The sequence below is a fragment of the Helianthus annuus genome, chromosome 6 (genome assembly GCF_002127325.2).
Source record: "Helianthus annuus cultivar XRQ/B chromosome 6, HanXRQr2.0-SUNRISE, whole genome shotgun sequence".
NCBI lineage: Eukaryota > Viridiplantae > Streptophyta > Magnoliopsida > Asterales > Asteraceae > Helianthus > Helianthus annuus.
The window spans coordinates 141,451,166-141,595,344 of NC_035438.2; the positions used below are offsets into that span (position 1 = coordinate 141,451,166).

The 144,179-nt window shown below is 38.2% G+C and overlaps 4 protein-coding genes and 2 long non-coding RNA genes across 12 annotated transcripts; 2 read left to right on the forward strand and 4 right to left on the reverse strand.

Annotated features, from left to right (window-relative positions):
• The first annotated feature begins 18,194 nt into the window (after positions 1-18,194).
• Positions 18,195-19,792, forward strand: LOC110864183. Its single transcript, XR_002549703.1, has 3 exons — positions 18,195-18,255; positions 18,880-18,967; positions 19,675-19,792. It is a non-coding gene; the product is annotated as an uncharacterized LOC110864183 (long non-coding RNA).
• A 9,414-nt stretch (positions 19,793-29,206) lies between these two features.
• Positions 29,207-29,581, forward strand: LOC110945045 (uncharacterized mitochondrial protein AtMg00810-like). The gene has a single exon (XM_022186684.1). The coding sequence runs from the start codon at positions 29,207-29,209 to the stop codon at positions 29,579-29,581; it is 375 nt and encodes a 124-aa protein (XP_022042376.1).
• Positions 29,582-56,478: 26,897 nt separating this feature from the next.
• LOC110865902 lies at positions 56,479-64,965 on the reverse strand. Of its 6 annotated transcripts, none has more exons than XR_002551047.2 (7): positions 64,433-64,965; positions 63,196-63,320; positions 62,008-62,313; positions 61,805-61,878; positions 61,540-61,706; positions 60,176-61,425; positions 56,479-56,520 (listed from the first exon to the last, which is right to left on the reverse strand). It is a non-coding gene; the product is annotated as an uncharacterized LOC110865902 (long non-coding RNA). The 6 variants fall into 6 exon arrangements; XR_002551050.2 differs by lacking the exon at positions 56,479-56,520 and having other exon boundaries at positions 59,990-61,268; positions 61,350-61,425; positions 64,433-64,959; XR_002551048.2 differs by lacking the exon at positions 56,479-56,520 and having other exon boundaries at positions 59,990-61,268; positions 61,342-61,425; positions 64,433-64,959.
• Positions 64,966-86,531: 21,566 nt separating this feature from the next.
• LOC110865901 (disease resistance protein RPV1) lies at positions 86,532-100,111 on the reverse strand. 2 transcript variants are annotated; one of them, XM_022115238.2, is made up of 7 exons: positions 100,008-100,111; positions 98,352-98,922; positions 92,496-92,892; positions 91,557-92,249; positions 89,577-89,921; positions 87,772-88,632; positions 86,532-87,236 (listed from the first exon to the last, which is right to left on the reverse strand). In XM_022115238.2, the coding sequence occupies exons 2-7, from the start codon at positions 98,831-98,833 to the stop codon at positions 86,724-86,726; spliced, it is 3,291 nt and encodes a 1,096-aa protein (XP_021970930.1). In that variant the 5' UTR covers positions 98,834-98,922; positions 100,008-100,111; the 3' UTR covers positions 86,532-86,723. The 2 variants fall into 2 exon arrangements, with proteins under 2 accessions (XP_021970930.1, XP_035830483.1); XM_035974590.1 differs by having other exon boundaries at positions 99,983-100,078.
• A 17,201-nt stretch (positions 100,112-117,312) lies between these two features.
• Positions 117,313-119,962, reverse strand: LOC110865900 (disease resistance protein RUN1). The gene is made up of 2 exons (XM_022115236.2): positions 119,292-119,962; positions 117,313-118,235 (listed from the first exon to the last, which is right to left on the reverse strand). Exons 1-2 carry the CDS (start codon positions 119,765-119,767, stop codon positions 117,416-117,418), a joined length of 1,296 nt encoding a protein of 431 aa, XP_021970928.1. The 5' UTR covers positions 119,768-119,962; the 3' UTR covers positions 117,313-117,415.
• Positions 119,963-134,979: 15,017 nt separating this feature from the next.
• On the reverse strand, positions 134,980-137,330 carry LOC110945043 (protein FAR1-RELATED SEQUENCE 5-like). Its single transcript, XM_022186683.1, has 5 exons — positions 137,204-137,330; positions 137,031-137,105; positions 136,067-136,795; positions 135,671-135,897; positions 134,980-135,495 (listed from the first exon to the last, which is right to left on the reverse strand). The coding sequence occupies exons 1-5, from the start codon at positions 137,328-137,330 to the stop codon at positions 134,980-134,982; spliced, it is 1,674 nt and encodes a 557-aa protein (XP_022042375.1).
• Between the last annotated feature and the right edge of the window lie 6,849 nt (positions 137,331-144,179).

Genomic DNA, 144,179 nt, shown 5'->3' on the forward strand with positions numbered 1-144,179 from the left:
TCATCTCCTAATGCATTTTGTAAAGTGCATTTTTCTTGTACTTTCAAGATGAGGCTATGATGATTTTGTAGATCTGAGTAAAAATTGAATGAAGATAGCATTATGGTATGGCAAGGTTGTAGGATGGCAGTTGTTCATGCAACCTCTCTTGCAGCCATGGTGTTGTCATCTTTATGCACAATCTGAGCCTGGCATTATGACAATACAAATGTTTTATAAGTTCACCATGAATGACCTTCGCCGATGCTGTGTTGTTGATTAAGGTTTTGAAAAGGAATCGTGTATAATCCTTGTCACATCTATACAAGAAAATGGAGTTTTGTTGGTTTGAGATGCGTATTTAGCTGTATTTCAGGACGCTGGTAAGTTTTCCATTTTTTCGTTTGTAGATCGGTCATATAAATTGACGTTTGGACCTGCTTCCTGTGAATTTGTCACATTCTCCTACAGATCAGGGCGGTTAGTCTCAATTCTTTATTGTTGTTCACTCTGAAAGATAAGGTACTTTTACCATCGTTGAAGATGTTCTTGGTCTGTTTGTTCTTAGTCGTGATTGGTCATATATAGCTGTATCTTTTTTGGTTGGTATTGTTTGTGGTGATGATTTTTGGGTTGTTGTAGATGATGTTTATAGATTCAATGAAGGCAATCTGGATGATGTTTATAGATTCATTGTTGTTTGTTTGTTTTTCATTCATTTAACTTTTCTCTTAAATGTGTTTTCATGATAATAGCAATTTGTTGATTACGATGACAGTTAGTTTGATAAGCAACAAACCGGTGTACACATGTGGAGGCTGCGGTGCAACACTTCAAGGTTGGTAGCATATAACTAACTATTTGTGTTTTGTTTTTTTTTTGGAACATTTTGTTTGTTTTTATGTTTTAAGATTTTAATGTGTTAATACAGCGACGAAGCGGAATAACAGTACAATTGACACCACATTACATAGACTGGACAACAATTCTTCAGGAAAAACCGGTTAGTGCATTCAGAAGTTAATAATCTGAATTATGGATTGCTATTAAGATGTTTGTAAATTGGTTCTTTGTTGTTAGCTGATGTTGAGATTCTTGAATCAGTGAAAACCCGGTGCCATATAATTAAGTACAGGTTATACTTCAAGCTTTTTCGATCTCTTTGTAGGCGGATAGGTGGCTTTGGGAGGTATGAAAAACACAATTGATAAATTTAGGGAAAATGTGATTGAAAGATGATTAGCCAACAGTAGCGGATCTCATTCTATAGCCTCGATAAATTCAGGGGTGTTTTCAAATAATGCTTCCAAGATGTTTGAAGACCGATAAATGTCCAAAGAAGCAGCACTGTGGACATTTGTCGTTCTTTGTCGGTTTTCAAACATCTAGGAAACCATTATTTGAGAACACCCTTGCCACTACGCCAAAAAAGGCTTACGGCCACACAAAAAAGAGTGACCATACACCTTTTGTCACACTTTTTTTTTTCAACTCAAGTGTGACCAAAGGTCAAATCATGATAGGTATCATACGGCCACATTCAAGTTTAGTGGCCTTAGCAACTATAAAGTGTGGCTAAAGGGTACCACTATCTCTTGCTGGAAATCAGACATTCTATACAATAAGTGTGGCTAAAGGGTAACAACAGCCACATGAATTTATTGTAAATGTGGTTGTTTCTGTTATATAGTCACTTAAAAGTTTGTTTTAGCCACATCAATTAAAAAAAATGTGGCAAAATGAGTTGTTGTAATTAAGCATTCCATTTATTAAGTAAGACTAAATGGTAGTAACAGCCACATGAACTCACTGTAAGTGTGATCGTTTTATTATTTAATCACATCAGTTTACTATAAGTGTGGCTAAAAAATATTTCTAGACACTAAAAACAACTTTGTAATTTTATATATGACTATTGTCTAACCTTTTGTCACACATAAAATTTTGTAATTCTAAGTGTGACTATTGTTTAACCTTTGGTCACACATTTTTTTTTCACATGACATATGTTATTATTCCGTCACACAAAAGTAATAAAGTTATGATAGTGTGGCTAATGTTTATGTAAAGCTACATGAAGTTTTGTGGTTTTAAGTGTGGCAATGACTAACATTTGGTCACTTATAATTTACTTTTCTCATGACATTTGCTATCATTTCGTCACATAAAGTAAGGATAATGTGGCTAATGATTATGTAAAGCCACATAAAACTTTATGATTTTATGTGTGCTAACCTTTGGCCACACAAATTCATTTTGTGCATTACAGAAGCTATCATTCTGTCACATAAAAAAATAAAATAAGGATGCTATGGCTAAAAGTTATGTAAAGCCACATGATTTTTTTTTCTTTCTAAGTGTGGCTATTTTGTAATCTTTAGTCACACATAATATTTTTTACCCATGGCGTTTGCTAATATTTCGTCACACCAAAATAAACAGAATGGCGATGGTGTGACTAATGATCAAGTAAAGCCACATGAAATTTTGTAATTTTAAATGTGATTATTGTCTCACCTTTGGTCACACATAATCTTTTTTTACCCATGACAATTGCTAACATTTCGTCACGGAAAAATAAAAAAAAAAGTGACGATAATGTTACTAGTAATTATGCAAAGCCACATGAAAATTTGTAATTTTACTGTGTGACTATTGTTTAATCTTTGGTCACACATAGCGTTTACTATGATTTTGTGACACAAAAAGATAAAATGACAATGGTGTGGCCAATGTTTATGTAAAGCCACATGAATTTTTGTGCTTTTAAGTGTGGCTTATGGCTAACTTTTAGCCACACATGTATATTGTGTTTCTATGTAGGCATTTTCCTATAACTAGTTGTTTTGTTTTCAACTTTTTGTACAATAAAAAAACAATAATAAACATGAGAAAACCTAAAACCAAATAATATTAAAATTAATAAACCAAAATCTGTGCACGATAATACCAAAAACTAAACTTCTAATCAAAAACTATCTACAAATGTTGCAAAAGGAAATGATTGTAAACATAAAATAAGTACTAGTTTAAAGTGTTTTTCTTGTTCTTCTTGCTCCTTTCTGTTTTTTGATGTCATCTAGCGTTGTAAAACATATCTTTTGCTTTTTAGCAACTTGCGTTGTAGTGTTTTGTGTTTGAATGCTTGATAGATTTGGTATCTGAAGCAAAAAAAAAAAAACATGAAAACAAATATCAATAGCTAGAGTAATTAATCATATATTAATAAAGAACAAATCACCTTTTGGCTAGTTTTGACAAGGTATTTTGGCCGAGCAACAAAAGTATTTAGTGCATCCCCAACTGTTTTGACCTCACATGATTCTATGATTCTACCGGTAAAAATGTTGCTTCTTTTACAACTTTATCAATAGAAACTCTATAGCAATTATCTTGTATTGGAACTCCATGAATGCTTTGTTTTCCAATTGACAAATGAATTGTACCATAAGCCACACAGTTGTTCATATTTATAGTATATAGAGTACACTTGATTTTCTACAAAAAAATATGTTATATTAACATCTTAAGGTTAAAATCAATATAAATATGTATTTCATAACACATACCTCTAGGACATTTGTTGAATGTGTATTATGTATATTTTCTTGTGATTCTAACTGCGATGATGTCCCAAGAAGTGAAGTCTCATGCATAGACAAAACATCTTTTTTCTGGTTTTCACATTTTCCTAAAAACATTGAATTAATTAAGTTATAGAAAATCAACAATCACACATAAAAACTATAAAAAATACGAAATTGTCAAACACTTACCGTTATCATTTCTTTTTGCACCATTTTAGAAGTGTTAGCATGAGAAGTGACTTCTGTTTGCACTACTTTACTTGATATGTTAGATGTGGTAACATTAGTATTGTCCTTTGATCCAGGACTATTGTTCATAGATTTTACCTACAATTCAATTACATATGTTATGAAATATCAATAATTACATGGGAAATTATAAAAAAATAATGAAATTATCATACTTACCGTTGGTGCCATTTCTTTTTGCACTGTTTTAGATGTGGTAGCATTGGCCTTATGCTTTGATCCATCATGTTTATCAAAAGAATTTACCTACAAAATGTAACAAGGAAGCAATACAGATAATACCATTCAATAAAACAGGGAAAATTTCTGAAATTGCAATAGTTAACATTTGAAAACTATTAAGGTATTAATTTGCTAATAAAATAAGTCACTTACTTGTGTTTGTGACATTTTGTCTGCAGATAATGAACATATTTGTAATGTTTGTCCTTGTGCAGCCAGATGAGCTAAAACTTGATTAAGTGTGTTATTTGTTTGTCCTTGTGCAGCCAGATGAGCTAAAACTTGATTAAGTGTGTTATTTGTTTCTGCCATCTGCATCGAAAGGGTCTTAATTTATTCATCTTTTTATTAGCCAATATATATTTCTGTATATATTGTATTTATTGTGCACATATTTCTCCGTGATTTACGGAGATATAGTTTCCTTATTATACCTTTGTATTCATGTATTTAAACCCATTTGATTAACGAGAATTGGCATCGAATTCCTAAAGATTACATGGTATCAGAGCTTGTGCTCTATACCTAACCGCAGCCTCTTCCTTTTTTTTCTGGATTTCGATCCAGTCCCTAGGGTTTCGACCCTCACCCGCTAGCCACCTTCTTCCTTTCTTTCGATCCTGTGTCCTGTCTGTTTAACCCTCCCCCATGACTAATAAACATGACAACACCAACACCAACACCTCCACACAAACTGCTGCCTTACATCCTGTTTATACCGTTACTGATATCTCCAAGAAGGTCCGTGTCTTGGATGGTACTATGGTCACGTACTCCGCGTGGGTGAAGCTCTTCAACCTTCATGCTCGCAGATACAAGGTCCTCGACCACATCACCGCAGAACCGCTGTCTAAAGAAGATCCCACCTATGCTCAATGGATGAAGATTGATGCTGTTTTACTTCAGTGGATATAGAGCACGCTATCCGCTGACAATCTCCTTCGGGTCCTTGAAGAACCATCTACGGCCCTCCAAGCTTGGAATCGGGTCAAGAACATCTTCCATAACAACAAAGGTCCTCGTTGTGCCGCCCTTCAATCTCGATTTGTCAACCTGAAACTTAGTTCCGTGTCCTCGTTGGAAGCCTACTGCCAAACCCTTCGGGATTTGGCAGCCCAGTTAGATGATGTGGGCAGCCCGGTTAATGAACAAACTTTAGTTCTGCAACTGGTTCGGGGTCTGCCTCGAGAGTATGACACTCTCGGTTCTATCATTAATCGTGAACTTCCCTCCTGGAACGAGGCATGTGAGATGCTTCGTGGTGATATGGAACGACAGGTTGCTCGAGACGGCCCTGGTCCCAATTCGGAAGCACATGCAGCCGTTGCCCCAACTCCCAGCCGTGATGGTTCCCCTCGTGATACTCAGCCCACTCGCAATCAGAACTATGACTCGAGCCGTCCCACCCGGTTCAATCAAAACCGCCGCAGCGGCCCTCGCCGCGACAACCCAAACCGCAATCAAAACCCAACTAACGGCCCAGTTAATTCTGGCCCAGCCCACTATCGTTCAGGCACTTCCGGGTCCGGGTCCAGCAGCCGTGGCCCATCTAATCGGAACCCGCCAAGGAACTCGTGGAACCAGCAGTACTACCCCATGCCACCACCGTATTGGGCCAACTCGTTCTAGGCCAACCCACCACCCCCGTGCCCCTACCCAACCCAATCGGGATGGGTCTCGCCTTGGACCACCCCACAGCAGCCACCGTCCTCAGCAGCGAACCAGTCTGCCCCTGAAGCCCATATGACTGATGTCAACCCCTTGGAACCTACTGAACTTGCAGAAGCCTTTAACACTATGGCTTTGGAACCCGAAACTCCTAGTTGGTTCATGGATACTGGAGCATCAGACCACCTCACTCGAGACTCAGGTATGATTTCTCACCCGTGTAATCAATCTATTGAAAATGTGATGGTTGGAAATGGACATCGGTTACCAGTTGTTGGATCAGGCCACACCAGTCTACCCACCACCTCTAAACCACTTCACCTTAAAAACATACTTCACACACCTAATATCATAAAGAACTTAATTTATGTTCGAAAGTTTACTCGTGATAATTAGGTGTCTGTCGATTTTGATCCGTTTGGTTTTTGTCACACCCCCAAATTCCACCTGCGGAGTAACATCCGCTTGAGGGCGTGACTGACCAGGATCCAGCCACCAACTATACTAAGCATTGGTTAATAGTAAAGTAATTGCTATCTAAAGTAGTAGCAACATCGTAGTTTAAGTTTGATAGTAAGTTTAAACAAAGCAGCGGAAGCATAAACCAAATAGTTTTAAAAGATAGTTCATGGTTCAAGATAAGTAAAACCCAACACACGGATTTTGACGAACACTACACATCCCCAAGCAGCAGCTCCTCAGTCACTGGTTACCTGCAAAGCATGCAGTAAGGTGTCAACAATAACGCTGAGTGAGTTCACTAGTTGTCCAGTTTTAATTACCAAAAACTTGTTTCACCAGTTAATTTACCCGTTTATACATGCCATGGGGAGCTACCCCAAAAGTTAGCGACTAAACTGTTTTTCCAATACCGAACACTAGGTAACCGTTTGCGTTTCCGCAGGATGCCCCGATGTCAATGTTCTATCATCATTGACGGATGCCTGAGTACATTAGTTCACGACCGATCCCAAACCATGGCACGGTGTGAGGTTGGTAAAACCTAAATAGCGCTATCAACTAATAACTCGTTCGCCTGGCCCCGGCGACTAATCGTATTATGTAGTAGGGACTTGAGTGATAGAGTTTCGTTTAGTGCCGTTAGTTGCAATCCGTATAAACAGTAATTAACTAAAGGTTCCCAATAACAAGGGAAGAAAGTAAGTTGTATCCCTCATAAGGGGGATAGTGTTGTTTGTAGTTCCGTTTCCCAAACCACCGGGAACGCATGCTTTAGGTTGTGAACTCACCTTGGGTTGCTCGGTAGATTAAATACCCGGTCAAACACGTTGGTCACCACGTCCTAGCATGGTTACCAAATATAGGTCAAGTTGGGGTACAAGTAATCACGTATAGCAACACGTATAGACACACTTAAAATGCACACATTCAAACAGTTGGGTTATTGGGCCTGCTCTAACATTTTCACAAACAGTAACAGATATACATGCAGATAGTCCAACAAGCTTTTGGCCCAATAACACTTAGGCAGCCCAGTCGAGACAAGGGCGGTTTCGACTCGAGAATGCACGGTTTCGAGTCGCAACCAAGGGTTCCGACTCGCAACCTCGGTCTCGGTTCATCACGCTTTGGTTTCGATTCGCAACCAGGGGTTTCGACTCGCAACCTCGGTTTCGGTTCATCATGTGTTGCTTGCGAGTCGTAACCGGGAGATTTCGACGAATCACGTTTTGGTCTCGAGTCGCAACCAAGGGTTCCGACTCGCAACCACTGTTACGTGCACCTGAATCCTTCTAGAACCTGTTATATGTACTAACCAATAGAATTGTAATATCATGCAGCCATGTACTACCCAGTAATATTCCACCAACATGTTTTCTTGTCTAACTAAGCACCAAAATGGATCAAACATGGCAATTTCAAATGTTCATAACATATTCATAGCATCTTCAAGTTGTTCTTCATATAAACATCAAGTCATATTCATGTTAACTACAAGTTCATCATATTTCCGGATTTTTGCATAAATCAAATCATAATCATGAACAACAAATCAACACATTGAAATATGCCCATCAAATGGTTTCAAATCATCACCTAATATCTCAAAAATCATCTCTACACTAATTCCGATTAACATGGTGCTACACATGTGCAAGCCGGTTTTACATGAACATCAAGAATCAATGATTTGTATCACATTTAGTCACAAGATATCATGAGCTCATTAGCACATATCCGAAATGAACACATGTTTGCCGATTATCCACATTACACATATTTGATTCACACAAAACAACATCATCAAGCATACAACTACACTAGTTAAATCATGTCATTCATGCTATCATTTAACAACAACAAACATCATAAAGACACTAACCGGTTGATGAGGTTCAAGGGTGAGTATGAAACTTCTAACGGGTGTGTGTGCGTTGATCCGAGAGCTCCTAGTGGTCACCGATTTGATCCGAGAAGAAGGAGATGAGAGGAGGTTGATGATCTATGGTTTTAGGGTTTTAGTGAGAAGTAGAGAGTGTGAGGGTTGTGAGAGTGAAATGAATGAGAGTGTAAAGGAGAGTGTGGTGAGGGTTTTGGGTTTTTATACCCGTTTCAAGGCCGGCTCGTTTGGTTCCGAGTGGCATGGCCCAACCGGCCCAAATGTTCATTGTTCACTCGAGACCGGGTGGTCTCGAGTGGGGTTTCGTGGTCTCGGCTCACTTCTACTCTAATATATATTTATATCATACATACATACAACACATTATCGGCACATAGCGCAAAAGAAATCACAACTTTCATTTTATAACACATATACACGCACAATGTAATAAAAGGTAGTTGTTCGGAAAACCTAGAGTGTCACATTATCCCCAAGTTTTAAGAACTTTCGTCCCAAAAGTTAAGGCAGTCACTGTCAAGCTAGTATAAGTGAGAATGTTTCAACGGGGTGTCACATCATCCCCCCGTTAGTTTGGAATTTCGTCCCGAAATTCGGTTGTAGCTTCAGTGCTAGGGTTTTCGTTTGGGAACAACTGGGGATACTTGTGCTTCATCTGGTCTTCCCGCTCCCAGGTAAACTCTGGGCCACGTCGCGAGTTCCAACGGACTCGTACAAGAGGTATCTGGCTACGTTTGAGGATTTTGATCTCTCGATCCGTGATCTCAATCGGTTCCTCCGTAAAGTGTAGCTGTTCATCAATAGTTAGTTCCTTGAAAGGAATTACGAGCGTTTCATCTGATAGACACTTCTTCAGATTAGATACGTGAAATACGTTGTGTACCGCACTCAGTTCTTCAGGCAGGTTCAATCTATAAGCAATCTTACCAATTTTCTCGGTAATTTCGAATAGTCCGATATATCGCGGATTAAGCTTGCCCCGTTTACCAAAGCGGACCACACCCTTCCAGGGTGAGACTTTAAGTAGAACCCGGTCACCGACCTGGAATTCTAGTGGTTTCCTACGCTTATCAGCGTAACTCTTCTGACGGTCACGAGCTGTCGCCATGCGTTGTCTGATCTAGGCAATCTTTTCTGTTGTATCTACCACCATCTCTGGGCCCGTGATTTGACTATCACTGATTTCCGCCCAGCAGAGAGGTGACCGGCATTTACGACCGTACAATGCCTCGAAAGGTGCTGCCTGAATACTAGTGTGGTAGCTGTTGTTGTAGGAGAATTCCACTAGCGGTAGATGCTTCTCCCAATTCTTGCCAAAATCGATCACACATGCTCTAAGCATGTCTTCTAGGGTTTGGATGGTGCGTTCGGACTGCCCATCCGTTTGCGGGTGATAAGCGGTGCTCATGTCCAAACGTGAGCCAAAGGATTTGTGCATAGCTTGCCACAATTCCGAAGTAAAACGAGCGTCTCGGTCGGAAATAATGGAGGTTGGCACCCCGTGTCTCGAAACTACTTCCTTTAAGTAAATCTCCGCCAAGGTAGAAAACTTGTCTGTTTCCTTAATAGCCAGAAAGTGTGCGGACTTGGTCAATCAATCTACTATTACCCAAATGGTGTCATTTCCACGTTGAGACCTAGGTAGCCCTGTAACAAAATCCATGGAAATTTGCTCCCATTTCCATTTCGGGATTTCTGGTTGTTGAAGTAAGCCTGCTGGCTTCTGGTACTCTGTCTTGACTCTTGCGCAAGTCAAACATTTGCTGACATATGTTGCTATGTGGGCCTTCATGCCAGGCCACCAATATGTAGTCCTCAAGTCGTGGTACATCTTGTCCGAACCAGGATGTACTGAGTAGCGGGACTTGTGGGCTTCGTCCATCACGAGTTCACGTAAATCTCCATAGAGGGGAACCCAAATGCGCCCTGTTACGTAGTAAGCGCCATCTTCTTTTTGTTCTAATCGTTGTCTCGATCCTCGCAGAGACTCAGCCCTGATGTTTTCCGGTTTCAATGCTTCAACTTGAGCATTTCGGATCTGGGTAGGGAGGTTAGACTGGATGGTAAGTTGCAATGCTCGCACGCGCTTTGGTATAGTGTCCTTTCGGCTGAGGGCGTCTGCCACGACATTGGCCTTGCCCGGATGGTACTTGATGGCGCATTCGTAGTCATTCAAGAGTTCGACCCATCGACGTTGTCGCATGTTTAATTCCTTTTGCCTAAAGATATGCTCGAGACTCCTGTGATCGGTGTAAATAGTGCACTTGGTACCGTACAGGTAATGTCTCCATATCTTAAGAGCAAAGATCACTGCTCCCAATTCCAAATCATGCGTAGTGTAGTTCCTTTCATGCATCTTAAGTTGTCGAGAGGCGTAGGCAATAACTTTCTCGCGTTGCATTAACACGCAACCGAGTCCATGGATAGACGCATCGCAGTAAACCACAAAGTCGTCAGTGCCTTCAGGCAACGAGAGAATAGGAGCGCTACAGAGGTTATCCTTTAGCCTTTGAAAGGCCGACTCCTGAGCTTCATTCCACTTGTAAACAATGCCTTTCTGAGTAAGAGTCGTGAGGGGTTGTGCAATCTTTGAGAATCCTTTGATGAATCTGCGGTAGTATCCTGCCAATCCCAAGAATTGGCGAATTTCGGTTGGAGTCTTGGGTGTAGGCCAGTTCTTTATCGAGTCGATCTTAGCGGGGTCGACGTGAATCCCGTCCTTATTGACCACATGCCCAAGGAAATGGACCTCTCGAAGCCAAAAGTCACACTTCGAGAATTTGGCGTATAATTGCTCATTGCGTAAGAGTTCGAGGATAAGGCGTAGGTTTCGTTCATGCTCTTCTTGACTTTTCGAGTAGATCAGGATGTCGTCGATAAACACGATCACGAATTTGTCGAGGTACGGCTTGCACACTCGGTTCATGAGATCCATGAAAACCGCAGGTGCGTTAGTCATTCCAAAAGGCATAACGAGGAACTCGTAATGACCATAACGAGTCCTGAACGCAGTCTTAGAGATGTCTTCATTACGAACTCTCAGCTGATGATAGCCTGATCGCAGGTCAATCTTAGAATAGTAGCTCGATCCTTGCAACTGATCGAATAGGTCGTCGATGCGCGGTAGAGGGTAACGATTCTTGATGGTAACCTTGTTCAGCTCACGATAGTCGATGCACATTCGGAACGTGCCATCCTTCTTCTTAACAAAGAGTACTGGTGCTCCCCAGGGTGATGAACTGGGACGGATAAATCCTTTATCCAATAGTTTCTGTAGTTGCGTAGAGAGTTCCTTCAGTTCTGCAGGGGCTAGACGGTAAGGTGCACGAGCTATGGGTGCTGCTCCGGGAGCTAGCTCGATTTGGAATTCGACCTGACGGTGGGGAGGGAGTCCAGGTAGTTCCTCAGGAAATACCTCGGGATAGTCACGTACTACAGGAAAATCTTCAATCCTCTTTTCCTTTTCGTGGGTGTCAGTGACAAGTGCTAGGATAGCGGTGTGCCCTTTTTGTAAACACTTCTGGGCTTTTAAAAGCGAGATAATGCCTGTGACTTCTCCACCTTTGTTGCCTTGAACGATGAGGGGTTGGCCAGAACGGCGAGGAATACGAACCGCTTTCTCTTGACAGAGGATCTCAACGCGATGTTTGGATAAGCAATCCATACCGATGACGACGTCGAAGCTTCCAAGTTTGACGGGGAAAAGATCGATACTAAACGTGTGACCAGACAATTCTAGCATGCAGTCGTGGATCACGTGCGTGGCCTCGATGTTCTTACCATTAGCTATCTCGACGATGTGCTTAGAACTTAATAATGCAGGCGGGTGCTTAAGTTTCTTACTAATGCGAAGGGATACATAACTGGCATCGGCACCGGAATCAAATAACACAGAAACATAACGATCATCAAGTAGGAACTTACCCGCCACGACGTTGGGGTCGTTCCTTGCTTCTCCAGCTCCAATCACGAAAGCTCTTCCCCTTGCACCATTCCCAGCATTGTTGTTTTGCTCATTGTTCCCAGCTCCCTGGTTGTTGTTGCGATTCTGATTCAGTTCAGGGCAATCCTTTCGCATGTGCCCTGTTGCCCCGCATTTAAAACATCCGCGGTTGTTTCCCTGCTGCTGTTGCTGTTGGGGTTGTTGCTGATTCTGCCTTGCTGGGAACTGACTTCTACAATCCTTGGCTTCATGCCCCATCTTGTTGCATCGCTGACATTGACCCTTGTTACATGCCCCATTGTGGTGCCTGTTACACTTGTTGCACTTAGGGTAGCTTCCCCGGTAGCCACCCTGTTGCTGAGTGCCCTTGTTGTTGTCAGTTTTCCTTTGCTGAGCTGGGGCCTGAGTAGAGTTAGCATCTCTGCCCTGATTCCCATCCCACTTTCGTTTGCCATCATTAGAAGTTCCTTCCGCAGCACTGATCCTTTTGGGCAACCTGCCCTCTTCCACAGCCTGGTTGGTGAGTTTGTGGGCAAGACGAACCACAGGCTGTATGGTAGTGAGGTTGGTCGAGGTTACATGGCTCCTGATTTCTGGGACTAAGCCTTTGATGTACAATTCGATCCTTCGGTACATGGGTCGGGACATGTTTGGGCAAAGAGCAGCATAGTCGTTGGACAGCTTGGTGTAGGTCTCAATCTCTGACCCAACCATCTTGAGTTCATAGTACTCGTCCTCGAGTTTGTGAATGTCATCCCTGTGACAGTACTCTTCCTTGATCATATCCTTGAAATCTTCCCATGCAGTAGCGTTAGCAGTCTCCAAACCAAGCATTTGAATTTGCGCCTTCCACCACGAAAGCGCGCTTCCCTCAAGAGTACCAGTAGCAAACTTCACCCAATTAGCAGGGGAACACTCACAGACAGCGAAGACAGCTTCGACCTTCTCGATCCAGTGCAGAAGACCTATGGCACCCTCAGTGCCATTGAATGGAAGAGGCTTGCAATCCATGAAAGTCTTGAAGGTACAAACACGTGGTTGCACAGGCGCATGCTGACCTGTTGTGAGAGTGATACGAATGGGCTTAGAGGTGAAAAGACGTTGCGGCGGTAGGATCTAAACATCCTAAAACAAGAGCTTACCTCCAGGGTGAGCTGCGAAAGCTGCAACCACCGTGTTGATCAGGTTAGTGAACTGAGCCTGAGTCATGTTGACGTTTCCTCGTCCGCGTCCACTCATTGTCTTCATAACCAGAAAACATAGTATGAGTGTGATGTCGTAACTTAGTGAGAATGAGATAGAAGAGGGGAGGTGTATCTATCTAATCAGGCAAACTAGTACGTATAGTAAAGCAGAAAGCATAAGACAAACAAGCAAGTAAATATGGGTCCGAGCTATGAGGTCAGATAAGTCGAGCCTTGCACTTGGAGTGTAGTGTCGTCACGAGTCACGGGTTATAGTCTAGTTTTTCTCAAAAAGATTTTTCCCCTTTTTAAAACCAAGTTCACTATAACCAATGGCTCTGATACCAATCTGTCACACCCCCAAATTCCACCTGCGGAGTAACATCCGCTTGAGGGCGTGACTGACCAAGATCCAGCCACCAATTATACTAAGCATTGGTTAATAGTAAAGTAATTGCTATCTAAAGTAGTTAGCAACATCGTAGTTTAAGTTTGATAGTAAGTTTAAACAAAGCAGCGGAAGCATAAACCAAATAGTTTTAAAAGATAGTTCATGGTTCAAGATAAGTAAAACCCAACACACGGATTTTGACGAACACTACACATCCCCAAGCAGCAGCTCCTCAGTCACTGGTTACCTGCAAAGCATGCAGTAAGGTGTCAACAATAACGCTAAGTGAGTTCACTAGTTGTCCAGTTTTAATTACCAAAAACTTGTTTCACCAGTTAATTTACCCGTTTATACATGCCATGGGGAGCTACCCCAAAAGTTAGCGACTAAACTGTTTTTCCAATACCGAACACTAGGTAACCGTTTGCGTTTCCGCAGGATGCCCCGATGTCAATGTTCTATCATCATTGACGGATGCCTGAGTACATTAGTTCACGACCGATCCCAAACCATGGCACGGTGTGAGGTTGGTAAAACCTAAATAGCGCTATCAACTAATAACCCGTTCGCCTGGCCCCGGCGACTAATCGGTATTATGTAGTAGGGACTTGAGTGATAGAGTTTCGTTTAGTGCCGTTAGTTGCAATCCGTATAAACAGTAATTAACTAAAGGTTCCCAATAACAAGGGAAGAAAGTAAGTTGTATCCCTCATAAGGGGGATAGTGTTGTTTGTAGTTCCGTTTCCCAAACCACCGGGAACGCATGCTTTAGGTTGTGAACTCACCTTGGGTTGCTCGGTAGATTAAATACCCGGTCAAACACGTTGGTCACCACGTCCTAGCATGGTTACCAAATATAGGTCAAGTTGGGGTACAAGTAATCATGTATAGCAACACGTATAGACACACTTAAAATGCACACATTCAAACAGTTGGGTTATTGGGCCTGCTCTAACATTTTCACAAACAGTAACAGATATACATGCAGATAGTCCAACAAGCTTTTGGCCCAATAACACTTAGGCAGCCCAGTCGAGACAAGGGCGGTTTCGACTCGAGAATGCACGGTTTCGAGTCGCAACCAAGGGTTCCGACTCGCAACCTCGGTCTCGGTTCATCACGCTTTGGTTTCGAGTCGCAACCAGGGGTTTCGACTCGCAACCTCGGTTTCGGTTCATCATGTGTTGCTTGCGAGTCGTAACCGGGAGATTTCGACGAATCACGTTTTGGTCTCGAGTCGCAACCAAGGGTTCCGACTCGCAACCACTGTTACGTGCACCTGAATCCTTCTAGAACCTGTTATGTGTACTAACCAATAGAATTGTAATATCATGCAGCCATGTACTATCCAGTAATATTCCACCAACATGTTTTCTTGTCTAACTAAGCACCAAAATGGATCAAACATGGCAATTTCAAATGTTCATAACATATTCATAGCATCTTCAAGTTGTTCTTCATATAAACATCAAGTCATATTCATGTTAACTACAAGTTCATCATATTTCTGGATTTTTGCATAAATCAAATCATAATCATGAACAACAAATCAACACATTGAAATATGCCCATCAAATGGTTTCAAATCATCACCTAATATCTCAAAAATCATCTCTACACTAATTCCGATTAACATGGTGCTACACATGTGCAAGCCGGTTTTACATGAACATCAAGAATCAATGATTTGTATCACATTTAGTCACAAGATATCATGAGCTCATTAGCACATATCCGAAATGAACACATGTTTGCCGATTATCCACATTACACATATTTGATTCACACAAAACAACATCATCAAGCATACAACTACACTAGTTAAATCATGTCATTCATGCTATCATTTAACAACAACAAACATCATAAAGACACTAACCGGTTGATGAGGTTCAAGGGTGAGTATGAAACTTCTAACGGGTGTGTGTGCGTTGATCCGAGAGCTCCTAGTGGTCACCGATTTGATCCGAGAAGAAGGAGATGAGAGGAGGTTGATGATCTAGGGTTTTAGGGTTTTAGTGAGAAGTAGAGAGTGTGAGGGTTGTGAGAGTGAAATGAATGAGAGTGTAAAGGAGAGTGTGGTGAGGGTTTTGGGTTTTTATACCCGTTTCAAGGCCGGCTCATTTGGTTCCGAGTGGCATGGCCCAACCGGCCCAAATGTTCATTGTTCACTCGAGACCGGGTGGTCTCGAGTGGGGTTTCGTGGTCTCGGCTCACTTCTACTCTAATATATATTTATATCATACATACATACAACACATTATCGGCACATAGCGCAAAAGAAATCACAACTTTCATTTTATAACACATATACACGCACAATGTAATACAAGGTAGTTGTTCGGAAAACCTAGAGTGTCACAGTTTTTCTGTGAAGGATTATCCGACTGGGACTATCCTGAGTCGCCACGACAGTACCAGTAATCTCTACCCGCTCACTGCTATCCAAGTACCTGATGCTTCTGCTTTTGTTTCCACCAGTTCTCAAGGCTCCTAGCACAACCGTCTTGGATATCCTGGTTTACATGTCCTAGATTTTTTTAATTCCAATAAATTTATTTCTTGTGATAAACGCAGTCGTTCAGTTTTTTGTGACTCTTGTCAAATTGCTAAACATAAACGTTTGCCTTTCAATTTATCTACTTCTTGCACAGTTTGTCCATTTGATATTGTTCATTGTGATTTGTGGACATCTCCTATACTTAGCAAACAAGGATATAAATATTATTTGGTTGTGATTGATGATTATACTCATTTTACTTGGGTATTTCCTTTGAAATTTATGTCTGAAACATACACCAAATTTACCCAATTTTATAAATACACATCCACCCAATTTCATCACCAAATTAAGACTTTCTAATGTGACATGGGTGGATAATTTGATAACACCTAATTCAAACAATTCGCCTCTACCCATGGCTAACAATTCCGCTTCTCGTGCCCTTACACCTCCCAACAAAATGGGACGGCTGAGCGCATGATTCGTCGTCTTAATGAAATCATGCTCTCTCCCCTCACCCATGCCTCTCTACCACCACACTATTGGGTAGAAGCATTGAACACGTTCGTATACCTTCATAACATTCTTCCTTGTAAACCCATTGGTTTTCGAACACCTACTGCGGCCCTATACCTCAAAAACCCCGACTATCAACACCTTCGGGTGTTTGGTTGTGCCTGTTACCCTAACCAGTCTGACACCCGTCCTCACAAACTTGCCCCCCGCTCCTCTCCATGTGTCTTTCTAGGCTATCCTGTGGATCATCGCGGGTACCGATGCCTGGATTTATCCACTGGCAAAGTTTGTATTTCCCGTCACGTCACCTTCAATGAACTGGAGTTCCCACTATCCAAGACGTTTACACCTAAACCTCTGTCCTACAGTTTTTTGGAGTCGGACCCGTCCCCCTTAATTTTCAACAACCTATGGCCACCACTCCCTCACCACCGATACAAACAGCTTCCGCACCCTCTCACACCACACCTCCCCAATACCCGATACCACCCATCCCACCACCGATTCCTACATCCAGGCCCCCACCCACTTTTACCTATTCACGTAGACCACGGCCTATCGCCCAAACCCATACATCAGCCCAACTTCATACCTCGGCCCCACCGAACACTCACCCGACTCCCCTACACAATTCACTGCCAATGGCCCTCCCCACCGCCCCTACCACTTCGACACATCCAATGATTACTTGGTCTCGTGATGGGACGTCCAAACCCAAGGCACCTCTTAACCTAAATGTTGAAACCATATCCCCTTTACCCAAGTCACATATTGATGCCAGTCTGATCCACATTGGTCCGATGCTATGAAAACCGAATACACTGCTTTAATAGATAATTTCACGCAGATGGACGTTTAGAAAGGTATAAGGCCTGTCTTGTGGTCAATGGTAAGTCTCAGCGGGTTGGCATTGATTGTGATGAAATGTTTAGCCCGGTAGTTAAACCAACCACCATTCGCACTGTCCTTAGCCTGGCAGTGTCTAGGTCCTGGCCTATACATCAGTTGGACGTTAAAAACGCATTTTTGCATGGGGATCTCAACGAAACTGTGTATATGTTTCAGCCACCAGGATTTATTGATGCACGTAATCCTAAATATGTATGCAAGTTGAATAAATCATTGTATGGGCTTAATCAGGCACCTCGGGCGTGGTATCATAGGTTTGCCTCCAATATCATTCGCTGTGGATTTCGAACATCCACCTCTGATAGCTCCTTGTTCACAAACGCGACACTGACATGGCTTACTGTAACACCCCAAAAACGGGTTTGGTAATTTAGACTCGGTTACTATTAAGAAACGGGTAAGGTACCGTTAATGAGAAAAGTTAATCTGAAAAAGGAGGATTTACTAGGAATAATTAACCTTGTTGATTATTGGTCTCGTTAGTAGTAAGCGAAGAGTTGAAGCCTTATTTAATTAAAACGAAACATGAGGGACCAAAGTGGGATAACTTGAAAGTTGTTGTGTTAAAAGAAAACAACACACACACATAAACACACATCGTGTGTGTTCATGAACGAGCAGGGAAAGCTCCCATGGAGCCAAAACCCTAAACTTTATAAAATCTCCAAATTGAAAGGCTAAACGAAGCCCAAATTCACAACCGAACGTGAATTAACGATCACCTTCACAAGGGGATCATAAGGTATGTCTTAAAACTTAGATTTGGTGACCTTGTTTGAAGTGGGTTATAATCAATCCATGAAATTGTATGAAATTAAGCATGTAGAGGTGTTAGAAACACCAAATAGAACTTGTGTTATGAATAATTTCAAGTAATTGGGTGATTTAGAATGAAACCCATTGCATGAGTGTGAAGATGATGATCATGATGAACTTGAAGATGCTATAGTGTAATTTTGTGTTGTATAAGGTGTTGCATGATAGACTAAGATAGTTAAACTTGAAGTGAAATTTATGATTATGAGATTTTGTTTGAATGTGATAGTTCATAAGATGAAATAAGGAAGAACATGCTTAAAGAACTTGTACATTATGCTTAGGAAGTAGTACGCACGCCAAGTGTTTGATAAAATGTCTAAAAGACAATAATAAGTGAAATTGTATGCAAGTAATGGGTAAACATATATAGTTCATGTGAAGATTATGTAGTGATGATGTCGAGTATGCTTTATGCTTGTTTAAATGGATTAATGATGTTGAGTATGCTTTATGTAGGTCGTATGTTAGATGTGAATTTGGTATGGTTGTTCATAAGTATAAGCATATATGCTAATAAGAATGTGAATGTAATGACATGAGTGTATAGGAATCATGTCAAGATGGATGGGAGCGTTGAAGGCTAACGGGCTACGAATACTCAATCAAATAAGCGAACGCAAATACGGGCGCGCAAGGTAAGTGAATTCCGGACTTACACTTTAGATGTAAAATGTATTGTAGTATGATGATTATTGTGAAACGTGTGAGAAAGTATGAGACAATGGAAGTAATAAGGTAAGTTTACGGTAAATGAGTCGAAAGTAGTTAAGAAATAGTTTCTATTAAGTATGGGTAAGAAGGAATCTTACGCGATGATATTATGCATAAAGGTGAAATAAGTAGTTATACGCGTAGGTATGGGTATAATTGTAAGTAAGCAATTGGGATCCATAGGAGAGAATGACTATGAACACGTAAGTGTGGATAATTATGTGTATACAATTTACATGTATAGATGGGTGTGTTTAGGATTTATAAGTAATATGTGTAGAATGTAAATTTGTAAGTACATGTACGGATAGAAAGGGTATGTATGCATGAATTGGAATTTAGTTATATGTACAATTGAATGAGACTTTTTATGTGTATACATGGATATGTTCGTATGAATGAAATCTAGTGATGCTAATCGTTTTCCTATCGAGAATGAAATGGAAATGCAGGTATACTTGTGATGGAAGTTGAAGGTAGACACCGAAATCCAATGCGGGTGGTTTGAATGGATGGATGAGGGGTCTAACATAAGCGAAAGCATGATATGTTGACGTCAAATTATGCATGTTTAAATCTTATGTATGATGACACCGGTTACTAATAATGTGATTGTACGTGGTGTCTGCAGGTTGTACAGAACTGTGAATTCTCATTACGAAGCGTAAGCGGTCGAAGATCGAGTCAAGTCGTGGATTGTACGTGTGGGTGCGTGGTCACGTAATTTAATATAAGTATGTCAGATTGTATAAATTTAAAGAAAGCATTAATGTATTTAATGTAAAAGAGTGATTTAATGTAGTTCTAAGTATGTTAGAATGAATATAATGAAAGAAAATTTTAAGTTCGTATTTCCGCTGCGACTTTTGGTTAAAACGTGTTAGGGCGTTACACTTACCTCCTGTTATATGTAGATGATATCGTACTCACTGCATCAAATGATCGGCTGCCTCATCATTTTATATCAGCTATGTCACGGGAATTTTCTATGACTGATCTTGGCAGGTTACATCATTTCTTCGGCATTGAAGTTACTCATCAATCTGGAGGTCTTTTTTCTCTCTCAGCGTGCCTACATTCATGACATTCTAAGTAGAGCAAAGATGGAAAATTGCAAACCGTGTACCACACCGGCAGATACTTATTCTAAACTCAGTGCTTCGGCTGGCACACCCCTTCCTGACGGGACTTTATACCGCAGCCTTGCGGGTGCGTTACAATACCTTACGTTTACATGACCAGATATTTCATACGCGGTGCAGCAAATATGTCTCTTCATGCATGCCCCACGGGAGCCTCACTTTGCGTATCTAAAACGCATACTTCGCTATCTAAAGGGCACTGCCGACCATGTTCTCCACATGTCCCCCTCCAGATCCACGAGTCTCACCACCTACTCGGATGCTGACTGGGGGGTGTCCCGATACACGTCGCTCGACCTCAGGATATAGTGTTTTTCTTGGAGACAACTTGGTATCATGGTCTTCTAAGCGGCAACCTACAATCTCACGCTCAAGTGTTGAAGCCGAATATAAGGGAGTTGCAAATACCACAGCTGAGTTATCTTAGATCTGCAACTTGTTGCTTGAATTGCATCTTCCAGTTACGCAGGCGTCCGTCATTTACTGTGACAATATTTCTGCCATGTATCTGTCACAAAACCCTGTTCAGCATCAACGCACCAAACATGTCGAAATTGATATTCATTTTGTACGAGACAAAGTTCGTCTTGGTGCTGTACGCGTTCTACATGTTCCCACTGAATACCAATATGCTGACATCTTCACAAAAGGGCTTCCACGTATCTTGTTCGAACGTTTTAAGTCCAGTCTTTGCATTCGACCGGCTACTGCTTCGACTGCGGGAAGATATTAGCCGATATATATTTCTGTATATATTGCATTTATTGTGCACATATCTCTCCGTGATTTACGGATATATAGTTTCCTTATTATACCTTTGTATTCCTGTATTTAAACCCATTTGATTAACGAGAATTGGCATCGAATTCCTAAAGATTACACTTTTTTCCCACGCTCAAGTCTCTCGTTATGTAGTTGAAACTCCAATTATGTAATTCGTTCTTTTGATGATCCTTTTGTTCGAGGACTCTGCCAATATCTACTAGAAGTCACTCCATAACCAACACCTTTTAAATACCCACCTTTTTCTTTGCCAAATACTAATGTGAGTGCATCCGTGCCCGCATCAAGGTTCACGGATCCATCTTTAATTTGCGTTTCACTGTCAATCTGTAGAAATTGTTAACAAATAAACATGTATTATAGTAATTAAAAATAAACCAAAAAAGTTTAAAGTTGAACTTACTATTTTATTAGCTATGTCTTTTACATCAACGTTCTTGTATTCTCCGTATTTGTTTTCCCTTGCTTTCCTCCACATTAAAGCACAAGAGGGGATCTCATCAACTGAAAGTTCGTTATTTTGTACCTTGTAATATATACAACAAAAATAACAGACACACACATCAAACATACAAACAAAAAATCGTTATAAGCACAAAAAAAACTTTAATTAAAGAAATGAAGTTACCAGTTTGTCTCTTAGATAAGCATATCCTCCTCGTCCCAAGTGATGATCATAAACGTATTTTGATCGTGCTCTTTTTGTCTTATTTGACACATCCTTACAACAAAATTTGTAATTATTTCATTAGAGTTTAAAATTATATTTAAAATAAAATAATGATGAACATTAGAATAAAAGATTGAAACCTTAAACTTGTCTGATTGTGTATATGTTACGAACTTGTCCCAATCTGTTTGCTCCACCATTGAACAATACTTCTTAGGAATTCGTGCAAGTTTCTTTGGTTTACCTAAGTTAGGTACTATGTATCCCGCATACACTTTTCTTCTAAAATTTCGAAGCAGGTCACCAAGCCGATTCATTACAAAACGCCTACGACATGCATCAATGTTATAAAAACGCTGCAATATATAATACAAGTTGTATGTTAGTCACATGAAAATGTAAAAATACATTTATAATTAAGAGAAAAGAATTAACCGTTATTTCCTCCCACAATTTATCCTTTACCTCTTTTGGCACTGTTATGCTAAAAACCTAAATCCGACACATTCTCTTACTAGGTCTCCCAAAAAACTTGAAAATTCTGATCTATATTCCCCAGAAAACTTCCCTAATTCATCAAATGTAACTTTGTGTTTTTTTCCACCCGAGTTTGTAAATGCTGTACGCATTTTTGGTAACCTGGTCAACCCCCTCTTTAGTGTTTTTGTTTTGTGTGCTGTCAAATCCATATCTGAGGAAGCGCTTTCAGACTCACCTGTCAAATCCCTATCCGAGAAATCGCTTTCTTCTTCAACTTCCATGATGCTAGAAATGAGTTTGACAAAAGTTGTTATTATATACAATAAAGAGAATGAATAAATTTTCCAGAAATGAGAACTGGAACCGGACCGTTTAAAACTGGTTTCGAACCGGGTTAAATGGTTCTTGTTAGAACGGGTTGTCAACTAAATCTCAAATTAACTAATTTACACCCCTTTTCACTTCAACATTTTTAGAACAGCCTAGTGCTATTAGGTGGGCTGATTTTTTGATAATAATAAGAGTGATATTAGGTGGGCTGGATTTTTATGAGTGTTCATACGTAGTTCCCAAGACCAAACAGCGAACTTAAATATAAATTCTGACAGCTACAGAACCTTTTGCAGGAAAAGTGCATTTGTAGGAAACTTTGCAGGAAACTAGATTAACCAAACAATCATCTACATTGTTTTAGCTAAGGCCTAAGGCCATATGGTCCACACTAGGGCTGTTCATTTTTGTCCGAAACCCGAAACCCGACCCGAAGTTGAAGCCATCCAAAGTAGAGAATTCCAGAAAAACCTGAACCCGAATAACCTGAACCCGACCAACCCGAACCTTAAATGGGTTGGTTATCGGGTCATTTTTTCCCAATCAAAAACCCGAAAAACCCGACCTGAAAAAACCCGAAATCTGAAACCCGAAAAAAAACCCGAACATTTAATGTCTTTTTTCGGTAGATGTGTTTTGGTTTAGAGTTTTTGGTATCTAAAACATTATGATCAACAAACCAATTTAACCCACTTTAAACTCATAAATGGTTCAGTTCGGTTCAGGTCGGGTCATGGGTGAAAATGGGTCAATTACAAACCAAAAATGGTCAACAAATCATCAGACTGAATTTATATTTCTATGTTATACGTCTTTTCGCATATGGTAGCTGTTAAGACCATTAAACACTTGCACTTTAAATAACATCAGTAGGGAGGAGTACATAAAGTTGAGAATGTTGAAGACGTCCTTGAGCTGAAGGTACGACTTTCAAAATTTGAAAACCATCGAGTTTCTAGTGAATCATGGTGTCTTACTCTTACATAACATAAGTTGAATCATCATTAAAGAATCTGCTTATAATTTCTACTGTCCTTATGACTAGTTTTATTGCACTACCTTCAACTTTCACCATTAACAACTTCGGCGTACAGAAAGTTGTACATAACTGGTACGGATATGTTAAGGCGCTATGCTGCTCTTACACTTCAGTTAGTAATGCCGCTTCAGACTCGCTTTCTAGCCACCTCACCTTAAGGCGCTACGCTGCTCTTACACTTCAGTTAGTAATGCCGCTTCAGACTCGCTTTTTAGCCGCCTCACCTTAAGGCGCTATGCTACTCTTACAGGAAGCCCGTTCCGGAGCTAATTGGCACTTGAGTTAACCAGCTTTAGTGTCAGCATGTCACCCATGGGCGTAGCTTAAGAGGGGCCGGGAGGGGCGCCCGACCCCCCGAACTTTTCGCTCAGTAGTGTTATATATGTAGTTTTCGTATAGAAATTTTTGGATATATACGTTTTCGACCCCCCGGTTCTATAGGAATTTTTGGGTATATACGTTTTCGACCCCCCGGTTTTCATGGTCAAGCTTCGCCACTGATGTCACCAGAAGTCAACAGCCGCGGCTGCTGCTTTTTTTGTTCTACGTTAAGCCATGATGCCCAACCTAACACATTTGTATTAATATTTGGTGCCAATGACTGTTGTTAATGACAAAAACGTATTTTACTACAACGCTTGCTCTGTGTGATGCTCATTTAATAAATACATAACAATGAGACCATTACATATATGTAAACCGTTTGTCATTTTTCAAAAAATAAATTGTTAATTGCAGTTAGTCAAATATCTCAGCAAAATTTGACTCATCAAATTTACTTCTTGTTGGAATAACTTCAAGATTTAACTCGCAAGGAAGAGCATTTGTTCAAAAACTATAATAATAACAACTGTTTTTAGTTTATATTGTCCGGTTACAATAGCCAATAAGTGAATGTGGCCCCACAGTTAACAGAGCGCTCTGACTACAGGAGCAGTCATGCAGAAATCGAGTTCTGAGCCCAAACCGGTTGGTGTTGAAACTAGTTCAGGTTGGGTCAAAGATGGTCAAATCAGGTTTTTGTCCAAACAAGTTTGGGATTGGGTTTGACCGGGTTGAAACCAGGGTTATGACTGGTTTGAAAGTATGGGTTACGAACAGATTTCAACCCTACGGTTCGTGTCTATACCGGGTTCAACTAATCGGGTTCGATTTGGGTTCAAAACCAGTTTGGGTTAATGATTCAACTTCTGAATCTGCATGGCCATTGCATAATAACCGTTCTTGTGATCTTCAGGGGTATCCTTGTCTTTTCACCCTCCAGATCCCATTGGGTTCTTGTGATCTCACAAAAGTTCACCAAAACAGTATTATATTCTGTATCTGGTAACAAAGCAGAATTTCATAAACTCAGGCAAAACTCTCTATGTGGTGAGTTGTATTGCACGAGATCTGTACGAGGCTTATGAAATGGATTTTGAAATGGAATGCATGTGGATAGAAAAGCCGATAGTGGAAAATGCATTCTTTGTGGGTGATTGGAAAAGTAGTGCTGCTGTTAATCCTGACACTTGGGCCAAACGTCAGATGCGAAATGAAAGGCTTGGTTTGAAGGATAGTGATAAAAGTAAAATTAAAGGCAGGTGTTTGATTGCCAACATGTGTTACTTCCCACATGAATGCTTTAATGCTAATCTCCTACAGTAGTTTATTAGAACTTTTTTATGAGAACCGCCGTACGTCATGGTTTAAAGACTTTGTTCCGAACCTGCGGTTTAGGTGAACATAAATGTTATTAACATCTCTTTTATATGCCATTTGTTGTTTTTTTTGCATTGTATTCTTGTGTTGGACGTGAACCATTTGAGTAGCAGCAGCAACAGATTTTCGTTTGGTCATTTTGGCTTAACATTTTTTATTTAAGTTGTAGTCTTCAATGAAGTGCCCCAAACCAAAACAACCCTTTATTGTAATTGACCCGTTTTGACCCGAACCCGTTATATGACCCGACCTGACCCGAACCGACCCGTTTGCCAGGTCTCTTGACCAACAAGAAAAAAAAAATTTGAACAATTTAACTGCAAAAATAAAAAAACTAAAATTTCAAAAAAATCGCCTAAAATCCAGGCATAAACGAGCACCGAACACACGACCCCTTGATTGTTTCACACGCACCAAAACCACTCCACCACTTCATGAGCCTGTAAGTTAATTGGTTTTAATTTATAAAAACACCAACTTTCTTTATTTAAAAATAACCAAAACAGAGTAAACCTACTGTGATTGTTTTGTATCATCGCCTAAGTAGCACTGGAACGGGTACGGGATCGGGGTACGGGGACGATACGGGAACGAGGAACGGCAAAACTCAAAATTCCAAGATACGGGTACGACAATAAATATTATAAAAAATAAAAATACATTAAACAAATTCCAAAAATACTACATCTTCCAAAGGTAATTAATTATCAATAATCAAATCATTTTCAAATTCCGGTTCATCTAGTGAGAGATCGGCAATCGATAGAGAATTAGAGATGATGAGACTTGAGAGTTTAGAGATTAGAGAAGCCGAATATGATAGGTCTATTTATTTAATGGCCGGTTGTGGAATTTGAAAGGGTAAAAACCCTAAAAATAAATGGAAACAGCTGGATACTTCTACCAGATACGTCCCCGACATTGGAAACGTTTAGGAAACGTCCCCGACGAGTACCCATGGTGTTTCCGTCCCCGACAAGTACCCGAGACGGGTACGGCCACATAAATGGAGTCCCCGTGCTATATAGATCATCGCAAATCCCAATTAGAATTAGAAACAAGTAATATGGAACTACAAGGCTGCGTCATACGTAACCCTACTGTTCGACAATTTTGAAGGTTGTATATACGAACCCTGTTGTTACCAAAAGAAGGCTGCATGTTCGACAATTTTGAAGGCTACATATATACAAACCCTGTTGTTACGAAAAGAAGGCTGCATCATAAGAAACTACAAGGCTGCTGTTCGAAAATTTTGAAAGGTGTTCAACTAATTTATGCATGTTCTTTAATAAATATTGTTTACACATATTCAACAGATATATGATTTGTTGAACTACGGAACCCTACTGTTCTTTAATTTATGCATGTTCTTTAAATACAGCCCTGTATTTATTGCTTGGTCGGTGATCAGGCAATAAAATTTGACAATCATAAGCATGCTTATATTATTGGCTTTTGAAATTATATGGAGACATTCTCTCCATAATATTCTCCCCAATTTTAGTCCATGTTTTCCTCTCCCTAATTTTAGCCATAATAGTTGATTCCTTTTTTTTTCCTTTGTCCTATGTATTCTATATAAACAGAGTCATACTCTCTATTCTTGTATTCAGAAATAAAAACTCAATAGAAAGGGATACCTTTGAATTTCTTAATGGTATCAGAGCAGTGATCCTACTGCTCAATTAAAGGCACATGACGGGTAGATTTAATGATGATGAGGATGATTGGGTTGTGGATTCGGGAGCCACCGAACACACAACTTATCTAAACAATATTCTTGAAAACAAAAGAAAGGATCCTCATGAAATGCCTGTGGTTATTCCTAATGGTGATGCGATCCCGGTTGAAGGAAAGGGTGACTATACTTTACCAGGAGGCACCAAAATAAAGGGAATATTGCATGTTCCAAAGTTTACTTGCAATCTTCTTTCCGTCAGTCGTTTGACTAAAAATCTTCAATGTTCTGTGACTTTCTTTCCTGATTTTTGTGTGATGCAGGGTCTCCGTTCGAGGAACTTGATTGGTGCGGGTAAGTGTAAAGGAGGTCTATACCGAATGGGGATGTTTGGGAAAGAGAGAAAGGCTATGACTGTTACGGTTGAAAGATGGCATAAAAGGTTGGGACATACATCTCAAGAGAAACTTGCTAAGGTTGATTTTCTCAAAGGTGTTTCTTTTAATCTTAGAAATAATGTTTGTGATTCTTGTTCTAAGGCTAAACATACGAGATCGCCTTTTCCATTAAGTAAAATTAAAACCAAAGGATGTTTTGAGTTATTGCATTGCGATGTGTGGGGCAAATATCGCATTCCTTCACTTTTTGGGGCAAATTATTTTTTGACCATTGTTGATGATTTTAGTAGAAGTGTTTGGGTTTTTCTTATTAAATATAAAAGTGATGCTAGTACTTGTTTGGTCAATTTTTGCAAGATGATTGAAACCCAATTTCACAAAAACGTCAAGAGAATAAGGTGTGATAATGGCGGGGAGTTCACATCAAACCTTATGTTGAATTTTTACTCTAAACAAGGAATTTTGTTAGAAACCACGTGTCCACATACGCCTCAACAAAATGGAGTTGTTGAGCGTAAGCATAGACATTTGCTTGATACGGCTCGGGCTTTACGGTTTGAAGCTAATTTGCCAAAACTTTTTTGGGGGGAATGTGTTTTGACGGCCGCATATATTATCAATCGATTACCCTCTAAACTCTTGGTGACAAAACTCCATATGAGTTGTTGTTCAACCAAAAACCCGAATATGACCACATGAGGGTCTTTGGTTGTCTAACTTACTTTTGGAGTATCGAAACAAAGGGTGACAAGTTCGAAGTGAGGGGGAGACCCAAGATTTTCTTGGGCTATCCTCCAGGAGTAAAAGGCTACAAAATATTTGACATTGAAAGCAAAAAAAATTGTTGTGTCACGAGACGTGAAATTTCATGAAAATACATTCACATTTCCCGTTCAAGCCCACGATATTGTTCCAGCGCAAGCCCATGATAATGAAGATGTGTTCATTCCTGTTCAAGCCCACGATGATGAAAGCCCACATCAAGAACCATATGTTACTTCTAATGAAATGCCTAATGATGGGCCTATTTCCAGCCCACAAACCGTGGGACATGAGGATGCCCATATGACTCAAGAAAATAATGGTGAAAGTGATCCAACAATAAATCATGAAGAGGTTTCTCACCAAAACCATGAATCACATACCAACGTTGAAACCTCACGACCAAAGAGGGATCGAACTCAACCCAAATGGCTTCACGATTTCGTTGTGAATCTTCCCCCTTCGGTCGACCATACACATACCGCAACAACTCAAGACGCCTCCACGGTACACCCTATAGCCAATTATCTTTCTTATGAAAATTTTTCTAATGCTCACAAAATTTTTTTGGCGGCCATCACTACTGCTGATGAGCCGAAACATTTTAAGCAAGCTATGAAAGATCCAAGATGGATTGAAGCCATGAAGAAAGAGATTCAAGCCCTTGAGCAAAACAACACGTGGACTCTTGAATCCTTACCAGAAGGAAAACGAGCTATTGATTCTAAATGGGTCTACAAGATCAAGTATAAACCAAATGGGGATGTCGAAAGATACAAAGCCCGCCTCGTAGCAAAGGGGTTTACTCAAATTAAAGGAGAAGATTTCCATGACACGTTCGCTCCGGTAGCAAAGTTGGTGACTGTTCGAACATTACTATCCGTGGCCACTAAAAACAATTGGCTCATTCACCAACAATGCCTTTCTGCATGGCGATCTAGAAGAAGAGGTGTACATGAAAATGCCGCAAGGTTTTTCTAAAGAGAATGAGGATCGGGTATGTCGTTTACGAAAATCTCTTTATGGCCTCAAACAAGCGTCAAAAAATTGGTATCAAAAATTTACCACGGTTCTTCTTGGCCTCGGGTTTTGTTCATCCAAATCGGATCATTCTCTCTTCCTCTACAAAAACACTGAAACATTCATTGCTATACTCATCTACGTTGATGACATTATCATGGTTGGTAATAATTCCAAGAAGATACAAGAAATCAAGCAATGTTTGCATGAAAAGTTTAGCATCAAAGACCTAGGTGAACTGAAGTATTTCCTTGGCATCAAAGTGGCAAAAACCTCTCGTGGTCTTGTTTTGAGCCAACGAAAGTATACTCTTGACATCTTGGAAGATAGTGGTAAGGGAGGATGTCGGCCGTCTTTCTTTCCAATTGAACAAAATCTAAAGCTTACTATGGACGACAAAGAATCTAAGGTTGATGCTAGTAACTATCGGCGACTCATTGGGCGATTATTATACCTTCAGGCCACTCGTCCAGATATAGCCTACTCGGTTTGTGTCGGACCCTCGTCAGAACCACCTGGATGCTGTGTTTAGGATCCTTCGATATCTCAAAGCGACCCGAGGCCAAGGCATACTCCTACCAAAAGAAGGTGGAACTAATCTGGTTGCATACTCTGATTCGGATTGGCTCGGTTGTCCTCTCACTAGACGTTCTCGAACTGGATATATGCTACTGCTCGGAGGTGCTCCAGTTTCGTGGAAAACCAAGAAGCGGTCGGTTGTCTCACGCTCTTCGGCTGAAGCTGAATATCGCGCCATGGCTACCACTGTTAGCGAGATCATTTGGCTACGATGGCTTTTGAAGGAACTGGGTCTTCCTCAACTTGGGCCTACTACCCTTTTCTGCGACAACCAAGCTGCTCGCCACATTGCCAACAACCCGGTCTTCCATGAACGCACTAAACATGTTGAGATGGACTGCGATTTTGTGCGAGAACGTGTAGAATCCAAAGAAATTTCTCCTATGCCCATCGACTCGAAACTTCAACTTGCTGACCTTCTTATGAAGGGACTTGGAGCTTCACAACTTCGCTTTCTACTCGACAAGCTGGGCGTTGTCAACCTTCACGCTCCAGCTTGAGGGGGAGTATTGGCTTTTGAAATTATATGGAGACATTCTCTCCATAATATTCTCCCCAATTTTAGTCCATGTTTTCCTCTCCCTAATTTTAGCCATAATAGTTGATTCTTTTTTTTTTCTTTGTCCTATGTATTCTATATAAACAGAGTCATACTCTCTGTTCTTGTATTCAGAAATAAAAACTCAATAGAAAGGGATACCTTTGAATTTCTTAATATATTACATGATGTTTCTCTACATACCTTGTCGTATTTTTATTCTAATGTTTTTTTTACTCTACTATGCTTATGTACCAGGTCGTGATTAAAGGATGGATAAGTCTTGGATGTTAACCGATAGAATCAAAAAACCATATATGGATATATGGATGGAGTTGCAGCATTTCTAGATTATGCAGTTCGCAACTTTGAAGATGTCGATGAACATCGACCCAAAAAAAACTAAACAAAAAACAAAAATTCCATGTCCATGTATAAATTGTTTAAACCACTACTCTCTTCCTTTGGATGAAGTGGATCATCACTTTTTCAATAAGGGAATTGATCCAAATTATACAAGGTGGATAAAACATGGAGAAAAAGATGAGCTGTTGGGGAATTTCAGTTTGCCGGATGATCAGAGAGGCGTGTAATCACTCTCAGATCAAATTATTTCGGTGGTTCACCCGAATAATTCAATCGGATACAACTCTGATTTCGAGAAATTGAACGTGGGTATGTGTTTTGTGTGAATTGATGAACCAGAGAATTGTGACCAAAATCTGAATACGAATTTTTGGGGTTTCTTGCAGATAACTGCCTCTGGCAGTTATTTTCGAATTTTAATAAAATTGCATTAAAAACTGACTTGAATTTTGTCTGAAAATTTGTGATAGATTTTCATAAATTTTATTTTCGACCCCAGCCAGGGGCTCTGCCCTTTGGACCCCGCCAGGGGCTGCCGCCCCTTGGACCCTGCTCCCAGGGGCGCTGCCCCCGGACCCCCGCCAAGGGGGCGCTGCCCCCTTGGAACCTCTGTATAGTACGGGCTCCGCCCGTACACTTCGAATAATAATAACTCATACAAGCGTGCACTCCCGCACCTCCTAACTTGCTTGATGTGCATTATTATTCGCTTTTATCACCAAGTCAATCCCCGATTACACTAAAATATCTAACATTCCTCCCCCATTTTAGCGTAATCCTTGATTAACTTAAACAAGTTCACAACAATCAAACTTATGCATAAATGAAATATCGCGACGGTTGAATTTCACATTAGTATATTACACATTCCAAATATCCGAATATAGGGGTGTCGCTAAGGATTGAACCCTTTCTATTAAGTGAATACATGAAGATAATATACACACAAGTTTACATACTCTAATGTTCTTTCTTGACACTATTTTTACTAGCCTGTGTCCCATCCTTGAATGAATATATCAAAGCCAAGTCCTAGCTTCTTGAAGCGGCTAAACTTCATGCTCATATAGGTAGCTCTTTATTCTTGCACCTGCATATGCAATTTTTCAAAGAACTATTAAGAAGAAAACCTTCAACCTCCTTTAACTTGCAGGTCTGAACACATACCTTGGGATGATGCTACTAATGTGTTCCAATTTCTAGATGTTAAGCTTTCCACATTGAATTCAGCACCTAACGTCATATTAGGTAGGAATTGGGTATCTTAACACGAGAAATCTCAGGTGGACTTTAATCCCATCCCTACAACCGCCTTGTGCACAAGATCTCTATATAACTCTTTGGTTAAGTGGTCGGCTAAATTCTGTTGAGTTCTCACAAACTCCACCGATATCACTGTGACAACCCTCACTAAACCAGGTATCCGTACGACTTAATTAATAATTAATTATTGCTTGATCACTGTGCTTACTTGAACTTGTGAACAAACTGCTACTTGAATGTTGATACATGCATATTCCTGCATCATACCTTACATACTGTCACTACATTATTACACGCTGAACCTTAGTGACAAACATGATGCACAAAAGCACAGTAGCACTATGAACGGATAACCTATTGAACATGCTGATAAAGCCAGCATCAGGCAGACACTGCCTCTAAGGCCTGTATGAGCCCGAAATATTTCACTACACCAATAGTGAGTGTAGGGATACAAGGATTGTAGAACTGCGTCTCTAGGAATAAGATACAATGACAGGATGTGCCTAGGACATACACTAAGCACAAAACTCAGCACTTTAATAAACAATTCAGCTTTTAGCTAACTAATAAAGTGCCAAAACATGAGAAAAATATTACTAGACACTTTCCAAAGTGTCAGGAATAAGTTATGTCACTAAAAATGGTATTAACGACACTTTAAAGCTTTGTTAAGCGCTTTAACGGATTACTATCCAACCGGACAACCGGACTATACCCGGAACATGAAAATATTGCCATTAACATTATTTGTCTTTTTCTGAGCCAGTTAGGGTCCCTGAATACCCTAACACCCGCCATAAAGCGCAACGCACAACTAACCGGGTTAATCCCTAACTTAACTAACCTAATTAACCTAACTATTATCTAACTAATACTTGAAATCCAACCAAACTACCCCCCCCCCCCCTCCTCACTAAACCGTCCCCAACAAGAGGGGACATACTTTGTCCTCTTTGATTATTTTAATCAAAGATGTTTAGTATCTATATGACATTAAATCCATTGGATCTTAATCACAAATTTTGTCTATAAGTAACTTGAGTTTGCACATATGATCCTACACATTTCACAACACCATTCAAACACTCTCTCTTGCCCTCTATAAGCTTCGGCCGAGATCCCCTATATACATCCATCCATTTTTCGATTTCACTCATCACATTCCAACATCACACAAGTGTCAAGGATCGCGTATAAGAAGGCTTGGTGCACTCGGAGCTTAAAGGACCTCACTCTCTTGCTTTTATCCACCCTATTTGCGTCTAGATTCTTCCCTAGCCTCGAGCTAGTGGTATGTTGCTAAACTCACCTTCTTGAACTACCTTAAAGTGGTTAAAACGATTCGTAATGGTTAAAACTAGTAATCTCACATGTTGATGCATTAAAGTTTACTAAAAACACTTAAAAAGATGGTTAAAAGCTTATATGTTGTGTAAATGTTGTAGTAATTGATTTATGTGGTTATTTGGACCCGATCTATGTTGTGGTAGCTTGGATCATCATTTAACCCGGGTTGGTCATGATCATGGATCATGACATAAGGTTGTTTTGAATGTAACAAGGGTTAAAGGGTGAAACTCTACCACACACGAATCATGAACTTGTGTAAAAGCGTTTTTACTTGTGAAATAGTGTTTAAAACTAGCAGATCTACGTATCTACAAGCGGTATTTTCAAAGAACCAAGTATCAAAGAAATTATGTTTTCTAAAGACGGATCTTACGTTAACTAGAATGATTTTTAGAACACACAAGTGTGTAAACACTTGTGTAGCACAAAGTTTCGACAAAATAACAACTTTTGTAAAAGATGACGAGAAATTGTGAAGACGGAATTTCTTTAAAAACAAGTTTTTTTACGAAACCGGACTAATTTATATAAAGATCCGCTAAAAGTAATGAGATTTACTTCGTATTTTTGAGTAAATCACAAGTTCATGAAATCTTTGCGATTTACATATTTATTAACTAGTTTGTTGTGTTGAGTATTGGTTTGATTGAATAAGAAAACTGGTTGATTGATTTATAAAAGAAAATGACACGCTTGAAGGCGTGGCCACCTCCAGTTACAGAGGAAACTCTGGCGAAAGTTTTCCAAAAACCTGACACTTAGAATTATTTTCACTATAAGTGTTAGAAATACTTTTCGACATGTTTTCAAAATATAAGTTTCGCCACGACTTTATTTACAAATATCGGAGGTGGGATTTTTCACAAAATTAAACGTGATAAATATATATTTAGTAAATATATTTTTCACAACGTCACTTGTCAATTATTTTGTGAAGTGTATAAATATTATTTTTAGGGTAAAAATAATATTATCAGACGTTAACGAATCCAAAATAATACGAACGCTTTCATGATAAATATATATATAAGTTACACCGGTAATTATTATTACCACTCGATCGTTAAAACATAACTTACGCATTTTACGGAAATATTTATGAACGCGTATTTTGTTAAAGTATTATTTTGGGAAAATTATGTGAAATAAAAATATAATATTTTTGAGAAAAATATTTACATTCTGGAATTAGAAATAAATATATATTAAGTGAGACTTAATAATATATTTCGAACGCACATGTATTAAATCCCCCATCCTTGGGAAAGAGAATAACTACCAAGTATTTACCAAATGTAAACATGAAATAGTTGTCTAACTATTTCCCAAAAACCTAAACCTTAAATCTAAGGCACGACCATCCGTCTAATAGAGTTAGTACATGTAGGTCGTTGCACAGCTGCTTGACTTGGAGTATTACTTGGTAGAGACGCACCGCTGTGAGTTCATGTCCCCCTTTTCTCTTAACTGTTTTCAGTTTTCTAAACTGCGGGGGTGAAATACATGTTACTATGATTACGAATATTTCTTACATGGTATGGTTAGCGTAAGGAGGGTTATTACTTAGATCATGTGAATGGGTAGGCGGAAACTTGAGGTCATTAATCCTCAGGGTAGGACCGAGGGGCAGGAGCGGTAGATCTACTTGGGTGTAGCGAGCCCAACCCCAGGCCCAGCATAACGGACCTCGGGGTGACTTTGTACCCAACGCATAAGTCTGCTAGGTTTGAGCCTTCCTACTTGCATTTCACACATATCAATGGCCTTGCAAACCATTGGTGATCTCTTTTTCCTTATTTGCTACATACCAGGATTATTATACATACAAAGGTTTATTTACTCACTTACACATGAACTCGCTCAACATTATTGTTGATTTTTCAACTTACATGTATTTCAGGGAATTAAAGGATCTGGCACGGTATGGCACGTTTTCCCGCTGCACTAGTACGAGGTCACCCGGGTTTAGGGAATGTGACTCTTTCCTGGACAAGTCACAGTCCTTAAACTGTGTTTGTGTTATGTTGATGTTTGTGTTGGTTGAACAATGTTTATGTCGTTAGGGTATGTTCCCGTTGATACAATGTTGTTGTATTTGGTTTTAAAACTAAATTAAAGGGGTGATCTTGCATGATTTTATTTCATATAGCTTTGTTATGATTAAGCTATGGTATTAAGAAGTCACACCAAATTAACCACGTTTCCGCAAAGCCAGGGTGTGACAGCTTGGTATCAGAGCTCTGATCATAGCGAACTAGGATTCCTTCTCGAGTCTAGACTATGATCACTAGGGCTCTCACGAAAACATTTTTACTGCATACCACCTAAGTCCAGATCCAAAACGTTATTACAAACAAATGTTGAGCACATTTTATTTATTTTCTTATTAGGCTCAGTCTTGGAGGCTGAGGCTCGGTCTTGGAGACCGAGGCTCGATCTAAGAGATCGAGGTAGATGGCTAGTAAGACTAGGAAGAGTAGGCTCAGTCTTGGAGGCTGAGGCTCGGTCTTGGAGGCCGAGGCTCGATCTAAGAGGTCGAGGTAGATGATAGAGCAGTCTTAGAGACTGGGAGAATTTGGCTAGTGGGACTAGAATGTCAGTCTAGGAGACTGGGAGGCTAGTGGGACTAGGAGAATTATGTGATTTCTTACTTGGTGACTAATGTGTTTACCTGATTGTATGACTGATTATTTGTGCATATTTGTGTTTATGTTACAGACACATGGACTCGCCCGGTACTGGCGACTCAGACACCACAGGACCTAGACCTATAGTATCAGATGACCTAGCATCTTCAGAGCACGAGGTGCACACGTCGGACGTTTCTAGCACGGATGAGGACGACTTTCAGCCCTTCGCGCTACCTGACGAGGCTGATGAGCTCGCCGATGGCCCTCTTATTGGGGACCTACCGTTAGTGGAGATCCCTGCTCCCATACCCTTAGCTGTTTACCCTGCCTACGATTTACTTCTTGACGCCGAGGCTGATGGCGATATTGATCTGTTTGACGATGATCTCCTAGAGGACGATGAGGAGGGCGAGGCCCTTATAACTGACGGAGGACTTTTGCTGCTCGCAGATGCTCCAGCTACGGAGTCACCTGCACACTCACCTGCTCCAGACTCCTTCGAGTCTGTGGCCTCCGCACCTTCCCACACTCTGAGCGCACAGCACTTTTCACATGGTTCAGATCCTGACCATGCATCCTCTGTTGCCCTTATTCCTAGCTTTGATTTTGACCATGATGATGTGGAGGATTCCCATCCTATCTTTCCCCCAGGATTCGACCCGGATCAGGATATAGAGTTTATACCTATGGATCAGCCTATGGAGGATCCAGTCGACCCAGCTGACCCAGGTGATCCCATCGACCCTGAGTTTGACTTTGAGATGGCCTTTGATGATCCCGAGCCTGCCATGGCCCCTGAGCAGGCAGCCACTCTAGACCCTGTGCTTGAGCATGACCCCGTTCATGCTGGCATGCGTATTGAGCCTGTGATTGCTGACCCACCTGTTGATGATCACCCTGTGGATGCTCCGTTGTTGGAGGGCGATCATGTCATTGCTGTTGATCATGTTGATCACCCACTTATTGCTGATGCACCCGTTCACCCTCTTGTTGTTCCCCTACCTGATCCCGTTCCACTAGAGCCCGAGCATGCACTGTTCGCGACCCACATGGAACCACGAGATGAGCACGCCCAGCACGGGTGGATTCCTGCTGATGATGAGGTTCCACCTATTCCCCCTCAGCTCACTGATACTCGTCACGTTGATACCTCCTTTTCATTCCCTCAGTTTACACCTCCAGCCCGACCTGGAGAGGGTTCTTCGGCCCATCCCTTTGGGCATGTGCCGACATCTGTTCCCTTCATGCCACAGTTTCCACCTGTTTTACCCCCTGTTTCTCCATTTCATGTGGCACCTTTTGATCCCACTAGTGAGCCACTCCTTTGGTCATCACCACCTGTCATGCCACCGACCGATCCTTACCATCCATTCCATATGGGATATTCTATTGAGGATGTTTTGATGTCTTTTGTCGCCCAGCACGAGGCACACACACAGCGCATTCAGGAGCTCGAGAGAGCTCAGCCGCCGCCGTGTCAGTGCCAGGGTCAGACCCACACCCCTTTGCAGCCCTCTCGACCACTGCCACCAGACTATGTTGCACGCCTCTTTGCATTAGAGCAGCAGGTTGCCTCTTTCTTGCGTACTCAGAGAGCCATGGAGGAGGGCTGGCTCCAGTTGCGTCGTTTGTTTTACACTCATTTTCCTCCTCCTCCACCGCCAGCCGTGTAGAGCTCATCTGTGCCATTTGGGTAGACGTTGGTGAGAAGACGGCGATTGCTTTTGACTGCACATCATTTTTGGAGACTACTTTCTGATTATGCCTTTTGTTGATTTTGTACATGGGATGTCGTGACACTGATTTGATATAGTTTTTGGACTGGGGTGATGTAGCCCTTAGTCGATTGATGATTGTATGACACTGTGATGTACTGGTACACTTACTATGTGGTCTCGATATATGGCAATCGCAGTATTCTCATCATATTTGGTGCTTGATTGATTATTTATATTTTTATGACATGGGATGTTGTGTGAATGATATTTGTGACATGAGATGATATGTGAATGATATACTGATAACATGAGATGTTATGTACTATTACTATCATTATATACGTATGCTTTACTATGGCCTGACCAACGTAAACACATCTTTTAGAAGATGCCGCCGAGACGTCAATAACCGCAAATGCCTACTAATCAGGCAGAACTCCAGCAAATCATCGCTGCTGCCATCGCACAATACGCCGCCTCTCAAGGAGGTACTAGTGGAAGCAACTCTGGCAACACTGGCAACAACAACAACCCGCCTCATGGTAATACTAAGTCATTTAGACATACCATGACCTAATTGGATATCTATAGCAAAGATGCTAATGCCGATCACATGTTATACTGTACGTGCAGGGTGCACCTATAAGCAGTTTCTGGACTGCAAGCCAGTCAACTTTGATGGCACAGGAGGTGCTGTCGCCTTTGTTCGTTGGGCTGAGAAAACTGAATCTGTTCTTCGCATGAGCAAATGCGCACTAGACCAGCAAGTCACCTATATCTCTGGGCTATTCTTGGATGGAGCCCTATCTTGGTGGAATTTGCAAGTACAGACACTTGGTGAAGCTGCTGCCTACGCGCTGACCTGGACCGAACTGAAGGAACTTATGCGCAAAAAGTACTGTTCCCGCGCTAAAATCCAAAGATTGGAAACAGAGTTCTGGCATTTAAAGATGGAAGGTCCAAAGATCGCGGAATACGTTCAGAGGTTTCATGACTTATCGCATGTGGTACCCTACATGGTCACTCCGGAGTTCAAAAGGATTGAACGTTTTATTTGAGGATTAGCTCCTCAAATCATAAGCATGGTGACCTCCTCCAAGCCTGCGACTATTACTGAGGCGATTGATTTGAGCGTGGCTCTCACAGAGGAGGCTATTCGCCTGAACAAGTTTGATGAAGCTGAGCCAAAGAAGAAAGAGACTCATGTGGAGTCATCAGGAGGTAACAAGCGGAAGTTTTCAAACTTCAAGCAGGGCACCATTGGTGTTGTCAAGAAAGGAGAAGCAAGCATGCCAGCTCAGGTTACAGCTGGTAGCGGAAGGAAAGGAAAAGGATACATGGCACCCAGCCCAAGTGTAATACCTGCCAGCGCCACCATTCTGGCCGTTGTGGTTTGAAAGTTTGTGAAGCTTGTGGAAAGACTGGCCACTTGAAGGATTCTTGTTGGGCCATAGCTGGCCAGAGAGGCCAGGGAGGATTCGGAAACAGAAACACCAACCGAGGCGGAAATGGAAATCGCCCACAAGGGAACAATGGAGGTGATGGAAATCGAGTTAACAATGCTAATCAAGCGGGCACTGTGAATCGTAACCAGAGGAATAATCAAGCTGGAAATGCTGGTGGAAATGGGCAGAGATCCGGATGCTTCAACTGTGGTGATCTTGGGCACTACAAGAGGAACTGCCCAGAGTTGAACCAAGCCCGTGGAAGAGTGTTTAATATTGAAGCAAGGGAAGCGCGTCAGGATCCCAATGTTGTTACTGGTACGTTCCCTGTAAACCAACGCTATTCATCCGTTTTATTTGATACTGGCGCCGATTATAGCTTCGTGTCGTTAGAGTTTAAGAATATGCTTGGTTTAGCCGCTAGTAAACTAGATGTTCCGTACTCAATCGAATTGGCTAATGGAAAGTTGGTAGAAGCCAATGAAGTTATCAGAGGTTGTGTGATCGAATTGGGAGAGCGTGAGTTTGCTCTGGATCTACTACCAGTCCAGTTGGGAAGCTTCGACGTGGTAGTAGGAATGGATTGGTTATCAGGCAACAAGGCTGAGATAGTTTGTCACGAAAACGTAGTTCGTATCCCAACTGATGATGGTGAGACCATTGTGGTTCACGGAGAGAAGCGTGATACACCGTTAAGGATTATCAGCTGCCTCAAAGCGCGAAAATGTTTACAGAGGGGATGTGCTGCCTTTCTGGCACACATTGTGGATAGGAAAGCTGAAGAACCGAAGATCGAAGACATCCCTGTCGTGAGGGAATATCCATAAGTCTTCCCAGAGGACTTGCCTGGATTGCCGCCTCAGAGACAAGTGGAATTTCACATCGATTTAGTTCCAGGCGCCGCGCCTGTGGCTAAGGCACCCTATAGACTTGCTCCGTCTGAGATGCAAGAACTGTCGACACAACTTCAAGAGTTGCTAGACAAGGGATTTATCCGACCAAGCTTCTTGCCTTGGGGAGCTCCAGTTTTGTTTGTCAAGAAGAAGGACGGTAGTTTCCGTATGTGCATTGAATACCGGGAGTTGAACAAGCTGACGATCAAGAATATACCCTCTACCAAGGATTGATGATCTGTTTGACCAACTGCAAGGCTCAAGCTTTTACTCTAAGATCGATCTTCGATCTGGATACCATCAGTTAAGGATACAAGAGGAGAGTATCCCAAAGACAGCCTTCAGAACTCGATATGGACACTACGAGTTTCTAGTCATGCCGTTTGGGTTGACAAACGCACATGCAGTGTTCATGGATTTGATGAATAGAGTTTGCAAGCCGTATTTGGATAAGTTCGTGATAGTGTTCATCGATGATATCTTGATTTATTCTAAGACGAAGGCTGAGCACGAACAGCATTTAAGAGCCATTTTGGAGTTGCTGAAGAAGGAACAGTTGTATGCCAAGTTCTCTAAGTGCGAGTTTTGGCTACGAGAAGTACAGTTCCTTGGACACGTGGTGAATGGAGATGGAATCCACGTGGATCCAACCAAGATCGAAGCGATTAAGGATTGGGAAACGCCAAAGACGCCAACCGAGATTCGGCAATTCTTGGGTTTGGCTGGCTATTATCGAAGGCTCATTGAGAATTTTTCAAAAATCACTCAACCATTGACGCTCCTCACGCAGAAAGATAAGAAGTTTGAATGGGGAATCAAACAGGAAGAAGCATTCCAGATATTGAAAGATAAGCTCCGCAATGCGCCAATCTTAGCACTACCAGAAGGTACCGATGAATTCGTGGTATACTGTGACGCATCACGTCAAGGATTGGGTTGCGTGTTGATGCAACGCCAAAAGGTTATTGCTTACGCGTCACGCCAGCTGAAGGAACATGAAAAGAACTATACCACACATGATTTGGAACTCGGCGCAGTGGTTTTTGCTTTAAAGATCTGGAGACACTACCTTTATGGTACGAAATGTACGATTTTCACAGATCACAAGAGCCTACAGCACATATTCAACCAGAAGGAGCTGAATATGAGACAAAGACGATGGGTTGAGTTGTTGAATGATTACGACTGCAAGATTAAGTATCACCCAGGGAAGGCGAATGTGGTCGCCGATGCCCTAAGTCGAAAAGAAAGGATCAAGCCCATAAGGGTTAGGGCTTTGGAAATGATTATTCAGACCAATCTTTCCTTGCGCATTCGTGTCGCGCAGAAAGAAGCTCTCAAGGAAGAGAACCTTGAAGAAGAATATCTCCGTGGGATGGAGAAGCTATTGGTATCAAACAAGGAAGGAACGTTATGTTTTGAGAAAAGGACTTGGGTTCTTTTGTTTGGAGGTTTAAGGAAGGTTATTTTCGATGAAGCTCACAAATCGCGGTACTCTATCCACCCTGGAGCGGATAAGATGTACCAAGATCTCAAAGATTATTATTGGTGGCCTAGGATGAAAGGCGATGTTGCTGTTTATGTGAGAAAATGTTTAACGTGCGCTAAGGTTAAAGCGGAATACCAGAAGCCTTCGGGACTTCTGCAACAACCGGAAATTCCCAAGTGGAAGTGGGAACAAATCTCCATGGATTTTGTTACAAAGCTGCCAAGAACGCCAAAAGGCCATGACACTATTTGGGTAATAGTGGATCGATTAACAAAGTCAGCGCACTTCTTACCTATCAGAGAGAAGGATAATACGAGCAAGTTGGCCGAAATTTACATGAGAGAGATTGTTACACGCCATGGAGTACCTCTCTCAATCATTTCTGATAGAGACGGAAGGTTCGTATCAAGAATTTGGCAATCCTTCCAAGAAGCTTTTGGCTCGCAATTGAATATGAGCACCGCGTTTCACCCGCAGACCGACGGGCAAAGCGAACGGACGATACAGACCTTGGAAGACATGCTGAGAGCATGTGTTATGGATTTGGGCGGTAGCTGGGATAAGCATTTGCCTTTGGTTGAATTTTCATACAACAACAGCTACCACACCAGTATTGGTGCCGCGCCATTTGAAGCTTTATATGGACGCAAGTGCAGATCACCGCTTTGTTGGTCTGACGCAGGTGATAGACAGTTGGCTGGTCCTGACGTGGTCCAGGAAACCACAGATAAGATTGCACAGATCCGAGATCGCATCAGTGCGGCTCGTGACCGTCAGAAAGCCTACACGGATCGAAAAAGGAAACCTCTGGAATTTGAGGTAGGTGATATGGTTTTGTTGAAGGTATCACCCTGGAAGGGTGTGGCACGCTTTGGGAAGCGTGGGAAGTTGAATCCGCGGTATATTGGTCCGTTTAGAATCTTGGAAAGAATTGGGCTAGTAGCATACAAGCTGGACTTACCTGCTGAACTAAATGGTGTTCACGATACATTCCACGTATCAAATTTAAGGAAGAGTCCAACGCAAGATACCGTTGTCATTCCTACCGACGAAATTCATGTTGACGACACGCTCCACTTCGTTGAAGAACCTGTTGAGGTTACGGATTGGAAAGTGAACAAGACCCGCCGGAGCAGTGTCAAGCTCGTCAAGGTTCGTTGGAATGCCAGACATGGTCCTGAATACACCTGGGAACGTGAGGACCGGATGAAAGAGAAATACCCCCACTTATTTCCCAAGAACCCTGCGACTAGAAGCAGAACTTAAAATTTCGGGACGAAATTTTTCTAACGGGGGGAGAATGTGACAACCCTCACTAAACCAGGTATCCGTACGACTTAATTAATAATTAATTTTGCTTGATCACTGTGCTTACTTGAACTTGTGAACAAACTGCTACTTGAATGTTGATACATGCATATTCCTGCATCATACCTTACATACTGTCACTACATTATTACACGCTGAACCTTAGTGACAAACATGATGCACAAAAGCACAGTAGCACTATGAACGGATAACCTATTGAACATGCTGATAAAGCCAGCATCAGGCAGACACTGCCTCTAAGGCCTGTATGAGCCCGAAATATTTCACTACACCAATAGTGAGTGTAGGGATACAAGGATTGTAGAACTGCGTCTCTAGGAATAAGATACAATGACAGGATGTGCCTAGGACATACACTAAGCACAAAACTCAGCACTTTAATAAACAATTCAGCTTTTAGCTAACTAATAAACTGCCAAAACATGAGAAAAATATTACTAGACACTTTCCAAAGTGTCAGGAATAAGTTATGACACTAAAAAAGGTATTAACGACACTTTAAAGCTTTGTTAAGCGCTTTAACGGATTAATATCCAACCGGACAACCGGACTATACCCGGAACATGAAAATATTGCCATTAACATTATTTGTCTTTTTCTGAGCCAGTTAGGGTCCCTGAATACCCTAACACCCGCCATAAAGCGCAACGCACAACTAACCGGGTTAATCCCTAACTTAACTAACCTAATAAACCTAACTATTATCTAACTAATACTTGAAATCCAACCAAACTACCCCCCCCCTCACTAAACCGTCCCCAACAAGAGGGGACATACTTTGTCCTCTTTGATTATTTTAATCAAAGATGTTTAGTATCTATATGACATTAAATCCATTGGATCTTAATCACAAATTTTGTCTATAAGTAACTTGAGTTTGCACATATGATCCTACACATTTCACAACACCACTCAAACACTCTCTCTTGCCCTCTATAAGCTTCGGCCGAGATCCCCTATATACATCCATCCATTTTTCGATTTCACTCATCACATTCCAACATCACACAAGTGTCAAGGATCACGTATAAGAAGGCTTGGTGCACTCGGAGCTTAAAGGACCTCACTCTCTTGCTTTTATCCACCCTATTTGCGTCTAGATTCTTCCCTAGCCTCGAGCTAGTGGTATGTTGCTAAACTCACCTTCTTGAACTACCTTAAAGTGGTTAAAATGATTCGTAATGGTTAAAACTAGTAATCTCACATGTTGATGCATTAAAGTTTACTAAAAACACTTAAAAAGATGGTTAAAAGCTTATATGTTGTGTAAATGTTGTAGTAATTGATTTGTGTGGTTATTTGGACCCGATCTATGTTGTGGTAGCTCGGATCATCATTTAACCCGGGTTGGTCATGATCATGGATCATGACATAAGGTTGTTTTGAATGTAACAAGGGTTAAAGGGTGAAACTCAACCACACACGAATCATGAACTTGTGTAAAAGCGTTTTTACTTGTGAAATAGTGTTTAAAACTAGCAGATCTACGTATCTACAAGCGGTATTTTCAAAGAACCAAGTATCAAAGAAATTATGTTTTCTAAAGACGTATCTTACGTTAACTAGAATGATTTTTAGAACACACAAGTGTGTAAACACTTGTGTAGCACAAAGTTTCGACAAAATAACAATTTTTGTAAAAGATGACGAGAAGTTGTGAAGACGGAATTTCTTTAAAAACAAGTTTTTTTACGAAACCGGACTAATTTATATAAAGATCCGCTAAAAGTAATGAGATTTACTTCGTATTTTTGAGTAAATCACAAGTTCATGAAATCTTTGCGATTTACATATTTATTAACTAGTTTGTTGTGTTGAGTATTGGTTTGATTGAATAAGAAAACTGGTTGATTGATTTATAAAAGAAAATGATACGCTTGAAGGCGTGGCCACCTCCAGTTAGAGAGGAAACTTTGGCGAAATTTTTCCAAAAACCTAACACTTAGAATTATTTTCACTATAAGTGTTAGAAATACTTTTCGACATGTTTTCAAAATATAAGTTTCGTCACGACTTTATTTACAAATATCGGAGGTGGGATTTTTCACAAAATTAAACGTGATAAATATATATTTAGTAAATATATTTTTCACAACGTCACTTGTCAATTATTTTGTGAAGTGTATAAATATTATTTTTAGGTTAAAAATAATATTATCAGACATTAATGAATCCAAAATCATACGAACGCTTTCACGATAAATATATATAAGTTACACCGGTAATTATTATTACCACTCGATCGTTAAAACGTAACTTACGCATTTTTCGGAAATATTTATGAACGCGTATTTTGTTAAAATATTATTTTGGGAAAATTATGTGAAATAAAAATATAATATTTTTGAGAAAAATATTTATATTTTGGAATTAGAAATAAATATATATTAAGTGAGACTTAATAATATATTTCTAACGCACATGTATTAAATCCCCCGTCCTTGGGAAGGAGAATAACTACCAAGTATTTACCAAATGTAAACATGTAATAGTTGTCTAACTATTTCCTAAAAACCTAAACCTTAAAGCTAAGGCACGGCCATTCGTCTAATAGAGTTAGTACATGTAGGTCATTGCACAGCTGCTTGACTTGGAGTATTACTTGGTAGAAACGCACCGCAGTGAGTTCATGTCCCCCTTTTCTCTTAACTGTTTTCAGTTTTCTAAACTGCGGGGGTGAAATACATGTTACTATGATTACGAATATTTCTTACATGGTATGGTTAACGTAAGGAGGGTTATTACTTAGATCATGTGAATGGGTAGGCGGAAACTTGAGGTCATTAATCCTCAGGGTAGGACCGAGGGGCAGGAGCGGTAGATCTACTTGGGTGTAGCGAGCCCAACCCCAGGCCCAGCATAACGGATCTCGGGGTGACTTTGTACCCAACGCATAAGTCTGCTAGGTTTGAGCCTTCCTACTTGCATTTCACACATATCAATGGCCTTGCAAACCATTGGTGATCTCTTTTTCCTTATTTGCTACATACCAGGATTTTTATACATACAAAGGTTTATTTACTCACTTACACTTGAACTCGCTCAACATTATTGTTGATTTTTCATCTTACATGTATTTCAGGGATTTAAAGGATCTGGCACGGTATGGCACGTTTTCCCGCTGCACTAGTACGAGGTCACCCGGGTTTAGGGAATGTGACTCTTTCCTGGACAAGTCACAGTCCTTAAACTGTGTTTGTGTTATGTTGATGTTTGTGTTGGTTGAACAATGTTTATGTCGTTAGGGTATGTTCCCGTTGATACAATGTTGTTGTATTTGGTTTTAAAACTAAATTAAAGGGGTGATCTTGCATGATTTTATTTCATATAGCTTTGTTATGATTAAGCTATGGTATTAAGAAGTCACACCAAATTAACCACGCTTCCGCAAAGCCAGGGTGTGACAATCACTCCATGCATGATGAGCTCACGAGTCATGCTATGTCTAACACCTAAGTGTCTAGACTTCCTATTATACACTTGGCTATATGCCTTAGCCAAGGTAGCAGCACTATCACATCTAATAGATATTGGTGATATAGGTTTAGGCCACAATGGAATCTCATAAATCAAGTTTCTTAGCCACTCAGCTTCTTTGCCAGCTGCAGCTAATGCTACAAACTCAGACTCCATTGTTGAATCAGTTATGCAAGTCTGTTTCTTAGATGCCCAAGATATGGCACCTCCTCCAAGCAGAAAAGTCCATCCACTCATGGAAGAATGATCTTCCTTGTTTTTAATCCAACTTGCATCCGAATAACCTTCTAAAACCGCAGGAAATCCAGTATAGGTCAAACCATATTTCATGGTTCCTTTCAAGCACCTAAATACTCGATTCATTGCTTGCCAATGACTTGCACCTGGATTGCTATTATACTTACTAAGCTTTCCAACAGCATAAGCTATATCCGGTCTAGTGCTAATCATGGCATACATGAGAGATCCAATGGCCCTTGAATACTCAAGTTGGCTCACAGCTACACCTTCATTAGGTGAGAGCTTAAAAGCAGGATCCATTGGAGTGCTAACCGGAGAACTATCATGAAAATTAAACTTTTTCAATATCTTCTCAATATAATGAGATTGAGAGATAGATATGCCATTGTTCTCCCGTTTGATCCTTATACCAAGGATCACTTCCGCCTCCCCCAAGTCTTTCATATCAAAACAAGACGACAAAAATTTCTTTGTTTTATCAACTTGATCCTGGTCAGTACCGAAGATCAACATGTGATCTACATATAAACAAATTATGACTCCTTTCCTAGAATCATCAAATTTGCTATATACACACTTGTCTGCTTGGTTTAATATAAAACCATTAGACAAAACCACTTCATCAAACTTTTTATGCCACTGTTTTGGTGCTTGCTTTAAGCCATATAATGACTTAACTAGCTTACACACCTTATGCTCATTGCCAAGCATAACAAAACCCTCTGGTTGTTTCATATATATCTCCTCATCCAAATCACCATTCAGGAAAGCAGTTTTCACATCCATTTGGTGAATTACAAGATTGTGTATTGCAGCCAAGGCAACCAACAATCTAATAGTGGATATTCTTGCTACAGGAGCATATGTATCAAAGTAGTCAATTCCTTCCTTTTTGTCTAAAGCCTTGGATAACCAATCGGGCTTTAAATTTTTCAATTGAACCATCTACTTTCATCTTCTTCTTGAAGATCCATTTACAACCAAGTGGTTTACACCCAGGGGGTAGATCAGACAGTTTCCAAGTGTTATTCTGCATAATAGAGTCCATCTCATCATTTATAGCTTCTTTCCAGAAAGCTACATCTCAAGATGCCATGGCTTCACTATAGGTTTTAGGATCTTCCTCTATATTGAAGCAATATTGATATTGAATTTTAATTTCATCTCTAGATCCTTCAACCAAATACAGCTGAAAATCATCACCAAATGATTTAGCTTTTCTTGCTCTACCACTCCTCCTAAGTTCCGGAGGAGTATCAATCACTTGATCAGCCACGTGAGAGTTACTAGAGCTTGGAACCATGTCTCTAGGCCTAGGCATTGAAGAGAATCTATTCTCATCATACTCTGCAGTTCTTGCCTCAATAACCGTATGCACTGACACGTAGTCATTTGGTTCTATAACATAGAACCTGTGAGCAAATGAATGCTCCGCATACCCAATGAAAATGAAGTCTATACCTCTTTCCCCTATGTTCCTTATTTTAGGATCAGTGAGCCTCACCACGGCTCTACAACCCCAAACTCTCAGCTGATGCAGCTCAGGTGGTTTTTTAGACCAAAGCTCAAAAGGGGTGTTCTTATTCCTTTTATTTGGAACCCTATTTAGCAAATAGCAGGCTGTCAACATAGCCTCACCCCAAAAGCCCTCACTTAGGCCCGAATAGGACAACATGGTATTAACCATTTCCTTTATAGTCCTATTTTTCCTTCCCGCCACACCATTTTGTTCTGGTGTGTAAGGAGCTGTGGTATGGTGTATTATTCCAGTAGATTGGAAATACACTGGATCAAAATACTCACCACCTCTGTCCGTATGTAGGGTTTTGATCAACCCACTCCGATGAAGCTCTACTTCTTGTTTATAAATCTTAAACTTTTCAAGAGCTTCATCCTTAGCATGCAACAAATAAACGTAACAAAATCTAGTAGCATCATCTATAAATGTTACTACATATTTTTTATTACCTAGAGATGGTGTAGCATGAAAATCACATAGATCACTATGTATCAAATCTAACACTTTAGTTTCCCTTTGAACATGTTGCATGAAAGGCTTTTTGGTTATCTTATTCAACTTGCAAACATGGCATTTATCATTGTTTATGTTAATAGGCGGAATTAAGCTCATTTTAGACATTTCTTTAACTCTTTTATAATGTACATGTCCTAGTCTAGCATGCCATAATTCCGATTTAGTCAAGTTGTTTCTACTACTAGTTGAAGCTATGCAGTTTGCATTACTAGTTGAAGGTACATCATTAACATTACTAGTTGAAGCAACACAAACAAATTCATTCATAAACGAGACATCAACATTCAACATAAACATACCATTACATAGATAACCGAAACCAACAAAGGTACCATGTCTTGACAAGAAATACTTATCACTTTCCAATACTTGTTTGTACCCACAATTATTCAACATAATGCCACTTAACAGATTCTTTCGAATTCCGGGCACATACAAAACATTGTTCGAAAGTAAACATTTTCCAGAAGTAAAAACAAGATTCACAGTTCCTATTCCCTTGATTGGTTCAGTTGCAACGTTCCCCATCTTTATGATAGACCCGTCTTCGATTGGTTGAAAGTCTTTAAACCAACGAAGATCCTTGCGTACATGACTTGTTGCACCCGAATCAACCCACCAAGCAATGTCATCATCCTGCACATAAAATGCCTCAGAAATTAGTGACACATAATTCTGAACCGAATTATTAAATTGTACTAAATTCTGACCTTGCTTGCCCGGATCCTTGGACCCGCTAGAACCAGCCTCTTGCTTGTCCTTTGAACCAGACTTCTTGTTTTTCTTCATCATCTTACAGTCCTTCTTAAAGTGACCAACCTTACCACATTTCCAGCAAGGGTAATTCGGCTTTTTGTTTGAACCCGAATTGTTGTTTCCTTGAAACTTGCGTTTCCCTTTGAACTTACTGTTTCCTTTGGACGATTCATCCGTTTCAACCATGTTCACAGAACTTGATCCAGCCCGTTTCTTATCATCATTGACCAACACATTTTCCTGTGCTCTCAAGCCTTCTTCAATTCTGAAGTGGCTTCCAAGTTCAACCAAAGTTAACTCTCCTTTCTGATGTTTCAGATTATGCTTAACATCTCTCTGGGAAGGAGGTAACTTGTCAATCATACTCGAAACAGAGTTGGATTCTGTCACACCCCGACCACGTAAAACAACAAAACGTGGCGGAAACGTCGGGGAGTGTTGTAACAGAATCATTGTTTCATAACACATGGAAAACTGAAATGTTGTATTATTGATTTAAAAGAGTTACAATGTCTTAACAAACTAGAAGTAAAACAAAATTTAACTAGTCTTGTATCTTTTAATGTCACTAAGGCCTCGTCCAATCCTATGTGAGCATGCATCAATATCATCATCAAATTTCATCAACTATTGTACCTGAAACACATGTGAAAATATATCAGCATAAAAATGCCGGCGAGTACATAGGTTTTATTGATTTAGGATTCATGACTTATAAATTTAGAAAAAGTTGTTTAACAAAAGTCAGTCATGATCCTTGTAAAATGTTTTGTTTTATAAATCATTTGAAAAGCGATGATAGATATGTATATTTAAAAGAATAATGTAAGGTTAAATGAATAACCCAGTAAAATGAATTTGTATAAATCGAACTGTTTTGTAAAACAATGCCTTGTGAAAAATATGTTATTTGTATAAAATGTATAAGTCCAAATTGAATGATTTAAATAACGCTACGACATGTAATATAATACAAGCACTTATATATAGGAAGTACCAGCGGCGTATCCACCATGCTTGTATCACATTACACACGTCTCGTTACTTAAATCACTTACCCAAACAAACCACCAATGTAAATTGCCCATGTCTAAACCATTTGTCAAATGCCTTTGTGAAAGCTATGTCAAAATGTTTATGTCAAAATGTTTATGAAATGTATATGTCAATATCAAAATGTCTATGTCAAATGTCAATCATGTAATGTGTAAACAAAATGTCATGTATGGCAAGTGATATATGTATCAACTACACCATAGGTAAAAATGCACAAAACAATGCATTGAAGTAAAACGTGGTTTAAATCAACGTTATGTTTTGTGGAAAATGCATGCTATAATGAATACAGACATTTATGCGGTATTGTGAAAACGCATACATCCAAGCCTTGTGACTGTGGTGATAAACCTTTAAACAAATTAAAGGTCTATCGGTTTTTATGTTTAAATCGAATTCGGTCATTCCTTCCATCCAAACATACCCAGGATGTCAGGAACGGGAGTTGTCAATTCCTATGGTACCACTACCTACTAACGAGCGGCGTAGCTAATGTTAATGAATGTATATTGTCCCACTTAAACAAACCAAATGTCATACCCAAAATGTAAGCATGTGATGAAATGAAAATGTACTAAGTATGATGAACATACATAGCATGAAAATGTCATGTAAAACGATGTACTAAGTATGCACTAAATGACATACATAGCATGAAAATGTAAATGTAAATCAAATGTACTAAGTATGCACACAATGGGCATACATAGCAAAAACATAATGAAATCATGTACTAATAGTGTACTAATGAACATAGCAAGTATATGATATGAAAACATGGAAAGCATGAAAGTAACAAGTAGGCACATGTGTTTCACCCCAAAATGTTTGGAAAACAGTAAAAGAGGGGTCTATGTACTCACTTGAGGGTGCTTAGATGTCTTGACTAACAACCAAGCAAAGCTAGAGGGATCACGGAAATCAAACGGCACCTAATATAGGTAACTACATTAATAACCGGACCTAACTCGGAAGATCGGATAGTATGAGGTTTCGTAAACCAAATGAGTATTGGAACTCATATGATATGGTCTAACAAAGCCTGCATACTAAGATGGAACCTAACCTAAGTGCTTACGACCCATTACGACCCGTTTAGGTAGCTTACGCTACTTTAACGCGTCGTTTGCGTAAAACGCGTTCGGACCGCTTAACTAGTCCTATGACAAGTAAAATATGCCTTAACATGTCTAATATAGTTACCTAATTAGTTTAGATGTCAAAATTTAGGTTACATATGCTTTAAATAAATTTTGGTGCAAAAAGGGCATTTTGGTAATTTACCTAAGGCATAAGAACTACTTATCATACAACTACTTAAACGACGTGACCATAAGGTATAACCTTGGAAGGTTATTCCTTACACAACTATGGTCTCCTAAAGTGTTTGGTCGGATCCTAATGATCGACCAAATGGGTCGGGTTCGAAAGTATAAGCGATTGATTAGATCGCTTACCTTTACGACCCTAAACAAGCACAAATCTAAAAGCGACGAGCTAAACATGCTAGAACATGTTTAGTTAAGTTAGAAAACAGGTTTGGTATCAAAACAAACGGTTTTGATACCCTAGAGTAGTTTGGTTACAAAATACGCAAGAAAACGCATTTTGGCCGAAACTACGACTCGTCACTGAGCCTAGATAACGTGGTAATCAGTAGGTATAGTCACTAGGGACTATAACCATCGTGATTACGCTCACGTTATGAAATTCAAACGAACTTCGCGTTGACCATAAACTGGTCAATGCAGAAAGTCAAGTGCAGTTTGACTTTCGTGCTAAAAATGCAAAAAGAACGAAAGAGGACTTACAAAAGGTCCAAGAACGGAAGCTTTGATCCGAATATTCTCAGGTATGAAGTGATTAATCACATCAACTTAGAGAACCAATTCAGATTCAAAGGTGTGGGTTTGAAGTGCAACATGGAGGGGGTATTTATAGATTTTGTAGAGCCGTTAAGGTCGTTCCTCGTTATCCGAGCTTCAATCTAGGCCGTACACATCAAGCCCACTGATTTACAAAACCAGGGGAGCCCCTAGAAATGCTCAAAACCATGTGCACAAGTGAGGGACAGCTGGATCAAGCTGGAAACAACATTCTGCTGATCTGGGGAAGCCTTACGGACCGTATGGTCCTCCCCTTACGGACCGTATGCTGGTCTGCAGACCAGCAACTTTCAAAGTTGACAGTTTAGCCCCTGCACTTGAGAATCTTGCATTTTGGCCCATTTTTGGCACGTTTAAGCCCCGTTAACCTCATTTCAAGGCTCTAAAATGAAGTTAAAGTGTAGGGAACTCAAAACATACTCAAAAATATTTCGGATGTCGGTTCGTTTGGCCGTATGATTGCGTTGTTCGGTTAATTACGACGGAAGTCGTAACGGACGCAAAAACGGTCCAAATTGCGCGACGAATGGATTTTTGTCAAGCCAAACACTAAAACATAATATTTTAATGATTACATAAATTTTTGGATGTCCGGATGTATTCAGAACGTAAATTATGCGCGAAAATGCAAACTTATGCACTTTTTGACGCTTTTAGTCCCTGAATGACCAAAAAGTTTATTTTAACACACCGAACACCTCAAAGCTTATTTCTAAACTATGTAAAGGATATTTTGGGTATGTTTAACTTATGGCCAAGTTCCGGAATGTTCGTTACAGTTCAAATTGGCATACTTTCGCAGTTTGTCGAATTTAGTCCCTGTAAGCGAATAAACTTGATTTCGGCATACCAACCCTTCCAAAACTTATTTCTAAGTTATGTAAAGGTTATTTAAGGTATGTTAAGCCTATGTCACTATTCCGGAGTGTTTGTTGCATTAAACTGGTTATATTTACGCATCAGTGCGCGTATAACCCTCTAGAAAGCGATCTAAAGCCCGAAATCGAACAAGAGTTGATATGTGCAAATGATACACATGTTCATACAAATCCCAAGTATGAAATACAATATTTCATTTGTTTGGTATTTGTTTGATGGTTGAAGTGACACAGGTGTCACAGTCTCCCCTACTTCAGGAAATTTCGTCCCGAAATTTATTTAGAGGAAACTTGCGAGAGCTTGAAACATGAAGTTGAAAAGATCGAACAACACTGGTTAGAGTCCTGAACTTCTAGTAACTTTAAATAACATCATGCTTGCAATGTGAGAGGGTCACTTATATACAAGTATATAAAGTGTTATTGGTGCGTCCACCGTACCTCTATTACATTATTCACATTTTGTTATGGTTGCCACTATTGGTTCTTACATAATAAGTCTTACCGCGGTTTCCGTGCACTGAACTTCATAATTATGTATGCATCCATAATTATGTAATTCCTTGCATAGTCACGTAGTGCATCTTATAATGTGTAGGGGAAGGAAACAATGAACGAGCCGGTGATGATTGTGATTAGACCATACTGGGGTCCTTTAATTAAATCAACGAATGATTTAAATAGACTACCAAGAGTCTGTTCAGCTATATCACCATATGTCATTCTTAACCAGATTCTGAATCAATCTTTTGACTAGACCACTAAAAGGGGTCTCTTTGAATTATGGAATGGTACTATATAATCCAAGGGTCTTAACGATTACGTAGAAGCCCATTAAGGATTTAAGGTAGTACCTTATGAATATCCTACTACGAATCCCTCATATGAAGATATGAAAGGTTCTACGAGGATTTGGATAACGAATATCCAGAGTATAAAACACAAAATATGCATAAAAGAAAATGCAAAATGCATAAACACATAGTCACATAACCACAAAATTGTTTATCTTGATTTTAAACTTGTCATGATTTTGTTAATTTGTTCTGCTAACTGAGCACATGTATTTAAAGCACACCAGGTATCCAATCAGTGGATTTTGATTGGTGCTTTAAACATTATCAAGAATCTAACTATGAAGTTAGAAAAGATCTTAAAGAGAAAATTCGATTTCGATTATAAGGAACCGAAATGTTCGAATTAAGGTACACAAAGAATCCAATTAAGGACTCTGATTTGAATGACAATTTTCCACAAGGATCTAATTGTGAAGATAAAAGATCCACATGGATTTTGGGAATTGAAGATGTTTTTGAAATCTTGCACTGGGTGTGCTTAAGTCAAAACATGAAGTAAAAATACTTATGAAGTTGAGATGCTAGATATGCCAAGGCGACATATGAAGCGGAATTTGAAGGTTAAGTCAATGTATGAGGAAAAATATGTTTGAAAACTATGCATGGGGTTCTAAAAAAAATGTGTGCAATGTTTTTGAAACCTTATATATAATACTTTTGAAATCATAAAGTAGGTGTATTAGGTAGGTAGATTTATAAAAATGTTTAAAAATTATGCGGGATGAATCTTGAAATTATGTATAAGGTTTTTGAAAACATGAATGATGCTTTTGAAATCATGCACTTGATATAAGTAACATTTTGAAATCATGAAGGTTGTTTTTGAAAACATAGAAAATGTTTTCGAAATCATGGAGGTTGTTTTGAAAACTTATGTTATGCATGTTGAAAAAAATCAGAACGTAATGGGTATGAGATTTGAAAATACCCTTAGTTATCTAACCAGGGATTTAAAGGCACGGATGTGCAAAAGCACGATTACTCATAATGTCACTTTATTTCATGTACTTCGTCTCCTAGAATGAAACGAGTACTTAAAATTTTTGAGGAAATCATGAGCGATCACTTGAAAGGGAGAATCATAAGAGTAGTTTGTAAAGAACATAGTTCCTTGATGTAGATATCATAGGGAAATATCATACACACATGTAACTATATTTGTATATCAGGATTGCGAACAACGACTTTTATTTATGAACAAAACAGATTGTTTCACAATACAAGAAAACAAAAGAAACAAAGGCATAAGACTGCGACATCTTTTGCTTGGACAAATGCTCATCCAAGGGTTGGATTTGCATTGACAATCTTTGGGCATTTGTTCCTGAAATGGCTCGTTTCGCCACAGTTGTAGCAAGTACCAGGCGGAAGACGAGCTTGAGTAGGGTTGACTTGGAGTTGGGTAGCAGCAAGATTTGCAACAGCTTTGTTTTTTATAGCAAAGCGGCATATGCTAATCAAATGTCCCAACCGTCCACAGTAGGTACATTTAGAGTAGGGTATGAGGTTTGAATGATGACGGTTGCATCGTTTGCACCATGGGGCAGTTCCTATGTATGGCTTCCTAGCTGGTGGCGCTGCCACTTGGCTAGGTCCCGCTTGATTAGGTGTAACTGCTGCGGGTTTCCTTGAAGCCTTACGCTTCCTTGATTTTGGTGCAGGCTTGATTTCTGCTTCCTTTGGTGACTCTTGAGTGGCTGCATTTTTGAGACGAGACATGGCAATGCCTAGATCCACATACTTCAAAATCACTTCGCCTATTTGCTGGGCAAATTTGGCTGTTTGCCCGGAAATTTGACCGTTGTTGAGATAAAGAGACATTCTAGGAGAAAATGAAAGACATAGGAAGCAACAAATGAAATGTTATCAGATAAACAAAATAGAAAGGCAATGCATACGAATTGCGATCATGTGTTTGTTACCTAAGGCAAACAAATGAGACGGTGACAAATCAAAGCAAGCGGGTCATAATAATGCATTGCTGAAGACATGCTCGCCTATAAGTGAACACTCACCCCAAGAGTTCCCAGGTAAGAGTGACTGGTCCGATACTGCGGATTTGTACGAACACTCTAGCCTTAGACAGAAAACTCAGAGTATAGGCATTCACTCTTCCAGTTTGCACGTGTTCACATTATTTAGACCCAAACTTTGACGAGTTTGAAAACTCAAAAGGCACTAAGCCAAATATGAGTCAAACTGGAAGGGTTCAAAACCTTAAAATAAATCACCCTAGAACAGATGATTAGTTTTCAAGGCAGATCAAAATTTATGTTCTTATTGTGGTTGTCACTTAAGGATAAGTGACGGTATTGTTTTTATGACTAAACGCAAGTAAACTCGCGTTAGGGTCCTAGGAAGGTTATAGACTAGGCCAAAGCATTACTAATAACCTAATTCCCTATAACCATGAGCTCTGATACCAACTTTTCTGTCACACCCTGACCACGTAAAACAACAAAACGTGGCGGAAACATCGGGGAGTGTTGTAACAGAATCATTGTTTCATAACACATGGAAAATTGAAATGTTGTATTATTGATTTAAAAGAGTTACAATGTCTTAACAACAAGAAGTAAAACAAAATTTAACTAGTCTTGTATCTTTTAATGTCACTAACGCCTCGTCCAATCCTATGTGAGCATGCATCAATATCATCATCAAATTTCATCAACTATTGTACCTGAAACACATGTGAAAATATATCAGCATAAAAATGCCGGCGAGTACATAGGTTTTATTGATTTAGGATTCATGACTTATAAATTTAGAAAAAAGTTGTTTAACAAAAGTCAGTCATGATCCTTGTAAAATGTTTTGTTTTATAAATCATTTGAAAAGTGATGATAGATATGTATATTTAAAAGAATAATGTAAGGTTAAATGAATAACCCAGTAAAATGAATTTGTATAAATCAAACTGTTTTGTAAAACAATGTCTTGTGAAAATATGTTATTTGTATAAAATGTATAAGTCCAAATTGAATGATTTAAATAACGCTACGACATGTAATATAATACAAGCACTTATATATAGGAAGTACCAGCGGCGTATCCACCATGCTTGTATCATATTACAAACGTCTCGTTACTTAAATCACTTACCCAAACAAACCACCAATGTAAATTGCCCATGTCTAAACCATTTGTCAAATGCCTTTGTGAAAGCTATGTCAAAATGTTTATGTCAAAATGTTTATGAAATGTATATGTCAATATCAAAATGTCTATGTCAAATGTCAATCATGTAATGTGTAAACAAAATGTCATGTATGGCAAGTGATATATGTATCAACTACACCATAGGTAAAAATGCACAAAACAATGCATTGAAGTAAAACGTGGTTTAAATCAACGTTATGTTTTGTGGAAAATGCATGCTATAATGAATACAGACATTTATGCGGTATTGTGAAAATGCATACATCCAAGCCTTGTGACTGTGGTGATAAACCTTTAAACAAATTAAAGGTCTATCGGTTTTTATGTTTAAATCGAATTCGGTCATTCCTTCCATCCAAACATACCCAGGATGTCAGGAACGGGAGTTGTCAATTCCTATGGTACCACTACCTACTAACGAGCGGCGTAGCTAATGTTAATGAATGTATATTGTCCCACTTAAACAAACCAAATGTCATACCCAAAATGTAAGCATGTGATGAAATGAAAATGTACTAAGTATGATGAACATACATAGCATGAAAATGTCATGTAAAACGATGTACTAAGTATGCACTAAATGACATACATAGCATGAAAATGTAAATGTAAATCAAATGTACTAAGTATGCACACAATGGGCATACATAGCAAAAACATAATGAAATCATGTACTAATAGTGTACTAATGAACATAGCAAGTATATGATATGAAAACATGGAAAGCATGAAAGTAACAAGTAGGCACATGTGTTTCACCCCAAAATGTTTGGAAAACAGTAAAAGAGGGGTCTATGTACTCACTTGAGGGTGCTTAGATGTCTTGACTAACAACCAAGCAAAGCTAGAGGGATCACGGAAATCAAACGGCACCTAATATAGGTAACTACATTAATAACCGGACCTAACTCGGAAGATCGGATAGTATGAGGTTTCGTAAACCAAATGAGTATTGGAACTCATATGATATGGTCTAACAAAGCCTGCATACTAAGATGGAACCTAACCTAAGTGCTTACGACCCATTACGACCCGTTTAGGTAGCTTACGCTACTTTAACGCGTCGTTTGCGTAAAACGCGTTCGGACCGCTTAACTAGTCCTATGACAAGTAAAATATGCCTTAACATGTCTAATATAGTTACCTAATTAGTTTAGATGTCAAAATTTAGGTTACATATGCTTTAAATAAATTTTGGTGCAAAAAGGGCATTTTGGTAATTTACCTAAGGCATAAGAACTACTTATCATACAACTACTTAAACGACGTGACCATAAGGTATAACCTTGGAAGGTTATTCCTTACACAACTATGGTCTCCTAAAGTGTTTGGTCGGATCCTAATGATCGACCAAATGGGTCGGGTTCGAAAGTATAAGCGATTGATTAGATCGCTTACCTTTACGACCCTAAACAAGCACAAATCTAAAAGCGACGAGCTAAACATGCTAGAACATGTTTAGTTAAGTTAGAAAACAGGTTTGGTATCAAAACAAACGGTTTTGATACCCTAGAGTAGTTTGGTTACAAAATACGCAAGAAAACGCATTTTGGCCGAAACTACGACTCGTCACTGAGCCTAGATAACGTGGTAATCAGTAGGTATAGTCACTAGGGACTATAACCATCGTGATTACGCTCACGTTATGAAATTCAAACGAACTTCGCGTTGACCATAAACTGGTCAATGCAGAAAGTCAAGTGCAGTTTGACTTTCGTGCTAAAAATGCAAAAAGAACGAAAGAGGACTTACAAAAGGTCCAAGAACGGAAGCTTTGATCCGAATATTCTCAGGTATGAAGTGATTAATCACATCAACTTAGAGAACCAATTCAGATTCAAAGGTGTGGGTTTGAAGTGCAACATGGAGGGGGTATTTATAGATTTTGTAGAGCCGTTAAGGTCGTTCCTCGTTATCCGAGCTTCAATCTAGGCCGTACACATCAAGCCCACTGATTTACAAAACCAGGGGAGCCCCTAGAAATGCTCAAAACCATGTGCACAAGTGAGGGACAGCTGGATCAAGCTGGAAACAACATTCTGCTGATCTGGGGAAGCCTTACGGACCGTATGGTCCTCCCCTTACGGACCGTATGCTGGTCTGCAGACCAGCAACTTTCAAAGTTGACAGTTTAGCCCCTGCACTTGAGAATCTTGCATTTTGGCCCATTTTTGGCACGTTTAAGCCCCGTTAACCTCATTTCAAGGCTCTAAAATGAAGTTAAAGTGTAGGGAACTCAAAACATACTCAAAAATATTTCAGATGTCGGTTCGTTTGGCCGTATGATTGCGTTGTTCGGTTAATTACGACGGAAGTCGTAACGGACGCAAAAACGGTACAAATTGCGCGACGAATGGATTTTTTTCAAGCCAAACACTAAAACATAATATTTTAATGATTACATAAATTTTTGGATGTCCGGATATATTCAGAACGTAAGTTATGCGCGAAAATGCAAACTTATGCACTTTTTGACGCTTTTAGTCCCTGAATGACCAAAAAGTTTATTTTAACACACCGAACACCTCAAAGCTTATTTCTAAGCTATGTAAAGGATATTTTGGGTATGTTTAACTTATGGCCAAGTTCCGGAATGTTCGTTACAGTTCAAATTGGCATACTTTCGCAGTTTGTCGAATTTAGTCCCTGTAAGCGAATAAACTTGATTTCGGCATACCAAACCTTCCAAAACTCATTTCTAAGTTATGTAAAGGTTATTTAAGGTATGTTAAGCCTATGTCACTATTCCGGAGTGTTTGTTGCATTAAACTGGTTATATTTATGCATCAGTGCGCGTATAACCCTCTAGAAAGCGATCTAAAGCCCGAAATCGAACAAGAGTTGATATGTGCAAATGATACACATGTTCATACAAATCCCAAGTATGAAATACAATATTTCATTGGTTTGGTATTTGTTTGATGGTTGAAGTGACACAGGTGTCACAGATTCATCCATCTTCATATCATGTTGGGCAAACTGCCCCAGAATTCGTAGCAATTCATGATATTATTCCATCACAGGCCGTTCATCAACCATTCTGTAATTATTGAAATTACTGACAAGAAACTTTTTACTAGAAGAATCTTCTGCCATGTATTTGGCTTCCAACGTGTCCCACAGTAACTTTGCAGTTTCAACATTTTGATAAACATCAAATAAGGGATCAGACATACCGGTTAGGATGTGGCCAAGACATATATAATTGCCGTTCTCCCACTTCGACCTCTTCCTGATTTGCTCCAGATTTTCCTCCTCCTGTATCTCCGGATTGGAGTAGTCAACATGTACACAACCATCAACGAAGTCAGAAGAAAATGCATCTTCTTTTGCCATCTTCGGAAGTCCACCCCTTCGAACTTCTCCAGTTTGTTCTCCTTGATTATCATATCCTTCATCGATCCGCTTGCCATCTTCACATAAATTAATTTGATCTTTGTTGGGGAATTTCGATTTGCCGGATGATCAGAGAGGCGTGTAATCACTCTCAGATCAAATTATTTCGGTGGTTCACCCCAATAATTCAATCGGATACAACTCTGATTTCGAGAAATTGACCCTGGGTATGTGTTTTGCGTGAATTGATGAACCAGAGAATTGTGACCAAAATCTGAATGCGAATTTTTTGGGTTTCTTGCAGATAACTGCCTCTGGCAGTTATTTTCGAATTTTAATAAAATTCATTAAAAACTGCCTTGAATTTTTTCTTAAAATTTGTGATAAATTTTCATGAATTTTATTTTCGACCCCAGCTAGGGGCTCTACCCCTTGGACCCCGCCAGGGGCTGCCGCCCCTTGGACCCTGCTCGCAGGGGCGCTGTCCCCTTGGAACCCCCGTATAGTACGGGTTCCGCCCGTACACTTCGAATAATAATAACTCAAACAAGCGTGCACTCCCGCACCTCCTAACTTGCTTGATGTGTATCGTTATTCGCTTTGATCACCAAGTCAATCCCCGATTACACTAAAATATTTAACATGAGCCAGTTAAAAGATGTGCTTCATACAGAGTATTTTGACATCGAAATTCCAACAGATGCCACGGAAACAATAGAAATGGTAAATGCCACAGAAGATAATTTCACAGAGGACTATGAGAAGCTTCAGGAACTACTTGTTGATGCGTTGATGCTGAGAAGCCCCTTTATAAAGGATGTCTTAACTTCACAAAGTTGTCCGCATTAGTTCAACTAGTCAACTTGAAGAGTAAGCATGCAGTCTCAGATAAGTGCTTTACTGAACTTCTAGTTTTGTTGAAAAAGATGCTACCTGAAGGTAACGAAATGGTTAACAATACATATGAAGCAAAAAAGACAATGAAGGCAATGGGTTCAAGATATACAAGGATACATGTATGCATCATCGACTGCATTCTTTACAGGAAGGAGTACAAAGACTTGGTTGGCACTCATAACTTTGTCGCCACCTTGCAAATTTGATTTACCGGTGTCAAAATAAATTTCAAAATTTGATGATAAACCAAATGCAGATGGTGGATGAGGGCTGGAAACCACAAGAAAAAGGAGTATTATATAAGTACCCTTTTGTGTTAAAAGCAAGAACTAGGTTTATATGATTCAAAATCATGCCTCTGCCAACAAGCTTCTGGGATAACAGTGATACATCTGATCGATGAATAATACCCCACGAAACTCCAGAATCCAGCTCATGCTTCACACCAACAAGCTTCTGCAAGTTGTTGTATAGCTGCAAACGACAAAAGTTTCAATAACAGTTGTATGATTTTCCTTATGCATATGAGATCAAAATCAATTAACTCAGAATACTAGAGAAAAGTTTAGTACCTGTCGGCACTCGTGGCCACAAAAGGACAAAGTTTAGTACCTGTCATCCATCTCCAGATTGCATGATTCATGATCTGCAACCAACCAAAAACTATTATTAACCAATTTAAGACAAAACACGTCCCAAATTGACCCATTCAAACATAAACGGGTCAAAATTTACACTTAAAAAGAAAAAGGCAATTACAAATTAGTAGTATTACATTTACTCTGACAAAGGCAGCACACAAGAGGTGTACTTCCAGCTTTAACACCAGCTTCCGTGGCCATTTCCAAATATTTACACGAACAGTTTGGAAAGTCCCAATCACACGTTGGGGAAGCATCTGAAATCTTTAACAGTTTCCTTTTTGGTTTTTTCACATTTTGATTCGTCGATGACTTAATGGACTTATGGACAGTACAAACGATGAACCACAGACGATGACCGGAAATTACAAACTCACATTCTTGTAAAGTGTACATATGTTCTGTCTGTCTTGTGACCTTGTGCTACTCGTTGCGTAAACCTGCGCGTTTATATTTCGTTTTATGAAAGTAATGTTCATGATTTGCTTTTTTTTTCTATTTTTCTTTTTATAAATAATTCATCTGTTATTCAATTGTATGTTGATGCTGGTTAATTATGGCTATATCACTTTTCTTTCAGCTGTATGTTTTAGGTTCGGATAATTTCACATGTTGTCGGTTCGGTTTGTAAGTCTAAAGGTTGACCCGAACCAGACACTAATTTGTTCTTATTGAAGAAAGTTTGATTTTTTCGTTTGAATTCTTGGACATAGTATCAAAAATTTGGTTGCTAAGATAGTCTAATGCGTCTTTTAATAGAAAGAAAAATAATAGGCTGCACCGGACCTTTCTAACTAATCATACCGAACCGAAAAGCTTAGTTTAAACTGGTCAATTAAAAACCTATGGAAAAAATGTTCAAGAAAATGGTATTGAAAAGCCGGGGCTTTTACATTGACGACGTCGACTAAGTAAAAAAAGTATTATATATTAACGACTACCTACGTTTCGACACTCGATACGTACCTACGCTCGTTACGGACCTACGTTTCGACGCTCGACGCTCGATATGGACCTACTCTCTATGTGTTAGATTTTGTACATTTCAGTAGATCTAATATCCTATTATCGATCAAATATATCATATTTAAGTGAACTACTCCTTTACATCCATATTGGTCTAGGAATTAGAAAAAAAATGGTGTCTATGTGGTTCTAAACAACTTCTGAAACTGATAGAATTGATGTGTGGTGGACTGCAACTTTATTGTCAATGTATTTCAACAATTGGCTGTTTAATAAGGGATTTTGGGGCCTAAGAGATAGGGATTAGATTCGGGACTCTGCTAATTGTAGAAGATGAATTTTGGAGATGATAGTACCTTAACGGTGGTTCTGCGAAGGAGTTCCGGTGCGGTGGCGAGTGATGGTCGGAGTTCCAGTGCCTCCTTTCAGAAGTCAGAGAGTGAGATAACTGAAGGTTTGCGCCAAAATTTATCTACGATAACTGAAGTTGAGATTTATTAGATTGGAGGGTAATTTAGGAATTTGCGACAAAATAAACTTGTGATATTCGTAGCATTATTAAAACTATTGAGTTCTAGATATGTTAGCTAGGCTCCCTTGTTTGTCTCCTTGATAAGTATATAAGTTCACGGATGATAACAATTGCTTTAGGTCCCACTTACCATTGAAAATGTGCAGATATGAGTGTGAGCATCAGCTTTGGTGCAGAATTCGCCAATACAAATGGCAATATGTGCAGGCTCTCAATTTTTTCGCCATTATAAATGGCATATTGTGCAGCCTTTTGAAAAATTCGCCATTACAAATGGCATCATGTGCAGGCTTTTGAAATATTCACCATTACAAATGGCTTTCATCACAATTCGCCATTACAAATGGCAAAATTGCAGTCCTTTGGTTTTTTTCCCTTATGATTTGTTCCTGCACATATGATTAACTCCTGCACCAAACTGACACTACCCTACGCTTTCTAAAATTTCGCCATTACAAATGGCGGTGGGATTACTTGTGCAACTTTTTTGAACCCAACATTAGTTGTGATCAAGTATTGTAAAACAGCAAGATAACAGCAAAAAAACTCAACAAAATATATAAAAAAGTGCCTACAAAAAGTGCTAAATCTTACTCACAAACAAAACAAAGAAGATGCCAATTTCACATTTTGACTTAGACGACTTTTGAGTTCAGCACATTTACTAAATTCTTTAGCAATTATACCATGTAATCTATTCAACTAAAGCGCCCTGATAATAAATAAGAACACAAAAACTGCTAAACTGATACAGAAGAATCATCTTTTGTTTTTAAACCTTAATTACACAAATAGGGGTGGGAACATAATGTTTTCATTTAAACTAAAAGAAGCTAAATAAGAAAAATACTGTTTTTAGACCCATTCAACCCACTTTTTAAACTCATAAATATAATTCAAACCAAAAACATTCAATCACTCAACATAATTAGGGTTCTTGGCATACATAATACATGACAACTCAGGGCATTGGTGTGCACATCACATAAATTGTTTCCTGTGTTGAAATTTAACATTCTAACCTAATTAGTTATCAACTACTAGTAAATAATAACATATACCTGTGCTGAAATTTATTCAGCAGAAAACTGTTTCCCAATGCTGGACAATCAAGCTTCACATTCCCATTCCCATTCTCATCACGCACAACCGAATATGAATTGCTGATGTAAGCATCCGACTTCATTGTAGAAGCTATTTCCATCAATTTCAGTATAAAAAAAATCCAAACATTCAAGATTCAAACAATCGAACGCCTTAATTCTTTGTTTAAACGTTAATCGATGATATTCATGCTGGATACACTGTGAATCGGTCGAAATAGGGATGAACTTAAACATAATAAAGTCAGAGGGTTGGGTTTTGATGAATAATTTCGGAATTTAGGGTTTTTTTGTTGACATTTGAGGTAATGAAATTGAATTAGAGTTACAGATTTAGATGAGAAAGTGAGTTTGAAAAGAAGAGCAGAGACCGTGTCTGAAAATTGGAGGACATGAGAAGAGCATCTTCATGATATACTCTAGGGTAGAGTTACTGGTTGCAGACGAAGCGGAAGGATGGGCAGGTAAAGATGGTCACATAATTAAAGTGTGATGGTAGATAACTTATGGTCACGTTTTTTTTATTTTGAGGTCACCATCTATAACAGCCACACATAAAAAACTTATAAGTGGCTAGTAAATAATACTCTTTCGTCATATACTTAAAAACCTAATGTGGCATTTAGTAACATTTGACCACACTTTTTTATTGTGGCTAGTGATTGCCACATTTGTTATTAAAAGTGTGACCAAAAGTTTTTAAAAGATGTTTTTCTGTCACATGAACTATAAAATCAAACAAATATCGTGGCAATAGGTCACATTTGGACACACTTTTTGAGGTGTGGCTAAAGCAAGTAAATGTCACATTTTTTTTAAAAAGTGTGACTAAATGTTTTGAGTTGTTATACATTAGTCACATTAATAATAAAATGTGTGGCTAAAAGTAGGCTAGAAGGTTTTGAAATGTCATTAATGACCTTTAACCACATATTTATTTGAAAGTGTGGCATGACGGTTTTTGAAAAAGTGTGGCCATAGGTTATATTTGGCGTAGTGTGCATTTATCGGAGTTGTAGAATGAGATCCTCTACTGTTGGGTTATCATCTTTCAAACCCATTTTCCCTAAATTTATCGATTTTGTTTTTCATTTATCGATTTTGTTTTTCATCCAGGGACATAATCTATTTTTTAGTATTTGATTTAGCCAATGACCCATGTTCAAAGATAACTTTTGTTCCAGACTATACAAAGATTGCCTCTTGGTTATCATAAGGTTAAATTTTAAATTAATATGGTCTCATTTGTTAATAAGTTTATAATTATACTTAAGCCATCATATTCTTTTTGTTAGGTCTCAATGCACCTAATGACAACAATCATCATTGAGCCATCACATTCTTTCCATTTACATATCAGGGAATGATTTTCCTTAATACATCTCGAAAATTAGGTTGTTATGTATGATTTTTCAATGTGGTTTTGAAACTTATTGGATAGTAATTATCTCCACAACAACATAGAAATATTTTGGTTTTGTGGTGCAGATTGTTTACTACATTATCAAGCAAAGAGAAAGAAGAAGACTTTATGACAATGAAAGGGTGTAAACTCCCTCAAAGACCTAAGAAAAGAGCCACGATGATTCAAAGAACCTTACTTGCAATGGAGGTAGAAGACATGTGTGTTATTACTCATGTTTATGATAACTTCTTTGGTGTTCATGTGAGCAAGAAGAGAGGAAGACACAAAGGATGTGTCAAACACAGTTCAGATGATACAGGTTCAGGTAATAAGAACAAACCCTCTGTTGAAGAAGCAACCAGTGATAGTGTTTTGGTGGAAAACGTGGAGGGGTCGGTGACATTGTCGAGGGTTGTCAGAAATCAAATAGCATTTCCTTACAACGCTCGACAATGTGACCGACCCCTCGACGTTTTCCACCAAAACACTATCACTGGTTGCTTCTTCAACAGAGGGTTTCTTCTTATTACCTGAACCTGTATCATCTGAACTGTGTTTGACACATCCTTTGTGTCTTCCTCTCTTCTTGGTCATATGAACATGAAAGAGGTTATCTTGAACATGAGTAATAACACACCTGTCTTCTACCTCCATTGCAAGTAAGGTTCTTTGAATCATCCTGGCTCTTTTCTTAGGTCTTTGAGGGAGTTTACATCCTTGGCGATAAAAAGTAACAGAAAGAAGGTGCTAATGTTCCATATTGTGAAAGCAAACTTACGCGCCTCTTACATGGAATATTGTGTTTTGATCAAGTGAATGAGGCTCCGTTCAGAGTGTGAGGGTTTCTTATAATAACCTCCCTTTTACCCTTTGATCTTCTGATCATATATGAGTTGATCTTCTTATATTGTGTTTTGATCAAGTGAATGAGGCTCTGTTTGCTTTACTTTTTTGCTGCTTTTAATTGTTTGAAAGTAGGAGGCTGTGATGACATCATATTTTACATATAGATATAGACAAAAACTTTTATCATTATAGTTATAATACTAACACATATTGTTTTTAACATTATCTTATAAAGATATGTAACTAAACACAAACAATTTAAATGATGTATTATAATCTATTTTTTAATATTTGATTTCTATGGTTATTAAACCTACCCGTGTGTTCACACGGATCCTACAACTAGTTCAACTTATACAAATAGGGTCACATGAAGAGAATGAATGCCCCAAGAGTAAAGATATTTCCGTTTCAAATATATAGAAATAGAAATAAATATTTATAATTTAAAAGAAGTAAATTGTTTGAGAAAAACAAATAATTAAATTAATAAAACTAGACTATATAAGGAAGTATTTTATATCATTAACTTTTTACTAGTGTGATCCCCTAGTGGAATTTGGAACTTAACTTCTCTTGTGGAATTGCTAATGCGGTAGTGGTAGAGTGGTAGAGAAAAACTTGGTGTTCCTTGTGACACAGGTTCGACTCCCATTCTTTCCGTTATTTTCTGCTGCATTCAGGTGAACGGCGAATACGGGTGGCGCCGGTTCGTCTTGGATGGGATGCGAGGTTTTACCGATTATTCCACTGTCGTGCCTACAGGCGGGTGGAGGTCGGGTTTCCACGCATCTGGGAGAGCCAAGCGGCGGTCAAGTAGTCGACATTAACCATTGCGCCCGATGTCACTGTGATTGGCACGTCATTCTTTGCCATTAAAAAAAACTTCTTGTGGAATTGTTCACTGCTACATTAAAAGTGAGATTTAATGATTATTCATTGTGTATCCGGTTAGTGTTAATTAGATCTTAATAAACTAGTAGTAATATTAAAATAAATTGATAAACTTAAATGTTATTAAACAGAACAATAAAATAAAGTGAAGTATTCGTATCAAGTTTAATAGTCTCATATATTCAAGGTGTATTCGTATCAAGTTTAATAGTCTCATATATTCAAGATGAAATAAATTAGCGTTACAATTCGTATTAAGTTCAATAGTCTCATAAATTGAATAATGAAAGTTAGGGTTTTCTATTCAAAAAGGGATGGCGGCGCAGTTTTTTGCTGGTCTACCTGCTACCCTTATGTAATTTGCCCTGATGAATTATTAATGAAAATATTTTATCAAAAAAAAAATAATGAAAGTAATATTTGTTATAGTCAGTGATTAGACAAATAACTATTTTTTATTAGACTCGACAAAAAAAGTATATTCATAGTGAATTCAAGTGCTTATTACTAGAAATGCAAACTATTTTCTTGTACTTTTGTAAACATTAGCTTATGATATATGTGATGTATAATAGGATTATGGACATTTAATCTATAGACATTAACCTTAAACAAACCCAAATCTAGCGACTGGTTTTTTCCCCATAACTATAGATAAAATATGAAAACCGTTTATTAAACCAAATACGTATCGGAAACATTAACAAGAAATGACTTAAAAAAGCACTACGCCTTGATCTATCAAATGGCTTGAGAGTTGAGACCACTGGCCTCCTCATTAATTTTCTGCCTAATTATCTTATGTTTTTTTCTCAAAGGAAAACTTCATTAAAACACAATCCCAAGCCCGAAGATCGAGCCGGGAAAAACAAACAAACACACCCTACATATCTACAAAATTACACCAATCCGACCATAAAAAAGCACTACGCCTTGATCTATGCTTAAACCAAAGATAGCCAAGCGACTTAACCTCACTAAATACGTTGTCGACCTTGATTTCCAAATTAGAAAAGATGACTTGTTACGAGCCAACCAAATACACTAGCAAGAGATAATGATAATGCCTTGAATCACGGACCGCTCACTAACACCGATATGGCCTCCTTTGTGTATCTTGAGAAGGACTTTAAACGAAAAAGCAAAAATAGGGGGGATGCGACACCACCGACTAATTTTCTGCCATAAGACCACCGCAAAGATGCACGAAGTGAAGATACGATCCACCGACTCGGAATCCGTTTTGCAAAAAGGACATAACCCTTCTCCGACCATGATACCCCTTCTTAACAAAGCATCCGCAGTGGGAATCCTATTCATTTCCGCTCTCCAAACGAGGATGTTGCATTTGCTAGGGACCCATCTACACCAATCCATCACATACCCTACACTTATATCTGAGAGACCCACCAAGGCTTTTCTAACCGAATTGACCGAAAAAGAACCAGAATTATCAGCCAACCATCTCCATCCATCCTTTCTGTCGACCAAAGAAACCGAGGCTATCGCCGAAAAAAGAGAGTTTAGCTCCGCCACCTCCTCCTCCAAGTCCGAATCGTGTTTCCACAGCTATTCCCCATTCAGACAGACGGTCCTGAAGCGTGCACGTTTTTACCATCTCCAAAGAGAATAGATTTGGGTAAAGGCACTTCAGCGGAACATTATCCAGCCAAGGATCGAGCTAAAAAAGAATTTGATCACCTCTGCCAACCACCCCCCTAAAGAAGTTGCGGAGAGGAGGTTTACCCAAGAAAGGTTTATTTATGGCCGAAACAATGTTATGCCACATGCCACCAATAGACCTCTTAACCGGGAGAAATGACCATCCCGACCCCCCGAGATGGATGGCATCCACCACTTTAACCCACATGTTCTCTTTCTCATGCTTGTACCTCCAACCCCATTTACATAAGAAACAACTTTATTAATCACGCCAACCAAGCTAATGGGCCGATAATCATTAAGTCCTATATATACTTGTATGGAATAATCTTCGTAAACTAAATCACACGTGTATCTGTTGACATTTAAGAGATATACAGTAAAGAAGATCAAGAGCAATGGTGATATATATGCCGATTAAACACCAAAAAATTAAAATTCAAAAAATGGCTACAATTTAAGGAATGTGTTTTGTGATGGAATCAAATTCCTAATTGATGGAGAAAGGTCCGGTGGCAAGAAAAGCTGCTTCCAAGAGGTTGTCAAGTGTTTTCGCTCGACGATTCCATTCTTGGGTGGTTGGTTTGGCCCTTGTTCCTGTAACTCGAATCCTAGCCCGGTATATCCCATTTAAGTTTACACCATTGTAAACCTTACGCCTTTTTTACTCTCTGATCGAGGTTCTCGGCATTGAAAAATCTTCGTAAACTAAATTAGACGTGTATATGTTGACATTTAAGAGATATACAGTCAAGAAAATCAAGAGCAATGGTGATATATATGCGGATTAGACATCAAAAATTAAACACTCAAAAAATGGCTACAATTTTAAGGAATGTGTTTAGTGACGACATCAAATTCCTAATTGATGGAGAAAGGTCTGGTGGCAGGAAAAGCTGCTTCCAGGAGGTTGTCAAGTGTTTTCGCTCGACGATTCCATTCTTTGGTGGTTGGTTTGACACTTGTTCCTGTAACTCGAATCCTAGTCCGGTATATCCCATTTTAGTTTTACACCATTGTGAGCCTTATGCCCTTTTTACTCTCTGATCGAGGTTTTCGGCATTGAAAAATCTTCGTAAACTAAATCACACGTGTATATGTTGACATTTAAGAGATATACAGTTAAGAAAATCAAGAGCAATGGTGATATATATGCGGATTAGACACCAAAAAATAAACACTCATAAAATGGCTACAATTTTAAGGAATGTGTTTAGTGACGGCATCAAATTCCTAATTGATGGAGAAAGGTCTGGTGGCAAGAAAAGCTGCTTCCTGGAGGTTGTCAAGCGTTTTCGCTCGACGATTCCATTCTTCGGTGGTTGGTTTGACACTTGTTCCTGTAACTCGAATCCTAGCCCGATATATCCCATTTTAGTTTTACACCATTGTGAACCTTATGCCTTTTTTACTCACTGATCGAGGTTCTCGGCATTGAAAAATCTTCTTAAACTAAATCACACGTGTATATGTTGACACTTAAGAGATATACAGTCAAGAAAATCAAGAGCAATGGTGATATATATGCGGATTAGACACCAAAAAATAAACACTAAAAAATGGCTACAATTTAAGGAATGTGTTTAGAGACGGCATGAAATTCCGAATTGATGGATAAAGGTCTGGTGGCAAGAAAAGCTGCTTCCAGGAGGTTATCAAGTGTTTTCGCTCGACGATTCCATTCTTGGGTGGTTGGCTTGGCCCTTGTTCTTGTAACTCGAATCCTAGCCCGGTATATCCCATTTTAGTTTTACACCATTGTAAGTTTTTTTTGGGTGACCAAAAGGACAAATATCGTAGGCCTAACATCGATGACGTATTTGTCTAAGTAAGCCAAGACGCGTTGTCTTAATTCAAAAGGGGTTCGATTTACTTTGGTTAGTCAACGTTCCTCTACCCGGAACAATCCTATGTTTTATGAGCCTATCTTTTATGTTATCTCGATTTTACATGAGGTTTTATACTTGATACTTTGTTCGTTTCGAGACTTTTACACGAATCGCACGTATCTCCGCAATCTAAAACAATAATGATAATCTCTCAGGATCAAACTAAATTTATGATGCTTTACTCAGTTATGCTATACTACGTGGGAATCTTGATTAAACTATGGGAAACATGATTGAACGATATACTATGTGAAACTATTTGATCAAACTATGTGAAATATGTTGAACGTATTATACTACTAAACAATGTGAAACTTGTTGAACGTTTTGGTGATGTGTGAAACAACTTGAATCTTTATGCAAACATGTGAAACTTTATGCTGTGCTACACGTTCGTGAAACTGTGATATTTAGGCGAAACTTTGTGATCGAGTCTTACCCGATTCTTACTCTGGTTCTTTAGATGTCGTCAAGCTGTCTCTCCGATCCACACAAGAGGTCAAGGCCAACACATAAAAAGATGATGTCTTTTATGGCCGACCAGATCGCACGCATTGTTCCCTAGATCGTCTCTGAGATCCAGGGATCAAACACTCCTCCCTCCTCTTTCGACTCAAAAGCAGACAAACCAAAGCCTGTGAGCTTTAACTACAAACACTTTGTCTCTTGCAACCCTAAGCCTTTGATGGGCAGTGATGCGGTGACTGCGATGTTTGAGTGGTTTGACAGAATTGAGGTTACTTTCATCAATAGTGAGTGCCCAGAACACTTAAGGACTAGGAGTGCAACTGGCATGTTTCAAGGAAGAGCTCTAGAATGGTGGGAAAATGAGAGGAACATCCGCTCCAACGATGAAGCTTATGCTTTACCTTGGGCAGAGGTTAGGGAAATAATGATGCTTGAATTCTGCCCTCCGCATGAACAGGAGAAACTTGAGGACGAGTTCTAGCATCTGAAAGAAGTGGGTGACGACAACCTGGCTTATACTACCCGTTTTAAGCAACTCAGCATCATTGTACCACACCTGGTGTCTACTCCTAAATGCATGATCACCAAGTACATTCATGGGTTACCTCCTGCTATGTGTGACGCCATTGAAGCAGCTCAACTTGACACTATTGAAGAAGTTTACCACCTGGCAGCAAGCTTGAACAACAATCGCGCTCGTGATAAACAATCTGGAAACTCTGCTCCATCCAAGCCTGCAAATCAAATCACTCAGCAGCCAAGTGGCAGCAAGAACAAGAAACGAAAGTCTCAAGGTTCTAGCTGTAATGCCATTATCCCTGCTGCAAATGCAAACCCTGTTGGCAATGCCATTGTGCCTACAGCTGCTAACCCACCTGCTCCAGAAAACGCCAAGAGGTACACAGGGGTTCATCCCAAGTGTGCCACTTGCAACTTTCATCACCTGACCAACTCTGCATGCCGTCTGTGTACCAATTGCAATCGCTCTGGTCACACGACACCCTACTGCCGTCAAGCCAATCAGGTGCAGCAAGCCCCCATCCAGCTCAACCAGCTCAGCCAGCTCAGCTGAACCCGAAACCAGAAAATGTGAGAGAATGCTACAAGTGTGGAGACACTACTCATCTCCGTAACCAATGTCCCCAGCTGAATCAGGAGCAACAACAAGCCACTCGTGGGCGAGCGCTCAACATCAATGTAAACCAGGCTCGTAACGACAATGATGTTGTTAATGGTACGTTTCTCGTCAATAAACTTTACGCTTCGATACTATTTGATACTGGTGCCGACAGAAGCTTTGTGTCCGTAGAATTTAAATCCTTGTTAAACTGTGCACGCTCTAAACTACCTAAGTCGTTCTCTGTTGAGATTGCCAATGGTAAGTCTATCCTGGTTGATTCTATTCTCCGTGATTATTCCCTGACTCTTAACGATCATGTTTTCACTATTGATCTCATACCCATGCATTTGGGTAGTTTCGACATCATCATTGGCATGGATTGGTTGCATAAGAACTATGCCTAGATCGCTTGTCACGAGAAGTACGTTCATTTACCTCTCCCCTCTGGAGATACTTTGCACGTCTATGGAGACCAACCTTCTAGAGGACTGAAGTTGATGTCGTGCACTCAAGCGAACAAATGCTTACGTAAACAGTACTTTGCCTTCTTGGCCCACATAGTGGAACAAAAGGGCAAGGGAAAGAGCGTAAGTGATGTTCCAGTAGTGTGTGATTTCTCTGATGTCTTTCCTGAGGATCTTCCTGGTCTTCCTCCTCCTCAATCTGTTGATTTTCGTATCGATCTTATACCTGGATCGACTCCTGTTGCCAAAGCTCCTTACCGACTTGCACCTTCTGAGATGCAAGAATTATCTAGTCAACTGCAAGAACTACTCGACAAAAGCTTTATACGTCCAAGTACCTCCCCGTGGGGTGCTCCGGTGCTATTCATCAAGAAGAAAGATGGTTCGCTTCGTATGTGTATGGACTACCGTGAACTTAATAAACTCACCATTAAGAATCGTTATCCTCTCCCTCGTATCAATGATCTATTTGACCAACTACAAGGTGCGAGTTGTTTCTCTAAAATCGACCTTCGATCTGGCTATCATCAGCTCCGTGTTCTCGAAGAAGATATCCCCAAAACCGCTTTTCGCACTCGTTATGGGCACTACGAGTTCGTGGTTATGCCTTTTGGTTTGACCAACGCACTCGCCGTGTTCATGGATCTTATGAATCGTGTTTGTAAACCTTATCTGGATCGTTTTGTGATAGTCTTAATTGATGATATTCTTATTTATTCTAAAACTCGAGCTGATCATGAACGACATTTACGACTCATGTTGGAACTTTTACGTGGTGAACGTTTGTACGCGAAGTTTTCTAAGTGTGAATTTTTGATTGATGAGATACAATTTCTCGAGCATGTTGTTAGCAAACAAGGAATTCATGTTGACCCTTCTAAAATCGAAGCTGTGAAGAATTGGAGTACGCCTAAATCTGCATCTGAGATTCGCTCCTTTTTAGGATTGGCGGGTTACTACCGTCGATCCATCTCGGACTTTTCAAAGATCGCCATTCCTCTTTCTTCGTTGACTCAGAAAGAGAAACCTTTTGCTTGGGGTCCCGAGCAAGAGGAATCCTTTCAAACTCTTAAGAACCTACTTTGTAACGCTCCTGTACTTGCTCTCCCTGATGGGAATGATGATTTTGTGGTATACTGTGATGCCTCAAACCGTGGCCTAGGCTGTGTGCTCATGCAACGGGACAAGGTCATCGCCTGTGCCTCCCGACAGCTCAAGATACATGAGAAAAACTACACTACCCACGATTTAGAGCTTGGCGTAGTTGTTTTTGCGTTAAAGATCTGGTGACACTACCTATATGGTTCTAAGTGTGTGGTTTTCACTGACCATAAGAGCCTGCAGCACATCTTTATCCAAAAGGAACTGAATATGCGTTAGCGAAGATGGGTAGAATTGCTTAACGACTACGACTGCGAGATTCTCTATCATCCTAGCAAGGCGAATGTCATGGCTGACGCTCTTAGTTGTAAGACTCACGCTAGTAGCGTTCTCTGTTCTCAGATCACTAGTGATCTTCATGCTTGTATCCGTGAAGCTCAGTACTCGTCAGTCAATGAAGGAAGTCTAAGTGTTGAAATACGTGGTGCTTCTACCGATCAGCTAGAAACTAAGTCTGACGGACTTCAATACTATCTCAATCGCATCTGGGTACCTGATCACGATAATCTTCGTGAACTCATTATGAATGAGGCTCACAAATCTCGATACTCTATTCATCCTGGTGCTGATAAGATGTACCATGATTTGCGTATGACTTATTGGTGGCCTGGCATGAAGAAAGATATCGCTGCTTACATTTCGAAGTGCCTTACCTGCTCTAAGATTAAAGCCCAACATCAACATCCTTCAGGTCTTCTTGAACAACCCGAAATCCCTGTTTGGAAATGGGATAGTATCGCTATGGACTTTATAACTAAGCTACCTCGAACACCTGCCGATCATGATAGTATATGGGTTATCATAGACCGTTTGACCAAATCAACCCACTTTCTTCCTATTCGTGAAGATTTCAAAGTGGGCAAACTTGCCCGAATCTACACGGACGAAATCATATGTCATCATGGTATACCCATTGACATAATCTCTGACCGTGATGGTTGTTTTACTTCACGTCTTTGGCAAACTTTTCAGTCCGCTATGGGTTCTCACTTGAATCTTAGTACAGCCTTTCATCCTCAAACGGATGGACAGACTGAACGCACTATTCAAACCCTAGAGGATATGTTCCGTTCTTGCGTCATTGACTTTGGTGGTAATTGGGATGTACATTTACCATTGATCGAGTTCTCGTACAACAACAGGTATCATTCTAGTATTCAGATGGCTCCTTTCGAAGTTTTATATGGTCGCAAGTGCTGATCTCCACTCAGTTGGCATGAGATTGGTGACAAGCCACTGACAGGCCCTGAAATCATTCAAGAGATGACGGATAAGATTCTTCAGATCCGCGATAACTTGATCAAGGCTAGGAGTAGACAAAAGAGTTATGCTAAAAAAGGCATAAGCCTTTGGAGTTCAATGTTGGTGATCACGTTCTGCTCAAGGTATCTCCTTGGAAAGGAGTTATACGTGTTGGTAAAAAGGGAAAGCTTGCCCCTCGTTGTGTGGGTCCTTTCAAGATTCTCGAAAGGATTGGCAAGGTGGCTTACCGACTCGATTTGCCACAAGAGCTTAGCAATGTACATCCGACGTTCCACGTATCTAATCTTCGGAAGTTCTTAGCCTACAAGGAACTTCAGGTTCCCATCGAAGACTTGCAAATAAATGAGACTCTTCATTTTGTGGAGAAACCGATCGAAATCATGGACCGAGGTACCAAGCGGTTGAGGCGCATCAAGATTTCCATAGTTAAGGTAAGATTGGAAGGAAAGTGTGGCGCCGAATTTACTTGGGAACTCGAGAGTGAGATGAAGACCAAGTATCCACAGCTCTTCGAACAGTCTTCCTCTTAGATTTCGGGGACGAAATCTCCTAAAGGATGGGACACTGTAATGCCCTGCGTTTTGAATCTTTTATCTTTTGGCAAGTCTAGTCCCTGTAATATTTGGTGTTCCCTATTTGAGCCTTAAACTATGTTAAACTATGTGAAACTTTACTCGATGTGGTATTTTGTGAAACTTGACTCATGATACTTGACCCTTATGATCTTGTGATACTTTGAATCTAGACTCTTTTGATACTATGAAACTTGAATCCTGAAACTTGACACTTGTTATGTTGGATACTTATTAAACAAGAGGCTTTGATACTTGATACTTTAATGGAACGAGAAACTTTGATGCGTGAAACTTGATACTTATTGAACGAGAAAGTTGGATTCTTTATTAAACGAGAGACTTGGTACTTTGATACTTGATACTTCGATTCTTGATGTTTAGATACTTGAAACTTATTAGACGTGAACCTAACTTGAACGCAACTTGAAACACGGAAACTTTTGTATTAATTATACAATTATACCATTGTAATGGTTACCCACAATAATACGCAACACAATGCTTAATCTAGCTCGCAAAATGAACCAAAATCAGAAAACTAGCAAACGAGTATTGGCTGTCCGAATGGACATCCGATCGGATGATCATCCGATCGAATAGTCATTCAACCGGAAAGTCATCCGATCAGCAGCCATCCGATCGATCACATTTGCACCGCCTTACTCACTCTCACACTATAAATACCCGCTGTCACATCACTGTTCACTGATGTGACAGCCTCATCCGATCCAGAACCTTCCAAGTCATTCTCAACCGATGCCATCTCATCCTATGAGAACACGATCGAAAAACGGCATTTTAAAGCCCATATATTATGCTAACTTGTCATTATTTTCAGGTTCGTTACATCATGCTTTACTTGCAGCTCATGATCCCCGTGGTTACAAATCAGCAGGAAAACACTCTAAATGGGTGAAGGCAATGGAAGAGGAGCTCCAGGCGTTAAAATCTAACAACACTTGGGTACTTGTTCCACGACCTACAGGTGCAAACATTGTTGGATCTAAGTGTACAGGTGCAAACATTGTTGGATCTAAGTGGATTTTCAGAACAAAATACAAAGCAGATGGTTCCATAGATCGATACAAGGCTCGCTTGGTGGCCCAAGGTTTCACTCAGGTTTGAGGACTTGATTTCTCTCACACCTTTAGTCCTGTTGTCAAAGCCTCTATAGTCCGTGTTGTTTTATCTCTTGCTACTACTTATGGTTGGTCACTGTGTCAATTGGATGTGCGCAATGCTTTTCTAAATGGCAATCTTTCTGAAATGGTATACATGGAAAAACCTATGGGTTTTATTGATGCGAGATTTCCTAATCATGTGTGTCGTCTACAGAAAGCTCTTTATGGTCTCAAAAAGGCGCCTCAAGCCTGGTTTCAACGACTAAGCACCTTCTTAACATCATATGGTTTTGTTTGCAGTCAAGCGGATCCATCACTTTTTATTTATAAGACAACAAAAGCCATTGTTTATCTTCTTGTGTATGTGGATGACATCATCATCACTGGTAGTGATTCCTCTTTTATTACGTCCTTTGTTGCTCGCCTGCATAAAGAATTTTCAGTCAAAGACTTGGGTCCACTCGGTTACTTCTTGGGTCTTGAAGTTACTCACTCTGATGCCAGTCTCTTTCTCAGTCAGGCTAAATATGCACATGACATTTTGTCTCGTGTTGGTCTGTTAAATTCCATACCTGTTGCCACTCCTCTTGCGACCACTGATACTTTTCTTAGCAAGGGTGTTCCGTTTCATGATCCTACTCTTTACAGGTCTCTAGTTGGAGCTATCAAGTATCTCACCATTACCAGACCAGACATCTCTTATGCAGTAAATCAAGCCAGTCAACATCTACAGGCCCCTACAACTTGTCATTTTCAATTGGTTAAACGGATACTACGTTATGTTAAAGGTACAATTGCCTTTGGGTTAACCTTCTCCAAACCAACTTCAACAACCATCGTTGGCTACTCTGATGCAGACTGGGCCCGTTGTATTGAAACCAGACGCTCCACTTACGGTTATGCTATTTATTTGGGTGGCAATCTGGTTTACTAGAGTGCGAAGAACCAACCTACAGTCTCTCGCTCCAGTTTTGTGAATCTGAATATCGTTCCATGGCCAATACTCCAGCTGAAATCATCTGGCTTACTCACCTTCTTCGAGAACTACACGCTCTACCTATGGCTCGTCCGACTTTGCTTTGTGACAACAAGAGTGCTATTTTTCTAAGTCAAAACCCGGTTTCACAAAAACGTGCAAAGCATATCGACATTGATTATCATTTTGCGCCTGAGCTTGTTTCCTCTGGTCGTCTCCATACAAAATTTGTTCCATCCAATCTCCAAGTTGCGGATATCTTCACTAAAAGTCTCTCAAGGCCCCTCTTTGAAAAACTTCGTGGCTTGCTTCGTATTGGTCCCCCACCTTTTCGATTGACGGGGGGTAAAAGCATAACGTAAATCATGCTAATGATTTATAAAATCTTCTCTACGATTATGTGTATTAATTGTATTAAATTTGTATTATTCGGTTTCCTAGTATAGGTTATTTCAATCTCTATATATTGTAAACATATTGTATTTTTATAATTAAGAGATTGAGTTTTACAATATACACCGACAATTCATGTTTGCAGGAGTCAGAATATCAGATGTGTTGCAGTTTTGTACATGGCAAGTCCGCCATATCAGTGTTAGGACTACTAAGTCCGCTAAATCAATTTCAAGACTTCAAAAATGTGTTGATCGACATGTGGGGGACGGTTGAAGTCCGCTACATGGATCCTTAAAGCTGGCCAAACCAATCCAGTCGGTGTGTCGGAAAGTAAATGAGGTGTCGTAGTGTTGGGGGTAAATATGTAACTTGGTGTTCTATATAAACACCTCTTTTGTAACCCTAATTTTTTTTGTACAATACAATCTCAATACAATTCAAACCCCAATCACTGTGTTTGTTCTCTATACTAGACAACATGGTATCAGAGTAGTGTTTCTAATTCCTGAACACTTTGCTCAACATCTACAATCTATCCCAAGCCAATCCAACCTCAAACCAGAACAAAACTTGATAATCAAAATCAAAAATCAAAATCAACTCCGAACCTGTCAGTAGCAGATCCATCATCTTCAGCAGCAGTAGCAGTCATTCAATTAGCAGTCGTCCTCACCGTTTTTGTTAGCAAAACCCTAATATCCCATCTTCGATCAGAAAAACCCTACAACCCTAAATCCAGCCGCCACTTTGTTCAGCAAATGCATGTCGATCGTGTGTTGTTGTTGGCAGTTTTTTTTTAACAGGTCCTTTGATTCGTCATACACACCGATCATAATCTTCAAATGAAGATTTGTTGAATCAGATCTATCAAAGTTGAACCAAACGAAATGTTTGTTGTTGTTGCTCGTATTAACGAAGAAGGAGAAGAAGAACAATCTATTGTGCGGCTGAGGTTAAAATTTTATGGTTCAACTTTGTTTCATAGTAGAAGAAAGAAGGATTCAGTTTGGCTGATTTACTAAGAAGAAGATTTGTAGTATATACGCTGTTGTCATTGTTCAACAGTGATAAATACGCCACTAATAAATACGCCGCTTTGTTGAGATAAATACGCCCAAACCCTGGGTGGATTTGTTAAAGGTTCTGGACGATTTTAAATCTTGAACGCGAGTTCAAGTTGCCGGTGTATTTAATAAATACGCCGATAAAGATAACTTCGCTACCTAGTGACGGTATTCCGAACGAAAATCTTGAACGCGAGTTCAAGTGTCCAACGTATTTGATAAATATGCTTGGTTAGTTATGCGTTTAATAACGTTACTTTGACGGCGTGTTTACTAGCTTCCAGCGAAATTGGGCAGTTTTTTAAATCTTGAACGTGAGATCAAGTATCTAGCGTATTTGATAAATACGCCAGATCAGTAAAAAAAAGATGGAAATCAATCATGGAAAAAACAGTTCTTGGATATTCGATTCTGGTGCCACTGACACCATGAAATTTGAACCAGTGGACATACAGTCAATGTCCAATCCTCAAAAAACTCAAATCCATAACGTAAACAATGGAACGATGCAAGTAAAAGGAGGAGGGACTATTGAAATTTCACCAACTATGAAATTGCACGGCACTAATGCACCCAACTTTTTGCCTTCTACAGGATATCAGGACGGGTGTGATTATTGGACGTGCTACTGAGCGCCAAGGATTATACTATGTGGATGAAGTGGCTCAACAGGGTACTGTGATGTTGGCACATGGAACCGAAAACCGGGAAGCTTGTCTATGGCGTAGACGTTTGGGACACCCATCCGTTGGCTATTCGCACCTTTTGTTTCCAAAACTCTTCCTTTCAAATTGGAAAATAGACTTTGAAACCTGCTTTCATGCTAAAACCCATTGACAACCATTCAAACCTAGCAATACGAAAGTTGCTTCACCTTTTTCACTAATCCACTCTGATGTGTGGAGTCCTACTCCTGTGATAGGGGGGGCAGGGTCTTCGGTACTTTATACTATTCGTGGATGATTGCACTCGCATGACATGGGTATATTTTTTAAAAAAACAAAGCCGAAGTTTACGAGAAATTTATCACGTTTTATGCTATGATTCAAACTCAATTCCAAACTCAAATCCAAATCCTTCGATCCGACAATGGGGGAAATTTGTCAATACATCCATGAAACAATTCTTTAAAACCAAAGGATTAATTCATCAAACCTCTTGTGCTCATACCCTGAACAAAACGGTGTTTCCGAACGGAAAAACCGTATTATTCTTGAAATGACTCGAGCTCTTTTAATTGAATCTCAGGTACCTAAATCTTTCTGGCCGGAGGTGGTTGCAACCTCCGTGTACCTCCTAAATCGACTCCCCACAAAAGCTCTTAAATTTAAGACTCCCTTAGATTGTCTATCTAAGTCTGCTAGTATTCCCCATCCTCTTACACTTGAACCTCGAATCTTCGGGTGTACAGCATTTGTTCACATACCCGAAACCAATCGAAACAAGCTTGGCCCATGTGCTTAGAAATGTGTATTTGTCGGCTATGGGATCGATCAAATAGGTTACCGGTGTTATAATCCAAACACTCATCAAATGTTCACCACAATGAATATTGACTTCCTTGAAACAAAATACTTTTATAACACCCAACTCAGTGGTTAGGGGGAGAATGAATGTATAGACACTTTGAGTTGGCTAACCCACTTTCCCTCATCTGAAGAAGTAACAACAGAAAACCATCATAGTACTTTGAGTCCTTCAAACAGAGCAACACAATCTGCGGAGCACAGTACCACTGAAGAAAGTCCATCCAACGTGATACTAGAGGTAAGAAATAATGAGAACTCTGAATGTTCTAAGTCTTATAACTATGAGACAACAGGGGAACACACAGAACCGACAACCACCGAACCTACAGAACATGTTGAACATGTTGAACCAGAGAACGAACATGTTGAACCAGGTGCAGCAGAGACAACCGGAAGATATTCTCTTCCTCCAAGAGAAAATAGAGGAGTTCCTCCTAAGAGATACTCTCTAGAAAAGGTGGGTCCAAGTTCTAGGTATCATGTAGCAAACATTTCCACTGGAAACTTATCTAAGGAAGCCAAAGCGTTTGCCGCTGCCTTGTGCTCTGAACAAATGCCATCTACAACACAGGAAGCCGTGAAATCTGAAGAATGGAAAAAGGCCATGGAGACCAAAATGAAAGCACTCAAGAGGAATAACACGTGGGAGAAATACACCCTTCCACCAGGAAAGAAACCAGTGGGATGTCGGTGGGTGTTCTCAGTCAAACACAGACCTGATGGCACGATCGAAAGATACAAAGCACGGTTGGTTGCAAAGGGTTATACTCAGACTTATGGAATTGACTACTCTGAAACCTTCTCCCCAGTAGCCAAAATCGATACAATCAGAGTTCTTTTTTCAATAGATGCCAATAAAGGTTGGCCTCTTCATCAATTTGATGTAAAAAATGCCTTCCTTCACGGAGAACTGAACGAGAAGGTCTATATGGACGCTCCACCGGGATTCAATGAGAATTTCAAGGCTGGAGAAACGTGTCGGTTGAAGAAATCTCTGTCTGGGCTTAAGCAGTCTTCTAGAGCTTGGTTTGGAAGGTTTACCCTTGCTATGAAGAAATACGGCTTCAAACAAAGCAACTCTGATCATACCCTATTTTTGAAACGTAGGGGCAGTCTAGTGACCTGCTTGATTATCTACGTTGATGACATGATACTTACGGGAAACGATGAAGAGGAAATGTCAATGTTAAGAGATAAACTTTTTTTCGAAATTCGAGATGAAAGATCTGGGAAGATTGAAGTACTTTCTTGGAATTGAAGTTCTGAGATCTAAACAAGGGATTTTTATCTGTCAGAAGAAATATATCCTTGATCTGCTAGCCGAAACCGGAATGATTGAGTGCAGACCGGCGGACACCCAAATGGTGGTTAATCACGGCCTACACATTGAAGATGGAGCAGAACTAGCAGATACAGAGAGATATCAATGAATGGTGGGAAAACAGATATACCTCTCCTACACTCGTCCAGATATAGCTTATGCAGTAGGAGTGGTGAGTCAGTTTATGCACCAGCCCCAAGCGAGTCACATGGAAGCAGTATTAAGAATCATCAAGTTTCTCAAGGGAACAACAGGTCATGGTATACTGTTTAAATCAAATGGGCACTTAGAAATCCAAGCTTATACAGACGCCGACTAGGCAGGGGATAAAGGAACGAGAAGGTCAACCTCAGGATACTTCACCATGGTCGGAGGAAATCTAGTTACCTGGAGAAGTAAAAATCAAAAGGTAGTTGCCCTATCTAGTGCAGAAGCCGAATTCTGAGGGGTTGCACGGGGCCTAGCAGAGATTCTGTGGATTCGCAAGCTCCTAACTGAGATTGGCTTTCTTCCTACTACAGCAACCAAAATCATGTGCGACAATAAAGCTGCTATATAGATCTCAGAAATTCTAGTCCAACATGATCAAACAACACATGTGGAGGTAGATCGACACTTCATCAAGGAGAAATTGGAGGAAGGTGTCATAGAGCTCATGTATGTCCAGTCAAAAGATCAACTCGCAGACATTCTAACAAAAGCTGGCAACGGGAATGTGTTCAGTAGTTGCTTGAGCAAGTTAAGTAGTGGTGATCCCACTACTCAACTTGAGGGGGAATGTCGGAAAATAAATGAGGTGTCGTAGTGTAGGGGCTAAATATGTAACTTGGTGTTCTATATAAACACCTCTTTTGTAACCCTATTTTTTTGTACAATACAATCTCAATACAATTCAAACCCCAATCACTGTGTTTGTTCTCTATACTAGACAACACGGTGGACTTCCTTTTGTGGAGAATTCACATACAATATGTTGCAGAAACTTAAACGCCAAAGAAATCTTGATCACACATTTTTTGAGTCACATGCATTGAAAAGAATTCAGAAATCACATGCTGCCTTCTTTTCCCCTAGAAATGCTTACATTGCATTGATATTATAGTGTGGAGGCTATGAAGAGTATTGTCGAAAAATAGTAACCTTTAATGTAATTGTAGAGATATACGCCAAACAATATTAACCTGCAATTAAAAGTATTAAGCTGTCAATCTACTAAAATATAACACATTAACCTTTAATAGAAAGTAGTGTTATTCTGTAGGAAATCAGAAGACGAATATGCACGAGAGTGCAATGGTACAGCGGAATTAAGTGTGGGATTAGTGTTGTCATAAGCAATCGATCCAAATTGAATGTTCATATTGAAGATTGAAGATGATATTGATGAATAAGTGTAGAGAAAGGAAAATGGACAAATCTCAGTAACGTAAAGAAATGTCTTGATACCGGACATTGTTTCCGGTAACTTGAATATATACATACGAGTTTTTGGCGGTTCGAATTGGCGGGTAACTGTCAAGGACAGTTATTTGAAATGTTTGCCCGCTTATCTACCGATCATTACATAAACTTATCATTAACCTAACTAATACATATCATATGCAGTTCTAATTATATGTTCGAATAATAATAAAACGTATAAACATAACTTAGTTTAATAAATCCAACATAACCCCCCTTAAACTAGGTTATGTTTCCGAGCTTGATCCAAAACGCTTCGATTTGCTTCATCTACAGCCCATCTTGCATAGTTGAAATTGAAGCGTTTCCTTCTTTTGCCTTGATTCCAGTCTTCATCATCAATACCTGCAAATAATGCGACTTGTGCAGTCCCTGCAGATTCTTGTTGAGCCTCTCCTGCACTTGTTGATCTTTCATGGCAGCCACCGGTGGACTTTCCTTCTTCTAAGACTGTCTCCTTGTCCTGCACTTTCTTTTGAACTTCTTTGAAATTGTAATAATACTCTAGGATATCTAGATACATGGCATATGTGACTCTCATGTAATCTCCGTCTTCATAATCGAATCCTAGATCCTTTGCTATTGCAGGCCACAAGTTCTCTGTTGTTACATTCCTGTAACCCCCGTCCACAGCCACCAACAAGTACAGACTCAATAAGTTAATCTTTCTCTTGTGTGAAGCAATTGGTGGAACCGGCCTTGTTGAGATTCCCATATATTCGAATAGAAACCATTTAACCAGTTCTTCAAACTTTGAATCGAGTATATGTTTATACTTGAAAACAAAATCTCGATCATCCAGTAAGTTCATAAACGCTCTACAGTCTTCAAATTCATTGAATTCCATAGCCATAACGATCATAATACTCCAATCTGTCTCTTGTGAAGACAGATGAAGTTCTTCGAAATAGGAATTCAAGTAACGTTGTTTGAAATCTTCATCAAATACCCCTTCTTCAATTATGTTTTGCTTTTCTTTTAACCCAATCTCTTCTTCCCTTGATAACCCACTCTCTTCATTCACCATGTTATTCACCGGAAAAGAAAACATGGGAAAAATTCTACAAGTATCACCATCTTTATTGACAGTGAAACCTTGCATAGTCAATTGATTCATGCTTAAAATGTTTCGGTCTAATTCCGGAGAGTAAAGAACACTTTGAATTTTCATGATCTCATTACTTGTTTTGATTTCTACCAAACCAACCCCCCGTGTGAACAAGAAATTGCTCTCTCCCGTTTGTGTATCAACCCCAATGATGTGTTTAATGCGTTTAAACACATTTAGATTTCCGGCCATGTGATGTTTAAACACAGAACTTACGTACCATATGTCACTCCAGAGGCCTCCTTCGGTACCGACAACGATCATCTCCTGATGATCTTTGACTCCTACTTCTTTGTTCTGTATCCCCGTGTTTACTGCCTGCTGGATAAGTTGGGTTGCTTCATCGGTTTCCTTCTTCAGGCAAGAAGAAATCTGGTGCCCGGGTATTCGACAGTAAAAACATATCTTTTCCCGATATCTTTGTTTATTCTTGCCCCTCATCTCGTCTGTACAATGTTGACACGGTAATAGTGTAGATGATGATCGAATTTCAGTCGTCTTCTCCTTTTCTTTAGATGCTCTGATACCACTTTGTAGGGAATCAGAAGACAAATATGCACGAGAGTGCAATGGTGCATCGGAATTAAGTGTGGGATTAGTGTTGTCATAAGCAATCGATCCAAATTGAATGTGCATATTGAAGATGATATTGATGAATAAGTGTAGAGAAAGGAAAATGGACAAATCTCAGTAACGTAAAGAAATGTCTTGATACCGGACATTGTTTCCGGTAACTTGAATATATACATACGAGTTTTTGGCGGTTCGAATTGGCGGGTAACTGTCAAGGACAGTTATTTGAAATGTTTGCCCGCTTATCTACCGATCATTACATAAACTTATCATTAACCTAACTAATACATATCATATGCAGTTCTAATTATATGTTCGAATAATAATAAAACGTATAAACATAACTTAGTTTAATAAATCCAACATATTCAAACTAGTGAACTTCATCATATTAACCTGTTGAGTAGAAGCTTTAGTAGACTTTGTTCCTCAGTTCAGCTTTGTGAAGTTCTTGTTATAAAATTCATTTGAAAATTGGTTACGAGTTAAATCTCCACGCTAGTTACTGATGTTTTGTTTTTACACAAACGTCACCGTACGATGACTAGACCTTTGGTCACACTTAGGGTGAAAAAAATTCGTGTGGCGGTTGCCATATGGTCACAGTTTTTATGTGTGGCCGTAACCAAATTTTGACGTAGTGCGTGCTTTACACATTTGTAAGCATCCTGAAAATTATAGGGACGCAATCATGATTAAACGGGGTGATAGAGCTTTCTGGGAAGAAATGAAACAAAAAAAAAATCCTATTCAAGAAACAATTGCTGGAAAGTCTCAAAGTTCGGATAACGAATCAAAACCGTAGATCACCAAAACCATCATACAATCCAATTGAGTAATCATCTAATTACAAATTTTATTGCTTCTTTTGTAACATAGATGACACAGTTATGAGAAGAGATAACATGTTTTTCTTTAAACTTACAATTATGGTGAAATAAATTATTCCATAATTAGTCTTCAGCATGAGAAGGCAGAGGTAGCCATTGAATCATTTTCAAACCACTACCTTGTTCTTCTTCTTGTGCATCTTCCTCAAACACCAGTCTCGCACCACACATTTTCACCACACAATCTTTACCATAGACGTCAAATGAAACCGAAATGAAATCTCTTGCTTTCTCCCAATCTGGTCCAGATTGATGATAACACAGATGCATCTGGTCCGAGTTGATTCCTACGTTTTCGTATTGATATACAGTATCTGGAAAAGAGTGGACATTACCAATAGGGGTATCATCATAGTTTTTGAATGTATACCAAACTGATCCATAGTTACTCTTGCGGCGGTTGCGATTTCTGGTAGTAAAAACAAGGCATATTGCTATCCCTTTGAACTTTTCGTAACACCAATCTGGAGGTAACTCCACTTTTATACAATCTCCCACAATTTGATTAGTAAACCACCCAGGAATTCTACTTCCTGGAAGGTGTACACTCACTATCTTATAAGGATCAATGCGTCCCTATACAAAACAATGATATTAATAGACATAATTTATATTTCGATAGGTTTTTATTTTTTTTTTATTTTTTTATTTTTTTTTATTTGTGATCAAACTTGTTAATTAGTTGACATAATGTCCAATTGTAGAAATTGATGGTGTGGGTGTCTGTTGTATAAAAAAAAGCTAACGAGATGGCACATCATCAACTTTGTACAACTGGGAAGTCATGTCAGCTATTTTACGCAATTGGCATGCCATGTCACCATATGTGTCTGGCAGTATAGATTGCACTACAAGTTTTTGTTAAAATTTATGATGTTGAGGCTTAAATGTTAAACCTCTTAAAAAGGTTGGGTGACTGGGATATATAGAATAAGGGTGAAACTTGGTTATTATTGACATTTCCCTGCTGGTGATTTGTTGTTTAATAATTGTTACCTTTTGAAAATATGGACAAAATGTGTTGACAGGTTGACTTATCCCAGTTCAACTTACAATTTCAAGAATCAAGATAGGATATTATAAGGTGAATGGTGAAGGATTGAAAGATTACCTGTGGCAGCAACATGGTAACCAGGCTTTCAACTGATTGATTTTCCATCACTTTCGGAGAGTTGGTGAAATCGAAGCATAGAGTGTTACTTTCATATATGGTTGATCTCATTGGTAATTCCCTCAACGATATGCAGTCCTGTGCCTCAATCAATCCAATATTTGGAGGAAGTTCTGGCAAAGCCTCCATCTTCTTACAACCAACCAGCCCGAGTGTTTCAAGGCGCACAAGTTTAGATAAACTAGGCAAACTTTTGAAATCATTCCCACTCAGGTTTAGAGTTTCAAGCATTGATAAACATTCAATGCCATCAAGGTTAGCTTCTGTTAGGTTACAGTGACTAATATTTATATGCCTTAACTTGTTTAAATTGGATAAAGAAGGCAATACTGCACCTGGTGGGTGGTGCGTCCTGCTTGGTATGACTGACGGCCAACGGATAGAACCCAACGAGTTATTTTGCATACCTCCTCGTTGGCCTAATGCTAATACACGAAGGTTGCCAAGAGACAATACAGAATAGGGAAGTTGCTTGATGCAAGTCCTGTCAGCATGAAGTTCCACTAATGCTTTCATTTTTCCAAGATCTTCAGGAAATTGATTCAATTTCTTGCAACCAGACATATTAAGAATTTGAAGAGATGTCAATCTAGTGCACTTAGGAGGACTCGCAAGACGTTTGCAGTCTCTCAAATTTAAGACAACTAGGCTTGTGAGCAGTCCAACCGATGGGTGAATTTCGATCAAATTTTCACAGCCGATAAGTACTAGTTCTTCAAGATTCGGAGTTGTAGTGAAATCCGGTGTCTTTATCAAGTTACGACAATGACCAAGATTCATTGACACCAACTTTATGAAACCCTGTGTACAAAATAAACAGGCATGATAAACATCATAGAATGTGATGCAAAAGACGTTTTTATAAGGTTCAAGTTACTTATGATCTTAAAATTTCTAATTGGTCAACATTCCCCCATGTTGGTTAAAACATGAGAGGATTAATTTCCATCCATGGGACTGGATATATGGGGGGACCTACATCGAATTGAGCGTGTGCCAAGGAAGTGATAAACCGGGCATTTGATCTCCAACCCAATCCCCTGAATTCCCAAATATGCAAAAAGACCTGTACAAACCTTGTACGACATTTTTTATCAACTCAATATAAAAACCACAATTACAAGAATGATAAACTGACCCACTAATCATACCAATCTACCTTGCACTTCAAGCTACCTTTCCTAATATATTAGTAGAAAAAGTTCAAAATCTAATTCAAATAAAAGATAATTTTATAGTAATAAAGTTAATATTATATCTTTTTATCTCCTATGAACCACCACATCCAGATTATCAATACCACCCTTCATTACATCTGTTCTTACCGATCGCAAATTATAATTTTCACACTCCCTCTCAATACCGATCCTGCTCATTCTAATAGACCAACACATAAGCTCAAGTTTTGCTTTATGTAAACCCTACTAAAATAGACTCAGTAAGCTACCAATAACTGGAAATTGGTGAAAACGTATACTAGGGACAGATATATAGACACACAAACAAGGGATAACATGCAAAGGAAACCAAAATAAAGTGAAAACCTAAGCTCTTAAAGTAAAGTTTTAACATAAATGTGTGTCATCCTTCTAAAAGTCCATAAACTTAATCCTACGTCTCCACAAAAGAAAGATAAAGAACTATTATTTTAGCGCACCATTTTAAAATTTTCTTATGAAGTGCTTATCTTGGTCGAAAATTGTGGGTTAACATCCATACAAGATCGTGAAATGTCAAAGGCATACCTTTGATCCGCTCCAAATTTCTTTGATGTAACTATATGACAAATCAAGAACAACAAGGCTCTCTGGGTAGAACGCTAATGGTAAATGCTGGAACGGGTACCCATGCCAACAAAATAACCTTAATTCACTTGACAATAGATCAAGGCTTCTAGAAATTGCCTTCACCTTTGTTTCTATGCCCAATTTGCTCTCTCGTATTTTGCCATTAGGGTCTCTAAGGTCATTCCATGATCTGATACGAAAGCTTAGTAGTCGAAGATGATTCAAGTTTTTGAAGGTTTCACTACAAATATTGAGTTCTAAACGCGAAACATCCAAGGCTATGCCTTTAACAGCTTCAGTTCCCTGTATATAAAAGAGAAAACTAGATTTATATATTAAAAGCAAAAAATAAATGTATGGTATATTAAGAACGTGTATGGAGAAGAAAGATTAGCACACACAAAAGTGTATCTCAATTTCCTGTTTGATCAATATGTTTTGAGTTCAAAATGTGCGTCTATTGTCTTAATGAAGTTGATAAAACATTCAAATTTGACATATAACCATGAAACTACTATACACTTATTGACTAGAGTTGTGATGGAAGAAGTATGCAAGAATTCCATGCGGATTCAAACTAAAATTTGTTAAAATCTATTAGTCATATAACAATTACTACCTACGGATCAAATGTAATGGTATGTTTGTGTAGGAATATATGGCCGATAATTGTAGGAATCTTCCAACCCTATTCAATAAAGATAACTCTTTATGTCAATCTTTTGATTTCTATTAGAGTTCAATTGTTTAGCAACCAACCTATTATGCCAACCAATATATTGTTCGCTTTGCCAAGCTCACTGATTTGTTTTAGGTTGTCCATGTGGAAACTTCTTAGGAGGTCACAGATCTTAAAAATTAGCACGCTTAAGTATTAAGTTCTCCTCTCATACACATTACGAGTTGGTTATGTTTGAGACATGCATTTCTTATGTCCCAGTATCTCTATTGTGTGGGCAAAACATAACAAAACAATGTGAGATCACAAAGGGGTGCATGGATGTACATTTCTAAAGTAGTTATTAACACATGATGAACCGGATATGAATACAAAAAAGCTGGAATTATTAGACAAAGTTAATCTAAATAATCGTTTTCTTTCTGCAACTCTATCTATTAGTATCTAACTCCAATCTGGTAATTGTAATATTTTGTTTTACAAGATCATATATATATATATATATATATATATATATATAGAGTAAGGTTAACATACAAAAAGCCTTATCATACATCACGTAGGAGACAATGGTAACCGTTGGATCAGGGGTATAATCACGCATGGGACCACATAATCACGCATGGGACCGCATAATCACGCATGGGACTATAATCACGCACGTTCTATGATAATAACGCACGTTATATTTTTTGTCATGTATGTTAATGTAGGTTAAGCCTTGAAGTACATTATACTTTCCCTATATATATATATATATATATATATATATATATATATATAGTGGAGAGTTCAAATGAGAAGAAACTTTTTGTAAGAAGAAGAAAGAAAAAATTTCAACCAATAAAAATCATTCATTTTACTTCATTTAATATAAGTATTTAATGTTACTATAAGGGAAATATGGTAAACCTACAAAGATCATTAATTAGTAGTATTCATCTTTAATAGGTAACTACATTAAAATTTGTAACTTATCTTCAAAATATATATTTTTAAAAAAATAAAATAAAATAATTTAGAGTGTAGGATAAATTACAATTTGTATATGATAAATTACGGGTTATGTAGGATAAATTTCAACATGTGTTATATTTATATATATATATATATATATGAATTCAGGGCTACTAATTAGCTTGTACATAATGATAATTCTTATCAAAGAGAAGGCACTGTTTTTCTTACTGATATTTTAGTTTGTCAATGAGGCAAGCAAGTTGGAGGAAAAGGAGAGGCAAATAATATTCAGTGCTTACCTTATCCTTGTTTAATACAAAGAATACATCTGATGGAAACCATAATCTGCTGCGCCTACCAGGCTCTTCAGATTCTTCATGTACAATTTGCCTGCCCATATCTTGGATCAAATCATGCATTTCCAGTCTATCATTACAAACTGATACTAATGCCTTATCAATAAGAACTCTAATATTAGTTGCAAAAAACAAATCACAGCCATCTAAAACTTTCATAACATAATCTTTGTTCTCCCCTTTGAAGAAACATGAAATGTCAAGGAAGATGTTTCTTTGATCATAATCTAGCGCATCATAACTTATCCGAAGTACTTGCTGTATTTGTGAATGAGGAGATCTGCGAAGCTTCTGTAGTTGAGTTTCCCATTCTTTTACAGTCTTCATGAATAGAAAGCTGCCCAAAACTTTAAGAGCAAGGGGAAGTCCTTTAACATAATTAACTACTTCGTTAGCAAGATCTTTAAATTCTTCTTTTGGATCTTTATTTCTAAAGGCGTAAAGACTAAAAAGCTCAAGCGCTTCATAGTCGTGTAAAAGGTCAACCTCGTATATATCTTCAACTCCACGAGCAATCAGCAACTGTTTATCTCTACCGGTAACTATAATAATACTTCCAGGACCAAACCAAGAAGGTGATCCAGCTAAAGCTTCCAATTGGTTGTAATCATCTACATCATCTAGTACAACAAGTACCTGCCCAGATGGGTTATTAAGTGTGATCTATTAAAACAGTATTCATAGTATTCTCATAATAGATAAGAAAACGATAGTATTTCCATTACTGAAATAGGAAACAACTTTTTTCCAAAAAATTATAACTCTTTACATAAGGGCTATGAGAAAGGTTTCAATGGGAAAATATGTTTCTTCTGGAAATCACGCGATTTTGTATTTCATTTTCTCGTTTTCAATAAAGTAATATTAAGGTCCTAACAGTACCTTTTTGTTTGACAAACTTCTCTTTATTATGCTGACTCCGTGACCAATGCTACGTATCTTAATATTGCTTGCGTGCATAAGACTCTCAAGAAGGTTTTCCTGGAGATGGACTAAGCCATGACGTTCTTCGGCACCTTTAATATCTTCACAAAAGCTGTATGCCTCAAAATGTTTGTGCAGGAGGTTAAAGACAGCTTTGGCGATTGTTGTTTTCCCTATTCCACCAATACCACATATTCCTATCATGTGAACCTTACCTGGCTCTACAAGCTGCAAAAGGTCCATTTGATCTGCACGGGAGTATAATCCAACTAGGTTGTCACCAACATCTAACGGCCCATTGGTTTGTTTATAAAATATCTCCTTTGAGATTGCTTCTATAAGTTTTGGCTCATGCCTACAAAACCATAGAGAAAATGGTATAATTATGAGTGGAAATAGCTATGATGTGTGAGAAAAACGCACTGTAGTTGTATATTTTTTTTTACACATTTTAGTAGTTTAACGCGTTGTTTTTATATCTATATGTTGTGCTTATTGTGCATCTGGTTTTATTGACTTAACAGGGCTAAACGAGGTAAAAGGAAAAAAACGTGCCCGACGGGTCAACACGGGACCCACAGCACAAGTGCTATAAAAGTGTCTCCCTCAGGCCACGTGGGGGAGTACGAGAAGCTTAATGCGACGCGTAGGAGGGAGTCAATTGTGGGGCCAGCTATGCTTGCTGTTGCGCCACACGGAGAAGACAAAAGCCTCTCGCGACGCCCGGGAGAGTGTCGTTTCAGAAAAAAGTAGGTTTTGTTCTAAACTTGAAAATTATAACCTCGTCCAGAACGACTCCAGAGCTCCCCATAGGCGATTTTCAGAGTTCTGAGACCCGGTTCAACTTGTTTCTTCATGCAACTTCATACCGAACCAAGATTTCAAGCTGTGATGACTACCATATGAGGCTAAACTTCTTGTGACTTCCCCCAGATGAACGATTGCTAGGATTTACACATCAAACTTTGCTTCTGATTCTTGTAACTTAACTTCAAGAAATGTACTTTAGAACAAGAAATCTATACGATGACAAGTAAGACTTCTACGCTGATAGTTGGAGTCTACGTTGATGATTTGATAGTCACTAGAACTTCATGGAAGGAGATAGATATTTTCAAGTCCCAGATGGAGAAGAAGTTTGAAATGAGCTATCCAGGATTACTAGCATACTATCTATCTGGTAATAGATGTTACTCAAGTAAGGGGGTGAGATGGCCATAAAGCAAAAAGGGTATATAAACAAGATACTCAAGGGCAACAAATAGGGTATATAAAAAAGATACTCAAGGGCGCTAATATGTTAACCTGTAATGAAACAAAGATTCCTATAAATCCAGGAACACAGATAACAAAGACTGAAGAAGGAGATCTAGTAGATGCAACACATTACAGAAGCCTGCTCAGGTACTTATTGCATACAAGGCCATATCTATGTTACTCAGACACTCTACTTAGTAGATTCATGCAAGAACTAAATGAGCATCACTTGAAAACAGTGAAGCAAGTACTATGTTACATCAAATGAACTAAGGAGCATGGAATCATCTATAAGAAGCAAGGAGGATATAAGATCACAGGTTATAGTGATAACAGTTATGGTGTTAACACAGATCAAGGAAAAGGCACAACTAGTCTAGTAATCTACTTCGGAGAATCACCTATAACCCGGTGCATACAAAAGCAACAAACTACTTTCATCATGTGAATCAGATTTCATGGCAACCACTACGGCAGTATGCCAAGCACTATGGCTTAAAAGATTGTTAAGTAAAGTTATAGGCTGGAAGTAAGAGAAGATAATACTAAGGGTGGATAATATTTCTGCAATAGCACTCATGAAGAATCCAGTCTTTCATGGAAGGAGCAAGCACATTAACACACGCTATCATTTCATAAGAGAATGCGTGGAAAACGGACACATCAATGTGGAACACATCAGTGGAGAACTACAAAGGGCAAACATATTAACAAAGGCAATAACAAGAGTCAAGTTTGCTACAATGCAAGAACTGCTTGTAAGCAACTCAAGGATGTTTGTGATTAGGGGGTGAATGAAGTTCTAATCCCTCACACCCTAAGTATAAGGGATGTTCGGTAAATAGTTAATAGATAATTTACATTGTATTTAGAGTAGTTATAGAAGTATGAGGACCAAATGCGACCAAACAAAAGTTTGTTACCTACAAACTTAACGAAATGACGTCTTCCTAGAGACACACCTCTTGAATCTGTGGCAATACAACATGAACAAGAAGACACGACTTTTCAAGGAGAAGACATGTCTATTTACTCACAACTATTGGATTAGTATAAATAGGGCTTAGAATACTCATTTGTAATCATCACATGTACTAAAATATTCAATTTATGTATACAAGTTATTCATGTTCTAGAGATCAAAGATCAATTCTGGCAACAATTATTTAAAGTACGTCAATTGATTAACTAGGCATGCATGTTGGTGAAGCAAACAACCACCTTCCTTACAAACCAATTGAACAAAAAATGTAAGGAAATAAGCTGGCAAGCTCACACCTCATTTGTTATCAATTAATTGTTGAATGGACTAAAGAAAGAAAAGACGCAAGCATGCACTTGAATTAATTTAAGCAGGAAGGGTGCTGATTACGTTGAAACCGTGACTGAGAAGGCAACCAGAATGGACGCAAGCAAGAAAGAAAGGTGAGGCGCCACAAGAAAGAAGAAAGAAGGTAAGAGGCCGGCATCACTTAGCAAGAAAGAAAGAAGGACTCGCAAGAAAATAAGAAAGAGACCGGTGCGGTAAGAAAGAAAGTGCAAGCATCGATAAGATAGAAGAAAGAATGGTCGTCGATCAGAAAGAAAGAAGAAAATCGACAACCGAAAGAAAGAAGAATCGAACCTTAGTGGTTCGTATAGCAAGAGCAAGACCGAACCTTTCTGGTTGGAATAACAATTTAGCAAGCATGAAAATTCGAAAGCAAGCAAGTCCGAAACAAGTAAGAAAGTAGCAAGTTTAGCAAGTACAACAGATGAGACCTTTGTGTTCTTAAAGTAATTAGCAAGATTGGATCTTTGTGATTCGGATAGCAAGAAGAGAGAACAAATACGACAAAGAAACGAGCAAGGACGAAAACCGATTAAGGGGGTAATTGTTGGGTTAATAAGTTTGTTTCCGGGTCGGTTTAGGTCGAGTACGGGTCGGATAATAAAACGGGTCAGTTGGGTTTTATTTTAGTCAAATATTAATGAATTAGTCTAGAAGATGATCGAGTTTATGGGAAAAAGGTGACGTTGGAGTAGTTCTATATCTGAGCAAGTAGTGGGCTACTTTATTTAGCATGTGTTTTAATTCTTGTTATAAATAGGATTGCAGCAGTAGTATATTTTGTACTCTCTCATTGTTTGATAAGTAATAAACAAGGTTATAACAAACAATCCAAAATCAAACGGACTAAATAAAGAAAATACAATATGCAAAATATATAGAAGATATATTCCATAAGAAAACCATGGGTTAGTAAGGCTACACGGTATGGGGGTCGTCCCCATCCCGTCTCGGTCCAGCGACGCCAGCTACACCATCCCCCCCCCCCCCGGTCCCGTCCTATCTGTCTCACTCTCGACGATGGCAACGAAGCGAAAAATGTGGGCCCCTCCATAGAGTAGCCGTTAGGATAATAAAAAAAAAAAGAAAATTTGATTTTCCCAAAAAAGGCAACGGTCAAAAACAACATTTTATATATATTTCAAATCCATTTTCACCTCCATTCATCATTTTAACCCCATTTTCTCATCCCTCTCACTTTATTTTTATAAATCTTCTTCCACTTTTATAACCTTATACTCTATCATGGATCCCTTCAACAACCCGAACAACCCGAACAATCCCAACAACCCGACCCAACCAAATGCTTTCTCGGTTCCGGGATATTATTCGACGCTAGAACCGAACCAATTCTCGCAATATTCATCAAATGCGTTTGCATCATTCCAACACTCGCCGAACCAATTCGCTCAATTCTCTCAAAATCAAGCCTTCAACAAATGATGATGCGGGGTGCGTTTAATTTCCCACTGAACCCGACACCACCCGTTCAACCCCAACCGATCCCGACGCAACCCGTTCAACAATCCGAACCCGACGACGATGTGGAGGTTCTTCCCGAAACCCAACCGCTTATAGAAAAATAGAAAAAGGCAAACGAAAAAAAGGCAAGCAAGTGGTGGGTGACAAACCCGACAAACCGAAGCCGAAACCGTGGACGCCAATCGAAGAAGAAGCCTTAGCTAAGGCTTACATAGGCACGTCTACACACCCGACAAAAGGTTGGTATTTTTTTAAAGTTTATATTTTTTTTAAAGTTTATATTTTTCTTAACAGTTTATAATTTTTTTAAAGTTTATATATTTTTTTAAAGTTTATGTTTTTCTTAACAGTTTATATATTTTTTTAAAGTTAAATTTTTTTTTTAAAGTTTATCTTTTTGTTAACAGTTTGTTTAAAGTTTAAATTTTTTGTTTAAAGTTTAAATTTTTTTAACAATTTATATATTTTGTTTAAAGTTTCAATTTTTTTAATATTTTTTTAGAATTATAACTTTAGAATTATTTTGATCGTTTTTTTAATAGGTAATAATCAAATGGGTGACGGGTTTTGGACCAAGGTTTTGGCGAAGTTCCTCGAGCTTATGGACCAAGGCCCGTATCGAGATATCAACGGGTTCGTCAATAAATTTTGCGAGGAGTATAATAAAATATATACAAGTGGGCGTCGTAGCGGCATGAGCGACGAGGATGTGTTCAAACAAGCGTTGGAGAAGTATAAGTCGAACAATGGTAATACCAACTTTGCACACGTTCGCGCGTGGGAAATTTTGAAAACGCACCCAAAATGGGCGCCGATTCCCAACGAGGTGGAGATGGCGAAACGGCAAAAAACATCGGAAACGGGTAGTTTTAGCGCCTGTGGATCGGACGCGAGGTGTCACATTAACTTAAACGATGACGCCGAGTTTGACGAAGAGGAATACGCCGTACATGAAGTGGAGCGTCCACCGGGCCGAGACAAATCAAAGAAGGAGCGGGCCAAGGGGAAAGAAAAGGAAAAGGTGGACCCGAAAATGGAAGAGTTTATGGAACACCTTAAAACGTACACGGACGTCTCGGCCCAAAAGGCGAAGGTGAAGGAGCGGGCCGTCGAAGAAAAAACTCGTGTAGCGGAAGAAAAGTTACGCGAAAAGGTCCGATTGTTAAATAAGAAAATCCGAATTTCCGATGAAAAGATTCGGCTCAAGGATTGGGAAATAATAACGATGGATGTCGATGAGTATCCCGAGCCGAAACATTCGATGTTGAAAAAACTACAAACCGACATCATGAAGAAAAATCAAATTATTTAAGTCTATGTTTTTTTTTATTACGTTTATGTTTTTTTTAAGTTTATGTTTTTTTAAAGTTTATGTAATATTTTTTAATATTAATGAAAATATTGTGTTAGTTTATTTGTTAAATGTTAAAAAAAATAGAAGATTAAAAGAAAAAAACATAAAAGTGGTGGAAAGGACTATGACTAGGACCATCCTCCATACCCTCTAGTTTTGTGGGATGGAGCATCCTTGGGAGGACTATGACGTAACGCTTACATGACGGGTCATTCTCCTTTAGAGGACCATCACCATACCCTCTAGCCTAATAACTTGGTGATCAAGGTCTATAAATACATCCATTAAGAAATAACGCTTTCCACTTCCGGTCTATGGTTTACTAATCCTTAGATGCTTTCCCTAAGTAGATATATAATTTAGAAAAGAAAATCAGGAAATAAGGATTTACCCATTGGAAAGAGATTGGAGGTCCCATCCTGATAAGTTGGCAGAGAATTTAAGAGCTTCCTTCCACTTGGGTACCTCTTTTCTGTTTAAAGCTTCATGTTTATTGAAGGCTTCTTTGTAACTATCACTTTGATTCTTTACCACTTCAGGGGTGACATTGTAGAAAAGTACCCGAACTTCGTATTCATCATCTCTCTTTTTGCATTCAAGGATCTTCACAAGCTCCCTCATACACCATGTAGATGAGGGATAGTCATTTGAGAATATGACTATCAAGAACCTTGACTGTTCGATGGCTCTATAGAGTTCCGGTGCTATCTCTTCTCCCCTCTTTAACTTCTTATCATCTCTGAACGGATAGATCCCTTTCCTTCTGAAATCACTAAACAGATGATCAATAAATGTTTTACGGATATCTTCACCTCTGAAACTCACAAAGACGTCGTATTTCCATCTGTGAGCATATTGTGAAGATGATGCCATCTTAAAAAAACTGACAGGCGGATGATATTTGTTCAAGGGTATAAAGTAAATCTACGTTTGTTCCGACTGATGAAAGAAATGAAAGCCGCCTGCACAAAATAACAGGTCAAATATATGCTATCAAATGTTATCACAATGACTTAATGAGAATCCCTCTATATTCTACGCGTTCTGAGTAAGCACACAAGAAAGATGCTAACAGAAACTCTGCCTTGTTCTCATTTTATCATAGAATCAGTTTCAAGGACCCATATAAAAATCCAATGCAATTGTATCATATCTTTTCATGACTGAGAATATAACATGTTCTAAAACAAAAATAATGCCCGATGTACGTGTTGCCCTAGATTCGATAAGCACAAACACAAGAAAACATATTTGATGCCAATATTTGGCTTTGACTTTTTCATCATTATAAATTCAACTCGACAAATAAATTTGAATACATAACCCTCTATTTGTCCTAAACCTATAATAATTTGAACCCAACTCAATCTCATTTAAACCAAATAAATAAACTCAACCGATAAACCTACTAATTCAAACTAAATGCATAAACTTTTAGTAAATACTAATGAATTAACCAAGGTTTATCTTCAAACTCTTTTTGATTTATCTCGATCCACTTGTTTTCACAAACCAAGTTAGGATTAGTTCCATCAGTATGATGCGAAATTAAATCGATTATGAACTTGAAATGGAAACAATCAGCTTTGATTGTTTGTGTGAAAGTGATTATAAGTTTGATTTCTGATTAGGGTCAAAATACTCAGATATTTGAGAGACTAGCAAAAAGTTTCTATGAGAAAAAAGATTATTGACATAATTACATAATTGTAACATTGCCTGACCTAGGTATTTAGTATATAATTATTAACTAATTATCATGTTCTTCATGTGGCATTAAGCCCTTGAAAGCACATCCAAACATCCCCACTGGAATCTAGTACTCCAAAGAACAAGTAGTGATTATATGTATACGTGTTAATATTTGGAAGCTTGAAAGCATGACCAAGTGGCTTAACACATATGATTGACTATATACATGAATCTAATATGAATTATCAACTTATCACAGAAAATGAACATGAAAAATTATAACGTTACTTGTTAAATATGTTATTGGCAAGATGATATTCAAATACGGACCATTATAGATGCTTTCGGTTCTTACCCTGCTATATGCTCAACCTTTTTTTGTTCCCAAATTTCGAGATTTGAACCTTCGCTGAAAATGTATGTCAACTCCTAGAAATCTATGGTATTATAGAGAAACAACAAGGAGTGGAATCGATCAATGGAGGAACAAGTCAAATTAGGCACATGGAGGAAGGGTTGAAAATTTGTAGTTGACTTCTATTATAATTGGTTAATTTAACTAGTTATATTATATAATTATATAATTATATATTATATATTATATAATTATATGGTTGAGTTCATTTCAGAACTCTAAATAACTACAGGACTTTCTGAACTCATAATAAACAATCATTTTATATATAAGTTTTTGTATTTAGGATCTTTTTATGATCCATTATATGTATTTCTTTGATTACATACATGATAAAAGTAGTTTACATATGTTTAATTGCCAAAATTATATATATGTGTCATAACTAATTACATATATGTAAAAAACTAGTTTACATATGTGTAATTATAAAATTACATATAAAAATGATAAAATTACTCTTAACATGTATGTAATCGTAAAAATACACATAATAAATGATAAAATTATCCTAAACATAAAAATATATAAATAAAAAAATTGTTTATTAGAAGTTCTGCGAGTTCTGTAAATATTTATGGTTTTGAAATGATTCTGACCCTATATATTATATATTATATTATATAATTATATTATGTATTATATAATTATATAATTTGCAACATTTTACTGCAATTGATGTTGTACATGCTGCTCAAAGTGTTGTACCAGCTTTGTGCTTTGTGTGTGGGTCCTGTTATACATGGGTCATGCCTTTAGCACTCCCTCGTATGAAAACCCTCTGCACCATCACTCTTTTTACTTTACTCGCACACACAATATTTTGTTGCAATTGATGTTGTACATGCTGCTCAAAGTCTTGTACCAAATATAATTATATAATTTGTAACATTTTATTGCAATTGATGTTGTACATGCTGCTCAAAGTGTTGTACCAGCTTTGTGCTTTGTGTGTGGGTCCTGTTATACATGGGTCATGCCTTTAGCACTCCCTCGTATGAAAACCCTCTGCACCATCACTCTTTTTACTTTACTCGCACACACAATATTTTGTTGCAATTGATGTTGTACATGCTGCTCAAAGTCTTGTACCAACTTTGTGTGCGTGGGTCCTGTTATACATGGGTCATGCCTTTAGCACTCCCTCGTATGAAGACCCTCTGCACAATCACTCTTTTTACTTTACTCGCACACACAAAAAGAGACTCAGGGGAGAAAAGGATCTGAACAAACTCCGGCCGCTAGAGGCAATGGATGGTGGTTTCTAGCCGAATGGGTTTTACGAACACGATGGGTAATGGTTACTACCCGGTTTCTTGTCGGCGGCTTCATCGGCTAAGGCTATGGCTATGCCGCCGGAGATCTCTGCAACAACATTGAAGAGAAAATTATTGGTGGTAATTCATTTGCTTTGTAGTGAAGGCTCCACGTTTATACTCTTGTCGTCTCTCCGTTTCGTCTGCGACCTCCGGTGAGTTCTATTTTAGATCAGTTAGGGTTTTTTGTTTTCCCCTTTTTAAGCGTTCTTTCAAATCAGTATAAAGATCCGGTTACAATTCTTCAGTTTGCACTTTTTTCTCTGTAATGTGTTAAATGTCAGTATAGTTTTCAATTTTGGTTTGCTATCGTACCTCCATTTGGCCATGTGTTAATTTGTTTTGATGATTATATGTTTGTTTGTGTTAAACCGTGTTTGATCTAACTAAGAAATTGAATTTGGAGAGTGGGTTTTAAGGTTTTAGGGTTTAGTTGTTGAATCATGTGTATCAATAGTTTGAATCTTTTGTGCAATAAACTAATAGTCACAGTTGGTTTAATTTACTTTTAGTTTGTACTTGTACTCGATAATGTGACTTTGTGATTGAAGGAGGTACAAGATGATTTTGGAGATCTGAGGTGCGGGACAGTAGCAAGGTAAGTCAGGTCTAGGCTTGAAATTGGTGTTCAATTTAATGCTCAATGAAGATTCACCTTTAAATTTGTGGTCACTTTTTTATGCCATATATAAATTCATATAGAATAGAATGATGTCTGTTCATATGTTTTATGTTGAATAAACCTAGATGTTCCGATCTTTAATAAATTTATTGCACGGTTGTTCCCCTGTGATGGATGCAAATATGAACAAAGCATGGTAGTGAGGAGAAGCCTTCAACATCCAACAACAAAAAACAGAAATTGGACATGTTGGTTGTTCTCTTCAGGTCTTTTTTTTTTTGTGATTATGACCTCAATAATTTTATGATCCGAATTGTCACACCCCAACCGATGGCGGAATCATCGGGGCGCGGCACTGAGCGAAACAGATTGTTCAGAAGTTTCCACAACAACTATCATACAATTCAGTTATATAACACGTCCCATACCGTGTCCCAAACAATAACAAGTTATCATAGAAATCAACTAAACAATATGGGAACTGTTCCGACAACTCAAATTCTTAATTATTACAGACCGAATTAAATATTATTTTAAGACTTCTAGACAGCTAACGGTAGATCTTACTGACTACAGGTGCCAGTACAAGATCTACAGATAATTATGGCCCTGGAACAGGTATGTGGACACTGTCCTAAGGTCACAGGCTCCTAGAAGCTTATTATTGCCTCGCTTCCCTAGCACGCTAGTAGCTTAAACACCTGTCACATACGTTAAAATAAAAGTCAATACATATAATGTAAAGGTGAGTACACAAGTTTGATATAGCATATAGAGTTCGAATAGTTTACGCATAACCAAGCACGTACACAAGGGCAAACGATGCATGTAAATTATCAACATGGGACCATCGATACCAATGACTTCAAGTTGACTGTCCGAGACAGTTCGCAATACATGATTACCACCGTAATCCATGCAAGTAATTGTCCTTAGCAACCCCCGTGTGAACGGGTGCTGAGTCCAAACTATAGTACTATGTTGCTAAAGCAGGTAGATAGCACTCCACGTGTAAACATAATAAACAGCAATCATTTAGACAAGTAATACATGCGAGTAGGTTAGCGTTCAAATAGTTTGTGTTGTTTGTGAATTTGATAGATTACGTATGTAACACCCAAAAGTGCTGAAAGCAAAAAGGGATCGAGTATACTCACAGTGGTTGGTTGTGGATTGAAAGGAGCACTGAGAATAGGTTAGCCTGAATAGTTCGATAACACAACGATGAGTAACGCGGAAAAGTAAACAATGTACTTGGGTCGAGTAGGCCATTCGATCGGACAGCAGTTCGATCGAGTGGACTGTTCGATTGGTTTAAAAGTCCGTTCGAACATCCATTCGATCGGCCGGCTGGCTCGATCGGCTGGTTCCTTCAAGTGGATTGTTTCTTCCTTTGATGTGAAGGATGTGTTTGTGTATGATGGTTTGTACTACCTTTCAGGTTGGCCGATCGAACAGCTGTTCGATCGGTTAGCCCAACCGATCGGCTAGCACTTCAATGTTTTCAAATATGTCACTCGATCGGTTGGCATGCTCGATCGGATGACATTCCAATGTTTCGAAAAGTCTAAGTGTTTTGAAGTGTAGTATCTCATGATTCGAGTAGTGATGATCACAATCGAGTGGCTCGATCGATCGAATAGAACTCTGTCAATATTACACTTCATGAGTTTGTGGGACTAAGTGCTAGTCGATCGGTTAGCCTAGCCGATCGGCTGGCATAGTCGTTCGGTTGGGCTGTTCGATCGAACAGCCTAGCCGTTCGGCCAGCTTCTCGATTCGGTTAACCTATCACTTAACACTTGGTTATTCCCGTTAATTGTTGATGTTTTAGAGATATTTTGACTACGAGTTGAACCACAAAGCTGAAGTCCCTACTTAGCCTACTGACTCGAGCAGGAATCACCCAAACTCGGTCAGAGACGGTTTGGAACCCAAGTTTAACGTTTAACCCGAAATCGGTATATCTCTCGGTAGAACCCGAATCTTGAACCATGTGTTTGTTTAGATTGATTTGTAAATCGGTTCAAGTCCCGTTTTCACCTTTTTGAGTGTAAAAGAGTTGAAAGATAGATGAAAACCCATCTTCCAATCCTTCTCCACCGTGAAATGTTAAGATCTTTGGAAGATTTTAGGTTATTTATGTGGAAATCGGTTAGATCTAAGTTATTCATGGTGGAATGATGCCAAAACTTAGTGTTCTTGAAGAACACATGATGACATCACCCAAGAACACCTAGATCTTGGTGATTTCATGGATGAAATTCAGATTTTGAAAGATAGAAAGATGTAGAATCGATTAATGAACAAAAACGTACAAGGATTAGAGCGAAATACTTACCGGTTTGAGAGAAATCTGAGATTTAGTGAGAAGAAGAGGCTGGTCGGTCAGAGCTTTTCCAAAAGTGGAAAGTTTGACAAGGACAGCCCTATTTATAGGCTTCCAAAAGAGGAAAGGGTCAGCTGATCGAACAGCATCCCTGATCGAGCAGCTGCCCGATCGAACAGCCTGTTCGATCGGCTAGCCTGTTCGATCAGGTTGCCCTGTTCGATCGGCTAGCCTGTTCGATCAGGTTGCCCTGTTCGATCGGCTAGCCTGTTCGATCAGGTTGCCCTGTTCGATCGGCTTGCCTGGTTTTGAGTGTTTCGCGACGATTTTTGATATTTCGACTTCGATGAACGATGATTTGAGAATGATAGAATTCCTAATCAAATTACTTTTAGTCTCAACTACTATATCTAACATACGAGCATCCTTACAACCATTTCGGGTTCGATTTCCATTGAGTTTGATTCACCTTTGAGTCTTGATTGATTTTGATTGATTCACCACACACTTTAACATAAAAGTAAACATGCACAAGTAACACATAAGGCACACACACACGTATAAAAAGTACTAAAATCCCCACACTTGAGTTTGATGATTGATTTGATTAGCTTGATTATTGATTGACTAGCTTTATTGCATTGTTACTTCCTATCATTCACAGTCGGTCGTTGATTCACAGTTCGATTATCGGTCGATTAGTTTGATTATACAACACTTACTCCAAATAATATGAAAATCAAAAAGAAACTAAAATGAAATAAATCTTTATTGATCTTTAATTCCAATAACAGTCAACACTTGACTTTGACTTTGACTTTTTGGAAAACACGGGGTGTTACAGTCTCCCCTCCTTTAGGGAATTTCGTCCCGAAATTAGGCCGAGAACCGTACATCGCCGTGTGATTTTACCAATTTGATGCTTCAGATCTATCTGAATAACTGCGGGTACTTGGCCTTCATGTCACTTTCGAGTTCCCAAGTGAACTCCGCGCCTCGTTTGCCTTCCCATCGTACTTTTACAATAGGAATGCGAGAGCGTCTGAGTTGCTTGGTCTGTCGGTCCATGATTTCGACAGGCTTTTCCACGAAGTGTAGCGTCTCATTGACCTGAAGATCGTCGAGTGGTATTATTGCGTCGTGGTCGGCTACGCATTTTCGAAGGTTCGAAATATGGAAAGTCGGGTGGACATTGCTGAGTTCCTCCGGTAATTCGAGTTTGTAGGCAACTTTACCGATCCTTTCCAGAATCTTAAAAGGTCCAACAAATCGAGGCGCAAGTTTCCCTCTTTTGCCGAATCGGACTACTCCCTTCCAAGGCGATACCTTTAGGAGTACGTAGTCGCCAACTGCAAATTCGCGGGGCTTGCGTCGTTTATCGGCGTACATCTTTTGTCTGTCCCGGGCCTTCACCAAATTTTCCCTTATCTGGTGGATCTTGTCAGTCGTTTCTTGCAGAATCTCGGGCCCAGTCAATTGTGAATGACCAACCTCGTGCCATACAATAGGCGAGCGACATCTCCTACCATACAAGGCTTCGAAAGGTGCCATTTCGATGCTGGAGTGATAGCTATTATTGTACGAAAATTCGACCAACGGTAGGTGTTTGCTCCAACTACCACCAAAATCAATAACACACGCACGGAGCATGTCTTCAATAGTACGAATCGTTCTTTCAGTCTGCCCGTCGGTTTGCGGGTGGAATGCGGTACTCAAATTCAGCGTCGTACCAAGAGCTGCTTGAAAAGTTTCCCACAATCTCGATGTAAACCGAGCGTCGCGATCAGAAATGATGTCTCGAGGCGTACCATGATTCTTAATGATCTCGTCGGTGTAGATTTGGGCTAGCTTGGCCACCTTATAGTCTTCTCGTATTGGCAAAAAGTGGGCTGATTTGGTTAGACGGTCGACTATAACCCAAATACTGTCGTGACCTGATGGCGTGGTCGGAAGCTTAGTTATGAAATCCATAGCTATGCTTTCCCACTTCCATACGGGTATCGGCGGTTGTTCGAGTAAGCCTGACGGTCTTTCGTGTTCAGCCTTGACTCTTGCACAAGTTAAACAGCTACCAACATACAGGGCAATATCCCTTTTCATCCCAGGCCACCAGTACTGGTAGCGAAGGTCCTGGTACATTTTGTCCGCACCGGGATGAATGGAATATCGGGATTTGTGGGCTTCGTTCATGATGATCTTTCGCAAATCTGTCCTCCTCGGAACCCAGATTCGGTCCAGATAATAGAATATCCCGTTGGCTTTGCTCACGAGCTGAGTTCCATCATGATAGATTCGTTCTTTCTTCAATGTACGCTCGTTAAAGCAAGCGTGTTGTGCTTCGCGGATGAGAGCTTCGAGGTTATACTGAGCCTGGATGTTTCGAACACCTATCACGTAATTCTTTCTGCTGAGGGCGTCTGCAACTACATTCGCCTTGCCTGGGTGATAACGGATCTCACAGTCGTAATCGTTGAGAAGTTCTATCCATCGGCGTTGACGCATATTGAGTTCCCTCTGGTTAAAGATATGTTGTAGGCTCTTGTGATCGGTGAAGATCGTACACTTTGTACCATACAGGTAGTGTCGCCAAATCTTTAAGGCAAAGACAACTGCGCCTAGCTCAAGGTCATGGGTTGTATAGTTCTTCTCGTGGATTTTGAGCTGTCGAGATGCGTAAGCTATAACCTTGTCTCGTTGCATGAGAACACAGCCAAGTCCAAGGTTTGAAGCATCACAATAGACAACGAAGTCATCGCTTCCGTCCGGCAGTGTAAGAACTGGTGCATGGCACAGCATGTGTTTGAGGGTTTGGAAAGCAGTCTCCTGCGCGGTTCCCCACACAAAAGGCTTGTCTTTATGGGTAAGGGAGGTAAGTGGTACAGCAATCTTCGAGAATCCTTCGATGAATCGCCGGTAGTAACCTGCTAATCCGAGAAAAGAGCGAACTTCTGACGGATTTTTTTTGGCGTAACCCATCCCCTGACTGCCTCAATCTTTGCAGGATCAACGTGTATACCCCGACTATTCACAATGTGACCCAGAAATTGAACCTCCTCCAACCAGAACTCACACTTGGAGAACTTGGCGTAAAGTTGGTTTCCCTGAAGCAACTCGAGAACCAATCGCAAATGCTGCGCATGTTCGGCCCTCGATCTGGAATAAATCAGGACATCGTCGATAAATACAATGACGAAACGGTCTAAGAACGGTTTACACACGCGATTCATCAGATCCATAAAGACCGCGGGTGCGTTGGTCAATCCAAAAGGCATGACAACAAATTCGTAGTGGCCGTATCGGGTTCGAAAAGCGGTTTTGGGTATGTCTTCCTCTTGAATCCGCAACTGATGGTAGCCTGAACGTAGATCAATCTTGGAGAAACACTGAGCACCTTGTAATTGGTCAAACAGATCATCGATTCTTGGTAAGGGGTATCGGTTCTTGATGGTCAGCTTGTTCAATTCCCGGTAATCGATGCACATTCGGAACGACCCGTCCTTCTTTTTGACGAAGAGGACTGGTGCGCCCCATGGAGAAGTGCTCGGGCGAATGAAGCCTTTTTCAAGTAACTCTTGGAGTTGGTTTGAGAGTTCTCGCATCTCAGATGGAGCGAGTCGATACGGAGCTTTGGCCACTGGGTTGGCTCCTGGAATAAGGTCGATTCGAAAGTCGATATCACGATTTGGGGGTAATCCAGGAAGATCATCAGGGAACACCTGAGGAAATTCTCGGACAATGGGGACATCCTTGACTTTAACTTTCCTTTTCTTGTCTGTCTCAGCTACAACAATGTGGGCCAAGAAGGCTCGATATTCCTTGCGGAGATATTTGCGAGCTTGAAGACATGACATGAGCTTGAGATCTTTTGCAGTAGTTTCACCATAAACACATAGAATATCACCACTAGCTAGCACAAAACGAATCATCTTATCAGAACACACAACTTCAGCATGGTTTTCACGAAGAAAATCCATGCCTACTATGACATCGAAACTTCCGAGCTGCATTGGAATGAGATTAATCGGGAATATATGATTGTTGAGCTCGAGAGTACAATCACGGAGCACAGAATTGACAGCAATGGTTCTTCCGGTAGCGACTTCTACTTCGAAGGGTGACGAAAGATAAGAGCGCTTACGTCTAAGAAGTTTCTCAAACTCAAATGACACAAAGCAGTTATCGGCTCCAGTATCAAACAAACATGATGCATATATACCATTCACAAGGAACGTACCATTGACCACGTTGTTATCAGCTTGAGCCTGGCGTGCGTTGATGTTGAAAGTTCTGGCGTGAGCGGCTTGTTGTTGAGGCTGCTGTTGTTGTTGCTGGGGTTGTTGGGCTTCTTGTTTCACCACCCTGTTCGGGCACCGGTTTGCGAAGTGGTTAGGGTCACCACATGCAAAGCAGGTCCGAACATTGTTTGCCGGGCCTGTGCAGCTTGAGGAGCTTGAGGAGCAGGTAGCAGGGCTTGGTTAACAGCGGCTTGAGCTTGCGTTTGACGAGGACCATAGCAGCAATTCGCAGTGAAATGCCCGTAAACGTTGCAGTGGACACAGAAACGGCAGGCCACACCCACCGGGTGATGATAAGAACATGTAGCACAGAGTGGGTGGGGGCCGGTGTACGCACGCTTAGCCGGCGGCGCATTGATCACTGGCGCAGTGCGCTGTGGTTGTTGCTGTTGTGGCGGTACTGACTGAAGAGGAGCAGCATTGGTTGCGGCGGCGCAACTCTTGTTCTTCTTTCTTCTTCTCGAGGACTTGGAGGCTTGAGCAGTAGGGTTGTCGGTTGATGCGGCAGTAACTTGATGCAACGACTTGGATGGCTTATCCCAGACACCAGCCTTAACTCGCTTGTCGTTAATCTCGGCAGCGAGTAGGTAGGTTTCCTCGATTGATGCGGGTTTGGCGGCGAACACATAATCTGCAACACAATCCGGAAGAGCACGGATGTATTTCTTGATGGTCATCTCGGGAGTCTTGACCTGGTCTGGACAGATAATGCTCAGTTGTTTGAAACGGGCGGTGAGACCAGCGTTGTCGCCCTCCTTCTGCTTGATGGTCCAGAACTCATCCTCCAACTTTTGGCGTTCGTGGGGAGGACAGAACTCGTCCAGCATGATAGCCTTCAGTTCCTCCCACGTCAGCTCGTAGGCAGCGTCGTTCCCGCGCTTATTCCTTTCGGCTGTCCACCAGTCCAATGCCCGCGACTGGAAGACACCGGTAGCATTGAGAGTTCGAAGATGATCCGGGCATCCGCTTTGACGAAGGGTAACTTCCACAGAGTCAAACCAGTGAAATAAGCCTGTAGGGCCCTCTTCACCGGTGAACTCCTTCGGTCCACATGCCTTAAATTGCTTGAAACTGAACGGAGCTTTGCTGGGTTCAGTGAGGGTTCGGGATTCTTCCGACGACTTGCTGGTGTTTTCGTACACCTCACTGACAGCTTTAGCTACATACTTCGAGATGAGCTTGGCGAGACGTCGGTCTCTCTTTTCCTGACGGGTAAGGTTTTGGCGGATTCTTGATGATGACGACATGGTCTGCAATAGACATCGCCATAGGGCTCAACACAACGAATTCGAATCTCGCACGTCTTAGTTTTACTAAAGCTTAGAATCACGTCGCATCTCACGTCACGTAACACATATAAACACATAATCATGGAGGCACATAAGCACAGAAGCAATTAGAGCACATAAGCAATTAAACAATTAGAGCACATAAGCAATTAAGCAAATAGAGCACTTAATTTCCTAAACACGTACGCATTTTTATCACAGAGGCGGTCAGAAAACAGAAACCTATAACCACAAGTCGAGTGCCGTTCGTTTTGCATATCGGATAGCATCACATTGTATCGTCTAACTTAGTCGTATAGCGTAGCATAGCACACTGGTTTTGTTTAGATCACATCAACAGGGGTTCGAATCGAGATAGGATAGCGACAAAAGTCTCGCAGATCGATAAACAATGGAGTAACCAACAAATCTTAAAAACACATAAACAGGTAAATCATATAAAATCAACGAAGCAACACTCAAAATCGGAAAATGGATTGTCTGCGGCTACTAGACTTTGACTAACCATGGCAATTTAACTATTCGCAGTTGACTTGTCGTCACTTTCGACTCTAGGGGACATGTTTCTGCCTCGATTCTTGGGCATTATGCATGCGCATTCTAGGCCATACTCGTGAGTTCAGGTCATTTGAGTCCGTCAATTGCCTTGGCGAGATAAAATAAAGTCGGAATAACTGCCAAGGTTAGGGTTTCACCCCTAGCTCAGCAATTTCTTCCTTGTTTTAAGAAAATTTTAGAGGAAAGTTTTCATCAAATTACGGGTTTCAGCCCTAATTTGGTAAAATTCTCCCCCGTTTGTTGATAGAAATTTGCACAAAATATTTGGCAAAAATTTGTAATTTAGGCAGGAATTTGCGGGTTTCACTCCTAATCCCGTCCAAATTACAAAATTTGGCTCGGAGTTCGGATGTAATGATAGAATAGAAGGGAGCAACATAAAATAAGCACATAATCTCGGTCTCTTGGTTCCTAACTATAGTCTAGGTCTCTAAGACAGCGATCCGGACTAGATCGTGTCTAACCTAATTCCCTATAGTTATGGCTCTGATACCAATCTGTCACACCCCAACCGATGGCGGAATCATCGGGGCGCGGCACTGAGCGAAACAGATTGTTCAGAAGTTTCCACAACAACTATCATACAATTCAGTTATATAACACGTCCCATACCGTGTCCCAAACAATAACAAGTTATCATAGAAATCAACTAAACAATATGGGAACTGTTCCGACAACTCAAATTCTTAATTATTACAGACCGAATTAAATATTATTTTAAGACTTCTAGACAGCTAACGGTAGATCTTACTGACTACAGGTGCCAGTACAAGATCTACAGATAATTATGGCCCTGGAACAGGTATGTGGACACTGTCCTAAGGTCACAGGCTCCTAGAAGCTTATTATTGCCTCGCTTCCCTAGCACGCTAGTAGCTTAAACACCTGTCACATACGTTAAAATAAAAGTCAATACATATAATGTAAAGGTGAGTACACAAGTTTGATATAGCATATAGAGTTCGAATAGTTTACGCATAACCAAGCACGTACACAAGGGCAAACGATGCATGTAAATTATCAACATGGGACCATCGATACCAATGACTTCAAGTTGACTGTCCGAGACAGTTCGCAATACATGATTACCACCGTAATCCATGCAAGTAATTGTCCTTAGCAACCCCCGTGTGAACGGGTGCTGAGTCCAAACTATAGTACTATGTTGCTAAAGCAGGTAGATAGCACTCCACGTGTAAACATAATAAACAGCAATCATTTAGACAAGTAATACATGCGAGTAGGTTAGCGTTCAAATAGTTTGTGTTGTTTGTGAATTTGATAGATTACGTATGTAACACCCAAAAGTGCTGAAAGCAAAAAGGGATCGAGTATACTCACAGTGGTTGGTTGTGGATTGAAAGGAGCACTGAGAATAGGTTAGCCTGAATAGTTCGATAACACAACGATGAGTAACGCGGAAAAGTAAACAATGTACTTGGGTCGAGTAGGCCATTCGATCGGACAGCAGTTCGATCGAGTGGACTGTTCGATTGGTTTAAAAGTCCGTTCGAACATCCATTCGATCGGCCGGCTGGCTCGATCGGCTGGTTCCTTCAAGTGGATTGTTTCTTCCTTTGATGTGAAGGATGTGTTTGTGTATGATGGTTTGTACTACCTTTCAGGTTGGCCGATCGAACAGCTGTTCGATCGGTTAGCCCAACCGATCGGCTAGCACTTCAATGTTTTCAAATATGTCACTCGATCGGTTGGCATGCTCGATCGGATGACATTCCAATGTTTCGAAAAGTCTAAGTGTTTTGAAGTGTAGTATCTCATGATTCGAGTAGTGATGATCACAATCGAGTGGCTCGATCGATCGAATAGAACTCTGTCAATATTACACTTCATGAGTTTGTGGGACTAAGTGCTAGTCGATCGGTTAGCCTAGCCGATCGGCTGGCATAGTCGTTCGGTTGGGCTGTTCGATCGAACAGCCTAGCCGTTCGGCCAGCTTCTCGATTCGGTTAACCTATCACTTAACACTTGGTTATTCCCGTTAATTGTTGATGTTTTAGAGATATTTTGACTACGAGTTGAACCACAAAGCTGAAGTCCCTACTTAGCCTACTGACTCGAGCAGGAATCACCCAAACTCGGTCAGAGACGGTTTGGAACCCAAGTTTAACGTTTAACCCGAAATCGGTATATCTCTCGGTAGAACCCGAATCTTGAACCATGTGTTTGTTTAGATTGATTTGTAAATCGGTTCAAGTCCCGTTTTCACCTTTTTGAGTGTAAAAGAGTTGAAAGATAGATGAAAACCCATCTTCCAATCCTTCTCCACCGTGAAATGTTAAGATCTTTGGAAGATTTTAGGTTATTTATGTGGAAATCGGTTAGATCTAAGTTATTCATGGTGGAATGATGCCAAAACTTAGTGTTCTTGAAGAACACATGATGACATCACCCAAGAACACCTAGATCTTGGTGATTTCATGGATGAAATTCAGATTTTGAAAGATAGAAAGATGTAGAATCGATTAATGAACAAAAACGTACAAGGATTAGAGCGAAATACTTACCGGTTTGAGAGAAATCTGAGATTTAGTGAGAAGAAGAGGCTGGTCGGTCAGAGCTTTTCCAAAAGTGGAAAGTTTGACAAGGACAGCCCTATTTATAGGCTTCCAAAAGAGGAAAGGGTCAGCTGATCGAACAGCATCCCTGATCGAGCAGCTGCCCGATCGAACAGCCTGTTCGATCGGCTAGCCTGTTCGATCAGGTTGCCCTGTTCGATCGGCTAGCCTGTTCGATCAGGTTGCCCTGTTCGATCGGCTAGCCTGTTCGATCAGGTTGCCCTGTTCGATCGGCTTGCCTGGTTTTGAGTGTTTCGCGACGATTTTTGATATTTCGACTTCGATGAACGATGATTTGAGAATGATAGAATTCCTAATCAAATTACTTTTAGTCTCAACTACTATATCTAACATACGAGCATCCTTACAACCATTTCGGGTTCGATTTCCATTGAGTTTGATTCACCTTTGAGTCTTGATTGATTTTGATTGATTCACCACACACTTTAACATAAAAGTAAACATGCACAAGTAACACATAAGGCACACACACACGTATAAAAAGTACTAAAATCCCCACACTTGAGTTTGATGATTGATTTGATTAGCTTGATTATTGATTGACTAGCTTTATTGCATTGTTACTTCCTATCATTCACAGTCGGTCGTTGATTCACAGTTCGATTATCGGTCGATTAGTTTGATTATACAACACTTACTCCAAATAATATGAAAATCAAAAAGAAACTAAAATGAAATAAATCTTTATTGATCTTTAATTCCAATAACAGTCAACACTTGACTTTGACTTTGACTTTTTGGAAAACACGGGGTGTTACACGAATAAAGGGTTTTGTCTAGTTCGATCGGATTGGTGGTTTCAATTGGTTTGAACAAGTAATTCATTTATTCAAAATTGTTAGTTTGTATTGACTATAAAGTTTTTTTTAAAAGAAAACGATGGTTCATGAATATTATTCTTTTGCATAACTGCAAATTTTGTAAATGTTTTTTTTAATATTAAAGGTAAATAGCCAGTTTTAAGTTTCAAGTTTGATGAAGTCTTCACTAGGGTTTGTGTCTATGTTCTTGAATCTTGATAACTGGTCTTTATTTACTATGACTTATAGGTTTCCTTGGGCCATGGTAGTTGTTTACAGAAAAATTTGCTGTTTGTTTTATGTGATTCATGCTAATTTGTCTTTTATCATGTTTTAATTCACTGGAGATACATGCAGAATGAAGATTGGTTGGTGTGTTCTCCATTGGTCTACAAATCGACATATGGTTAGGTTGCGGAAAGAAAATCGTAGCTCAAGTGAGGTGTTCTAATGATAATTGTACAAAAGTATGCTAATCTTTTTTTTTTTTTGCTTTTAAATTTGTATTTGATATAATGAATTCATACACGAAATTGAAAGATTCAAAGTTTTATTTGGTTAAATTGGTGAGATTTATGTTCCTTGAACAATTGGTTTGAAGGTTAAAGATTTGACAAAATAATGTTAGATGTCATTTGGCATGTTTCCTGTGAAAAGCACCACGTTTTCTAGCTCTTGGATAGAACCTTATGGCACAAATAGTTATCCATAAGAATGTGTGTACATCAAGGACTTCGATTCAACATTTCGTTAAACGGCTAACGGATTCTAAGATCTTGAACTAAATAAAAGTTGAGACGGCAATGTCTCGGCTCGATTCAACGTTTTGTTAACTTTAAGATCCTGTCACATCGCGGCGGGATGCACATCTAGTTTATTATAAAATCAAACAACCAAATATGTAGCCCACAGAATGGAGGAACAAGTCAAATCAGGCACATGGAGGAAGGGTTGAAAAATTGTAGTTGACTTCTATTCTAATCGGTTAATTTAACTAGTTTATTATAAAATCAAACAACCAAATATGTAGTCCACAGATTATGCATTTTAATATATTGTAACGACAAGATGCATGCTGGCATTGAATATGAAGAGTGCATAGTCATAAGGGGATACGGAGTGGCATGCGACAATCAACGGCAAACTAGTTTGCCGAGCGGCAAACACCGCCGCCGGCAAACTTGGGACGCGGCAAAGGAGCAAAATCGGTGATGGATTACCGATTCGAGAAGAGGGAGAAGGAGAGAGAGGGAGGGTATTGTGGGTGGGGTCCATTCCTATCTCAACCAATCACACCTTTTTCCTTTTTTTTTAAATAGTTTACCACTTCACCAAGTGTTTAAACCATTGCCAACATTTTTCACCAAAGTTTAAACACTTTTGCCTAATTGACATGGCGCGCTCTCATTGGTCGGTTTTTTGGTTTGCCACTTTAAAGTGTTTAACCACTCCTTATACCCTAATAAGATTATACTAAAGTCAACAATGCATATTCTGTTGATTTTTTTAATGTTAATTTACAAATTTTTTTATAATTTATATTGTTAAACAAATTAAACTCCTATCAACCACTTCATTTGGAGTTATGGTTGGAAATATTTTCTATAAGTCAAACTATATTCTAGGTTGAGTATTTAGAATTTTATGACAAAGAAATTTTATAAGCTAGAAGTTGTATATACCGTGAAGTTTCAGGCAGGTCATGGCTGTGGGCACAAAATGATGTTTTGATGAGCCATTATATGGATGGTTTCATTGTATAATGCTTCACCCACTAACAATCATTTTAAGATCAACCGGAAACAAATCTTTTATAGTTGTTGCTACATCAATCACATCCGTCGGAAATCTGTGGGAAATTTCTGACACTTTTCCTACGCATAATAATTTGTGGCTTTTTTTGTCATAAAACTAAGTCCCTTTCTTGTTTGTCGGAATTTCATGGGAAAAGTGTCGGCATTTTCGTTCGTAGGAAATGAGTAGGAAATTTTGATATAAATAGTAGCAGTTTTCTAGTAGTGTTATACATAGTCTCACTTTAATGATACATCACACATCGTAAATTTCAACCACATATAGAAATGCTCCTTTTCTGACAAAAGAAAAACAATGTGAAAAGAACCTAATACTCCCACTTTTGTTGGATACGGAATGTTACATCATAAAATATCATCCACACACTTACCATCTTTGAAGTGGTCCCTTTTCACCAAACCATAGGAAAAAAACCAATTTGTTTGTGCAACTTCTTGTTTTAACTATGGGAGAGAATAAAAAATCAAATACAAATTAGAACTTTAGTTAGAGGTGCAGTTCAAGTAAAAAAATAATATATGTACTAAGTGTTTTTTGCATTGTGAATAATATAACGGTAACTAGTGTTGAAAGGGAAATAAGGTTCCCAAATTTTGTCGGATCAAATTTCTCAAATTTTTAATTTTCTCAGACAACGATCAAATCTTTTTTTTTTTTAAATCGGTTTTGATTCTAATCGAAACCATTAATTTCTTTTTGAAGCGGTTACAAATAAAATGATATCTGATTTCTATACTACTAGAAAAAGGGTTTGTTTGCTACAAAAAGTTGCGACAACTTCCCCACAACCCAAAACTTACGATTGGTTTGCTACGTATTTCTAACAAAAAAGAACATAAAAAAACACTAAAATTTTCCACGAGTTTCCAAAAAAATAGCGACAAAAAATTATTTTGTTGCAAGTCGCAAGGTTAATACTATTTCTGACATTTTAGTGACAACACCAAATCATTTTTATTAGTTAGCTTTTTTATTAATATAAGTTAATTAATAATTTAAGAAACTAAACATAAGTAATTGCCACAAATTTGTGGCAGTTTGAGACAAAAACAAATCGTTTATTTTTTTTATTTATTAACATAAGTGCAATTTGCGACAATTTATGTATGTATGTATGCATGCATGCATATACTGGTGGCTCTGTGTTGTTCTTTTCAGCACAGTGGCCTCTTACTACACTTCCCTAGTGGAGAGACATCCCCCTCTACGCTAGGTCATCCAAACATCAATCTAAGCATGTTTAAGCATCAAACATGTATTAGCGACGCATTACAAACAATGTAAAAGACCCAAAACTCAAGTAAAATGCCCTCCAAGCTGTTGTCACTGAATATGGTCTAACAACATACTCTGTCTTCTTTGACTTGTGTTTACTTTTGTGTTCTAGTTTTGGATGAAAGATGTTCCTCCTCTTGTATCTTCCAACATCGTTCATTCAATCATTAGTGAGGACCGGTCATTGAGCGAAGTATTTGCTCTTCATCATCTTGTTCGTGTCCGAGTGAATGTATGCTGATTGTATATTTAATTGACCTATCAAGATTACTTATTTGGCTTAAGGATAAGTTTTGAAGTTCTTATGAGATGCTTTGTGTAATATATTTTTAACCTTTCAACCACATCATGCTACAAAAATAACTTATATTTAGAATTGTAAATTACAACTGCTCAATCGCAATTCCAACATTAGCAACTTAGCATGTAAAAAGCACCCACTATTAGTGAAACTATACATGCCTACTTTTCCTACTTAAAGAAAAACGTGATATTAGCACTTGGATGTCATCAACAGGATTGCTTTTTAGTCTTTTTAATTCGCTTTCCCATTCATGGACAGTCTTGCCAAAAAGAAAGCAGCCCAAAACTTTAATAGCTAATGGGTGACCGTTAACATATTCAATTACTTGCTCCGAGAGCTCTTTGAAGTCCTCTTTAGAATGTTTTTGATTAAAGGCATACAGACTAAAGAGTTCTAGAGCTTCATCATTATGTAAAGGCTCAACTTCATGAATTTTCTCCACACCATGAGCACATAGTAATTGTCTATCTTCTCCCGTTACTACAACTAAACTTCCCGGTCCAAACCAAGAATGTGAACCAGCTAGAGCTTCTAAATACTCCAGTTGATCCCCATCATCAAGAATCAGCAAGACCCGTTTTGATTTCATAATTTGTATCATTACACTACTTCCTTCACTAACGCTCCTTATTTTTCTCTCGGATTTTGTGATGTCCTCAATGATTTGCCTTTGAAGTTGAATCATCCCATGCTTTTTAACGTTGTCTTTCACATTTTCACAGAAGACGCAATCGTCAAAGTGGGCATATAATCGGTTGTAAACAGCTTTGGCAATTGAAGTCTTTCCAATACCCTGGAGTCCACATATGCCGATCATGTGAACCTCACTTGACCCGGCATATTGCAACAAGTTCATTTGCTCTGTACGGGAATGTATCCCGACTAGCTTCTCACCAATATGTAAGCATCCAACGTTTAACTCGTTGAAGATATGTCTTGAGATCATGTCAATAAACTTTGACTCATAGCTGTCAATCAAAAAAAGACAATACACATATGATAAACTAAATTGACAGAAACCTCCAAAGAAAAACCAAACTGTTAAAAGTATATCAATTCAATAATTAAAGGATTATTAATGAAATGAATTTATCTGGAATTAGCGTATTTGATTAGTCTGCGTTTATATTTGTGAATATTTGTATTTTTTTACATCGACTTGTTATTTTGATTCAAAAGATTAAGACATCTTAGATTTATATTTTGAGTTCTTGTTATTATCAATGTATGTTTAATAAAAAAATATTAATACATAACATATTCGGTTTCAGTTTGTACCTAAAAATTCCTAATGAAATAAATAAGGATATATTTCCCTTGGCAAGAATGTTGTTGGGTTTTGCATGACGTGTTTCGGTTTTAGTTTCTACCTAAAAAATGTTATAGTATATAACATATTCGATTAAAAATAAATTAATTATTCAAAATTTTCCTGATCTTTAAAGTCAATATTCCTAATGAAATTAATAAGGATATGAATATACAAATTTAAGTAACAGATTTGAATAAATGAAGAAATTGCAAGTTGCATGTATAATTCTTAGCTGGGTTTGTTTCAATTTCATCATGTATAATTTTTCTTAGGTGTTTTCTTTCTTCGGTAGGTTCAAACCGAATCAACATTATTTAAGTACTAGGATGACCGATGAAAATTATCAAATGCCATGGAACCGAAACAAATTCAAAATCATCTTGTATTGGTGCACGCTGAGGTTCCGTTTAAGAATTGGTTTTAAAGAAACGGCTTACTCACAAACTCTTTAAACATACTCCTAAATCTACACCAATGTCTGTCCAAGATGGGACTAAAACACACAACTATTTGGGGAGATATACCTATACCAAATACCGCTAAACTACAAGCCTTTTGGTAAGTATGAACCATGTTTAAAGCTATGTTTGAGGTTTCTTGAAATTCTGAGGTTAATCAATTAGCAACCATCCCTAGCTAGAAAAACACTACTAAAAGAACCATCAACCTTAGCAAACCATGAATGACTAAGATTAAAAAAAAAAGTAATTACCCATTGGCCAGATCTTCCAGATCCCATCCTGGTAAGTTTGCAGCTTTGGTCAAAGCTTCCTTCAATTGAGCCCCCTCTGTTTTCTCTAGGATGTCAAGTTCTTTTAAGGCTTCTACATAGGTGTTGGGTCCATTAACCACCTTTTGTGGCTTCACACTATAAAAAATGGGGCAAATTTGATATTTGTCCTGATCTTTCTCCTTGCACTCAAGGATTTTCAGAAGCTCCCTCAAACAAGATGGCGAGGAAGCTAAGCTTTCAGAAAATATAACCACCAGAAACCTTGATTGTTCAATGGCTCTTTGGATTTGTGGAAATCTCTCTTCTCCTCTCTGCAGGTCCTCGTCTTCTTTAAAAGCGCGAATTCCTTTTCGTTTGAAGTCGGTAAATAGATGGTCCACAAATCTTTTAATGATATTATCACGTCCAAAACTCATGAAGACATCATAGGACCAGGTGTGATTAGTATTAGCCATTGTCTTTGGTGAAAGCTGCGTGTAACCAGCTACTTGTAACTACACCAATACGAAACTCAAAGGAATGAAAGAAGAAAGGCAGATTTTGGTGATCAAAGGAATGCAAGGAGTTAGCTGTTGTAGTTGCAAGAGGAGCGAAGAAACACTTTGAGTGATCAATGCTTCATCTTTTTCTTATCTTTCCAATTGGATATATATATATATATATATATATATATATATATATATATATATATATATATAGGGAGCCGCTAGAATGAAAACCACCCCGAGTTGTAAGAACCGCGAGAACTACACCCCACGGGTGGGCGATATATATATATATATATATATATATATATATATATATATATATATATATATATATATATATAGAGTGGGGATCTTACGGAAAGTGTGTTTTTCCTAAAAAGTGTAAAAAGTCATAAAACACAATAATTTCAGGCATAAAACACACCTAAAACTCACAAATAATAGAATGAATATTACTAAAACACCATATTCAAACTCTAATAGTCCATAAAAACTTCAAACACACCATCGTAGAACTATGAATATAAAACACACAATGCTAAACAACATAAAACACAATAATATTTGTCATTCCACAATCAGAGCCTTAACATCTAAAACACAACACAAAACCCACATACATGATGTTTTAGTAATCTTCATCATATTATTTGTGGGTTTTTGGTGTGTTTTATGCTTGACATTATGGTGTTTTATGTCTTTTTACACTTTTTAGGAAATTTGGACTTTCTGGCCAACTCCTATCCTATATATATATATATATATATATATATATATAATAAAAGAAATCTGTTTTGGTACACTTGTCATTCTCTCATTTAATTGATTAAAATTATTAATAATACTAAAAATAATAATATTTAATCTAAAAAACTAACGGATTGATAATAAACAAATAATTCAATAAACTTGATAATTAAAGTTAGTAAAGTTTCATACAGTCATAATCAAGTAGTCGGTTATAGAATACCTTTTAATTTATTTATAATTTTATGTGATAGAACATAATTTTCAAAACTGTACACATTTGTTGATTTAAAATTTTAGTAGATAAGATTATAACAAATATAACTCATCCACCTAATAATACGTGTTTATGGTTTAGATAAAGTTTTATGTATATAATAATTTTTAATGTATTATCTATCTATCTACTATATAATAAAATAAATTAACCAAGTTTTTAAATCTTATCGTACTTTAATAAAATATTATCCTCAAATCTAAATTTTTAATTTAATAGATTTTTAAAATAAATACCTTTCTTTCCTACTTATCTTATATTAAATATATAAATAATAAATTAATATTAAATGTTACCCTAGTTTATTAAAAAAAATTATTATTTGGTATACAAAATTATATTTATTCAACTCATGTAAAACGCACGGTTTTTAAAAATATAATTTTTTTATTATTTACTACAAATATAATTTTTTTTATTATTTACTATAAATATAATTTTTTTTAATTATTTACTATACAAAGTTACATTTATATAACCCGTGTAATACACGAAGTTTTTAAAGATATAACTTTTTTATCATTTGCTATGTAAAATTAGATTTATTCAAGACGTGTAATACACAAGGTTTTTAAGGATATAATCTTTTTATTATTTAGTAGATTTTTCAATCCGACTATATATGGGTTTTTTAAAGATATAACATTTTTAGTATTTAATATACAAAATTACATTTATTTAATCTGTGTATAGACATGGTTTTTAAAGATATACCTCTTACTTTAAATATAATTTTTTTCAATTATTTACTATACAAAGTTGCATTTATATAACTCGTGTAATACACGAAGTTTTTAAAGATATAACGTTTTTTATCATTTGCTATGTAAAATTAGATTTATTCAACACGTGTAATACACAAGGTTTTTTAAGGATATAATTTTTTTATTATTTGGTAGATTTTTCAACCCGACTATACATGGGTTTTTTAAAGATATGACGTCTTTAGTATTTAATATACAAAATTACATTTATTTAATCTGTGTATAGACATGGTTTTAAAGATATAATTCTTTTTTAGATCTATTCAACACGTGTAATATACGGGGTTTTTAATGATGCAATTTTTTATTATTTGGTATATTTATTCAACCCGATTATACACGGGTTTTTTAAAAGATACGACGTTTTTAGTATTTAGTATAAAAATTACATTTATTTAATCTATGTAATACACATGGTTTTCAAAGATATAACTTTTTATTATTTGAGATATAAAATTATATTTATTTAACACGTACAATATACGAGGTTCGTAAATATATAACTTTTTTATTATTTAATAAATAAAATTGCATTCATTCAACTCGTGTAATACACGGGGTTCTAACCTAGTATATATATATAGGGGAAGGTTCATTGGGGAACAGCGGGGAACCGACTCAAACGAACTCTGATTGAACTCATTCCAGCGGCGTTGGAACCGGCTCGTCGAACCCTAACTAAAATCTCTTAACCCTAAACCCTAAATCCTAACTCCTAAACTCTAAACCCTAAAGCTAAAAAATATGGCTAAAACCTAAGCTAAACCGTAAAATCTAAACTATAAACCCTAAAAGCTAAACTCTAAAGGCTAAACCTAAAGCTAAACCCTAAACCCTAAAGCTAAACCCTAAACCCTAAATCTAAACCCTAAACCCTAAATCTAAACCCTAAAGCTAAACCCTAAACCCTAAATCTAAACCCTAAAGCTAAACTCTAAAGCTAAACTGTAAAAGCCAAACCCTAATATATTTAGGGTTTAGGGGTTATGATTTAGGGTTCAGGGTTAAAAGATCCTAGTTAGGGTTCGACGAGCCGGTTCCAACGCCGCTGGAATGAGTCCAATCGGAGTTCATTTGAGTCGGTTCCCCGCTGTTCCCCACTTTCTTAGTGTTCCCCAATGAACTTATATCGTACATTACGGCTTAACGTACTTCACTTACAACAACGGGCGTGATTTGTTCTATAACATGCGTGATTAATGTTTTCAATATGCGTGATTATTGTGTTTCAACATGCGTGAGTTTGAATTTTTGAGTTATAACGTGCGTGATTTTAAAATAAACGTGCATAATTACCTGTCGTACGTGATGTACGTTAAGCCGTAATGTACGTTAACCTTCCTCTATATATGTGTATATATATATATATATATATATATATATATATGTATATTGTAAAGTTCATTGGGGAACACTAAAAAAGTGAGGAACCGGGGAACACTCTTAAAAATTTAACTTAACATGTAAAAAATTAATTTTTTAAAAATCTTTTTCGGCGCTTCACCTTATATATACTTGTAAAAGCATTTTAATAAAAAAAATAATAAACTAAAAATATTTAAAAAACAATTAAAAAAAGGCTAAAATTTTTTTTAGAAAAATTATTTTTTTATTCGACTAGTTTCTCCTCCTTTTTATAAAGAAAAGCGCTAAAAAAATTTTTTTAAAAAATTGATTTTTAACATGTTAAGTTAATTCTATAAGATATAACTGTTTTTTAAACATTTTTTTATATTTTTAGTTTTTGATTTTTTTACTAAAAATGTTTCTACTTATATTTATAAGAAAAAAGCGTCGAAAAATAATTTTTAACATGTTAAGTATAATTTTTAAGAGTGTTCCCCCGTTCCCCACTTTTTTAGTGTTACCCAATATATATATATATATATATATATATATATATATATATATATATATATATATATAGGGGAGGGTTCATTTGAGAAGAAATTTTAATACGAATAAAAAGAACAAAAGGGTACAATTGTAAAACATTAAATAGTTTTTTTCTTACCTCGTTTATTATTATGTTTGACTAATTAATTAGTCATTAAGACCATCATCCTCCACACTAAAAAATTTTGCCTACACACATCAAAAGTTATCCTACACATTTCGAAATTTATCCTACACAACTCGTAATTTATCCTACACGCCTTGTATTTATCCTACACTATAAATGAATTTTTATTTTTATTTTTTGAGAAAAATATATATCTTAAAAATAAGTTACAAATTTAATATAGTTAGTTATTAAAGATGAAACTACCAATTAATGATGTATGTAAGTTTACCGATATACCATTATAGTTACATTAAGTACAAATATTAAATGAAGTCTAATGAAGCATTCCTATTAGTTGAAATTTCTTATTTTTTCTTCTTACAAAGAATTTCTTCTCATTTGAACTCTCCACTATATATATATATATATAGGTACGGGATAGGAGAAAACGCCCTAAAGTGTGAGAACGCATCCTGGCCCAACACGTGGCGCGGGATACGATCAGGGCATGAGGGGTTTTTTTGTCTTTCAGTCTTCTTTTATTTCATGTTCCTTCATTTTTTGGCGTCTAAGATTATTTTGGCGTTAATTATATTCATTAACAAATTGGTGTTTTACTTTTTCTTAGATCTGTCACGTTGAATTAATTGTTTTTGTCACATAGATAATTTTTTTGGCGTTATAGCGTTTCCCTGGTCAATTTTTTAGCGTTTGTGGCGTTGTATAATAATTCACTACGTGTCATTAATATTTTCATAAGATTACAACAAGACCAAATGTTTGTTGTGGCGTTTAGTCAATTTTTTTTTGGCGTTTAATACATTGACAAGGTGCTTTGCCAGCATTCGTTCTCACAGTTTTCATACTATTAGCATTTTGGTGTTCATAGTTTTTGGCATTTTATATAATAATGTATTTTATTAGCAGAGAATTAGATAAAAAACAACAAAAAAATTATATAACAAAACAATAGAAAATGAAAAAGAAAAAAATTAAAAATGGTAATCTAAATTCTCATCTAAATCTTCACTGTCATCAACATCTTCTTCTTGAATATGTTTTTGGCGTTTTGAACCTTTGAATACATTAGCTAGATGCCAACTTTCCTACATATACCACGTCTTTTTTAGACGAAGCTTCTTAGTGGCATCCTGTTTTTTGGTGTGATATTCTTGTTTGGTTGCTTGTCATTGAAGATCAACTCTTGCTTGATGCTATTTATAATAATGGAGTTCAAAATAGCATTTTACACTTGTATTGATCCCTTTATGTCATGCATATAATCATCAAGAACAAAGCTCACATGATGACATATCACTGTCATCAGTCTCTTTTCCTTAAATATTTGTCCATCTCATTCAGCAAAAGATTATAGAGATACCCATCTCAGAGAAGACTCCATTCATCGAAAGCTTTGCCATCTGTGGTCTTTTTAACTAACTTTTTGGCGTTTTAAAGTGAGTGGTTTCTAGGGAACATGGCATTTGTTTTTCTGGGTGTGATCAATTCATTGTGTAGAGACCCCTCTCTTATAGGAGTTTTTTGGCGCGTAGTTTAGACGGGATTTTTATTATAATAAATTATAGTAATAAAGTAACCGTCTTTTCAGATACTGTGTGTATTTACTTTTTTGTTCAGCTTTATCGGGTTTCTATGGTGATAGACGTCTCATCTTCCAATCTTCCAAGTTTGGTGTTTTTTTAAATGGCGTTATGCAGATCAAGATGACAAAATACAATAACAGAGAAAATATTAAGCAGAAAAAATATTTATTATTTTTGGCGTTTTATAAGCAATAACTTTTTGTAGTATTTTTTTGGCGTTTTACAACTAAATAGAGAAATATAGCATTTAATTATCTTAAGAAGAAAAAAAGAAGATTACACAGAAGAAAACTAACAAAAAAAATTAAAACTCCTTGTCAGAATGTATTTTATCCGAGAAGTATCCATCACTTCCGTCGTCTTCTTCCTCGGAGTCTTCATCTAGACCTTCATCCATGTCATCACCTTCACTTTCATCGGCTTCTTGTTCCTGAAAATTCTGAAACCTCCATTTGAACATGTCCTATATTAACGCCATTTTTGAGTCCTTGTCTGTGTTCAAACAAGTGGCGTTGTGCAATTCTTCCATGAACCCAAGCCCCTACTTTGTCATGATGTTTTCAAGCAGGTAGTCTTCCTGCTCTCCGATGTCGTATATAACGGTCACCATGTCTGTTTCATCATCAAAACGCCATGATGTCCTGACAGGGTCCGGTTTTCCATCTGCTTTGATTGGTCGAAATTTCCTTGTTAATGTTTTCATAAGCTTGTGTGTTTCATGACATTCGTTATCCAGAGCGATGCCAAGAGATAGGATATCCCTCTGTACCTCTTCTTCCATCTTCAAAATTGTCTTGATCGTCCTAACATACACCCTCCTTCGGTTGTCAAAACGTAGGACGAATCGCCTGATTGCCAGAATGTATCTCCAACAAACGATGGTTGCCATTTTTGGCGTTTTGGTTAAACTTGGCGTTTTTTGGTAAAAGATGTGTTTTGCAGAATGTTAGATTGAAGTGATTATGGAAGCGATGTTTAACGTCTTTATATAATGATGTTTTGGCGCGTAATTTAGGAGGGAATTTCTTCTAATAAATGTTAATAACAAAATTTCAGTTACTGTGTTGTTTCCTCTTCCTGTAGTCTCCAACGCGTTTTATCACTAATATTTGGCGTTTTGTATTTAATGGCGTTTTATTTTTTTTTAATGGCGTGTTATCATTTTTACTGTCGTTTTGAATTTGAACGGTAAAATTTATTGAGACTTCGTTAATAAATTTTGCAACAACAGAATAATCTATTTTTATCACGAAAACCAAACACGGGGTTTTTTCAGGATATATATATGTCTTATTATTTAGTACAGAAAATTACATTTATTCAAACCGTGTATTGCCCATATTTTTAAAGATGTAATTTTTTTTATTATTTGGTATATAAAATTACATTTATTAAACCCGTGTTATAAAGGAGGTTTTTTAAAAATGTATTATTTTATTATTTGGTAAACAATTTTACATTTATTCACCCCGTGTAATATACGTGGTTTTAGAGATATAACTTTTTTACTTCGTATATAAAATTACATTTATTCAACCCGTAAAATATGGTTCTTATAGATATAACCTTTTATTATTTAATATATAAAATTATATATATTCAACCCGTACAATAAATGAGGTTTTTAAAAATATATTATTTTATTATTTAGTATATAAAATTTATCTATTCAACCCCGTGTAATACACGGGGTTATAACCTAGTATGTATATAGTCAATTTTAAACAATACATATGTGTATATTACGAAAAGATTAGGGAAAATATGTGGTTCAGAATGTTTCTCAAGTTTCTCAATTAGCCTACTGCTTCTCACATGATCCTAACCATACACACACACACACACACACACACACACACACATATATATATATATATATATATTGGAAGGTTCAAATGAGAAGAATTTTTTTGTAAGAATAAAAAAGAAGAAGTTTCAACCAATAAGAATGCTTCATTTTACTTCATTTAATATTTGCATTTAATTTTAATATAAGGGTATATTGGTAAACTTACATAAATCATTAATTTGTATTCTTCCCCTTTGATAACTAACTAAATTAAATTTGTAACTGTTTTTCAAAATATATACTTTTTCCAAATTAAAAAAACAACTTAATTTAAAGTGTAGAATAAATTACTAGTTGTGTAGGATAAATTACGAGTTGTGTATGATATATTTTGAGGTGTGTAGGATAAATTTTGGCTATGTAGGATAAAATTCTATAATGTGTAGGGTATATGTAGGAAAATTTTGATATGTGTAGGTTTTGTAGATTATATGTAGAATAATTAATGATTAGTTGACTAATTAATTAAAAAGAGAAAAATTAATAATATGAGTTATAAATGAAATAGTATTTTACTAATATGTCCTTTCTTCTTTTTCTTCTCACATTAAATTTCTTCTCAAATGAACCTTACCCTATATATTATGCAGAACACTATATATTGCGAGAACACGCAGAACAAAATGCATCACCCATTTTTTCAATTGTAAAAACCTAAAAAGTAAATGAAAATATTACAAATGTAAGATTTATTGTTTCTCACACGAGAATTCAAAACAAAAAATGAAAAATTTTTAGTTTTTATATAACCTACACATATGTTGGTTAAATTACCTACATGTATGTAGGCTATGTGTAGGTAAAAATGTATGGTTTTTTCATATATATATATATATATATATATATATATATATATAGGGGGCTGCTAGAATGAGAACCACCCCGAGTTGTAAGAACCGCGAGAACTACACCCCACGGAGCGCCGTTCGCCGTGATTTTTTTTTACAAGTAGATGTGTGCATTATAAACACGGCCGTAAAAAATCACGGCGAACGGCGCTCCGTGGGGTGTACTTTTTTTACACCTCAAGTTTGGTGTTTTTTAATTTTTTTTCTTTTTTCTTTTTTTTTTCACCAAACTTGAGGTGTAAAAAAGTACACCCCACGGAGCGCCGTTCGCCGTGATTTTTTACGGCCGTGTTTATAATGCACACATCTACTTGTAAAAAAAAAATCGTGGCGAACGGCGCTCCGTGGGGTGTAGTTCTCGCGGTTCTTACAACTCGAGGTGGTTCTCATTCTAGCGGCTCCCTATATATATATATATATATATATATATATATATATATATATATATATATATATATATATATATATATATATATATATATATATATATATATCGGGTAAGGTTCATTTGAGAACCACCCTTATTGCGAGAATCGCGAGAACCAATGTGAACACAAAATAAAATCTAAAAAAAATCAAAAAAGCACTAAAATTTTTTTTTTAATATTATTTAACAAAATCGCTATATTTAGTTACCAAAAAAAAACCCTTTTTTTTCGAGTAACAGTTATCCATGCACATGTGCATATGTATCATTACTTCAACAAATTCCGTAATACGTTATCAGTAATAGACAACTGCACTTTAATTTACAATACCATCTGTAATACACTACTTTTTACATTACCAATATTCAAAATGCATATGTGCATCATTAGGTATAACCATGATATAACATGTTTTGGTACAAAAAGTTTGTGATTTTGAATGGAGAAATAGGCCCATATACATGTTTTTTGGTTAGTTATATCTAGTGGTTGATGGTTTGGCTATAGTTGTTACTTTATGATGTAATATGATGATTAGATGGTATAAATGGTGTTGATATACATGTAATAAAGTGAAAATATCGGTAATGGTATTGTATTATGGATGGTAGGAGGTAATGATATTGTATTATGGATGGTTGGAGGTAATGGTAGCGTATTATGGATGGTATGATATATGAAAGGGAAAGTGTATTCAAAGTAGTGTATCAAAGCATCTTATTTCATGTTGATACATATAGATGCACATATGCATTTCTAATATTGGTAATGTAGAAAGTAGTGTATTACATATGGTAGTGTAAATGAAAGTGCAATTGTCTAATATTTGTAATGAGTTACGAAATTTGTCAAAGAAATGATACATATGCACATGTGAATGTTTGTGTATTATAGATGGAATGATAGATGAAAGAGAAAGCGTATTCAAAGTAGTGTACCAAAACACCTTATTTCATGCTGATACATATAGATGCACATGTGCATTTCTAATATTGTTAATGTAAAAAAGTAATGTATTACACGTGGTAGTGTAAATGAAAGTGCAATTGACTAATATTTGTAATGAATTACGGAATTTGTCAAAGAAATGATACATATGCACATGTGCATTGATAACTGTTACTCGATTTTTTTTTTATTTTTATTAACAAAATATAGCGATTTTTCCAAAAAAAAATAGTAAAAAATTAAAAAAAAAGTTTTGGGTGTTTTTTAGATTTTTTTAGGAATTACTGTTTGTGTTCACACTGGTTCTCGCGGTTCTCGCAATAAAGGGTGGTTCCTAATGGATCCTTCTCATATATATATATATATATATATATATATATGTATATATAGGGTAATGCTAGACAAAAAACCCTTAAATTTTTAGAAAACTCTGGAAACTCAAATCTCCCCCCATTTTTACCCAACCTCCCGACAATTTTTTTTTTTGAAAAAAATAACACATGTAATATACATGTTTTAAAGTGTTTTGGGCCAAAAAAAAAACAAAAAAGCGCCGAAGGGATTTTTTAAAAAAAAAATAAACAAATTTCAGCAATGTCCGGTTGCCTAACATGTGTTAGGCACAAAAGACAGAAATTGCTGAAATTTTTTTTTAAATCATCCCTTCGGCGCTTTTTTGATTTTTTTGGCCCAAAACTCTTAAAAACATATATATTACATGTGTTATTTTTTTCAAAAAAAAAATGTCGGGAGGTTGGGTTTTCTAGGGTTTTTTATATATATAGGGTTTTCTATATAGCCCTACCCTGTATATATATGTATGTATATATATATATATATATGTATATATATATGTATGTATATATATAGGGGAAGGCTATAGTGAAAACCCACTTGAGTTGTGTAAACTCAAGAAACCTTTGTAAAAAACCCATGTAACATTTTTATTTTTTTCTAAAAAATAGGAAATGTAATATACATATATTTGAACATTTTATAAAAGAAAAACAAAAAAAACACCAAGTAGCTTTCGATTTATATTTCCCCTATATATAGAGTGGGAGTTGGCCAGTAAGCCTAAGTTTCCTAGAAAGTCTAGGAAACAATAGGGAGGTGACATATGGCTTTTAGTTTTTTATTCAAAAGGGCATGATGGTAATTTAATTATTAATTTAATTTTGGAGTATTATATATCCTAAACTAACTATCCAGACATTTATGGAAACGTATATCTCTTTGACAATTTCAAATCATTACGATTTCAAAATGACAGTTACTTTAAATTACGAAGTTCAAATCATTAACAATTTCTTCACATTGTGTTTTATCAGTTACTTGGTTCCTCACAATGTGTTTTAGCAGTTACTTGTTTCAGTTACTATTTCATCACAATGTGTTTTATCAGTTATTGGTTGATATGATTTTTGGCATTCTTGATGTTGTGCTTTATCAGTTACTGGTTCACGTTGTGTTTTATCAGTTACTTGTTTCATCACAATGTGTTTTATCAGTTACTGATTTCAGTTACTGTTTCATCACAATGTGTTCTATCATATACTGGTTGATGTGATTTTGGCATTCTTAATGTTGTGTTTAATCAGTTACTGGTTTCATCACAATGTGTTTTATCAGTTACTAGTTGATATGATTTTTGGCATTCTTGATGTTGTGTTTTATCAATTACCGGTTTCATCCCAATGTGTTATACCAGTTATTATTCATGAATGGCATGTTCTTTTGTATTTTATCTACTGTTTCATCATAATGTGTTTTATCGTTACTGGTTGATGTGATTTTGGTATTCTTGATGTTGTTTTTTATCAGTTACTGATTTCATCACAATGTGTTTTATCAGTTATTGGTTCCAGTTACTATTTCATCACAATGTGTTTCATCAGTTACTCGTTGATATGATTTTGGCATTCTTGATGTTGTGTTTTTCAGTTACTGGTTCACGTTGTGTTTTATCAGTTGGCATTCTTGATGTTGTGTTTTAGCAGTCAGTCACTAGTTTATTACAATGTGTTTTATCGCTAAAACACACTACTATGAACACATTTAGATCTGATTTATCGTTATTTTTGTATGATTTGGTGTTTTCAAATGTGAGGGATTAAAGAGGAAGAAAAAAACTGTGACATTTTTTGAGGTGGTGTTATGATTGGTATTATTTCCTTATTTAAAACAACTTAAATGACATATTTACCCCCAATCAATTAAATTAGCCTATTTTAAAGACACGTATATTACCAAAATGCCACCAAAATAATCTCAACCATTAAACACACTCATCTGATGGCCCAGATCGCTTTTTACACTTTCTAGGAAAAACACACTTTCCACATGATCCCCACTATATATATATATATATATATATATATATATATATATATATATATATATGGGAAGGTTCATTTGAGAAGAAAACTTAATTGAGAAGAAAAGAACAAAGGGTAATTTTGTAAAACATTAAATAGCTTTTTCACTTGTCTCATTTATATATATATATATATATATATATATATATATAGGGTGGGGATCAAGAGTGAACATTGTTAATTTTGTGAACAAAAACGAACAGATCCTAGCCGTTGGATGAGGAGATCATGGTCTTTGCAATTAAAGGATTTTTTAATTAAAAAAAACCAAAAAACTGATTTAAAATAACTGCACAAGGGCACAGTAGTAATTATAGGTTCTCCAAATCCATTGAAACCCTCGAAAAGAATAACCATGAGCGTAGAAATTTGAAACCCATAATAATAGCCCTATCAGTTTACCAGTTATAGCTTCAAGAAAACCACATGCGTATCAAGAGTCTCTCTCCTCATAACCAAAACCAATTCCTGCATCTTCTTCGTAGTTTCCCTCACCATCGATTTATACTGAGTTTCATATACTAGAATCATAATCAAGGTATCGTTATATTGTGTATAATTCATGAAAATGTTGTGAACAGTGCTTCTTTATACACATGAATCCTCTCGCTTCAAAATCTAAGGTTTAGATTGGAATGTGTAATCAGTCAACTGGTAGTGTATTTCTTTCGATTTGGCAGTGTATTATTCTTATTTGTTTTGTTTTTTATTATTTTTTTTTTGTAGTAATGGTTGGGCCAATGTTTATGTATTGTTCTGCCCTAATGTCTAAATCAGTTCACTGTAAAGTTTCGGTTAAACTGATATCTACATTTATATATATGATGCAATATACTTTTTTTTGTATATGATGCTATATATTTTTTTGGCATACTACTGTTTATTAGTTTCTCATATAATTAATGATGAAACCTCTTTGTTTCTAATTCTCTACCGATTTGGTAGGGTATTAATCTTATTTGTTTTGATTTTTTTCCTATAGTAAGATCTGGGCCAATGTTTATGTTATGTTCTGCCATAATGTCGCTAAATCATTTCACTATAAAGATACGGTGAAGTTTTGTTATGAGGCTTTTAAAAAACGGTGTAATCTGTTAAGTTAACAGTTGTAATAATACACATGTATAACTGATAACATACACATGTGTATCAAAGTTTTGTAATGAGGCTTTTAAAAATTGGTGTAATAAGTTACACATGTGTATCAAAGTTGGACAAACTGATATGTACATATATGTATGTGATGCAATATATTGTTTATTTTTTGGCATACTAATGTTTATTGGTCTCTCATATAGATATAAGTAATGGTGAAACCTCTTTGTTTCTAATACATTCTGAGTTGCTTTTGTTGTTGGTTTTATTTAGGTGATTTATAAGGATCAAAAATGAGAACTAGTAAGTGCCATTTGATCAACATTACATTGCATGTGGTTAAATGGCCTTAAATATCGTTAAATGAGGCTATTAATTTAAATATGTAGGGCGAAAAAGCGAACGGGTAGCGATTAAAAGGAAAGCGAAAGTTAAAAGCAACGCAGCAGACCCGATAATATGTTTTGATGATGACGAATGTAAATATTTTTGAGACCTTGATGTGGTGATATGTATTTTAAAGGGTTTATTAGGGATAAAGAGGTTTACTATGCCATGAGCATTATCTAACTGAGTTACGTTATGTGCAACTGACAGAATGAGGAAGGGAGTCATCAAGAACCTTGATGATGTCCGGGTGACGAATTCGCTCTCTGACGATGACTTTGAATCAAGTGCTGGTAAGAGACTGTAGATTAAAAGTTGTATTGTTGTTATAATATTTTATTTGGTAGACTATTAAAGTTTATTTTAAACGTCATGTATTTGGTTTCGTAGGTGAGAAGATGGACACAAACCAGCAGGTTTCTTCACAGAGATCTGAATACTTCCACAAATTACAAGAAAAGTGGCTCAAAGAAGAGTGTATGGGTAGTTAAAATGTGATGCTTCTATAAGTTCTATAACTTACATTTGTTTTTCGAATAACCAATGTTATTTTTTTTTTTTTTTGTTACTTGTAGCCATCCGTAAACAGGAAGCAACCAAAGACGAAACTGCTGGACAAAACACAAAGATATTAAACAAAGAAGATATTCAACATGTGAAAAGAAAAAGGTAAACGAGCAAAAAGAACGAGTGAATACAAGGTTAAAGCAGTACGTGTTCCATTTATGGATAACTCTGAAGGTATGCAGGCGATTTACAGTAATAAGTTTACAACAATATTAGGATAATTTTTTGATTTGATGTTGAAGAGAAAGAAGCCAATAAGGAAGGAAAAATTGGAACTGATGGCGCTGGGAAAAAAGGTATATACACTTATGTATTGGGATATTATAGATACAGTGTATGTCCTTTATCATAGTGAATGTTCTTTATCATATTGTATTTGGGATAACGTTAACCATATCCAGTGTTCTTTTGCTATGAATATTACGGTGACATTGATGTTCGTTGTGCATGTTAGGTAAATACTAAAGATGTATGACATTCTGATTTATATGAACGTTATTCTATACACATGGGGGGCAACGCAGTTTCATATGTACCGCTAAAATTACCAAAACCAAATACACACATGTTATTGTAAAAACTATTTACCTACAGGAAAATAGTAGATTCAAATGCACATGCATAACCCGAAACATTGCCTCCTACTCTACTATTAGTTACTGTAAACTGTATGCCATATTGAGACCCAGCTGAGAACACGTGTACATTTGTCGATGAACAAACCCTTTGATTCCACATGGAATATAATAGTAGATTAAAATGCAACTTCATTAGCTTTACGCATGCTGCATCATTTGTAAACTCAAAACCTGAATGCCGAAAAAAATACACTGCTGACTTCTCTATTAATTTGTACCTGTTATAAATTTAACAAGGAATTTTCAAATGCAGCAACTGCTGGGATTACGTACAACACATACAAAAGTACAGCGCTAAACATTCTAAACCCGCTGGAATGCGAATACACATGACCAGCGACTGGTTATACCCTTATAACCTATTGGACTACTTGTAAATGTAACGTGTATCACATATCGTGAATCAACAGAGGCCACGTGAAGATTTCCAGTACACAATCATGTATAATGGATAAAACTTAAAAACCCATATACTCTAGTAATATAAGTTATACCGAAAACATATATCAACACCGAAAAAGCATGAAAACGAAATTACGCTAAAAACGAGTTTGAGCTAACATCAACGGTCATGTTTAAAAAACATAGAACAACTGAAGGAGAACATGAAAAAAAAAATTGAATGTTGTTACGCTTTATGCAACCTATTCTTCACTACCAAAATTGTCGGAGACATACTCTTCGGTTTCGGATTCTTCATATACGTCGTCTTCTTCATCAGTTGACGAATCGTCCTTAACCGGGTCACCCTTTTTAAGCGGACAATTCCGCTTATCATGACCCCTAACCCGTTTGTTGCAAAAATTGCATTTCCGCCTTGGTTTTTTACTCTTCTTAATTGCTTTCTCCCCCGGTCTAATTGTATCATAACAAAGCATAAACTGCACCAACGTATTGTGGGGGCTGGAATTATGATTAGCACTTTCGCATCTAGAGGTGGTCTTCATAAGGCAACACATAGGTATATCACGAAAATAGCATGGAATCCACTGTTCCCTAATAGCGTACATTTCATTCATCCATTCATGACCTTCCAAACCATACTCAGTCATCAGTAAGTTCCATCTCTTTTTAAACCTATGCGGTTCTATGTAAACATTCCACACTAGTTTGTGGACCTTTTTCTTTAACTCTGCATTCTTTTCATCACTGCCCTTTATCTACACATAAGATAAAGAATGAATCGTTATGTTAGTTTCGTATTAAAAAGACCCGTCGTTCTGCATATATAACTGTACATATGTGTATATCAGTACCTGATGGTTTTATAAGAGATATAAACGACACCTATGTTACCTAAACGCAATTACATATTTGAAAATCCAGTTAACAAACCTTAGCTGGTATTTTATTGGTGATATGCCACATACATAGTCTGCGTACGGACTTATCAAAGACACTGTTCATAGCTTGTTTCATGGCGCAATATTGATCGGTTAAAATCATAAGTGGTTGTTTTCCATGGTGAGCTTTAAGAAACTTTTGTAACAGCCACGTGTATGATTCAATGGTTTCATTGTGGATTAATCCAGCCTCGAAAATTGTGCACTTTTTATGATGATCTGGTAAAGGGGACAAATATCATATCATACCTGAAAAGATCATGATTAATTATAAAGATTCATTTAAAAACATAAAGAAATCAAAAACTAAATATAGAAAATACTATATATTACATGTTTGTGTGATACGTTGCATCAAATGCCACTACATCGCCAAAAGATTGATAACTTGTTTTTGAAACTCCATCACACCAAAACATCAGTTGAAGTTCCTTTTCCACGATATGTGTTTTGAATGTATAATTTTGCTTGTTTTCCACACGTTCATTGAATTTGTCAACGACCATTTGTGCATCTCTATCACCAATGAATTCCCGGATATCTCTTCCAAAGTTCTTAAACTCTGTGGTCGTTCCATGAACATTTTGGTGACCTCCCTTTAAAACAACATATATGTTATGCGCTCTCGTCGGGCCAATGTTAGCGTTGCGACAATCAACAATAAACTGTTTAGTAACAAAGTCTAGCTTCCTCTTCTTGCGTGATAAATCTAGGTTATGAGATGACGTAAGGACATGGTTATGTTGCTCAACGAAGTCGTAAACCACGTAATCCGTAGATTTTTTTACTCGTATAAATTTTACGCATGCTTTACAGTCTGTAGTTTTAATACCGCGGCGTCGTGTAGGATAATTAGTAGCCGCTGACTGGGGTTTAGGCTTATTAGCTCTAGAACACAAAATATACCTGAGTTTGATAATTCCTTTAGCTTTATCCTTCTTTGACGTACCCAAACGGGTTGAAAATCTAGCCCTCTCTGCGTACTGCTCATACATGACAATTGCTTCATCTATAGTCCGAAATCTGGCTCCTTTATACGGTTTCAAATCATGGGGAACGTTGGGAGTCCAGTACTTTGTGCCATTAGGACTTTGATACACATTGCTAGCAACTGACTCTATACATTAAAAAAGGGAATTAAGGGCAACAAATACAAATAATAAACCCCACAATATACAAGTAAAATGACCACACGTTTACAAATACATAGTTGTATCATGTTTTGTTTAGTTTTTTAATGCACAATGAAATCGATTGAGATACTGGCATAACTACAAAACAAATAAGGGTGTATTCTTGTAGCAGCAAAACTCCATACAAACTTATATAGACATATGTTTTAAAAATTGTACCTTGACGATCAATGGAAGCTACAAACACATGATCTTCTTCTGGTCGTTCGGAGCCATGAGGACTTAATAAATTGGCTGAAACAACATGCTGATCGTCCGTGTTTATGTATGCCAAAAATTAGAAATCTTTAGTATAACAAAATAAGAATTAAACTGGAAACAAACTTATATACACTGATGTTTAAAAAATAAATCTTGATGATCCATGGAAGCTACATACACATGATCTTCCCCTGGCCGTTCGGGGCTATGATGAATTAAGGAATTGGCTGGCAAATTGTTCGGGTTCGGGTCTGACATAATTTATAAATCTGTAGTAGATCAAAACAAGAATGAAACGAACTGGCTAATGGTATGAAGAATCAAGATGAGAAGAAGAATCTGAGAAAAATATTTAGGTGGCTATTTTTTACGTAAGATAATTTGCAATTGAACATTGTGGGTGGTCTTTTTTCTGATAACTGCACATAATTTAAAAAAATGAAAATTATAACTTAATCTATATATGTTAAAAGACAATCCTACCCTTATGTTATAGTTAATAAGATCTATGGCTAGGATTTGTTCATTTTTGTTCATAAAAAAGGAAGGGTTCACAAATGAACCCAATCCTATATACATACATACATACATACATACATACATACATACATACATACATACATACATACATACATACATACATACATACATACATACATACATACATACATACATACATACATACATACATAGGTTGGGTTCTAAAGTGAACAAATCCTGGCCATTGATTTACATCATCAAATCGTAAAATACACTAGTGTATTTTTATAATCAAATCCTGGTCATTTGTTTACACTTGTGGATACACTTGTGTATTGATAATCACGGGCTAGGATTAGTTCACTAGTTTTCACAATCAAGAGGGTTGTTCACAAATAAACCTAACCCTATATACATATATATGGGAGTGTTTAATTTAAAACTTAATGTTAGTGAGAAAACTCGAAAACTCTTGTTTGTTGTTTATCTCTTCATATGTTATTTGTTTATTTTAAAAAAAAAATACATCACAAGATCACAAAATTTTTAATCTCTTGTTTGACTATATTCAAACATAATTTTTCGACATAGAAAAAAGATTTAACGTGGCACACTTTTTTCCAATACTAATTATAATATTGCACATATGCAATACTACTTAGTCTTAGGGTTTAGGTTTTTAGCTTAATTTAGCTTTTAATGTTAGGTTTTTGGTTTAGTTTAGTTTTTATGGTTAGGTTTTTTAGGGATTTAGGTTCAGGTTTAATTTTTAGGTTTTTTGGGCAATTTCATTTATAACCCTACAAACTTACAAAATATCATATATATACCCTTGCAAAATTATAAGTATCATACACATCCTTACAAAGTAGCTGAAATATTATACATACCCAATTCAATAAATAACAATTTCACCCTTATTTTTCTAATACTTTGAAATCTTGTAAATAACCTTTAACTTCAAATATTTATATTTACTCATTTCTAGTTTAAATTATTTAGCTTAAATATTAAATATGAAGAATACTATTGTTTATGAAATAAAAAATAAAAAATAGAAAAAAATGTGTAAAAATAAATTTAAGTTAAAATGTATTGTATAAAAAAATAAAGTTAAAAGATGAGCATATATCAAAACTTGAAGTTAAAAAAAATAAGGGTAAAATGATTATTTATTAGATTGTTTTTAAAAAAGTGGGTATATTTGATATTTTAACTATTTTGTAAGGGCATATATGATACTTTTAGTTTTGATTGGGTATATATGAGATTAATCTTAGGTTTTTCTTAGTATTGCACATGTGTTATACTAATTTATTTATTTTTTAAAAGTTTTTTTAATCTTAAAAATGCTAATATTGTGTGTGTTTTAGGAGTTTTTAAGTTCTCATAATAAAATAAGTTTTCTGAACCATCTTCTATGTTTGTGTGTATAATACAACGATATGGGCCTAAACTAAATTAATCAATTTTTTTTATTCATCACAATATTAGACCTAAGCTAATTGATTTATAGGCTATTAGTTAAAAAAAAAAACCTTGTACACAAAATATGTAAAAATTAACAAATATGATTCATCACAACATTAGACCTAAGTTAATTGATTTATAGGCTATTAGTTAAAAAAAATAAAAAATAAAAAAAAACCTTGTACACAAAATATGTAAAAATTAACAAATATGTCCTCGGAAAAAGTGGGCCCTATATGGTTGTATGTAACCTACAGATTGTGCAATGCAATTCCCAACCCACATATTAAAAAACCAAACGGGGGAATAGTGTCAGGCAGCTGTCTGATACTCCTCTATTGAACCAACAAGGTTTTTGTTTTATATTCATTTTAAAATTATGTTTTTGCCTCTAACTTAAAATAAAATTACGTTTTTGTCCCCAGCTCAAAATAAAATTACGCTTTTTGTCCCCATCTCAAAATTACGATCTTCCCCTCAATTCAAAATTACGACTTTGCCTGACACTCCTCCATTGGACCAACCAGTTTATTATTTTATACCCATTCTAAAATCACGTTTTTGTCCCTCTGTAAAATTACGGTTTTGCACCCAGCTCAAAATAAAATTACGCTTTTGTCCCCATCTCAAAATTACGCTTTTTCCCTCCATTCAAAATAAAATTGTGGTTTTGCCCTCAGCTCAGAATTACCTTTTCGCCCCCAGTTCAAAATAAAATTTTGTTTTTGCCCCCCACTTAAAAATTACGATTTCGCCCTCTGTTAAAAAATGTGATTTTTCCCCGTTTAAAAATTGTGATTTCGCCCTCAATTCAAAATTACATTTTTCCCCAGTTCAAAATAAAATTATGCTTTTGCCCCCAGCTCAAAATTACAATTTTGCCCTCGGTTTAAAATAAAATTGTGATTTTGCCTCTGGCTTAAAATTACGACTGTGTCCTTAGTTCAAATTTATATTACGCTGTTAACCCAAGTTCAAAATTACGATTTTGCCCCTGTGAAAATTTACAATTTTACCCCTGGTTCAAATTTACAGTACTACCATCACTTTAGCTTTTGGCAAATTACGATTTTACCCCAGTAAAAAAAATACAACTTTCCCTCAGTTAAAAATTACAATATTGCCATTGTTTTAGTTTTTTTTTAATCAAAACTATAAAAGTGTTTTGTTTTAATTGGTTGACTCGATTTAATTGTTTTTCGTGTCAATGAGCTGCCTAACACTCGCTCATTGTTCGGTTATCGCCCCTGATGAAACAATGGTTAACCGGGCAGGGTTAACACACTGGTCTCGTCAAGAAGGGTTAATCCTTTCCTTTCGAGGATCGCTGGCTGGATCACCGGTGGTTGATCTCCTGCACAAGGAAACAAGCCGTGACTCGTAACAAGGAGGATGGGGTGGGGGGTGCTCCTTGTTACCACTCTCCGGTGTGAGAATCAGTAGTTTGCTTGGGAAGCAAAGTAAGATAGTAGTAGTAGTGAGAGAGTTGTGAAGAGATACCTCAAACCTGGTTTGGGGTTGGTATTTATAGCCGAGGAGTGAAGGAGGATGATGATGGATGGACTGACGACGTGTTGCACCTTTTCAGGTGTGTCAGGCTTGTCGGTTGTGGAGGTTACGCCACGTCAGTCCATTGCTTACGTAGCTCTGACAGGTAACTGCCATTGGTGCCACTTGCACTGTGGTGTCAGTCCCACTTGCTTGAGTGCATAGGATGCGGTGCAAGCCGCATCGCTATGTGCGGTAACATCTGAAGTTACCGCGTCTCCTACTTTTGATCAAGGAATACGCGAGATGCGGTGCTAGCCGCATCGTCGTCCGCGGAGACTATTTGCCTGCATCCCTTGTCGTGACGAAAATGCCCATATGGCGCGGTGTCAGCCGCACCGTTACGTTCATCTTCTTTTATGCCTAAGGTAAGGCTTTCTTGTATTGGTAGAAGTGTTCACTGGATGCGGTGCGATGCCGCATCGCTGTGAATACTTCCGTTTTCGTACACCAGATGTGATGCTCTGTCGCATCACTCTACCGTTCTCATATTCCATGTAAGTCCTCCTTCGTTACTAGATAGATTGGGTTCAACCCTTGTGCCGACGCGTTCTCGCCTGGGCACAAGTAGGTTGTTAGCTAGTGGGGGTTTTGATAAGGGTAATGGTCACTCGCGGTCGATGTTGACGCGAGATCTGGGACCATACCCCTTCAAGTCCCCCCAGTCTAGTGTTGCTGCCACATACAAGTTATATGTGGGAGGAGTACTGGACTATGGTGTTTGGAAGGTAGTTTGGAGTCTGGAGAAGATCCTAGACCATGTGTGGTCTTTTTTGTATGTGAATCAAGCTGGAGGCCTGGAAGGGTTATCTGACGCCTCTTCCGTATTGGTGAAGGAATGTCGTCGGACGCGAAATTCTCAGCCGATTTATGTCACCAGGTGGCTTGCCACCTGTTGTTGTGCCGAAGGTCTCTTGGAGACTTTGTTAGTAATGGTGCACAAACTTCGAACCAACCTCTGAGATGGTGGTTTGAAGGTGTGCAGAGGTTTCCCACCCTTTAAAGGTGGTCTTTTCTTCATACCAATTGTTGAATTGGTGCATGAAGAAGAAAAGAAACTTTTGGACCAATCTTTGAGACTGGGATCAAAAGTTGTTGATGCTTGTAAGTGCTTTGCTCAAGCTCTATGTTCAGCATCTAGTCGTGAGATGACGATCCCTTTTTTGTTGGGTTTTCGTGTTCGTCGTCATAGCTCTCTAGTAACCGCATGTCCTTTGCGGTTACCTCGTTGCGTCATTGTTGGCCATGTTTGGTCGAACAATGTATATTTGTACTATGGGTAAATAAACATGGTCATAGGCAAGGGTATGCCCACCATTGTTTATTCTATGCGGCCCATAGGCGGGCAAACAAAGTCATAAGCAGACTTGTTACCGCTGTTCGGACGCTTGTTGTTCGACGAGGGCTCGTTTAGAGCGCTTATCTGCGTTCGTTTTGGAGCCACTTACCTTCCCGCTCCAATACCGAGTTTGCCTTGCAGTAGCATTGCTCGGTGATGTGGAGTGAGCTTGGCTCTTCCGTAGCAACCACTCTGCGGAAGCTATGGTTATGTCCGTAGCTCCTCATGAGTGTCTGTGGTTTTGCATTACCACATTTGCTCGAAGCGGGTGTGGCTCGGATGTAGCTCTTGAAGGTTCAGGAGACAGGGTTGCTGATGTGCGTTCGCGTACATTCCCTTCCTTCCTTTTGTTAAAGAAGGTGTTCATGTACCCTCTGCGGTTGTGAACCGGACAGGAGGGATTTGAAGCTTGAAGAGAATGAAGGTAATGCGGTTCCCCTGTGTCTGAGATGCGGTTCAGTCCAACGGACTACGCTGGTTCTGAGCATCTGACACACCTGAACGGGCTCGTGTGTGTCATGTCCGCATATTCCACGTGTGCTCGTGGGTAGTGCGGATAGGTATTATACCCCCTTATAGTGTAGAGATATATATTTTTACCTATTTTTAGGGGTATGTTAAAAAACGACATGCGGTATGGGTTATGGTGCGGTATACCAGAGAAACCGCATGCCGCTTATAATTGGATAATGTAGTCGCTTTTTGTTGTATACGTGGCTGATCTCACGTGTGAGTTGGTGGAAGTTGGTGAGATCTTCCTGGCATGTGTTGAAATGAAAGGACGTTTGCACTGCCCGAGACATTAAATGCACTGTAGCGAAGAGTGTAAACGTCTCTTTTGTCAGGCGCGTGGGCGGCCACGCGCGCGTGATAACCGTCAGCGAAAACGGCGCTTGACACGTGGTGTCATACGATTCGCTCTTTTTGAACGTGATGATTTGTTTTCTCCCTCCGCATTAATTGCGATGGGTATATAAGGGGAAACCGTTCGTGGTTTCCCCTCACTTGTTCGAAATTTCAAAAATTTGCCGGTGAGAGAAACCTTGTTCTTTGTCTTCTCCGACGACTTTTTCTGAAATTCCGGTGAGGTTTCTAGTTTTTCTTTTCACCATCTTCTGTTTCTTTGACATTCTTGATGGCTGAACCATCTAGTCCACATAATGTGGAGGGTGAAAACCCTGAACAGCCGGTAGTGGCTGAAGAAGAAGAGGAGGGGGCTGCCGGTGGTGGATTATCGGCGTTGAAGTGGACCAGAAAAAGCTTTGATCGTCTTATGCTTGATGTCCAGATGCCCCCTGAGTATGGGGCTCGGTATCCATCGGAGGGTGATACTGGTGCCGACGCTCCGGTCGGTTATGTGACCATGTGGGCCGACTTTCTTGGTGACTGTAATCTCCGGTTACCGTTGACGGTGTTTGTTGTGGATGTCTTGGAGTGGTACAAGGTCCACATTTCTCAAGTGAGTCCGTTTGGTATGATTCGGATTCGTAATTTTGAGTTCACCTTCCGTGCTCTTGGTATAGAGCCTACCGTCGGAGATTTCCGACGGTTTTATCAGATGACTGTGTCATTGGGTTTCTTTTCTTTCCGTCAACGAGACGGTAGCCCCAAGCTGATGACTCCTCCCAAGGGGATGACGATGTGGAAGAAGAAATTCTTCTACGTCAAGGCTGCTGCCATTGTTGCAGATATGACGTTTCGGAACGTGACCGAGACGATCATAGGGGAGACCATTGCGATGCCCAGCTTGAAATCAGTGCAGTGGTTTCCGCAGCTTCAGACTATTGAGTCTGTGAAGCTGACCAACACGCAACTGTGGTTGTTGCGTATGATGTTGACGAGGAGGAACAAGAACTCGAGACCCGTGGTGCGGGAGAAAAGCGGTGGTACGTACTCTTCATGTGTTTAAGTTCCCTATTCTTTTTTGCGGTACTGATTTTATGTTTGTTATCAGAGGATGCTCCCGCATGGAGGATGTTTGCCCCGGATTTCCTTGGGACGGTTGAGACCGTAGTTTGTGCGGATGGTGAGGAGGATCATAATGCTATCATCCGTAGTAACTTCCGGGTGCCTACAGAGGCCGCACTGGCAGTTGAGTTGCCGCCAGGCAAAGGTATAATTTGGAAGCTTTTTCACTTGTGATGATAATGTTGGTTTATTGACTCACCCTTTGGATTGATTCCATGCAGGTGATCTTGGGGCCTTAGGGGACTCCGAAGCGAAAGGTGTGCCAAAGAGGCAAACTGTGAAGGGCGTGCGCTTTCGCCAAA

What these genes read in the sequence shown, in the direction of transcription:
- LOC110865901 (XM_022115238.2), bottom strand. Translation starts at nt 98,833, where the DNA reads ATGGCATCATCTTCACAATATGCTCACAGATGGAAATACGACGTCTTT. An exon ending in TTGTATTAAACAAGGATAAG is followed by an intron (nt 89,922 to 91,556) that starts GTAAGCACTGAA and finishes TTTTATATACAG; the next exon opens with GGAACTGAAGCTGTTAAAGG. An exon ending in AAATTTGGAGCGGATCAAAG is followed by an intron (nt 88,633 to 89,576) that starts GTATGCCTTTGA and finishes TTTTGTACACAG; the next exon opens with GGTTTCATAAAGTTGGTGTC.
- LOC110945043 (XM_022186683.1), bottom strand. Translation starts at nt 137,330, where the DNA reads ATGTCAGACCCGAACCCGAACAATTTGCCAGCCAATTCCTTAATTCAT. An exon ending in AGCTTCCATTGATCGTCAAG is followed by an intron (nt 136,796 to 137,030) that starts GTACAATTTTTA and finishes TTTAATGTATAG; the next exon opens with AGTCAGTTGCTAGCAATGTG. An exon ending in CCAATAAAATACCAGCTAAG is followed by an intron (nt 135,496 to 135,670) that starts GTTTGTTAACTG and finishes TCTTATGTGTAG; the next exon opens with ATAAAGGGCAGTGATGAAAA.
- LOC110945045 (XM_022186684.1), top strand. Translation starts at nt 29,207, where the DNA reads ATGGTTGGTAATAATTCCAAGAAGATACAAGAAATCAAGCAATGTTTG.
- LOC110865900 (XM_022115236.2), bottom strand. Translation starts at nt 119,767, where the DNA reads ATGGCTAATACTAATCACACCTGGTCCTATGATGTCTTCATGAGTTTT. An exon ending in CTGGAAGATCTGGCCAATGG is followed by an intron (nt 118,236 to 119,291) that starts GTAATTACTTTT and finishes TTTGATTGACAG; the next exon opens with CTATGAGTCAAAGTTTATTG.